This window comes from Cuculus canorus, chromosome 5 (genome assembly GCF_017976375.1).
Source record: "Cuculus canorus isolate bCucCan1 chromosome 5, bCucCan1.pri, whole genome shotgun sequence".
NCBI classification, from domain to species: domain Eukaryota; kingdom Metazoa; phylum Chordata; class Aves; order Cuculiformes; family Cuculidae; genus Cuculus; species Cuculus canorus.
In genome coordinates, this window is record NC_071405.1 from 24026339 (window position 1) to 24153183 (window position 126845).

At 38.8% G+C, this 126845-nt stretch overlaps 4 protein-coding genes across 10 annotated transcripts; 1 reads left to right on the forward strand and 3 right to left on the reverse strand.

The window, feature by feature from the left end:
• Positions 1-2656: 2656 nt before the first annotated feature.
• Positions 2657-33338, reverse strand: TRIP11 (thyroid hormone receptor interactor 11). Its single transcript, XM_054067317.1, has 20 exons — positions 33065-33338; positions 30524-30600; positions 29344-29454; positions 27951-28226; positions 27055-27123; positions 26172-26337; positions 24939-25304; positions 24214-24254; positions 23015-23221; positions 19103-22126; positions 16160-16300; positions 15752-15945; positions 14213-14376; positions 13781-13884; positions 13349-13448; positions 9339-9420; positions 8426-8540; positions 7780-7902; positions 6348-6495; positions 2657-4464 (listed from the first exon to the last, which is right to left on the reverse strand). The coding sequence occupies exons 1-20, from the start codon at positions 33201-33203 to the stop codon at positions 4256-4258; spliced, it is 5856 nt and encodes a 1951-aa protein (XP_053923292.1). The 5' UTR covers positions 33204-33338; the 3' UTR covers positions 2657-4255.
• A 3255-nt stretch (positions 33339-36593) lies between these two features.
• Positions 36594-55779, reverse strand: ATXN3 (ataxin 3). 4 transcript variants are annotated; one of them, XM_054067323.1, is made up of 11 exons: positions 55650-55779; positions 51546-51710; positions 51010-51054; positions 49608-49693; positions 49135-49201; positions 46682-46769; positions 46298-46430; positions 45035-45210; positions 44478-44601; positions 43657-43745; positions 36597-42958 (listed from the first exon to the last, which is right to left on the reverse strand). In XM_054067323.1, the coding sequence occupies exons 2-11, from the start codon at positions 51591-51593 to the stop codon at positions 42894-42896; spliced, it is 921 nt and encodes a 306-aa protein (XP_053923298.1). In that variant the 5' UTR covers positions 51594-51710; positions 55650-55779; the 3' UTR covers positions 36597-42893. The 4 variants fall into 4 exon arrangements, with proteins under 4 accessions (XP_053923299.1, XP_053923296.1, XP_053923298.1 ...); XM_054067320.1 differs by lacking the exon at positions 55650-55779 and adding an exon at positions 55340-55432 and having other exon boundaries at positions 36598-42958; XM_054067324.1 differs by lacking the exons at positions 44478-44601; positions 55650-55779 and adding an exon at positions 55340-55432 and having other exon boundaries at positions 36594-42958.
• A 181-nt stretch (positions 55780-55960) lies between these two features.
• NDUFB1 (NADH:ubiquinone oxidoreductase subunit B1) lies at positions 55961-59939 on the reverse strand. Of its 2 annotated transcripts, none has more exons than XM_054067326.1 (3): positions 59790-59880; positions 57948-58092; positions 55961-56304 (listed from the first exon to the last, which is right to left on the reverse strand). In XM_054067326.1, the coding sequence occupies exons 2-3, from the start codon at positions 58085-58087 to the stop codon at positions 56268-56270; spliced, it is 177 nt and encodes a 58-aa protein (XP_053923301.1). In that variant the 5' UTR covers positions 58088-58092; positions 59790-59880; the 3' UTR covers positions 55961-56267. The 2 variants fall into 2 exon arrangements, with proteins under 2 accessions (XP_053923301.1, XP_053923300.1); XM_054067325.1 differs by having other exon boundaries at positions 55962-56304; positions 59811-59939.
• Positions 59940-59993: 54 nt separating this feature from the next.
• CPSF2 (cleavage and polyadenylation specific factor 2) lies at positions 59994-74432 on the forward strand. Of its 3 annotated transcripts, none has more exons than XM_054067318.1 (15): positions 59994-60079; positions 60828-61009; positions 62445-62604; positions 62696-62801; positions 63821-63950; positions 64281-64396; positions 64944-65131; positions 65551-65841; positions 66954-67054; positions 67390-67590; positions 68274-68426; positions 69021-69246; positions 71089-71388; positions 72337-72471; positions 72575-74432. In XM_054067318.1, exons 2-15 carry the CDS (start codon positions 60861-60863, stop codon positions 72665-72667), a joined length of 2349 nt encoding a protein of 782 aa, XP_053923293.1. In that variant the 5' UTR covers positions 59994-60079; positions 60828-60860; the 3' UTR covers positions 72668-74432. The 3 variants fall into 3 exon arrangements, with proteins under 3 accessions (XP_053923293.1, XP_009559889.2, XP_053923294.1); XM_009561594.2 differs by having other exon boundaries at positions 59997-60391; XM_054067319.1 differs by having other exon boundaries at positions 60011-60087.
• The last annotated feature ends 52413 nt before the right edge of the window (positions 74433-126845 follow it).

The following is a 126845-nucleotide window of genomic DNA, read 5'->3' on the forward strand; positions in this document are numbered from 1 at the left end:
TTTTATGTATGAAAAAATTAATAGTTATCTTCCAATTGTTTTTTCCTACAAGACAAATAACTTTAATTATTTGATAGAATTTTCTTCTACCTGGCAAAATGTTTGAGAGTTTTAGCAGCATAGCTGAACTCCCAGTTTGGAATAAATTTGTTTGAATTAGCCTTTAGGAGATCAAACACAATCAGAAAACAGGCACGTTTCTTGCACATTTATGCTGACAACCTGCTTTAGCCACAACTTGCTACAAAACATATTTCAGACGTAGGTGGTACATTCAGATACCGAAATTTAGAATGCTGTACTCTTCTTTTAGCCTGAGACAAACACAACAGTCCAAAACTCAGTGTTGTTACTACTGCAACAACGTGCCATGTACAAATTATGTTTTTCCTTTAAATAAAATGCCAGCAGCTGTCTATTCCTGTATATTTTATTGAAGACTGTTCTTCATATTTAAGCTTTGTGGGGCTGCAAATAAATTCAGCAGTATATAAAGGCACAACATAATAAAACAAAAGTCATAGGCTGGTAATTCTTATATATTATTTCTAAGAAAGCCAATTAAAAGCTTTCCACCTGAGACAACTACTCAAGACAATAACCTACTGAATTTAATGGAAGGAAGAAAAAGAGCCAAAATAAAACAAATATCTACAATGCTTTTAATTCCTCAAGCCTTACTGCCACCACCACGTGTATATATACATATATATATGTATTTTATGTATTTCTTTAAAACACTGACAGAAGTATATTGACACAAAGATTACTTTGAATATCTAGACAAATCAAAGACTTCTCTCTGTTTGAAAGAACTCATGAAGTTGTTAACCCTCCCTATTTCCACAGTATACTGATGTCTCTCCACATTAAACAAATGTATGTATTTTCTTCTTTAAGTAGGTGACAAAATAGAATTTCATTTTATTCTAGTTAAATACATTCCCTAATACAACATTTTGGAAGAATCGACATAGTTTACAAGTATGTCTGACTGAACAGGTTGACAAAATTATTATTGACTATGATAACGGACAGTATACATGATGATGAGACAATAAAGTGATCAAAACTGGCAGTAAGAAGACAAGGTTTAAAATTGCAAAGCTTCCATGAGGTATTAGGTAATGTGAAATACTTACAAGGCAAGCATCTTCCCTTCTGCCTCTTCTGCTTTGCCAGTCACTGCTAAGTATGTTCCAGGTAGCCTGCCTTACTAGTAACTACTAACACAAAATAGGTCAAGAACACGAATAAGAAGCAATAATAAAACGCAGGCTGGGAAATGATATTTCAGAAAAAAAAAATCTTACAACTCTAGTCACTATAATGTGACATATTATTTGGCTGTGACTAACTTCTTTTTTAAAAACTGTGCATTCTTTTACAGTAACAATTAGATGAACCAGTTATGTCTTTCTCTTTGCAAAGAATGCAGGATGAGCAAAGAACGGCAAAAAGAGTCTAAAGGGAAGAACAGAAAATCCAAACACTTGGTTTTGACCCTTGTATGAAGTTAGCAAATTTAATTCCAAACTAAAATTCTTGTACCTTATCACCAACCATGCTGACAGCTTGTTAGACCGAAACTACCCTTTTTTTGACTTGCAAAAGCAAGGTGAACAAGAACAATGAAGTTTAACGAAAAACAAAAATTCTCAACTACTGCACCTGCTCATAAATTCCACAGAATTTCCTCCCCTCCCACTGCTGTGTGAGACCCACACAATTAACAGGATAGACTACATGAGTCACATACTTACATGTGGGAAACTGGTAAGGCAAATACATACGGAATCATTAGCAAGCACAAAGTAAACACAGAAGAAAAATTAGAGGAAAAAATACATCTGCTAATCTTTCAACAAAACAAATCTTGAAGTTTTATAATAGTCTGTGAAACAGTCAAAGAAAGATGAGAGAAACAAGGAAACCAAATTGTTCTACACTTTTCAGTGGGAAAATACTGCCTGGAACATAGAGCACATTTGATTTAAACAAAGAACAAAACTCACCAACGAAGTTGTGGAATAAGCCCTAGGATAGAAACCTCTGAGCCATGGAGATTTTCTCCATAGTTCAACAGAGCTCCTAGGATTTAAGAACCGAAGCCACTTCTATATCTCTCTGAAGTAGCTTAATGAGGAAACTCTGAAGTTCTTCAATACCCTTGCTTTGTTTCAGATTTCCCTCCCCAAACCCTCAGCATACTATATAAATGGACTTGATTTACAACATGCAGAAACAAATGCTTTTTCCATGCTTTATTTAGTGGCATTTATAAACCTTCCTGAAAGAGAAACATGTACACATAGATTTCTCAGCAATTAAAGAAAAAATTCGCATTAAAAAGTTAATATCTGCTCAGAGGACAGTGAGCTCCATGAGCCCTTTTGTTATTTATAATATGCACATCACATAATTTTTAAAAACTATACATTTCCTTCTGCTTTGGCCCACCAAAAGGCAATTTTATTGTGAAGCAACTATATATCTTTAAATACACACAACTACCAGAACAAAGGAGACTGCACAGAAGTCATCTGATTTCAGCTTTCTTTATATTTGTTAAAGAAAAACAAGGTACCTATTCCAGTCCAGTTTAAATGAAGATGTACCTTTTTGAAATACCAAAGTGAAATGTTCTCAGCCAAGGTAATTTCAAATTTTCATTACATTTATTACATAAAACAGCATTTACTTTGGTATCCTATGTGTGGCTGCTATCTTTTCAGAAATTAAACTGCTGAATTAATCACACTGGAGCAAAATATTTTAAATAAAAATTCAATATAGTCATTCCACTTCCAAATTTACATAAGTCTTCCATGAAACATTAACATATTGGAGAAAAGGGACTGAAGCAGTTCTTAAGGTAAATACAATAATTAAAAAAACTTTGCTAAATTTCAAGGCAACAGAAGAAATTCACTATTCGACCTCTATGTAAATAAATGCAAAGATTTCTTGCATTTCTTCATTGATTCTGTACATGTATCGGTAATTAATTTTATTTAAATATAACTCTTACAACTTAATCCAATCTTAATGAAAATGAGAAGTTAAGGTTGACAGTTCTAATATAGAACTCACACAACATTTAACACTGACTAAACGAGGAATGGCATATAAAAATGTTTAGAAATTACATATTTTAAACTGAAGATGTTTTATCACAGATTCACTATGAAGATGAATTTTGCTAGATGACTTATCTTTTAGTATGGAACAATGTATCACAGCAAAATTTACAGAATTATTGACTTGGACCTTGGTCTTACAAAGACTTATTTACACATTTGAGATACATAAACATGTTCTTCCCTTTAAATTCTATACATGTGTTCAAGCTTTAAGCCTGCATTTGGATCTACAAAATCTTGGAAGATAAAAAGTCTCTGAAATGTACATCTTATACCATTAGAGTACAGTGTCCTTATATATGTGAAACTCTTTTGCTAAATCACCCACACTTCACCACATGGACACCTCTAGAAACGAAGAACTCACTGGCACAGCTAACTCCTTGGTGCTCATGGCTTTGACTGCTGAAAGCAGCCATTGCTCTGAGGGTTGGGAAGAGGAAGGGAGGAAGCAATCAAATAATTGTGCAAAAAACAATTAACATGCCTCAAATTGCCCCCAAGTGTGACCAATACTTTAAATAAGAGATACGTGTCCTAGTGGACATTGTAAATGTCATAAATTGTATGTGTGAACACTGCAGCTGCTCAATAATCACAATCCCATATGCTCACTGTTCTGTTCTTTGGAGTATCTGTCATTAATTGAACACCTCAAATAAGATAAATTTTGGCTGGAGATTTTTTTTTTTTTTTTTTTAAATTCTGGTTCTTGAAGGCCCATGGCCAACGGCAGATTGTTTTAATGGAAAAACAGATCTCAACACCAAAGAGTTAATGCTGTCTATGAATAACTGAAAAAACTTGATGTAAAACTAAGGTTTAAAAATCCTTCTATTTGTCTTGTGACAATCTAGCAACAAGATATATATTTTTTTCTCAGTTTAAGATTTAACCCACGCCCAAAATGAATGCTTATAATAAAGAAGGCAGTAACCCATGCCACCGTTAGTATTTCCAAAGCACTGGTTATTTCATAATGAAAAGCAAAGCAAGGTACAATTGCAAACAAGTATGTGACTTTTTACAGAAGGCCTCATTGTGGTGAATCATACACAGCATAGTGTTCTCATTTTCCGTAAAGTGCTAATATCATTATATTGATACAAGATCTATTGTTTTAGGAGGTCTTTCAGTACAGCACCAGCACTGGCATCAGGGGACACTGGCAGTGGTGTGAAAGTAGGCAACGCATCAGAAATAGGTTTCATAAGCAGATGTCCAGAACTACTAGCAGGTGTTATGAGAGGCACTGCTGCAGATCGAGGAGCTAGAAATGGATTTGTATCTGGTCTTCTGCTCGTTCCCAAGACTGCAGAATCTGAAATGTGAAAAAAATTTAACAAAAAAAAACCCCAAAAAACCAAAACCAAACCAAAAAAACCGCAAAACCCCAACAAAAAACCCAATTTGTTAGGAAGTGTTCATAGTTACTCAATTTTCCAGCATTTGTTCAAAAATGAGTTATAAAACTATTACTTTTGCAACATTACTCTTCTTGTCACATACTGTACACACTCTTAAAGATTTTCATCCCATCTATTTTCTCTTATCTTGGATATCATCTGCCACTGCTACTTCTGCTGAACAGTTTTTATGCCTATACCTCAGGCCACCAGTTGAAACTTCTCCAGGGCCAGGCCCAAAAAACCCCTTGTAAATAAAAATCACAGACAGCCCGTCACAAATTAGTTTTGACATTGAACTTAATGTTGGCTCAATCATTGAATTCTAACAAAAATTTAGTTTTAATAGAGAAAAGTATTAATGAATCATTTTTTTAATCTAACAACCAACTTTCCCCTCCTCATCTTCCCCTATCAAATCCTCACTCAGCTCCAGATGTAACCTGTTCTCAAGGTTCTTACAACAGACAAAGCAGAAAGTAAAATAACATTCTCATATTATATTAATTGTTTGGACAGGTGATTTTAGTCAGAGTTGCTTTTTTGTTTTTAAAAAAGGGGGGATTTTATCATGTAAATATTCTAATACTCATAAATGCATTTCTGTGTGGACATAATACTGTGTGGAAACGATACTGTCCAGTGCTTAAAAACTGCTACCACATGGTTTATTTCTAGAAACAAAAGACTTCAAGCAAACAATTAAAGGGATATATATAATGGATGTCTAGTTTTACAGGCCAGCATGTTAGCTCCTGAACTGATAAAAGGAACCAGGAATTTAGTTCTTTCACACAAGGAAAGTGGATTTTTTTTTTTGCCAAGTAAACAGGTACTTTCACCATTATATTACTGTTATACTACAAGCAAGAAGAGTAAAAAGAAAATTAATTCTAATTATTTTTTTAAATAAACCTAAATATTGCTTTCAGAGGTAAATTGGTATTTCACAGTAGACATTTATATTTTGAAACATCCAGCTACTTTAGACAAATAGAAAGAGGTTTTTAGCATAGCTGTCTCTCTGTAGATCTATATAAAACAGAGGGTTTTGCATTAGTGGGGTTTTCTTGGGTTTTTTTTTTTTAATAGTTTACATTAAAAGTTTCAATTAAAACAAGCTTCTAGAAATCAGCACGACTGTATTAATGTGAAATCTTACATGCATGTAAAAAATTTAGTAGAAACTGGATCAGTTAAACTGAAGGTTCACATCTTACATTACTGAGACAAAAGTGCATTCATTCCAACGTGAATAATATAAGCATAATTGTTCCCTGCCTTAGAAAAACTGAAGTTAACACTCATGCACAGCTTGGAGATTTCAAATCAGCCCAAATACTTCACTGCTTTTATTTCAGTCCTCTCTGAGCAAACAGGTTCTATAAACCAGAGATGCACTACAATGTTGGTTTTATTTGCATTCTTCACTCAGTGAGACCCATGCTGACCAACAGGGATGCTGAAAATCGGGACTGGGTTGACTGATATACCATCTAGAGCTGTCTGCACAGCTGCTGACAGGTGCTGTTAAAGCCCTTCTGTATCAAATGGAATTTGGTCCCCCTCATGTTCTGTATTGAGATTTTAGAAAGCGAGGTATAGAAGCAGTGGGGAGGAGGGTGGGAGAACAAGAAAAGAAAAAGAGAGAGAAGAAAAAGTAGGAAATCAGGAGGAGGCAAGAAATCAAATTCATAGTTCATAAGTGAGGAAACAGACTCGCTGAAACCCCCTTGAAAATTCTACCTTTAGTTATTTATGTTCTATGTAAAGATTCAAAGTCTCCTTCAAATTTTACCTTGCATTTGACTGTTGGATGGAGTACTGCTAGTTTTACCAGTTCCTGCTGCTCCTAAAGGTGTCATATCATGAACAGAGAGCTTGGGTGGAGGAAGGCTTGGGCGAGATTCTGTTTCTAGGAATTTCACAAACAGTTCTGAAAAAGACTACAAGAGGCTCCTAGTTATTATATTTCACTGATGATCTGATGAAAGTTAAAAATACACCTACATAAAGCAAAAAGCTGTTAATAGCCTCTAAAGAGTCTTCAAAGAATTATGTACTGGTACTTGTAGTAAGAAATCCTTAGTGATGGCAGTGAAACTTATTTTCCAATTACAATTTTTCTATTGTCTTACTGAGTGGTATTTGTAAGAAATCAACAAACTCTAAAGATAACACACATTTCCACCATGGTTCTATTATTGATTTAAGCCAATTGTTTAAAGAATCCCATGCTACTACTGACATTAGTCTTTTCTGTGTCCATGCTCAAGCAAATCCCTCCTCTAGAAACACACAGAACTTACATAATTTCTCTTAAAACCAACTGCTTGCTTTATTTGAAAAAAAAAGCCTTGAATAAAGGAAGCACCGAATGATTAAAGTGTAAGTAGCATCACAAGATAAAATTTTGCTTAGTAAAGCCTGTACTATACATTCAAAAGCATTTCTCCTCTTTTACATCTGTAGTTAATCAGATCACAATCCTCTGGAGGCCTAAGCACCTGAATTATTTTAGTAGGCAAAAACCCATCCCCACACTTTAATACAATTCACAGAAATCAATTGTCAACATACTTTGCTAGCTCATGAAGGAAAAAAACCCAAAGTTAATCTAAAAAGCCCAAGCCCTCAGTGCTCTGTCCTTGAGTGTATTTTTTACTGGAATGCAAAATGGAAAGTTCCATAGGTTAACTGCTCCCACGGACCATGCTGTGACAACTGTTGCTTTAAAGTATTTTAAAGCTTAAAATATCAACTTTATATGCTGTACGTAAAAGGCACTAGCTGCAGCAGCTGAGAAAGCTTTTCAAACGAAATCTAAAGGACATATGGGAACAGAGCCATCAAAATACAACATCAAGATATTCTATACTGTTGAGTATTGCAGAATTCCAGACTCCACATGTGTTTAACTTCCAAACTGTCAGTTTGCAAGATCAAGTCCAAACTGTAAGAAGTCAGTGATCCCAGTAACCAGTGAAATAGTAACTGGATTCCTATATTAGCCCAAAACTTACTCTTGTATAACTTTCATCAATGCCTACATATGTTTTAGTGCAGAAAAAAAACTTGGGATCGAAGCAGTTGGACAAAACAAATAATAAAAGATACAGTAGTATTAGTAAATGAAGCTCCATATACTGATGAACCAAGCATCTGTATTGATATGCAACAGCCCCATTTTTTTTCCACTCAAGCATAGAGAATGCATGATTTATTCTTACACTATTAAAAATGTTCTGATGAGTTGGCCTCAAAGGCGTATTAGGGACACTCTTTGACCCAGCTCCTCCACCAAGCCAGCCAGTCACCCATCTTGTAACTCCTCTTTGATCTTCAGATAATAACTAGAAAGTATTGGGGAAAAAAAAGTTAGGAAACCAAAAGCAGTAGATAAAAAACTGCAACATTGTACTGATTACTTTTATTATCTGGGAATCCTACAAATAAAACAAATTTATTACTGTCAAAACCTTATTCTGTGTCTCCAAAGACTGGCGGTCTAAAAACCTGGCTCTTTATTTAAAAATATTAGCCCTACACTCTTCACAATACCTCGTGGTGCATATAAAACTGGCTTACTTTTCTGCGACTGACATATTACAGGCAACAGCATAAAGTTAAATACCTTCCTTTCTGCATTAGCACCTCTTAGCAAAATGAGATCCATTGAATTAAAATAAAGTTATTGAAAGATTCCATTAAGACCAGCATGTCTCACATTAAAAAAAAATATTTGCATGAGAGAACAAAACATATACCTTCCCCAGAAGAAGTGCAGAGACAGTCACATTTAGTTTAGCAGCAAGTCATTCTATTTTCAGGTAAGAATACCACAAATAAAAAGTCAAGTTTTCTGTAAAGTATTACCTGATCAAGTTCTTCCTTTTTTATTCCCAAGATGCTTCCCATTAACCTTAACACCTCAGGACGTTTATTTTTTGGAGTATGAAAATGTCCAACAAAAAGATTTCTCATCAGGACCCTGCAGAACAAAGGAAGCCTGTTATTCAAGCTTCTCTTCTGTAATAGTTGATACTGTAATACCGTTCATTCCTCCTTGCTTAATTTGCAATAATCCAAGCAAACAAATCTAATACAAGGGACTAAAAGGGTACATCACCGATTTCCTCCCCTTACAAGTTATAATATTTCTTGTATAGCAATTGTAAATTTGGACAGTATTAGAACTATTGTATGCAGTAAGGTGAAACTGAATTGTACATGACTAAGCTTTGATGCAAGTACTAAAATCAGGGAAAACGTTTATTGTAAGATCTTGACTCAGGAGAGTATTTAAACAGATAATTACAGTGCAGTCCCAAATCAAGACGTTAAGGATGGGGACAGGGGAACCCATTTGCTATCCCCATTTCAGATCTAACAGTAAAGAGAAAAAAAAGAAAAAAGATGAAGGCAAAGAGATTTACACAACACCCAGGTGATGCCAGCTACATGAGAGGTGGTGTTCACACCTTAGACATTATAACAGATATTCATTAATAACTTTTATCTCCACTAGCAGAGCCCAGGCTGCTGAAGTGCACTTCTATTTAAGAAACACATCAGTAATCCAAATTTACATACAAATTGGTTTTACTAATCAAAATTACTATTTACAACAACCAAGCAATTGAAAAATGTCAAAATAATCAAAGTAAAATTACAAGATCACATACAGAAGTCCAGTTATACACTAGTCTTGCAACTGTGTTAGTAACATACAAGTATTGTAAAGAACGAAAACCAAAAATTTATACCCAGTCTTCCACTAAAGACTTACTTGTCAACTTTTCCTTCTGTGCTGTTCATAAGATTCATTAGTTTATTTTGTACATCTTCTAACATTTCTCTTCTGATCTCACCTGTAAAATGTTATGTCACAGCAAATAAAAATTGAAACTTTGCTGCAAAATTTATTAGTGAGACACATGTATTAAAACAGAAATATGTTAATCTTGTTATGGTGCTTTTTAGGGAAAAAAAGCAAAATCTATTTGATTTTTTTATAGAAAAAAGTGCCAACTTAACAAGTGACTGCTATTAGAAACCATAAGTGATTATTTGAAACCAATGCATGCCACAGCTACGCTGACACAAGATGCTTCTCAATTAACCTGCACAGAGCTTTCCCACACAGACATCAAAGAGCTAAGCTGTGAAATGGGTACAACCTAGTAAGTCCAGTTCAAATACTCCACATCTTTATATAAACATTTTACTTAACAAATATGAATTTTAGAGAGCACAGAATAGAACAAAATAACTAGTGTCATGCTGGGTAAGTTCTTACTCAAGGAACATACGGATTAAGCTCCTTATTCAAAATAAGTTAAAAAATCCAAACAAAATAATATATATTACACAACAATATATCTTTTAACAACTACATGCACATGCACTGAAATCCATTCCAATAACGTGACTGCGCTTCAGCACTCATCTCTCAAAACACCAGGATAAGGCTCAGGAGAACTAATCCATGGTTTCAGCTTACTCAACATTATGCTACTTTGTCAATGTGGTTAAATAGGACCCCAACACTTGGAGGAAAACATTTGCAATATAATTATGGAGCAATAACAGTTGTAGGAGCATGGAAGCTGCATTGGTTTTGGGTCTCCACAGAGTAAAATGGAATTTAAAAAGTTAAAAACTAATGCCACAAAAAGAAAAACAAACAGCATCTGAAAACAAGCGTAAAGTAAATCTCATGCTGTTGCTATTGCTCTACAAAGCAAGATGTTTGTGTTTCCTTTCCAATTTTTAGCCACATAATGAATTTTAAAGCAAATGTATTAATACTTTAAATGAAACACTGTTTTCTGTTTTTTCTTGGCAAAAAGATTTTATATCAAGGAGGATCAACTTTTTAGGACAGCTACACAGACATATTCTATCCACAGTGAGTATGCAATTCTATCATTAAACATTTTTTAATGGAATATTTCCTTCTAAAATAGACTCTTACAGCAGAAAAGGACTTAAAGCATGCACTTAATGCGTATGAAAAGACAGAATTACAAAAAAGACATAAGCCAAAATCCAGCATGGACTGCTGTGAACCAGACATTTACAACAGTCTCCAATAATTTGTTAACCATTTATGGCAATCCAGAAAACTGCATCTGGTACTTCTTATGCTTTTCCATTAAAATCACTTCTCCTGCCAAAAAAATCCATAAAGAAATCCTTCAAAAGATTTGGCCAACAAAACTGTGTCTGGGAATGTATCTGGCCAATTTTCAATAAGACATTATACGGTCTTTTGTGTAAATAGAGAAAATGGAGTGGTCTCTTTTTTTTTCCTCCAATAAAAATTTTGATTTACTCTACAACAACATTAAAGTGCTGTTTCCTCTATGCAACAATCCTTTTTCAATTTTTCAAAAAAGTAAATCACTGCCAATACAACATATCTTGATAAAATACAGTTTTCTTTCAAATCTCAAGCCCCTCTTGTTTTCCCACACAAAGACTTGCAACAAAAATTAACCAGTAGTTAAGAGATCCCCAGAGAGAGAATGGCATATCTGCCTATGTCAAAGCAAATTTCAATGCAGGGTGTTTGAAAACTTCTGTTGTGAATGTCTGTAGCCAGAGATACACATCAGTCAAATGAAAAAAAAAAAAAAAGAAACAAAACAAACAGTATTCATTTGTACATTCATGTATCAGCTTGAAATTTATTTTAGCCTGCAATATTCATATGTGAACTCAGGGAGCACTCCTACAAGGCCCACTTGGCTGCCAAATCGCACATAGACACAACTAAATTTTACTAAGTACACATTCAATCATGTAATGGAAAAGTTGTAACATTTTCATAGAGTTCTTGCTGAAATTGTGAAGACTTTCAAATGACTTCTCACACCACCTATCTGTTCATAAGCAGTATGCCTTAAGAAAATAGTATTTATTTCAAGAGGAAGACAAATATAATTTAAAAATTAATAGTAGTAATAATAATTCATAGTTATAATTAGTTGTATATGTTCAAAGTAAGTAACCACTGCATCTAGCAGAGATGATGTTCCAGGTCTTCCTGCAGCAAGCCTTAATTAACAGCATTAACCCCCAAATTTCCCACAAACACGGGGTGGAAAAAAACAAAGTGAGAGCTGTCAAGTAACTACAGAGACTGAGCAAATCTCTGCTCTTCAAGTTCCCTTTTTAGGGCCGCTTCAAGGACCAATCACAAGTTTTCCTCTGATTTTAGATTTATCTCGTGCTCAGTTAAAGCCTGGCTATAACAGAGGATACTACAGTAACAGCAAAATATGGTGACCCACAGAAATAAAGACGGAAAGAGAAAGTAGGACTCAGTTGGGAAAATAGAGGAGGAAAAGATAGATGAAGACAAAAAAAAGCCTAATACTCCCTCAGCAGTCAGTATTGTTAATAAGTTCTCTCATATCAGAGCTGTTGTGCAACTAGACACAGAGAAGTAACTTTCCCTCTTAGTTCAATGACACGTTGCAGACAAAAGTTCATGTCAGGGCTGAGGTGCAAGTACAGAAATCTAGCAAAATTATTACTAGTCCTAAGGCATGCTCTAGGTCATGTTATGCCTCCTTTCTCATGAAAACTAAAAAAGTGACCTTATGTTAATCATACAGCTATTCAGTCACCTCCAAGTAAGTCTCTGAGCTTTTAAGTCTTACTGATGTTTGATATTCAAATATATTGTACAGAAGATACCTTTAATTTTTTCCATTTGATTAGACTAACCAGCACCAGACCATAAAATAGAACTACATTGAAACTACATCAGATTTCAGTATAAGGCTGTTCTGTCCTTTTAGGCTTTCCTACAGTTTTAACACTAGATGCATTTACGAAAGAGCAGGACATGCACCTCTTACAGAATTCATGTTCCAGTGACGTGAGAAAGAACAAACAAAACCCAATCTCAAAGCACATCCCAAAGCATTCACAGAATCAAAAAAATCAAGGAAACCTTCATGTTGGAAGGGACATCTAGACTATCCACTCCAATCCCTCTCCTCAAGCAGAGTCATCTACAGCAGACTGCCCTGGATAATGGCCAATTGCATTTTGAATATCTCCACGGATGGACACTCCATGTCTCTGAGCAACCTATTCCAGTGTTTGACGACCCGCACCATAAATATTCTTCCTTTTCAGATTCCTCTACCATCTGGCCAAGTTTTGTCTTTAAAACCAAAGTAGTGACATTCATCAAATATTAGAGTACTTAATCTGAGAATAACATATGAAAGGCATCTTTCTAAACATGAGCAGTCAGAAAGCTTATGTGAAATGAAATCTAGAAATACAATCTAAAGATGTGTCTAAGATATTCCACATAATCTCTTTTAGACAGTCTGACATCTAATCTGTGCAAGAGCTGCTCCCTATACATCTCTTACCAAATGCACACTCTGTTTCTCTAACGTGCTGTATCCCCATTTCTGTGTCAAGTATGGCAGTTAGATACTTTGGAAAAATCAACATTTGGTGTTTCACAAACTTTTTAACAAGACAATCACAGAGCTAAATCAAGGGCTTTGGTATTTACAGGAAAGAGATCCCCAACCAACTACTGCAGAACTTTCTCTTGAGAAAGACCTCTAACAAGAGGTAAACAAACTTTTTTCCAATTTGCTTTATTAACAAAGAAGTCCTCAAAAGGTGGCATAGAATTATACTCTTTTCCTCACAGGAGATGAACTTTGCTAAGTTTATAGAAATACTGCATTGTCTCCTCAGCTGCTTGGAATGTTTTAAGCAGAGATTGAAAAAAAAAACCAAAACCACAAACGTAGTTACCTTCTTTCTTAAGCTCTTCAATCTGCTCCTCTTTGATATCAAGCTGCTCAGTAAGCCTTGATGCTGCATCCAGTGCAGCATTTGCATCTTCTAAATTTTCCTGAACAGAGGGCAGGAAAGGGACAAAAAGACAAGCAAGTTCGCTATCAGTTACGCTAATACAACACAGATCAAATATAACAGATGCAGAGACTAAAATCACTTGTTCTTTAGAATAACCGAGCTGGAAGCATCCTCAGAAAAATGGATGGTTAGCAGGGGAATGCCACTTTGCTGACCTTTTAGTGCCCCCTCTCTTCCAAGGAAGAGAGGATAATTACATAACTTGATGCATTCTTAGACAGTAACACTTAATACAGCTGTTAAAACCAAAAAATACAGTCAAGAACTCACATTCAGATTCATAGGGCTCAATTTTGTTATTTAGCCCACCTGCAGTGATGCAACTCTTTCTTCCAAGGTTTCTGCTTTTTTCCTCCATTCTGTGGCCTGCTTTTGGTGTTTCTCCAGTTCGGCTGAATACATAGCTTTTTCTTCTAAATGGTTAAAAACACAAAGCAACAAAAACCAGTCTTGATTCATCACACCTAACATTGAGATACACAATTGCAAACCCTCAGCATTATCATATCAGACATTTATGAAGTAGAAGGGGAATTCAAATTTCATAAATGGGATATTGAGCCATCACTTTTCATGAGGCCAGAACTGTTTTTATAAGGTTTTTAAAAAGATAACACATTGTGAAGTTTAAACTACCAAAAAGGAAACCAAGTAACTAATATTTTAAAAGCACCAAAGTACAGTAAATATCCTAATCGAAAAACGTTTGTTGGAAGCTTCACTATTTGTTGACAAACTCACCCTGTTGGAATTGCTCTAGTACCATCTGCAGGTTGGCCAGTGACAGTGCATATTGCTTCACTTGGTCCTGTGAGATGGTGAGCTGCAGTACAGTCTCATCTCTCTGCTTTGTAACCAGGTTTAATTGCTCTTGCAAAGACTCAACTTGCAGACTAGCTTGATGACTTAATGAAAATGAAATACATTATTTATGAAGACAATAACAGAAGTTATCACAGAGCACATGAAACCCCAGCAAAAATAGCCTACTTTTAATCTTTATAAATCTATAATCAATTTATAGAGATGAAGGCAATAATAACCTTTGTTGTTCATTATTGTAACAGCATGTTTACCAAAAAAAGAATCTGTATCTTGCTAATTGTCTCCTTCAATATGAATCAACAGGTCTTTCTACCAATTTTCACTTTTAAATTAAGTCTCCAAGGGCTCAGTACATCTTGCTTCACAATGACCAGTGAACGCCTCATTTAACTTTCTATTGTGCAAAAGCTTCATGAACCTCGTTTACTTCTCTGCATGTCTTTTTGCAGCTTGCATAGCAGGTGGGAAACAGGCAGTGTTTCTTGAAAGATACTTGAGAAGTTTGATGAAGAGAATTAAGAAAAATTCTGATGAAAAATTTTTATACAAACTTCTCCCAACTTTTGTACTTTTTCCACAACTTCTAACAGCAAATTCTGTTCAACATGGAAATCTCTTTGCTGAGAACATTAAGAGCAGAATCCACCTTTGGCACTTAAAGAAAAAAACAAATACTGCAGTTACATACATATTTTTTGATTAAAATAATTCCTCATTTGGACAACTCTAATAAGATGAAAAAAGAATTCTTTTGGTCAAAGTAATCAACATTCCTTTAAATGAAACAATATTAAAGTAGTTAAGATAGGCATTGAGTAACTTTAATACTTGCATTTTCATTTTCAGGCTGAATATGGGGTTATGGCAAATAACTAAAAAAAACCAACCAAAACTCAATTGGCTTCATCTTCCCAGATTCTGCTAGCCATGAGAACCCCAATGCATTTTGCTTTATATATATATATGCTACGAAGAAAATGCTTACAGCAGTGTATACTTTCCTTGGTATCAGATACAAAGTAAGGATGGGTACTTGTCTCAAAAGCAATTCACAAAGCTTGACGGTCACACATACACTCAAGTGTATAAGACTCACTCAAACTGCATGAAGCCTTGACTTACAAGTAAATTAAGTCCATCTTTTTTAATTTGACAGATAACTAAATTGATGGCTTAAGAGATTTTTGTTGTTTCTAGTTCTAAGCACTATCAAAGATGGGGTATTTCAATACTTGCTACTAAAAGAACAAATACCTCTTCTACGTTCTCAACAGCAGCCAAGTATGCTTTAAATCACCTTCCCTATTTAGAGTAACAGAAGTTCACAATTACTTCTTTTCCTGAGAGCTTAGCATGTTATAAAATAGCAATTCAGTAAAATGAAGCCATCAGCACCAGTGTAGCTAACTGTGATACTTACAGCCGCTGCCACTGCTGAATAAATTAAAAGACTACCTGGCATTCTCCACTGCAGTAGATGAGGACACGAGTTTTTCTTCCAAAATTAAAACTTTCTTTCTTAGCTTGACCTCTCTGTCTTCTGCAGCTAAAGCTTCTCGCGTGTAGGAGTCCTCCATTTCTAAAAGGTGATTACGTAACCTCTCCAGCTCCTGATTCAGTCGCTGCTCCTTCTCACGCAAATGCTGTATCTGTGTAGAACATACCTTAAGTTGCTCATTCTACCACCTTTCACAAAAATAATTTAAGCAAACAAAACATGGCCATTGAAGCACATTGCATATGTATTAATTAAATGCTTTTTAGAAGTGATTGCTATCAAACATAATCCAGAAAATACTACAGATGCAACTTCTTATTTTTTTTATTTTCTTTCTTGTAACTGTAAATTATTTGATGGTGTACCTCACTCTGCTGGGCACTGCTCTCCATTTGCTTCTGTTTGAGTGCTACCATGACTTGGTCTCTCTCTTGCTGAAAAGTAACAGCCTTTTCCTGCATTGACCTAACTTCATTTAACAGTTGGTTCAGTTCTCCTGTCTTGCCCTGTTGAAGACATAAACAAGCACTTAAAACATGGAAAATAGTTTTATCAAAGGAGACAGTGTCTTTGTCCAGAAGATTGTAAAGACAATGCTGATATAACAAGGAAAAGGACAGGACATCGTAGCCCTACAGCACAGAAAATATTATTTTGAAATTATTTCACTCAAACGTTACAAGCCAAAGTAAAAGTCATTGCTAAAAGGCACTGTACAGATGTGTTGTCTTAACTGACTGCTGTGAACAGATCCCAGCTTATCTTTAGATGACAGATATATATTATGTCCATAGTGTCTCAGATACTTAGATACATGAAGATTTTGGGTTTCCCACAGTGTTTGGAATCTACTCTCTGTGACACCCATTTATGAAGCCATGCACATGTGAAGCATCAGCCTAAATAGGTCAACTTGTCTGAACTTAAGACGACTAACTACATGAAGGAACCTTTAAAAACAAACCACAAGGTGACCTCACTCTCAAAGAGTGGACTTCAACGAATCACAGCAATGTCTGTCATGTTTTCAGATGTCGAATTTCAGTGAATAATATTCCCCCATGCAATTTACTATAACTTTACATTAACATATAAACAAGTGAGAGCACATCAGTTACACAGAATTGGCATGTATACGTGAATGTATTTTCAGTTATTTGAAACTTTTCAGCATGCTCTTCACCTTTTGTCTCACACATTTTTTCTAAAGCAGGTACTTTTATTGAATATGTTGGATAAAAGTAAACCAATATTTTTATTACTAATACTTATGAGCTTCAATTACTTGTTTTTATGTATCAAACTAAATATAGTAAAATTCTATTTGTTACCTTCGGAAACACACACAAAATATAAAACTGTTTCAATACTATTTTTGCTAGTTCTCCATGGCGAACACAAAGCATGTAACAGGAACTTCTCCAATTTGCGCAAGGAAAACATCTAGACAAATGTTTCATGTTTGTGAAACTGAAAGCCTAAGCCACCAATGACCGAAAGTCTGCAGACCAAAGATGTGCAACACAGAGAACTTAGCCAGACAGTGCAGATTTCCATGAATTAGAATAAAATAAACCAAAACAAATAACAAAATAGTAAGAATGTAAATGTATAAAGCATTAGTATATTTTATACGGGCATGACCGATGAACATAAGTTCTAATGGTAATTCAAAGCTATTTTTCACAACATAACTGTATTTGGAGACAATAAAACTTCTCATTGTAATTCTGTATTTCTTCACTACAGAATATGGAAACCTCTACTATGAGCAAATAGAGCTAAATATCTGTCCTAAGTCAAACTTCCATGAAAAAAAATTAAAAAATCATAGTTTTTCATGTATATTATGTCAAAGTTTAGATTTCCAAATAATAAATTTAAAAGGACACATATTGTTAAATGTTATTAACATTTGGCTTTTCCAAATATATTACATCACGGATTTAAAAATTCTTCAAAGAGATGTGAGAGTGCCAAGACACTGGCACAAGTTGCCCAGGGAAGCTGTGGATGCCCCATCATTTGAAGCATTCAAGGCCAGGTTGGATGGGGCCTTGGGCAGCCTGATCTAGTCAGAGGTGTCTCTGCCCATGGCAGGGGAGTTGGAACCAAATGATCTTTAAGGTCCCTTCCAACCCAAACCATTCTATGATTCTATGAATTGGGTTTTTATATTTATAGTAGGGGAAAAAATTATGTCAAGTTACTCAACTATGGTTTCCATAAATAGCACCCTCTGATAATGGGCAATGCTTGTAACTTTTGAAAATAAAAAGGGAAGCTAAAGACATCAGGGAGAATAAGAACAGCATGCATGGAGGGGGATAAGTGTAAGAGGAGATTGAAGAATGGTGACCAGAACCACCAAGACAAAGAGAATGTGGGCCTGGGCAGTGCAGAGGATAGAACGAAAGAAAGAAAATTCATCTGTTTGGAATTAATTATCAGAAAAGACTGCCCGCTGGGACATATACACTGCCTTCAAAGCAAACAAAAAAAAATCTACATCCGGGAGTTCTCCCGTCAAGTGTTTGTCCAAACTACAGAAAGATTTCTGCGCTGTATTTAACGCTTGTTTCTCGAAGAGGATATTCACACATTACTTTGTTAACTCCAGCAGCAGCAGCTCATACAACACCCTTTTGATCTGTCTGTCAATGATGCCACATAATTCTTTGCTCTTTTAAAAATGATTCTTCATCAAATTATATCACTGCAACTTTTCTCTGAAAATATGCTATCAATTTTTCTCAAAAAAATCTGTCTAATTGTAGAGAAGAAACTATTACTGTAGCTTATGCAATCTTTTTTTTTTTCTTTTTTTTTTTTTTTTGCAGTGGAGTTTCTCCAGCCATAAAAGCAAGATACATAAATCCATTCATCTCACTGGAATGTTGCAAAGCAATCACATTGGAATGACAAACACTAGAGGAAAGCAAACTGGAAAACTAGTCCTGTTGGACAACTTTGCAGTGGCCTGAGCACCACAGAGTAAAAATAATACAGGGCACTTAATGAACAACAGAGCCAAAGCAAAATATTAAGCAACTATTCAGAAATGGACAACTCCCAGAGAAATGAAAAAATGTAATTTGTGACTGCCCAATTAACAGGTAATGTTAAAAGACAGCAGGTCAGTGTTTTAAAACTTTTTAACTTCACTGGGGGAGGAATTTTACTGTAGTGTAATGCAGTAAGGTGTCACAAACAGATTTCAGGCAATGCATCTGATGGCTACATATACAAAAAAAACCATCGTCATGTGACTGATTTTAAAACAGATCCATAAATTCGAATGCACATACCTGTTCTTTTTCTTTCAACAACTTCTCAAAAGCAAGAGCTTTTTCTTTCATTGAGTGAGACTCAAACTCTTTCTCTTTCAACATCATTGAAAATTGCATATTGGTCTCCTGAAGTGCTCGGAATTCTGTTTCTTTTTCCCTACACCCTGCAACTATATTTTCATTTTCTTCTTTCAGTCTTTGAATATCCATTTCTAAAATTAAATTTCTTTCTTTAAGATTAGTCACAGCTTGTTTCAAAACCTCATTTTCATTTTCTTTGTTACTAAGATTTTCACTCACAGAAAGTAACTGATCGCTTTTTGATTTAATTAAAATGTCTTTTTCCCTAAGTAATTTCTGTAAAATATCATGCTTTTCTTTGATCTGCCTCAACTCTGACTCGGTTCCTTCTTGATTCTTCCTTTCAATTTCTGATGCTGTGGCCACAGAGTCAGATAACCGTTGATTGTTTTCCTGAAGGGTCCGAATAGTTGAATCACTTTCTTGTAACTTTTTTTTCAGTTGTTCCAACTCCTTTTGAAGGATTTTGGACTCATCACTAAGTATTTCGGGAGCATTGTATTGAATGCCTGAAAGCTGTGAAACAGGGGAAGCCGTTGCCAGAGATGGTGTTACTAAATCAAGTTTACTCAGGAGAAGATCTTTGGTGTTATGAAGCTGTCCTATGCTGTGTTGAACTTGTGCTAATTCCTGACTGAAACTTTCCAGCTTTTTCTCATTCTGTTCGTAACTCTGAATCAAGCCATTATAATCTACCTGCAACTTTGAATTACTATCGCTTTCAACTGAAATTTGTGCTTGAAGCTTTTGTAACTCTTCTTGGAGGTGAGCTGACTCATGCTGCATGTTCTGAACCGTGGTTATTACTTGTTGCTTCCACTCTTCCATCTTCTTTACTTGCTGTTTTAGTTTATCACGTTCTTGTAGAAGTTCCTCAAACTGGTTACTGTTAACACCTCCTGACCCATTATCGGTCCCTGTACTGGATGTCTGCAAGACAGTCAATAAGGTCTGGCATTTTTGACTTAGAGCATCTATTTCAATATCTTTTTCTCGAATGATACGGGACAAATTCTGAATAGTTTCTCTAGACATGTCCTGACTGCTGTTTTCAGATCTATTAGATAACTTTTGATTCTCCTCTTGCAACCTTACCAAAGCTGCTTCTTTAGCAGCAACCATATCCATGATGTTACGATACTCTGTTTTTAACTGACTGTTTTCTCTTGTCTTTTCACTTAGAACTGCTAATACTTGCTCTCTTTCTATAACATAAGCCTGCAGCTGCTGCTGAAGACAGAGAACATCCTGCCTATAGGAAGTTGAGGAAACTCTAGCATTGAGTGCTTGTATTTCTAAATCTTTCTCTTGAATGATCCGGGTAAGTTTGCCAACTTCATCCTTAGATAACTGATCAATTTGCTGACTTAGAGAAACATTCTTTTCATTTAGAAGCTTAATCTCCATCTCTCTTTCTTTGATACCTTTTACTAGTCTTTTAATTTCAGCTTTAGATAAGTCATGTTTTTCATTTCCATTCTCTCTATTTAGACCCTGAACCTTGGTTTCCTGAAAAAGATCAGATGAATCGGTCTGAATAATCTGTCTCTCTTCGTGCAACTGAGTTTTGATTTGTTCAATTGTTTTCTGCAAATTTTTTATTTCCTCATCTTTCTCTAAAGACAGTCTTTCATGTGTAACATTCATTTGCTCACACTGAAATCTAGACTCATCTATCTCTTTTCTTTGCTCCTGCAAAGACTGCTGAAGTTGCACTGTTGTTTGATTCTGATCTTTTATTGTTTTTTTGAGAACTTCTATTTCTTCTTCAAGATTATTCTTTATCACTTTTAACTGTGTTACCTCACTTTCAAGTTCAATAATAATATCTAGAGTTTTAGGCTCAACCACAGGTGTAGATCTACTTTGCTGATCCTTAAGGCGTTCAATTTCTTCTTTCAAATGATTATTTTCTTCCTTCATGACTGCAAGACTTCTGTCTTTCTCCTCCAAGTTCTGTTTTAAGACATCCTGCCTTTTTGAAACCTTCATATGTTCTTCAAGCTCCTGCTTCACCTGTAAGGCTTGATTTTTAAATTTTTCAATAAATACCTCTTTTTCTTTTATGAGTTCTGTCAACTGCTTTTGTCCTCCTAAGCTGTTAGTCAACATCTCTTTAGTTTCTTGATGGTCAATTTCCATCTGCTCAACACTCCTTTTCAGTTCATCAATCTTAAAGTCTTTCTCTTGGTTAAGTTTAACAAGGCGCTCATGTTCAAGCTGCAAGGCAGTGGTATCCATACTACGTGCATTTGATAATTCCTCAATAGTTTGCTCATACTTATACGCTTGTTCCAACAGCCTCTTTTCTGTCTGGTTTAATTCACTCTCTAACTGCCTTTTTTCCATTTTCAAAGCCTCCACAACAGTGTCTTTTTCCAAGTAAACTTTATTTTTCTCAGAAATGACATCACTTAACTCCTGTTTTAGTTCTTCGATGGCAGCTATTAGTTTTCCATTCTCTGTTCTGAGATCAGACAGAGATTTCTCCAACTGTTCATTTATTTGTTTGTTTTGTGAAATGTCATTCTGCAATTCTGCAATTTCTACTTCTCTTTCTTCCAGAATCAGATCTTGACAAGAGTACTTAGATTCATGATTATTTTTTTCTGTTAACCTGCTCGAGGAAAGTTCCTCCTCTTTTTCTTTTAGTCTCTGTTGCAATTCTCTGATTTCTTTTTTATGATGCAAATTAAAGTCCTGGGCTTTCCTTAATTGTTCCTGAATATCTTTAATATTCTCTTGAAGCTGCTGCTTACTTATATGCAAATCATTAAGTGCATATGAACACTGGCTTAGTTTTTCTTTCTGAATATCCAACTCCTTAATAGCTTCCATCTTCTCAATTTCCAGTTCTGATACTTTCTTTCTTTCAACATCTATGTCAAATTTCAGCTGTTTGATCAGGCCATCGGTTTCAGTGTGTTGTTTTGACAACTGCTCTTTCAGTGTAATCATATGCTGAAATGAACACAAACAAGAAGTCATTGAGAGGAGAACCAGCCAAACTACGCATGCATTTCATTCATTTTCATTCTCCAAACAATAAAAAAAATTGAGAGGAAACAAAAACGTTTCCTATTTGCCAACACAGGTTGGCAGTTAGGAACAACTAGTCAATGCTAAATTAATTAAAACTAAATATCGAATAGATTACATCCACTAAAAACAAGAACATCACCTTCCCCCAAATAACTTAACTACATAAAAATCAAGGAACAAAAAGAGAACTACCTAAGAAAAAGAGGTGCCAGAATTTGTCAGGGCAGTTGGAATGGGTACGCAGCAATTTGCCTTGCAACTATATGTTTAAAGGTCAAGTATATCAGAACAGTGACAAAGACATCACTCCATTTCGATTACATAGAATTGGTGACCATCTTACTCCACAAATGCTGCTTTTATAAAGAGCTTGTAGTAAAGTAACATAATTATACAACATAATTAAAAATAATGAAAGGAAAAGGAAAAAAAATTTTAAAAAATCGTTCACATTACGCACACTGTCATAAGACAGAGGTCAAAATATTAGCAGGATAAAAACCATCAAAAGTCTCCCAAGGAAAAAAAAAATCAGTATTTAATTGGACTTTGAAAAGTGACATCCCTTATAGATAACTGACATGCCATATCATTTCTTTGTCCATGACAGGTGTGTTTCTTGCACTTCAGAATTTTGCACTGAAACAACAGATATAGACAAAAACTGGTACCAACATTCTTTTTAAGCCTCAGAGCATAACTTATATTTCCCTGCTATGTTACGAGATCAATTTAAAAGATAAACATACACACACCAATCTAAACACTTAATTCAGTGGTTTAATAATTAGTTGTAATATTTATTACCTGAGTAGCTTCTTGATTCTGCTTGTCTAATTCTTCCAACTCTGCTATTAATGTTTCTCTTTCAGCAATACTTTCATTTAATTCATGTTCTTTCATTTCCAAATCATGTCTTAACTGACTTAATTCTGAATTCTGATCTTCGGTACACACAGGAGGAACATTCTCATTTTTATGCTGCGCACTTGTCAGCTCCTTCTCAAGTCTCCCCTGAAGTTAAAAAAAATCCTAAATATTAGACTTCATGTCACTGAAATTTAGAAACTGTTTAGATTAGAAATGGTTTCTTTCTTCCCCTCAGCATACAAAGCAAAGCATGCATTTAAATGGTAGAATCTCTAAGCCTACATGGATATTATCCCGGTTAAAAATTGGGATATATTCAGATACATTGTGAAATATTTGTCTCTAGTACTCATACATACACATTAACTTTCTCATCACTAAGTTCAGGAGCACAATTTACACCTATGCACAAAAAACCATGGTCTGCCAAGCTGAGTTATATCTGCCTCTGAGGTACAGACCCACAGCCGGGATAAACTATTATAGCTTGAAGAGATACCCTAAACACGCAACATGCTGCCTGTTGAGACAGGAATTGTGGGCACCTAAATAACGACCTCATGAAAAATGCCATGGGAACTCTTGAATGCATGCAAAACACAGAAGACCCTACTTAAAAAATACTACTGGACACAAAGTAACCTAAGCAAATTCTCTCAGTCCTGAGTTTGTAAAGTACTACATCAACTTTGCCAAAAACTAAAGGTGTGTTCCAGAGAAAGTCTATGTTCTACTGCTTAACTTCATCAGTAAGATGAAATGTATCAAAACCAAAATGTGACAAAGCAAACAAGGTAAAAATGACAAATTTTAGAGAATATACTATTAATACTATAAATGTAATACTATAAATGTAGCCTAAGAAGCAATGGAATAGCTGGAACTCCACTAGTTTTCTCTAGCAGAGTATATTGTGGAGTGTCACAAGTCAAAATGTATCATTTCTACCAATTGCACACGTAATTACAGAATTAATGACAATTATTTCCTTTATTACAAGCTTATTTACGTAGAAGTACGTATGAAAGCTCAAAAAAAAACATATAGTGCCAGAATGTGTTTTCCATCAGTTGCTATCATTATGAACTTTTTTTGTTGGCTTAATACAGAAATTGCTTTACTTTTCCCTGCTTTACCTGATTTAAACTTGAAAGTCTTGCTATTTTGTTTTCTGCTTCTATAAAAGAAAACAAAAAAATGCATAATTTTACTACTTTCCGAACAACAACAATGAAAAAAAATTAATTCTCCCACCTTGCCCCAACAGAACTAGGCTGCACACAACAGAATAGTTTCACAGCATTTTGTGATAGTAAGTGCTGTAAAAGGCTCAAATACACTATCAATCACCACCACTAAGTACAGCATTGTTTTTACAACTATGTCCACATCAGGGTGACTTTGATACTGCAGTGTCAGTTCTGCAATATTAAAACACTTTCTGCATACAGATATACTCTTGAACAGGTATGTTTCAGTGTTTCTTTCAGAAGATATTAGCAACAGAATGTCTTTACAGAGAAAAAGCGTATTTTTAGAATTTCAACAAATTTTTATTGAGGCTTACTCACTTTTAAAGAAAGATAAACCTACCAAACAGTTGTAAGACATGATTACTTACCTAATCAGAAACCTCTACGTTAATCACATTAGCCCTAATTATGCCACATTTTCTGCTTAGCCTTACCTCAATGAACAACTCTTTCCTAAGGCAGCAACCTTCAAAATGTATGTATTTTCACATTCAGTTCCAAATTCTTAAAATAAATTTTGAGCATTAGAAGTAAAAACTTGAGAAGATATACCAAGAATAAAAAAAAAAATCTCATAAAAAATATTTTAAAAATCATCATCTTTGTACCTAACAGTGCTTGCTGTAATCTGACAACATCTTCTGGTAGTGATGTCTTTGACTGGAGATTCTTCTCCTTTTCTTTCAGGAGAGGATCTTGCTCTGCAACAGAACTTTGAAGCATACTAAACTCAGATTTAAGTTTTTCATATTCTTGTGTCACCAGCATTTTTTCCACCTTGGCCAACTCTTGCTCTTTCAGAAGAGTTTTATTTTCTTCTTTGGCAGAAGACAATTTCAAATTTAATTTTCTTATTTCATCTTCCAGGTCCTTTACCACCTGCAACTCTTCTACTTTTTCTCCTTCTAGACTCTGAGCATTTTTTTTCTGTTCACTAATTTTAGAGTCATTCATGGCATCAGCGTTCACACCACCTAAAAATTAAAAAATATTGTTTGCAGTATTAACCAAAGCCAGTGCTGGAGATCTTTTCTTAAAAAGTCACTTCTGCCAGACCTTCTCCTGACAAGAGGGAAATAGTCTAAAACTAAAGACATTATCATTAACAGAAAACTTACAGAAACAAAATTAACATTTGAAGCAATGCTATACACATTCCTGGTTTGATAAGCAGCTTTTCAGATACTTACACATCCCTGGCTCTAAGTAATTTTAAAAGGTAAGTACACAAGACAGACATTGTTCACAGATAAAATATACTTGACCTCCATCTCTCTTGAAAGGGAGATGACAATCTAATCTATCAGGATTTGGAATCCCTCAATTTTCTGAGAATAATTTATCAAACCACATCTAATTCAGCCTGATGCCAAATCCTTGTTTCCAGTTTAATTAATAACAATTCAAAGGTTTGCTAAATGGCTGACATAGAGAACAATTTGCTACAAATTAGTGCACTGTTTCCTAAAATATGCACAAAGTTTTTCACCTGAGGATGAACTTTGCACATCTTGTCCACATCCCTATTCAGTGTAAGCTAAAAAAACAGAAGTGTAGCATTCAGAGCATAAGAATTGGTATGTATAGAAAACAACCCTCTAGACTGATATACATAAGAAGATGAAATACTACCGTTCTCTGAAATGCTATCATTTCAGTGTTCAAGCCAACTACAGTGAATATGATAGTAGGACACGTGTCTTAAATATGAAGCTGAACTAAAGCTCAAGATCAAATTCCTAAACATCACATTTGATATCCATTACACTGTCACATACGTGTTTGACGCTTTAACCAAAATTCACTGTGCATTACATAAAAAAGCATGTGGTAATAAAGACCTTGCTGTAACTGATTCTCAAGTTCTTCAATTCGCTCTTCATATTCACTCAGCTCTTCTCGGTGTCGACGACTTATGTCTACTAGCTTTTGCCTGTGTGCATCCTGCAATACTGAAAGTTCATGTTGATGTTCATCTATTTCTCGACTTAAATTCTGTTTGAGCTCCTAAAAATACAATCAGAGAAATAGAATGGTAAAGTACAGTACAGAAGCCTAAGAAAGAAAAAATACAGAAAAAAGAAAACAAAAATTACCCTACTAAAACTAAAGGAATTATTAAATGATTTCTCACAGGAGAGGTCAAGTTTCTTGGCTTCTATTGATCTCTTTTTTAAACATGTTAAAAGACATTCCTTCTAAAACATACATTTACACAAACATTGCGCTCTATACAACAGCAAATATTAAACCAACGTAGAGAGATCATAACTCTATTACAGGAAGCGCAAACACATGTTTCCAGTAACTTTCAGGGATAGCATGCAAACCCATGCTTTGCATCTTCCATGAAAAAAGGTAAGATATTTCTGAGAAGGAAGAACAAATTGTTTTGTGTACCTACAATTCAGTCTAATAAGTCATCAACAGCTTCTGAAGGTGATTTGACCTCATGAATACTAATGACATTCTTTTAAGCTTACATACTATATTCATCACAATCATACAAATGCCCTTTCTCAGAATAACTGGCTGTTTTTAAATACAGCACAACAGCATTCCAGTCAGCAGTACAATTACAGGTCCACATGCATTTTTAGTAGAAAATATCCAAGAGCTCATGCTGTGAATATTTTCAGTACATTCACAAGTCAGGTGACCACATGCAAAACCATCAGGAATATAGCATAAGAAAAGACTAGTCTGTCAAAGTTGTCATCTTACCTTAACTACATTTTGCAGTTTGCATATTTCGCTTTGCTCAGCATCATTTGTCCCTTGCACTTTAGAAGACTGAGAAAAGAAAAATCACATATCCCTATGAAAACTGTGATAAAACCGTGTATTTTTCAAGTAAGCACTTCCTCAATTAAAGAATAATCAAAAGTAGAAAACATCAAAGCTAACATAAAACAGAATTCGAATCTACAGTGATTTTGATCAAAAAAAGACAAAGATGTTTTAAGGGAAACATACGAGTTTTCCATGGATTTTTATTATTACATGCAAGTGTATAAATGGGGGGTGTTATTGCATCTAATAAGGCAAGGTTGCTTAATTTAAATTCAATATTTCCAGATGTGAAAAGTATACCTCTGAAATCAGGTTTGAAAATGATGACTCATATCAAAAAACAACTTGAAAGATCATATTATTTCTTATCTCAGCAGACTATGAATTACAATTGACATATAAAGGACTGTGAAAAGAGTAAGTAAAACCAGTAGGCAAGTATCCAACTATCACTTTGAACAGCACTGCACTGTCAATAAACAACCAATATCACAGTCAAGTAGAAGTATTTTTTTGAAAGGCTGCATAAAAATGAAACCCTGATTAGTATTCTAGGTGAATGTTTATGAAACCTTTTTCATAAATTGATGAGTCGTACATAAAAGCATCATGAAAAAGCACTTGGAATTTAGTCACTGAATGTGTTCCTAGTCATGTGACAGCAGGAAAATGACTATAAGATCATTAGGTTTCAGCTTTTCCATCAAATCATGCTGCTTCTAGAAACAGTACAGCATAAACTTTGAAGATCCACTCCAAAACCACTAAATGCAATGAAAACACTAATCTAGGGAGCGGAGAGGGTAAGATAGAGGGAAACTACTCACCAGTGCAATCTGCTTCCAGTGGTCAACCTCAGATTCAAGTCTAGAAACTTCATTGGACAATCTGTTTATTTCTTGTTGTGACCAGATTACATCTCCAAAATCCATGACATCTCCTTCAAAACCCGAGGAATGCCTGACCACTGGAACATAGGAAGCTGATGTAGTGGCTGGTGGCAAAACACCAGCTCCCAACCGTGCTGACTGAGCAGCCGTCTGTACTTTCTGCAGTTGTTCCTGCAGCGCATTCTGTCTAGCTTTTAGATGGCTGATTTCCACCTGAATATACAGAATACAATGCATACTTTCAATCAGAACATCAAAATACACTCTATCCCTTGTAGCCTTACCAAATGTGAGCCAACCACCCAGCGCAAATTACTGATCACTTTCACTAAAAAGAAAACAAGCCCAAACACTCTTTTATGGGAGACAAACAGTCTTAGTTGATGTTTTACAAAGTATCTCACACAAGGACCCATATTAAAAGTGTTAACAGTTTCCAGGTAAGTAAAACTTAAGCCGAATTTTTCAGCAGCCAAGATACCCAAGCGCTACAGCAAGGTTCAGGATAACTGCTTAAGCAATTTAGATATTTAAAGTGGTACTCAGATATGAAAATTAAGCAATATAAATAACTGGAAGAGCACCACATATTACATTTCATTTCTTCTACGTTTAACAACTCGATGTATTGAAAATTAACTTACAATAAACTGAAATTACCTGCGTGTAATTTTCTCATAACAACTCTGCTACTGCATTTAAAAAGTAGAATTCTGTACATAGTGAAATTCTGTTTCCTCTACTTCCCACATGCACTTACAAATAAAGCAGAAATAAAACTCCTTTTGTGTAATTCCAGGAATACTGGCAACTTTCTTCATTTGAAAGGCTACGAAATCTCATTTAACACGACAGGTTATAAAGCTGATGTTTTCATCACAAATGGACACTTCTCAAATTACAAAAAGCTAGTTCTGTTCTCTTTACTTGTATATGTTAAGATAAATAATTATGATATCCACAGACAATATAACTACTTCAAATGAGAATTTGCCCTTGTTGCCCTCCTTAATGATAACTGAACCAGAAGTACAAAGCAGTTTAACTGTCCCTTCTCACAGTGATTCCAGGAACAACAGAAATTCTGATCTATCCATTACATTCCCAGAGAGTTTACACTTGTCTCAACTGTCTCCTGGAAGTCCTGCTTATATTGTATGATTCAATTAAATATATGTCTTAGTCTCTCAGTGTCTACGTTAAACTGAGAGACTGTAACTGTTACCAATACTTCCACTGAAACAACACAGGTACCATGACAGAGAGATAAACAGCATAATGCATACGTTCATGGGACATACTTACTCAAATATTTTACTCTGTATCCTACCTCTTTCTGTTGAAGCTGATTTCGGTACTCTATAGATAACTGCTTTATTTGAAGCTCCGCTGCTTCATGCTTTTCTTCTAAATCACTGCAAAGCTTTTTCAGTCTCTCGTTCTAGGAAAAATAATACACGAATGTTGGTAAATGCAGAACAGTCACAAAGTGCAAGTCTGCTGAACAGTGAAGAAAAATGGAATTGCACACATTTCTCATGTTATTTCACTCAAAACACACAGTAACTTCTGTCATTGGGCCCAAAATCATATTCATATCCAAGCTTTTGATTTTTATGAGGCATGGACTCTAGCCCACTTTCTGAAAAAGGTTTGTGGTGACCAGAGGTAAACGCCAAGAAGAAAAAGTTCAGGGCTGAATTATATCTTGGCATGATCCAGAGGTGGAATTTAAGAACAGCCACAGAGCCCAAATCAGAGCTAATATCCATATAGCCAAATATTCTCCCTCAGCCACTGGACAAAAGCAGTCTAGAGGAGGAGAAGCAGGACAGTTACTTCCCCAAAACACTATCTTTACTTCTCAATACTCTTGAGGCCTGAAGACATACATGGAAGTTGTTGGTTTACAACCATAAATAAAGTCACAACACCAACAAGTCCTTTGTAAAAGTACAAAGTTACTTTCCACAAGGGCATCTGGGATTTGTTATTTGTTTTGTAAGAGCACAAGTATCTCCAACTATGTCAAAATGACCAGAGAACTGTATCAGGGAACTTGCACATTATACCTCAAAGCCTGCTGTAAAAGACATGCTGTCCAGAATAACTGGGCATTCTAGATCTGTGTTTATTTGCGGTCATATTTGAAATCCTATGAACTTTTAAGTTTTCATAAATTGTAGCTGCTAAAAAGATTTTTGTATTTGCAAGCTTTTCAGAGCCAAGTCTATTGCTGCAGTCCAAGCCCTCATGACAGGTAGGAACAGTGACAGGATGCAGCATTTAAAAAGACAAAAAAACTAACACCACACGCATATTCCCATAAACAAACGTGCCCCTCTAAGTGTGGCAGCAGTTTGTCATCAAAAAAGAGCCACATTTTAACACCGTCACCCTTGTTTCTAGATTTAGCCAGGGACAAGCAATTTCAGTGCAATATTTCATCTTTACAAGAAATAAATGTTATTGATCGCTTTTAATTACAGTGGTATTCAGAAATGTCTTACTTCCAGCTTTAGTGCTGCATTAATACTTTCTGTTTCTCTGAGTCTAGAATTGGACACATGGAGTTCTGTTGCTGCATCTGAAAGACAGTGAAAATTTTCATTTGTATTAAATTACTTATAATCTGTTAGGTAAAAATCAGTTAAGTTGATGATTATAAATAAGTATCTTACTTCAGAGTGCTTCAATGTTCATTCCTAGATAAATGTCAAGAGTTGCTTTTATCAGGACACCATCAGAATTGCTTTTTCAGATCAGAGTGTCTTTCTGAACCTAATTTAGTTCTCTCTTATCTAGGCTTTAAGTCAGATCATGCAACTAATAGAAAAGTATTAAAATAAGGGAAATTATAAGTTTTTACTTGACTATTTCACGTCACTGAATCTGTTTTTCATTTAGGACTTTGCCCCTGACATGACAGTTGAGTTTCTCTCAGTAATCTCACTTGAAGTTTCAAAACAAGAATTAGTCCAATAAAATACACTCAACAGACACTAAATTTTCAGAAAAAAAACCTCACCCAAACCCAATAAAAAACCACAAAATAACCCACAACAAAATACCAACTTCCCTCCCCACATAAAGGCATGAAGTCCCCATAGGACTCACTGTGATCTACAAAGCTGATACAATCAACCATACCAGCTTATCTAATACAAAAAGCACACAATTCTGTCCTGGGATACTCTTCCATTAACGATTAGTCCTCCTCAAACAGGCTATGTTTACTTCTCTTATCTCCCACTTTCAGTGGATACCACTACTCATTTTATTAATGAGAAATCATCCTGAATAGACCATAAAGCACGCCTGAAAATTTTCCAAGGTTTGAAATAGATATAATTTTTAGTAAATAGTGTATTGCATCATTTTGTATGTGCTGTTTAAAACTGATGTAGCTCAGGTGCTGCAGAGGCAATTCTCTACCCATGAAAACTGCTAAACTGAAGATGTTAAACACCACCTTCAGTTCAGATGGCAGGAAATGTAAGGGATAATATTAAAACCACAGAAACACTAGAAAACTAGGAAATTTTTTAAAAGCAATGTAAGGAACTGCTTGAAAAGCATTAAGCCACATGGTATTTCAAGGTCCTTACCTTTAAAGAGAAGAGCACTGAGATGCCACTAGATTGTTACATCCTCAAGGCTAGTAACCCATAAAACCCTACTACTATGAAACATTTAGGAAACAGAAGATGTTCACAGCAATATCCGGCAGCCAGGTACGCCTGGAATTAACTACTGAACATTAGCACCTCTCTCTTGCACAAACGTGTGAATTGGAATCTCAATTTATTCTTTAGAAAGGCAAAACAAATGCACTAGACAACTACAGCTTAGCAGCATAAAATAAGTTTCTAAACTAAACTAAAATGGATTTTGGAATTCAAAACAATTCTAAGCAAGTCTTTCAGAAAAGTGTAAAAAAGATAACTTCACAATTATCAGAATAAATCTCTCTCTTATGTGCATTTTAACAGCACATCAAACCCCCACCCTTATGAGACCACTAGTATCAGCTCGCCAAGAAGATTTATATAATACTTTCAGAATGCTTCATAGTGGTGAAGTTTCAAAGAAAGCAGAATTATTTAATTTCACATTTACGATGGTTACCCAGAAGTCTCAGCTGTTCCTTGTGGTTGCTATTCTTAACATTGTTTCGAGAATGCTTTTTTCCCCAAAAAAAAGTTAGTTTCAAGCTGGCAAACAAGACTAGTGGTATTATCTTACTGACATTTACCACTATGTTACTCAACTGCTTTACTAGACAAAAAAACAAGACTCAAAAACTTTTTTTTTTTTTTTAAAAAAAAGGCATCTTTAAAAACTAAGAAAAACAATAGTCTGGAATAAATTTGCTCTTACTTAACTGACTATTTTACTCTGATGTCTCAGCTTTTTTGTTTCAAATGTAAAGTATCCCAGCTTCCAATCCTCATAAAACAAGGGCCATGTCCTCCTACTTGGCTATAGGAGAACGGCAGAACTTGTTTCTCTGGGCCCAATTAAAATATAAATTACAAAACCATCAGAAATGCTGGCCCTTTGCCCGTGGGACACGTCAGACTTGGATCACACCGGTGGCAAAACAACCTCTGTACCACCACTACTCTGTAGTTTTATGAAACCCCACTAAAAGCAGCTCCTCAGACAGGGTTTTAGATGAACCAAGCAAGCAGAATGGAAGACGAGCAGCAGTGCTTGCGTGCTTTTCTTACTGATCAACACAACGCTTCCTACAGTTCATAAACTTCCAAATAACAAACCCGGAACAGGTTTCCCTCTGCTGTTACAGCCGAGGAATACGGCTTATTCTCCAGATCCTGAGGTCACAAGGGCGGAATAATCAGGAAAGCCACACCGGGACGCCAGCAGCCCTCCAGTAAAGCACCGGGCCGGCCCCGCCGCTGCTAATCCCCGGGGGAAGGGCCACGTCCCCAACCCAGAGTCTCATACAGAGACACACACACGCCCACACTCAGGCACGCATAGAATCACACGCTCCTCAGACACACACACACAGAGCCGCCCCTTACCGCCCACTTCCTCGGCGCCCTCCAGCAGGATGTCCTTGGTGAAGCTGGAGATGTGCCCGGTGAGCGAGGACAGGCTGCCCCCCACCTGCCCCAGGGACTGCCCCAGCCCCGAGCCCAGCCCGCCCAGCCACGAAGCCATGACCGCCGCTCGGAGGGCTCCGGCCCCGCGCCTGCGGCCGCCTCCTACGCTAGGGAGGGCTTCGGCTTCGGCTCCTGCTGGGGCCCCTCAGGCCGGTGTCGGCGCCGCCCGGCTCAGCGACAGCTCCCGGCAGCTCCGGCCACTGCCACCTCGACGGCCGCCATAACAGCCCCGCCCCGCACCACCGACAGCGGTGCCGGCGGCCGGAGCGCCCCGCGGCCGCGAGGGATGCCGGGACAGCGGCGGAGCGAGGCAGGGGGGCGGTGCCCGGCCATGGGGCGAACCGCAGACGTGTTGGGCGCAGCGGTCTGGGTCACGGGCCGGGAACGAAAGGACGGGAACTACGACCCAGGGCGATGAGAATGCGATTTGTACCTTGCTTACGCCGTTTGTCTTTACAGACATCCCTATGACTTGTGGGTGCTGGTGATGAGAAGCTCGACATGAGCCGGCAGTGTGCGCTCGCAGCCCAGAAGGCCAAACGTGTTCTGAGCTGCATCAAAAGCAGCGTGGCCAGCAGGGCGAGGGAGGGGATTCTGCCCCTCTATTCCTCTCTTGTGAGACCTCACCTGGAATACTGTGTCCAGTTCTGGAATCCTCAATGTAAGAAGGATATGGAACTAGGAACGGGTCCAGAGGAGGCCACAAAGATGACCCGAGGGCTGGAGCACCTCCCATAGAAGGAAAGGCTGAGAGAGTTGGGCTTGTTCAGCCTGGAGAAGAGAAGGCTCCGAGGAGATCTTATAGTGACCTTCCGGTACGTGAAAGAGCTACAAGAAAGCTGGTGAGGGACTGTTTACAAAGGCTTGTGGTGACAGGGCGAGGGGAATGGGTGAGGGAGAGGGGCAGATTTAGAGTGCATATAAAGGAAGAATTTCTTCACGCAGAGGGTGGTGAGGCACTGGCACAGGTTGCCCAGGGAAGCTGTGGATGCCCCATCCCTGGAGGCGTTCAAGGCCAGTTTGGATGGGGCCTTGAGCAGCCTGAGCTGATGGGACATGTCCCTGCCTGTAGCAGGGGGTTTGGAACTGGATGATCTTTAAGGTCCCTTCCAACCCAAACTATTCTATGATGTCTGCCCAGGGGTACAGACACTGAACATCTCTGAATGTCCCAACGACTGCTTGGGGTGCAGGCACTTGGTCTTAAGAAAATGATGAAGTCAGTAGTTAATTGACTCAGGGTTGAAAACATATTGAAACAGGGAAAGGGGTATCATACAGGGAGAATTTGGGATTGTTTAAGGGTTACCTGAAGGACATCCTTCCTCACGATGAGGGTGGTGAGGCAGTGGCAGAGGTTGCCCAGAGAACTGATGGATGCCCCATCCCTGGAGGTGGTCAAGGCCAGTTTGGATGGAGCTTTTATCAACGTGGTCTGAGGTGTCCCTGCCCATCACAGGGGGGTTGGAACTGGATGATCTTTAAGGTCCCTTCCAACCCAAACCCTGCTATGATTCTGATTCTCTGATGTGGAAAGGCAATAAGCAACATCTCTAAACAAAATACTTTGCTTCAAGAGGTTTTTAAAACTGATTTCAGGTAACACAACTGCTACAAGGATAAAGATATTTTTTATTTCATAGACTCATGAAATCATAGCGTGGTTCGGGATGTGTGAGAATTAATTGGTAAGTTTTGCTGCAGCTGGTTTGTATGTTTAATTATCTTGTTATATAAATCTGTCTTGTTTCAAGAGATAATATGCAGACAATCTCCAGACTTGGGTAAATAACCTGAAAGAATAAACCCTCTCTTAGAGTTGCAAGAATTTATTGATACGCTTAATTGTCTTGTAAGATGTAGCTGGTTTAGGTCAAGAGATAACCTGTCTTAGGGCTGCGAGAGTTTATCGATGTGCTTAATCAACTTGTGAGATGCAGTTGTCTTGGGTCAGGAGACAGCCTGAAGGGATTCTCCAGACATGGTTAGATAACCTAAAAAAAATAAACATTCTTTAAGGACTTACATGGTTCTTTGTCTAAGACTAGTGTATATACCCACTGCTTTAGTAAGATGACGTCTTTTTTTAGAAGGGCATCCGATTCAGCTCTGAATTGTAAAATAAAAATATTATTGTCTTTGCTTCAAAGACTTTGTTCTTTTCAATATTTTACCAGTGAATAAGTATTTCTTACAGTTGGAAGGGAACTTAAAGATCACCTAGTTCCACCACTCCTGCTGCGGGCTGGGACATCTCTCACTGTACCAGGCTGATAAACGCCCTGGCCTTGAACACCTCCAGGGATGGTTTTGTAAAAACGCATATTTGAATATGCGTTTTTACAAAAGTTCCTGAAGCACTAGGCCCTTTCTACTTTGGATGTAGATGTAATGGATGCTTGGTTGGATTTCCAGCCACAACCCCAGCACTGGTCTGATTCAAAGTTCCTTTCATTTTCGATCAATTGAGGTATTAGGGACAACAGGGAGCACTGCACTGTTACAGGAAATGCAGTATTGAAACAGTAAGACAATACTGATAAAAAAAATTGCCAAAATGGAAATAAACACAGGGCAGCCAGCTCATTGCTAGTTTTGAATTAACAACTACATATGAAGATAAAAGCACTGCATCAAAAGTAAAATGAAGCTAAGAAGAAAGAGTATTTCACAGGTGAAATCTGAACATTTTTAGAGAGGAGCTGAGAATGCAACAGGCACAAAACATGCTCTGGAGTTACGAGCTGACAAACATTACCAGGCAGCTACGGAAAAACCTGTTTGTTGCTTCTCAAACTGTATCTTGCAGAGCCTTGGTGTAAAGGGTTTGTAGCTGGCCTGCAATACTGCATTGCCTTTTTGTTTTACCATCCACGGTCACTCAGAGGCAATTTTGAGGCTAGGCGTAGTATGTGGTAAAGTTTAGAATTTAGAAATAACAGAAATAGCTGTCAGCTTCAATGGTTTTCTAATGAAGATTGCTTTCTCTCTTCTTCACTGAACAATTTTTTCATCAGGTTTAGACATTACCAGATTTCAAATCAAATGGTATATTTACTACTCTTAAAATTATCCATAATAAAAGCAACCACACACTACTTCAAATCCATTTCTAGCTTGAAGAAACCCAACCAAACCCAACCAGGCACCAGAATTGTAGGAAGTATTAGTGCTGTGATACAGCATTAAACGTAAACATGTGTCCTAGTCGGTTTTGTTAATTTTAAACATTAGATTTAATGAAGATTAAATGTTTATAATGCTTAAAACACCCTATACCATAGTTTATTTTAGCAAAAACATAGACGTCTACAGGAGGTAGCAGAGGTGTTATCTTTTCCAGTAGTGTTTAGTTAATTCATTTTTATGGGAAACTGTCTTAACATTTTCCAAATAATATTAGGGAAGTCTTCCAGACTTTTAAAAATATATACAGATGATAAAAATGTCCCCTATTGTGGTTCATTTTATAACACCAAGTAAGGCAAGAAGTCAATAAAGTTGCACAGGGGGCTTTTTCTCCCACTTTTTTTTAAATTACTACTCTTGAAAAATGAGGAACTGACCATGTAGCATTGCAACTCCTTTTTTTAGCTGACCGGCTTCATCTACGGTTGATAAAGGTCCACAGAAATCATCCAGTATACACTGTGGATTGACTGAGCTACAAAAACTGCATTGTGCCACAAAAGGAATATGTGTTCTGATAGCAAAACAGCAAACATTAGCTTATTTTAACATTAGAAAGCATACAGTCTTTAAGACTCTACCATAGTTATGATCAGCACCAGCTTTTGTTTTAACAGGAATCTGTACATAAATTTTGGAATATCAACACATGGAACAACAAAGGAGATAATGAAATGTCAGTTATGAGCAACAGAATATCCCCCCCGCTAATGTTTATGCACATCATCTCATGCAAAGCCCAGTGGAACCAAAGATTAGATTTTAATGTTTGATGATTCTGTGCCCAATCCACACAAAAGGGAAAGCAAATACTCGGGTCAAGAGAGAAACATTAGAAGCTGTAATTATATTTATTTTAAAAAGTTATATCAAATACAACCATATATATTTGTGCTTATTTGGAGAGCATTTTCAATATATCAAACAGCACTGCCATTTTCCAGTCAAAACAATGACATAGCATTTCAGTTTTCCTTTTTAAAAACTTTTCAGTATTATATGATTTATGTACACAAAATAGAGACAAAAAATGTATAGGAATCCAGAGCCAAAGACACGATATTGAAAGCAGAATCTCAAGACATTAAATCTATTACTGAAAATTATTTCTAAAATACAGAACTATTAGGCAAGAGATGAAAAGTTATTCCTTTACAAAATCCTAACTCTATTCTGGTTTGTACACATGGATTTTCATGTCGCAAACCCCAAAATTTTACCAATGCTTGCACGCTTTAAAGACAATATCAAGGTTTTTCTCCATCTTCTTGTGCAGTGGCATTTAAATATCACATCCCTTTCTGTTCAAACCGTTTTCGAAGTTTACCCTCCTGAATTGACACTGACTATACAGAGAGGCTTGGAGGGTTGGTGGTGTAAAAAAATCATAAAGGTAGTAACAGTTATGTGCTTTTCTGAACAAAGGAAATAAACACATTTTGATTTGGTAAAAGCAGTTGAAAAGTCACATATACTTTTAACATTCTGAAGAACTGTCCTTGCAGCAGGAGGGGACTGTTTCAGACTATGTCTGAAGTTCATAAAAGGCAGAATGCTCATGCTTTTAAGATGCAAACCCAGATACAACACAAAGAAGCTACTAATTTGCAACTAAAGAACTGAATATTTGCACTGGGCTGGTTCACATATATTAACATGAAGCATGGTTCTTACTTGAAGAAGTGATGATGTGTATGGGGGGAATGGGCATATAGGTATTACCTATGAAACCTTTTTTTTTTAAAAAAAAAAAAAGATTTGTGAGTAACTATGAAGATTTCCCAGGAGTTAAGTTTGTTTCATGGAAGACTGGAATTGCTTGCTAAATGAGCAACATAATTTTATATTTAAGCCTTCAAAAAAAGTTTAATCTTCAACTTTTCCTTTGATTATTTTTTCAGTTCTTTTAAAAGTATGTGCAGGTAACATGAACTGTACAATAATATATCTTCGTAAATCTGAGTTCTAGAGTTCTCCAATCTCATTCCACTTACTTCTCAATAAAAAGGCCACCATTTGTATGCTTCATCATTAGAATAAGTAAATTCTAGAAAATGTTAGTTTAGAATTATGTTCTTGTTCATTTTTAAAAGCCCAATTGTCAGCTTTGTAATATAATAATAAAGCGGCTTGCAAATGAAAATAGTCATCTAAGATACAGAAACAGAATTATTTACTAGACACGTGCAGATGCCATTTTAAACTCCCTAACATTTTATAGAATCACAGAATCATTTAGGTTGGAAAAGACCTTTTAAGATCAAGTCCACCAATAAACGATGTCCTTTGCTGCCACATCTACATATTTTTTAAATACCTCCAGGGATGGTGACTCAACTACTTCCCTTGGCAGCCTGTTCCAGCACTCAACAGCCTTTCAGTGAAGAAATTTTTCCTAATATCCAAACAAACCTCCCCTGGAGCAAGTTGACACCATTTCCTCTCAACCTATTCACTTGTTACTTGGGAGAAGAGACCAACACCCACCTCGCTACAACCTCCTTTTTAGGTAGTTACAGAGAGCGGTAAGGTCTCCTTTCAGCCTCCTCTTCTCCAGTCCCCTCAGCTGCTTCTCATAAGACTTGTGCTCCAGACCCTTCACCAGCTTTGTTGCCCTTCTCTGGACACGCTCTAGTACCTCTTATGTCTCTCTTGTACTGAGGGGCCTCAAACCGAACACAGTATTTGAGGTGTGGCCACCAGGGCCGAATACCAGGGCACAATCACTTCCCTGCTCATGCTGGCCACACCATATCTGGTACAAGCCAGAATGCTATTGGCCTTCTTGGCCACCTGGCCACACTGCTGTCCTGTATTCAGACATCTCTCAACCAGCACTCTCAGGTCCTCATCAACCATGCAGCCTTCCAGACACACTTCCCCAGCCTTTAACATCCCATGGGGTTGTTGTGACCAAAGTGCAGGACATAGCACTTGGCCTGGGTGAATTTCACACAATTGGCCTTGGCCATCGATCCAGCCTGTCCAGATTCCTCTGTAGAGCCTGCCTTCCCTCAAGCACGTCAACACTCCCACACAACTTGATGTGTCGGAAAGTTACAAAGGGTGCACTCCATCCCCTCATCCAGATCGCCGATAAATACATTAAAAAGAACCAGCCCTGGGAAACACCACTTGGGCTTAGATTTGTAACAGAAGTAATAGTCCAACAGTAAAACACATTGGAAGTTTAAATGTGTATTGGTTATTTTTAAGTAGTCTGCAAAGTAATTAAATACAAAAAAATATTAAATAAAAGTACACTAGCTGAAAATTTAAACTTGCTGAAGTTGTTTGAAGGGCACGAGGAACCCAAATGCTGGGGAGTAAGCCAGTATTGTATCACATTAGTTTTAAGCCCAGAAAAACATGAGCATTTAAATACCTCATATTTATACCTGTTGTGACTTAACAAGAATTGCATTCAAGCATGACTGCGTTACAACACTTTTTCTTCTTGCCCCTACAAGATCATGAAAACAGTTTACAAAATTACACTTACAGAGCTCATTTTGGAAGATATTTAATGCAAATACCACTCATTCCCCCTACCCCTTTGATTTCTATAGGCAGAAAAACACAAATTACATAACATGGATCATTCACTGTGAGGAAGATGGTAAAAATCCGTTGGTTGACAGAAGCCTGATATTCCCTCAAATATCATACTTTAATAAAAAAAAAATCAATGTCTACTCCTATACAGTGGACTTTGGCCTAAAGCTACAACGTGGGAAAAAAAAACTTCAGCTTGACAGGCTCTAAATTAGTAAACGCCTTATGAGCATAGTTCAGCCACGTTGAAAACTGTTTACCATTGAAAGAACGCACACCAAAAAAATGAGATTGGCTTTTTATTGACAGCTTCTTGGCAGTCCACACAATCTGAACTTTAGCTTTGGGTTATAGAATATGCACTGTCAACAATTAGTATTAGACATTTCCGCCACAGCAATTAACATACATAACTTAAACTGCTACCTCTTAACTGCTTGATTAGGCAGATACGTTTACTCCAGTAAGCTTGACATTCCTCTAAATATCACATTGGTATTTGTAGAGTGACACTGTTTCTACAGAGAAAGGAATACGGTTAGCCCTGTAATGACTGACACAGTCGTGCTTTTCAGGCACTGCTACTTTATATTCCTCACACATGAAAACACTTGGGTGATGAAACAACTTACAAAGCAACATGAAAGTTCAAATACAAACCTCCATGCTCCACTGATTATAAAAACATGTACTTGTCACACGTTAAAGTTAATGTAATTCAATGGGCTTAGATTTTTTTACACTATATAGCTATAGAAATTATATATTTGTATTATATTTTTATAACAGAATAAAAGGTCCAAGTTTCAAGTACTGGTATCAAATTGCCAGCCTATACCTACTTATAAAAATGAGAATCTTATTTCAGAATCAGTTTATGGCACAACAAAAGAAGGGAAATTAAAGCGTGGATAATTTACAGACGAGCAAAGAAATAATTCAGTGCTTTAGAGAGTCCTTTCCTGTCTTCAGTTTCATAGAAATTTTAAACTGAAAGCAGAAATTACATCCTGAAAAATATAGCATTTCAAAATGGCATATGCACACTTGGACTTTTAAAGCCATCGTTTAGCTGCATTAATTTGAGACATTATAGGTATTAATTATAATGTGCATGAAAGGATTATTTAAAAAAGACAAAATTTAAAATCAGTTTTTAAAAAGTAGTGCTGTCTCATGTTAAAATACATAGTTTTACGCATACCAGTGGTTTTGGTGACACCGGTGGAAATTCAGCGCATAGGTAAGGAAAACAGAATTTAGCCCAATTATGTATAATATAACAATATCCTAAGCTATCAAATCATTGCTGTAAACAAATCTTTACTGAGAGGTAAGAGCCCTTTCATGTACAGTACTACTTGATGCTAAATGTACATTTCCATCTAGCTACCATTCATTTCATACTAATCTCAATTGTTACTATTATGCAATGATATAACTTTAGAATATTCAATAAAGAAATTTGGGGCTACCTTCAAAAGATTCTTAGAATGTCTCTGCTAACTGTTAATGCATTAACTGGACTACACCTTACGTACTCTATCTACAACATATTTCCATATAATTTATATGTAAACAGAATTTGTATTTCAAGCACCATTTAGGAAAACGAAACATATCCAAATTGTTGCACTAAAGTTGAAAGTCAGGTTTGGTCACCCTCTTCCACATTCATCCTGGATATCAAAGCAAATGTCTTACAACCAATAGAATAAGCTATCTCACATACTTTGCTCTCCAATTTTTCTCAGGATCAGAAACAGCATGATAAAAAATTGTAAGGTGCGTGAATAAAGGCCATTCCTGAAAAAGCTGCAACATTCTGGCAGACACTCATAAAAAGCATTTCTGAAAGAACATCCACACAGACATAAATATTCATTCTTAAAAGAATTACTTGCACAGGGGTCATTTCAGACTGCAGGAATGCACTTCATGTGTGTGGCACTGACTTAATGGCACCTAAATCCCCTCCCCCTTTCTCCTAGACTCAGTTACAGCTCTTTTCTACTGAAAGGCCAGAATGAAGGGTTGAACTTGCACAGGAAAAAAAGACTCCAGAAGAGGTAGAAAAGAAAATCTGTTTAACTCAACTGACTATATGCTACTTTTATAGTAAAGACCGTGGCATAACTAGAAAGAGTGTAAGGAAACAAAACCAAATACAATAACCAAACTAAAAAAGGCAAGTTATCTGCAAAAAGACAATAGGGCAATGCAAAAATCCTACTTTAAACATGGATCTGAAAAGTTTACAGCTGGAACTGAAAGTAAAACCAGAAAGTGTTAGAAGGTCAGGAGTCACTGAAAGATTCAGGAGTAACATCATAAACAATAATACACTGAAGATTTTCTCATGAATTCCTAAGTATGAAATTATGAATTCACGTTTCTCCTGCAGAATGGGTCATTTCAGAAGTGGACAGCAGGATCGAACAGTTGACTTCAAGTCATTCAGAATAAACACAAAAATAAATTACCTAAGATAAGCAGAATTTTATTATTTTTCCCATTTTAAGTGATTTATTATCTTTATTTAAGTGATGTATTATATTTATTACTGTCATTTATGAACAGAACTTATTACTAGTATCTATTTTTCCATTAGTACTGATGGAAATCAGTGGATACTGGGTTTTGGCACCTTTAGAATTCTTCAGAGCAATTTAAACTTGCTTTTTAAATGCAAGCTACAGCTGCTACATGTGTCTAACTTTGTTCACCTGAATAGTTAAGTAACTTTAATACAGTTACTGTTGTGAACAGACATTCTGTAGTAGGAGTGCCACAGTTTTCTAAATTAGTGCAATCTTTTTTGTATTTGCAGTTCCCCCTGAACTTTGACATCCCCCCTTTCATTCCTGCTTCCAGAACTCTGAAATGAACCCTGCTTGTGCAACATCCACACAGTAAAATTATAATGGGGACCTAGTGTTTTGACAATAAGAGGAGAAAAAAAAAAAAAGTTATGTCATTTCTTCTCTTCTTTATTCAAGTGGTTTCAAACAGATTCCAGAGACATATTCATGGCTGCTTGAAGCATGTCTTCTTCACTCATATCACCTCCTAAGGAAAATAATTGCATGTAAATTGTAACAAATGCACAGAGGTAGTTCTCAACATTTGTTAAATGCTCTCCTTGTTCTTTTTCTCCACACCCACCTGTTTGCATCCCAGCCCCAAAACTGGTTTTGATATTATTTTTTAAAATCATTGAACACTTTGCACTTAGCTTTCCATCCACAATGGTCAGTTTGGAACAAGTAATAGACACGAATTTTGGATCACCAATACTTAATACTGTATTAAGTATTATACTGTATTATTATGTTAAGGCCAACAGACTTAGGTTCTTCTGAAAACTGTTTCCAGTAATTTTGTTAGATATTAAGCCAAGGTTATTACATTGTCGTACAACTTTAAAAGTCATCTAGAAAACGAATTGTTGGCACAAATCCCATACAAACTACAATCTGTAATGCTGAAGTCAAAGAAAAAAACAACAAGCAAAGCCAAAGCTCAAATAGTCCAATAGCAATGCTCTTCAATTTGAAACAGGATATTGATGTTCAAAGCAGGACTAGCTTTGCAAGAAAGTGTTCCTTTGCCTCACTGCCAAAATGACTAATGGCTATGACACATAATCTCAATGGTTGTTGGAGTAAGGAAGTAGGCAGACAAAGGAAGTTAGGAAATAGAGCACAACACAAAGGTGAAAAAACCATAAATATTTTGGTCTTGTAGATCAGTTTAAAAACCAATACCTGGGTCAGCTTCTGGAGTGCTTGAGCTTGGAGTTGGCTTATCATGTAGGTTCGGGGTCTGATCTTGCTGCTGTAGCTGTTGTTGCTGCCTGAAAGCATTGATAAATTTACAAGAGAGTAAGATTAACACCAGTATGAGACCTGTATTAAGTCTATTAATTGTAAGGAAGGCCAAGAGTAAGAAGTAGAAGCTGTTTGGTACACTAACACTTCCTGGCACCTAAAATCTCTTCAACCATTTTACCCTGCTAACCTTCAGACACTTATCTTCACAACATTATATTCCAAGCCGCATTACTATTTCTTCAGAATTTTAATTGCCTGCATTCTTACCCTCCCATGCAAAGTCTAAGTCCTCCAATCCATAGCATTTCTCCTTGGTCTTTATTTCCTTCAACACTAGAAGGCAGAGGTAAGGAAAAGCTACAACAATACCTCAACTATTTATTAAGACAGTACTCCAGAAGAGCAACATAAAATATCATCTAGAATGCTTTCATGCTTACAGAAGCAAAGTCTAGAGAAAGAATACTTCAGGAAAATAATTACAGAAATATACAGGGTTTCATTTAAAATACTTCAATAACATGCATGTTTTCTTTCTTCATAAGACTGATGTTGCATTACTAACAAATTCCTTCTTACTTACAGGCTTCTTTTCTTTGTAGGAACCACCCAGGAATAGCACAATTCAAGTACTGTTAGGAAAACATGTTAGATAAAAGCTAAACTGGACCTCAGTCAGAAACCCAACCATGCCCCAAAAGCATTGAAAACCATGACATGTACTTCCACATGCAGTTTTCTATCAACTACTTTACTTTTCAAAATATGCTTGTCTCCTCCTTCGCAGCTCTTCTGAAGAAAGGGAGTCTGTCTGACTGGTGTGAGGCGACTGAGGAACATTCTGTGGTAATGAGCCTGAGAACTCACTTCGACGACTACCTAAAACCAGAACATGCCATATCCTACTAATTACAGTAAAATGAAGTTAGTAAATGAAATATAGCTTACGAAGATGTCTTCAAACTTGAGAGGAAGAGAGAGACTTTTTGGAGAAATAAGTGCTCAGCCTAACTTCACTTGATTCTATCCCTCCTCCTCCTCATCTTGGGACTGTTTCCCTTCGCTCCTGCCACCCTGGGCCAATTTCTTCTTGTCTCCTAATGATCAATGCTAACATGAAAGTTGCGGCTTTAAAAACAGCAAAAAGGAGATGGCTACAGGAGATTCTGGACTGTCCTTCCACGCCTCAAAGCCAGTCTTTTCACAGAACTTGATGCAAGCTGGAAAAAGTGACTAACTGAACTGACTTAAGTAGCTGCCTAAAGCACAAGCAACGTGAACACTGTGAGAAAAAATTAGATGAACACTGTACCTTGCATGCTGAGTTGAATGGCTCTGCGAAGATCAGCTTCTTCATCTTCCATGTCAATTTCCTGCCTACTTAGAGCAAGGGCTCTTTGAAAATTCTCTTCATCTTCATCTAACATGCCTGTTCCATCAAAAGGATGGTTAACTTCTATTGCTTGGTCAACATCACTTCTGGGCAGCCTGTGAAATTGATACACTTATGGCAGAATTCAGACAGAAATTATATTAACTATTACTGTGAGATTTAAAGTAAACATTTTCTGCTGATTAAACTCCATTTTTTTAAAAAAAATTATATTGTGAAAATCTGTTTTATAAACAAATATTTTCATTTCTACATGAAAAAGCACAAAAGTGCTGCAAGCTCTCAGATGTAAAAATGAAAATCCTGCAGCTCTACACATGTTGACAAGAACTGTTCGATAGGAAAAACTTCAAAAACAATAAGACTACAAAAAGTAGTAATACACATTTTTCAAACCTACTATTATTTAAACAGTTGACACCAGCAGAAAATAGTGCATGTGGTCTCCTTAGGAAATTCTGAACACCACATTAGAGCAACAGATCCTTTGTAGACTATGTGCACTTTCCATGTTACTACTAAGCAGTTTGTTTTTATTCCATCAATTCACAACACCAGTTTACCTTTACAAAGTGGACTATGAATGAACTAATTCCTCTGAAAGGCCTTAAGCCCTGTTATCAGTATGCCATTTATTCACTATGAAAATGTGATAAAATAATTGCAGAAGTAGTACTTTATATGCTTTCAAGGATGTTTTATATTAGCAGTGTGCATCACAACAGAGCAGCACCACAACATTTACAGCTAAATTCTTCCAAAGGGGAACGCTGTATGATTTATATGATGTGAAATTCAGATACGGGATTCTCATTCTTTTCTACTTATGACAGAATGCACAAGCCAGTCTTAATTATAGATTGATTCCTTTTAATCATAGTTTAGTAAGATTTGCTAATCCATTTTACTATAATTGGAAAAATATTGTAATCATGAAGTTAAAAATCTGCACTATACAACAATTTTATGCACATGGAAAGACTGAATCCTTATTAAGGTAGTTTTTGCCCGCTTAGAAATACACTACTCCTATTCTATCAACATGCTTTTACTATGTGCAACAGTAGCAAGCATAATGCAGTAAAGGTACTTCTAATTATGCCTTAAGGGGATTGTCTCCATGTAGGCATTAATCCTGGAAACCAATCATACTGAACATTATTATGATGAAACGAACCTTACCTCTGATCTCTTGACTGTGCAGCCTCTTCTCCAATTAGTTTTGGTCGCTGCATCTGCTGTACCCGAATCATTTGCAAAAGCTGATCAGCCTCACAGTCTGGCAGGTCACCTTTTACTACAAATATGGAATAACCTGAGAAAAATAAATCATAAGTCTACAGCATTAACATGCAGACATAAACACACTAAAAATGTACACTATATGGAACACAATGATGTGCAACTTATTACAAAGTAAGGCTCTACCTTTCATTATAAGAACTTGGGTTATTTCACTTTCAATCATAAAACTAAGGGTAGTTAACTGAACACATAAGTTCTAATAAATAATTATTATTACCTACTTTTAATTAATGAGATTTAACATCTGCAAGTTACTATTACCTTCCTGTTGTAATTGAGCCAAGAAAAGTGCAAGATATGTATCTGATATTAGTTCTGGACCCATCAAGAGAGAGTTCAAGTTAAACCACTGTAATTAAGAAAAAAAAGGTTTGAGAGAACAAATTAGCATAAAGATTACTTGCTAGTCCATTTCTGTACATTGCGGTCATTTTCTATGATGGAACATCTGAATAAATCTAGTAAACAAATAATCAAATTAAAAGTCTTTTGAAGCACAGCACCTATACTGCTAAAAGTTACCCTTCAAATACTCTTCTGCTAACGGGAGATCTGAAGTGAGGAAATTACTACATGCTCTCTCTCTCATTACTGAACACTAAAACACATAAATCAAATGTAATGGTATAAGAACTATTTCAGGCATCATTCTAAAATTCTGCTTAATCCTAGTTTTAAATCTGTTCAGAGACTAACAAAGGAAGAAACTCCTCATAAACTAACACTGTATCTTAAGAAATTAATAGATACAGAAAAGAGAAGTCAAGTTCTTTCTATGAAATACTGCTACTAAACATGCTGCCTTTAATAGCTGGTGATGCTGAAAACTATGGTTTACTTCTCTCTAAGATAATTTTTAAATTTAAGAATTAAGAAAAATGAACTCAAATTTACTATGCTGATAGTACAGCATAACATATTACAATAGGAGACATTTGAGATAAATATACATAGATAATTTCTAGTTCCCTGAAGAAGACAACTAGTCATTTATAAAACTGCTTCTAAAGAGAAAATATATTCCACATGGATGATAAAATAATCTCCCTTTAATAACCTCCCTTTAATCTCCCATTTATGCTGCAATCAACCTGAAGAACCTTTTTTATATCCTATTCCTTCAATATTATCTAATTTTAACCAGGAAGTGCCATTTCAGGTAGCAGAAGAATTCAATCTCCATTCTCACAAATATGCATTTACCTGGCCAAACTCCCATATATGCAGTCACACACTTGCAGTCAGGCTCATACTACAATTTACCTGGCATATAGGTAAGTAACTACCCACCATTCTGTCATTCAGTCAGTTAATTTTGCCACTCAGAAAGGGTAAGAAGATCAACAGTATAGAAGTAGGGAATAAAAAGTTATGTAAACAAATACTATGGACAGATTATAGACAGGGGTATGTAGGAGGAAGGTTCGATAAACTGATTTTGTTTTAAGTGTAACATAAGAGAAGCAGTTCAAACCTAAATCAACCTATTTTGTCTACCTTTCCTCATTACTCTCCAGATTGACCCTAGAATTGCCTTCATGTGGTTAAAAGCCAAATATACAAGCAAAAGACATACCTCCTCCAATTTAAAATGTTTTGGGCTAGAATGCCGGCTCACAGAATTCCACCCAACATGGTTATATATATAATGAGGAACATTCCCATACTTGTAAAAGACCATTCAGCCTTTTTGATATCAAATATACAAAAATCACCTGTAAAAATCAGCTATACTTTTATACTACTGCAGAACTGCAGAGTTTAGTTTGTTTAGTCACAGGTGATTTTTTTTTATTTCGTGGCTTTCTTTTTAAAATGTGGAGGACAACAAAAGTAGTCACCACTCGCAAAATGAACCAAATGCATAAAAGAGACTTCTGTCCACTACTGTAGAATCTCAAATCTTATTTCATAAACATTTTCTATGACAGAAAAAAAACCCGAAAAACCAAACAGCAAACCAGCTGATGATGTATAAAAGCTTATGCAGCATGATTCAGAACAATGATTAGCTACTGAAAGAAAACAGTGCATTGGTGTTACAAGGGACATGGATGTGACTGGAGTTATTATATCTGTACCATATACTTGTATGGCCTCCCTTACTTTTAATAACTATTTCCTGGTTATAATACAACTGTTTCAGCAAGCTTTATAAAATAGCGGAAAGTTGTAATTCTACTTTCCCCAACCTTATCCTAACGGATACTTTTAAATCTAGCAATGATAAATATTAATACATTTGAAATTTGAACATTTTCTTATACCTACTGTCCATTTAAATGAGCAAAATGATTTTTTCGGTGTCAGTAGTTTAGTGCATTAAAATAAGTTCGTATTCTATAGGAATCCTAATCGTTGTCTAGGACTCCCCCACCCCAGCAGTTTTTCTGCTGTTTTTCATGTGGAAAGGAAAGAGAAGAACTTAAGATGTCACACAGACTCTACCAGAGTTACAGCTCCCTAAAGGACAGGCTCATTGGGTAATTGGTCCTAGGGTCTTTCCCCAGGCTAGCATTTATAAAAAGCTGCCTGGCATTTTTTGCTGTAACAAATATTTACTTTTATTTTTGCTTGTTTGTTTGTTTTAATATGGAACACTATTTAAACACAAATTGCAGCAAAAGTTTGCAGAAGGCCAACACATGGTCTACTTGCAACCAGTTTTCCACCCCCATTCTGAAGTCAATTTTAAATAAAAAAAAGAATGTCACCTGTTTTCCTAACTTTCGAATTGTAAACCAGTGTTCCTTATAATTACAAATAAATGATTTTTCATTTCTGTAAAAAGAAAAACAAAAGGTATAGATAAAATTAAATACTTTAATATTGGAGTGTATATTAATGTTTAAGTTCTCCACTATCACTAATTTAAACTTATATAATAAAACTTCAGTAAAATAACTGTTGATATTACAGAGTACTCATACTGCTCTTTTAACATAAAGGAAGTTGACAACTTTACTGAAATCTCCTTATGCCTGTGATGCCTCAGATACCAAGATATCATGAAGGCACGGAGGATACATGGCCATAATCACCCCCAAAAGGAGAAAAAAAAATAAAGACAGGGGGGTAATAAAAACATCAGAATCCAACAGAGGTTGAAATAGTAATTCTAAACAAAGATTTAAATCATAGCTCCTCTGTAAAATGAAAGCATGCTGTTAAGAAAAAAATGTCTTACATAGGGTCGATCCCAAGTCTCTGATATTCTGGACTGTTGAAGAGGATAAGTTCTAAACCCCAAACTTTCAAGGCATTGCTTATCACCTGTGAAAAAATAGCACTTTTGATGAGTTAAACCAGTCAAATCTATACTTAAGCAACACAACCATCTCAGCTGCTATGAACAGTTATACTGTTTTCATAAAACTTAGATCTCAAAACATTGCTAGGAAAACTAGAAATCTCATTATCCAAAACATAACTGCAATGATCCACATGCAAACTATATCTACAGGAAAGTAACAATCCTAGGATTTAACTGAAATGTGTTAACAAGCACACTCCCCCAGACAAAGCTGTAACTTCACCTCCCACAGATACTTCATAAGTTGTCATCTCTGGGCTTTCATTGTACTGTTCTGCCCTTCCTGCTCCCTCCGTACAATGTCACCCTTCCCCACAATAACTATTGTAAATTTTGCACCATCAGATTGTCACGGGATCAGTCAGGTAAGACCAGGCCAGTCTTTAAAGCGAACTGAAATGATGCTGTAAGAAATTTTAAATTAACGATTCATCTGCCTTTCAGCGAGACAACTATGTAGCAAGGGAGCAAAGCAATGACAGGACAAAAAAAGTAGAATATGAGGAAGCAGTCGTCCATATTGAAGCAGCATAATCAAGAATACAAGATATGACGCACTGGTAATGGTTTTTCACTGAACAGAAAAACAGCCCTGCCCTACCACAAGGAAAGGAGGCTCTTGAAGGATTGTGGAACGCTGAAAAGCACCTCTGAAAGCTCAGGAGACAGACAAAGGTGCAAAGCAACACCTACAGCTCTAGTCTAGACAAAAGCCCCAGTTCAGTGTTCAATACCTTTTTTAGTTGTTTTTCTGGTTTAAGTATTTCTTATTAATTACTTTCCCATTGAGGTCTTTAAAAAAAAATTTAAAACACCCTCCATCTCTAAGGTGTCTGGAGTGTGTTATGAAAACTGGAATGCAGACATTGCCGTTTTTCCATTCTGCAGATCACTGTAATAACCCTGTAACCACTGCCAAGGGCTCCATAGTCTATAATTTTAGAAAACCATCTCAAGTCTGCTTTTCACCTGTAGTCTATGAAAGCCACGTTCTACACCTGAAGTGCCCATAAGAAGCAACTTAGAAATCAAGCATATTGCCAGCAGGTGTCATTTCACAGTTCAGGAGTCTGTGCTTCTACTCTGTCTTTAAGGGCTCATGCGCTGAAGAACTGCAAGTCACTGCTTTTAACGGAAAACACTCTGAAGATTTAGAAGTCCAGGACTAACTCCCTATTCAGCTTAGGGACTAGATAAAAAACTCAATTCCATCTAAATTACGAGAGAACATATGTAGCATAAATAAAAAATTATGTCAGTATAGAGCCATGCTTACTTGAATTGAGAAGAAGCCACTATCATCCATATTTACAGAAGGCTGCTGCTCAGTGTGACGTTGACAGGGGGAAAAGGGAAAAATGGTGTAAAAGTCAGAAATAATTCAGTTTTGAAAATAAATATGAGTGCACATACTTAAAACAACAGCTAAATATATCCTAGGCTGTTAGGCTGATTACAATGTCCAAATAAACTTGTTAATTAAAACCTCAAACATTTAAGTTAGAAATGCTCAGTGCTTAAAGGACAGACAGGCATGGAAACTTCTGTTCCTCTCTCTCCACTGGCTTACAAAAACAAAAGGCAAACTGCGGATCCTGTTCCTCACCACACCTGACCTTCCTACCTGTAAGATGATGTAGCTTTTTGTAGAATTACTGTAAAGCTGTACTAGTAACATTTGAAAATGCAAAACTTAAGATGCATGAATAAATTTCAGAAATTTTACCTCTAGGAAATTAACCTTCTCTAGCTATGCTACATGATATTATATTTCAGGCAAATATAAAGCAACTTCAAAGTAAATTTTTTTACCTGTAAGAATGTTCTATATTCTTCACTAGACACTCCTCCCTCTGCCATTCTTATTCTTTCTTCCTCATCCAACTGCTGTGCAATAGAGGATAACTCAACAGGACTAAAATATTCCCCTTGTAGCAAATTATTCAGACAGTGTTGAGCACACAATGAGCCTTCTTGCTAATATTGGAAGAGAAAAAAATACCAGAGACAACAAAAAAATCACATTAATGTTTTACTCTGTGAAATGACTCCTCCAAAATTCTGGCAAACTCCCTGGCCTCCCCGCTCACCCAGAACACCACATATTCTTTGGATGTTTTATACTGCAAGCCATGGAATACAATCTTCCCATCAATATGATGGAGAAAAAACGAACATGGAAACTACTTTATTTCCTCAAAGGAAATAGATTTAATGTAAAAATGTCTTTTTTGGAAACACTGTAAAAACTGCCAATGGCCTGACCAAATCACACAAAGGACAATGGATTCTCTCCTCTTCCAAATAACCACCACATGAAAATGAGTTTAGATCTCTACCACCCTGTAACAGAAATATTTTGCAACAGATGCTTTTGTTCTTTCTAAACTCTTCTTCCCTGACAGGTGTGGCTATCAGCAATCTGCTCTCCACATGTGGTGAAAGAAAAGCAGACTGTTCAGACTTCAGAAGGATTTGAAAATATACATCTACATAATTCATTTCCTTCATTTCAAGTTTGCTCTCCCAGTTTAAGTTATAACCAATTTGTTTATTGCCAAGAAAGCAATTAGAAGCTGAAGAAGCAGTAAAGCTCATTTTCCACATGAAATTTACGTTTAGGAACTAGGTAAAAAACATTAATACTACTGGTTCTAAAATCTTGAAGACGATGATGAGGTGAAAAGAAAAAAAATTAAATTTAGCATATTAAACAATGAAAATATTTTATGTTGAGAAATCACTTTAAATGGAAAATACTTCAGATGCTATGTTACATACCCAGCACACTGGGGATAACAGAAATGTAATATAACATTTTTAGACTGTCAACCCAAATTAAAAATAATTAAATTAGACACGTCAGTCATGATTTTGTAGCAGAAATTAAAAAAATCTAATCTGAATGAATCCATGTCAGTCTTCATAATTTTCACAACTGTAGATAACATATTGTTTAAAAATCCCAACCAAAACAATTAAATTATAGTTTCCCACAAAAAGCACTCTTACAAATAATTAAACTACAATACAAGGTGTTAACTTTTAACATCAGCTTTAAAATCCTGCTTTTCTCTTCTGTTTTAATCATTCCTCATTTTTATTTACACTAAGAACTCTAATGTACATGCACCTTATTAAAAACAAAACTAAAATCCCTCAACAAAAACCAATAACATCGCACCCTCCCACAGAAACTAAGTAAACAAGAGCATGCGTTGGAGGAATACTCTTTAAACTTCCATGAAAGTCTCATTACAAATCACATGCACAAATCTCCCATGACCTCCTTCCCTTACAGCAGGAAACCTGAAAATTCCCTTTACACCAAGATTACAGAATCTTCCTAAGGCTTCATCACTCAGATGAGTAATGAGTTATTAAAGTGAAAACAGCTGTAGAGCCAGGATCCAACAGAAACCTCCTCCAGCTCATGTCTTTCTCACAATAAGGAACTCAGTCCTAAAAACCAGCTCCCGTCCCCTCGGGACCACATTCCTGCTACTGGTCACATGATAAAACTATGGCAGAAGAACCTGATCAAGAATGACAGGTTTTTCCAGTACGAAACTGACTTAGAAGCAAAGAGATATTAAAATATATTTGAAAATTAGCTGCATTACAGGCTTAAACCTTAATTTCACTGAAAGGACCTTTCTGTATTTGCACAGTTTTATTTGAAGTAATAAACATTAATTTTCATATACAAAACATGTACATATCAAGCTCAAAATGCAAGAGAAAACTGATTTTAGACATTTTCACAGAGATTAACTTTATTTAACGTAAGCAGAGAATACTGCATATTTCCATAATCAGAAATCCCCTTGTTGAAACCCATCCTGATATAAACTGCTACTGGGCTTTCAGTGTTTTCAACCACTTGCATCTCATCAAAGAAAGGTCCAACTTTTTAAATAGGGGTTCCTTAAGTCCTACTTTCTGCAAGTTCACGGTTAAAAAACACCACATAACTTAGGTCTTTGTCTTGCTAATATTCCTTTATAAATACTGTGGTTTTCTTGCCTTTTTATTGGTACATCTGAAGTTTACAGATTGGGAGTTAAGGTGGTGCATGTGTACATACAGCACTTCAAATGTTTTGACAGGAACTGAGAGAGGACACTTGATTGCGGGGGATACGACTTACAAAAATAGACAGGTTCAGTTAAATTTTCCCTAGAATAATCATGACAAGATAAAAATATTTGTTACTCCAATTTAAAACAGGCATTCAAGTGTAACTTTGTAACTGTGTAGCTAACCTACCAGGGAGCAGTTACATTTCACAAGTGAGGCACCCAAGACTGCACTCTGCCCGAAAATAAAAACCCTGTAGCAACTACAGCTTGCAATCAGCTCCTACCTTTGAATGTATAATGCTCCGTCACTTCGATTTTAGCACAGTTTTGTTATTAAACTACAAAGTGACTTAGTCATAAAAAAGTCATCATTTCATTATGTGACAGTCTAGGCCAGATGAGAGAAAGGTACACTTGTTTCTAACTCAATTTCAAACAGACAGGAACACAAGGTTGCTGCAGCACAGAACACAATGGCTGAAAACCATCATGTATCCTCTGCACAGCAGCTCTTTAACATTGCAGTGCTTGCCAAGTTTTGCTACTCAAACCTATTTTGCAAGACCACTCCTCAGGTTCTGTGGATTTCAAACCAGCAGTTTTTTCCTCCTTTTTATTTGTTTTAAAGTTATACAGCCCCCATGCTTTATTTACTAAGTAAACCAACCATTACACATGAGAACTGTGTATAAAAACTAGTGTTTCTCTTAACACAATAAAGGCGTGGAGACATTGGCAAAGTTCTGGGAAAAAAGGCAATTATATTTCACAGAATCACAGAATGACCTGAGTTAGAAGGGACCCTCAAGGATCATTGAGTTCAACCCCTATCCCTGTACAGGGCAACCCAAAAATTCACACCATATGTCTCAGTGCACTGCCCAAGTACTTCTTGAATCTTCTCAGGGTTGGTGCCGTGACCGCTCCCTGGGGAGCTGTTCCCGTGCTCCACCATCCTCTAGGTGGAGAACTTTAGCAACCTCCCAGTAAATGAAGGAGCTACAAGAAAGCTGGGAAGAGACTGTTTACAAAGGCTTGCAGTGGTAGGACTAGGGCAATGGCTATCCCTGCAGGTGTTCAAGGCCGGGTTGGATGGGGCCTTGGGCAGCCTGGTCTAGCGGGAGGTGTCCCTGCCCATGGCAGGCGAGGTAGAATGGATGATCTTTAAGGTCCCTTCCAACCCAAACTAATCTGTGATTATGTACCGTCCAGCCTAACCGCGCCCCCCCCACCCCACACGCTCCCAGAGCCAACCCGCCGTCACACCCTCCCTCCAGCCAGTTTCACTCTACTTAACTCGCCCCAGCCCACAGGCAGTTAAGAAACCACGATTTTTGCTTTATTCCCCCGCAATTCCTTCCCGTTCTCCCTCAGCACTTGGGGCTCTTCCCCGGCCGCTCACAGCCGCCCCAGAAGAGGGGCCGCTCGGCACAGGGCAGCAGCCCTGAACGCGGGTTTCCTCTCCCGCCCGTGCGGGAACCCTGACCCACCGCCTCACGCTGCCCCCACACAGCCCCCACTCACCCGCTCGTGGAAGATGGACTCCATGTTTATTGTCAGCGGCCGCAGCCTCCGCCTCGCGCCGCCCCGCAGCCAATCGCGGCCCGCCTTGCTCCAAGGCCGCCCCAGCCAATCCGCGCGCGCTGCCCCCTCCCCGCCCAGCCAATCCTCGCACGCCCTTCGCCGCCGCAGCCAATCCACGCTAGCGCCTCGCCCCGTTCCAGCCAGTCCGCGCGCTCTACCCCCGCCCCAGCCAATCCGCATGGCCTCCCCCCGCCCCAGCCAATCCGCGCCCTCTATCCCCGCCCCAGCCAATCCGCACGGGCTCCCCCACCTCGCCAAGCAATCCGCGCCCCCTGCCGGTGCGGAGGCTCCTGCGCCCCCCGTCCTGTCCGCACCAGCGCCCAGCCGCGCCCCGTCCCCTCGGGAAGGACACATTTCCTTCCGTCACCGGGTTCACAGCAGTGCCGGGTCCCTCTCTGCTGTCCCCATCGGTCACAAGGCTGCCATTTCAGAGTGGAAATCTGGAAAGAAAGCGGGTTCAATTAAAAACCCAAACATCTGTCGGCCACGCTCTGGCTCTGTCAAACACTGCTCTGAAGGCCAGTTCTGAAATTCCCTACCAATAAGTGAATTCCACTCCCTACAGATCAATAACACCAATGATTTTTGCATAGTTTTTCTTTATTACATAAATCTTTCTTCTGCCTCCAGAGAACGACTGCTGGGGACTAAAGTTTCTCAACACATATGGACTAATGGAATTCTTGGATACATATTAGTCACGTAATTCAACCACCTTCCAAAAATAAGACTGCAAATTAAACTGGTGCTGATGGACTGCAGGCACCCTTTGCATATTCTCATAAGATAAAACCATAACCCTCTTCCATTGATTTATCATCTTATCTCACAAGTCAAACAAAAATATTTCCCATTCCATCAGCAGTCTTTATTTCCATGTAACATCTTCACCAGGCTTCAACTCCCTGCACAGAAACAAAAAGAGAGGAACAAGACCAAAATTAGGATAATTTTTGTAGAATAATTACTAATAAATATAATGAATTATCCTAGAATACCTTAATTGTGAGATTTAAGTATAAATTTACCTTTTCTTGCAATCCTAGTCAGTCAAAAATCTTGCAATACTGATAAAATTCCTTTCTTTTCTTTTCAAAGCTTCAATGGATTGAATTTTCTTAACTCCCGTTCATTTAAAAATGGAAGTACAAACCAGCTGGTTTGGGACTCAAAAGGAAAAAATCTAGTTCTTTTAATTACAGCAATTAATTTTGTAGAGGGAAGAGAACAAAGTGTGAAAGCGGAGGGGATTTTTGCAATGTGCTGCCAAACTTCACCAGCAACTGCTGGAAGAAAAGTGCTAATGGAACAGCAGACGGGTTATGTTCATAACTTATTTCTTACTCAGAGCTGAATTAGGTGAGACCAGATTAAAAAAAGAAATCCACCTACAAACTGGTAACAACATTGCTACAATGTTATGCAGCATGATTTTTTTCCAGTTGTTTCGTTAAGGCTATGGTCTAATACAGAATCAGGAGAACTGACACAGAGGAAGCAATGCACTAATTTATCTAAACTCTCTGCGAGAAGTCAGCCAGCAAGCCCAAACTGGTTACTGTACACAGCCATATCCTTGAATCAAGATACCGCAGCTGACAACATAAACATTTAAAGATACTATTTTTTCAAAACTTGGTTATTATTTTAAAATGACACAAAGTTAGAAAAGTATTTGGCTAAAAAGCTCTGTGATAGTTTTAATTTTTACATTAAAGTACATTTTATAGTTCTGCTCCCCCAGTTAACTTAAACTTTTAATGTTATTTTGTCAGGTACACATTTTCCCCCAGCCTAATTTGTAAACCTTCTCCAGAACCATATTAGAGGTCTTCCTTGAAAGAACATTTTCCAGTAAAGTTTGAAGTCATGTTTTTCACTTCAGTCCTTCAAGACTCCATTTCATTAGCAGCACTGAAATTTTACTTTTGTTTTAAAAACAACCGTGCTTGGCACTAAGAATTTCTATATAGTGAAGATTAAGTTAATGTAATGGTGCAAATTATGTAAGCTTACTTTCTTCACTCACCTAACTACTCTGGAAAGGACAAAGTTTAATGAAAGCAAATAGACAAGTTTTATTTAAGAGGCCTTTTTCCTAGCAACATGAATTTCTTATTCATTTACATATTAAATATGTTTAAGTTATATTTCTGAACTCATGTAATGTATACTTCTAGTAAGTTTATTTAGAGATGATTCAATGTCTTAATGTCTGCTAATGTCTGTACTTGTCTTTCTTCCACAGACAAAGTTTACTACCATCAACAGTTTCAATTCACTGCAGCAATTAAACACTTTAAATCAAATATTATGACAAAAACATCAAATTCATAGAATTACACATAATTTTGACTCCCACAGCCCAAATATTCAGAGGACATTAGCAACCCCCTTCATGAATGCTTGCTCAAATTTTTAGGGCTTTCTTCCCTTTAATAGCTTGACAGCATTTTTTAAAAAACTTAACACTTTCAAAAAGACCAGAGAAGCACTTTGGAAAATAACTGAAAAAATATAAATATTTAAGAGGCATCATAAAGCAGACCTTTTGTATAATAAGCTCTTGTTTCTGAAGGATGACAGTTTTTCATCATTCCTTCTGTCCAAATAGCATCCAATCACAAATCCTAGTGGAACAAAGATGTGAACCCAGTGATCACGCACAGCTTGGGCGAAATTCACCATGATTGCTAGAAAAAAATAAAGGCATAACAAATAAAAGTTACTGATAAATTTGTAGATGGCAAATGTTACATACCTGGTACCTTTAATTACACTTATTAGGGTCCTACCACAGCATAATAAACACGAGGGGCATCAGACGCTTCCTACAAGACACACGCTGTTCTCAAACCCATACACAGGTTTCTTAGGAAGTATCCTAACTCACTCTTGGCCCTGGGAAATAAAATTTTATCCTAAAATAGAGAAATAGAACATCTATTTTAAGGTATCTTTGGAGAAATAGTTCCATTTAAATGTTCTAGACTAGCTTACCCATTGAAGTCACTTTAATGATACATAAGTTTGCTGTTCTGTAGAACATTACAGATGCATTTACAACCACAGAATCACAGAATCCTTTAGGTTGGAATTAAGATCATCGAGTCCAACCCTTAACCTCACACTGCCAAGTCCACCACTAACCCATGTCCCTAAGTGCTACATCCAGTCTTTTAAGTCCCTGCAGAGATGGTGACTTAATCACTCTGGTCCAGGACTTGACAGCCCTTTCTGTTAATAATTTTTTCCTAATATCCAGTCTAAACCTCTGGCACAAATTGAGGGTATCTCCTTTCATCCTGTTACCTGTCACTTGGGAGAAGAGATTGACTGACCCTCACCTCACCTGCAGAAGGATGCTTTACTATTGTAACAAGGCTGCAAGATGAGCTGTACATTCATTGGGGAAGTGACAGATAAAGAAAAAGACATTTGTAAAACCCAACGAGCATTTTCCAGCCTCACTAACCAAAGCCTTCCAGATGAGCATCTTGCTGGAAGTTACAACAGATGCCACAGAAGACACAGGGCTGCAAGCTCAAACCTACTCACAATTAAAGCGGACAGGCAAAAAACTACAGCTCGAAACTGTGTGGCAGCCGACAGGCACAAAACCACGGCTCAAAACCGCGTGGCAGCTGACAGGCACAAAACCTCTGTCAGAAGAGATGGTGAGCAAGAAACAGCCACGAGTGTTGTTGAGTCTCTGGAGCAGGAGTGTAGAGCGTTTGGATATCAAGCGAGCTGCCGGCCTGAGAATAATCAGCATCGGTGGCAAAACCACGGAAGCATGAAAACAATAACAGTGGCGACAAGGAGCTTGGAAGGAGAAGAACATGCTGTGAAAATTTTTATGAAGGACTTGTGGGACCGGTGTTGGTATTTTTTGTAAGGTATAAATACGAGCTTGTAACAACAAACGGGGTCTTAGCTTGAAACGAAAGCTGAGTCCATGCATGTTAATACATTACAACACACAGCTTGAAACTACACGACTATAACAGGCAAAAAAACTACAGCTCGAAACTACACGTTTAAGGGCGACAGACTTGAAACTATACGATCAAAGCGGACAGGCACAAAGCCACAGCTCAAACCTACAAACGATTAAAGCCAACAGGCACAAAACTACAGCTCAGAACTACACACGATTAAAGCAGACAGGCACCAAACCACGTCTCAAAGCTGCGCGGCAGCCGCGGGGCGCAGCGCCCCAGCCTCAAACTCCCCGGTTGGGGCGCACAGCCCCCTGCGGGCCGCGGGCCGGGCTGCCCGGTGCTAGGCGAGAGGAGGCGCTGCCCCCGCGCAGCCCCGGGGTGAGGGCGCTCCCAGCCCCGTGTCCCGGGCTCCCAGCCCCCTGTCCCGGCCGAAACCAGTCCCGTACTCTCCCTTCCCCCGCCGTCACCTCTCGCCGCCGCCGGGCCTAGCGCAGCGCCCGCGCCAAGGGCAACGGGCGGAGCGAGTCAGGAGAGACCACCGGCTGCGCGGGGAGGGGGGGGAGGAGGCGGGCCCTTACCTCCCTCCACCTCCCCCCCCCCCGGCCTCCTCGCGGTGGTACAGTCCGTTACCCTTTCGCCTTCGCCCTTCGCTCCCTTTCCTCCCCGCCTTCCGCAAGATGGCGGAGGGCGCTGGTGGGCGCGCGCCAAGCGGGGTCTGACGGGCGGGCGGTGTGAGGTGGGCAGGTAGCGCCGGGCTCGTCCTGCGCCACCTTACCACCTGCGGAGCCTGAGAGGGCACAGAGCTCCCTCTCCGCCTTCTTCCCTCGCCTTTAGGGCCGAGAGGGCCCCGAGGTCCCTCTGCGCCGCCTTTCCTTGCTCCCGGGCCCGAGCGGCCGGGCTGGGCCCGCGGGAGCCAGCGTGCTCCACGTTGCTCACAGTGATCCCTTTCTGACATCGTAAAAAACCCTTCCTTGTCATAAAGCGATCAAGAGTGGCCTTGTAGTGCCTGACGGGCTACAAGAAAGCTGGGGAGGGACTGTTTACAAAGGTTTGTAGTGATAGCGTTAGGGGTAGTGGGTATAAACTGGAGAGGGGCAGATTTAGACTAGTCGTAAGGAGGAATTTCCTCACAGTGGTGAGGCACTGGCACAGGTTGCCCAGGGAAGCTGTGGATGCCCCATCCTTGAAGGTGTTCAAAGCCAGGTTGGATGGGGCCTTGGGCAGCCTGGTGTGGTGGGAGGTGTCCCTGCCCATGGCAGGGGGGGGGTGTTGAAATTAGGTAATCTCTAAGGTCCCTTCCAGCCCAAACCATTCTATGGTTCGATGAAAAATTCATGTCTGAAACCTGGTAATTGACATCTGGTAACGCTACGGGGCGGTTGCCACAGCTCTCTGTTCTCAGAAACGTGTGAAGTTCCATCTGAATGAGTATGCTCTTCCTTTAGCTTAGGCAATGAAACATTTTCTTCTCCCATTCACATCAGTTCTTTTGGAGATAAAGCCCTTGGAGAGGAAAAATGACATCGATTATCAAGCTGACAACTCTGTCGGGGGTGCAGGAGGAATCTGCCCTTTGCTATCTGTTGCAAGTAGATGAATTTCGTTTTCTTTTGGACTGCGGCTGGGATGAAAACTTTTCAATGGATATTATTGATTCTCTGCGGAAGTAAGTAGTTCAGCTTATATCCTTTTGTTTGTTTTTTTTAATAAGTCTTGTTCTTTTTCTGAAAGTTTTCGAAGTACTGTGTGATCATACACGTATGGTAATGTTAAATCTGGAATTGTTTTTTCTTTCTTGTTGAAGTATGTTTGATATGAAGAGAATTATACTGTCAAAACATTTCCAGGAAAAACTTGGGTATTTTCATGTGAGTCTAATGGGTTATATCTGTTAACTGTAATGGTCAAACTATTCTGTGTTTGCTTTGGCTTGGGTGTTTTGTGTTTTTCATAAACATGACACAGAACAGAGTTTATTGGAGACTGACCTTTTCTTTAAACTAATTTACAATGATTAACCAAGTTTTAAATGAAAGAATCCTTAGTGTATGTAGGCTGAATACAAAGTGGTTCAACTCTTGCCTCTTGTTTCAAGTTTGTTAGACTGTCAGTTCAGGAAAACAGCTGTTAGTTGTCTCAGCCCTGAAAAGAAATAAACCTGTCTGAAGTTTAATACTGGACCTCTACAGGTTTGCAGTAAGGAGCTTTACTGATGCAAACATTGATTACAATGTTGGGACTGAAACATGGAGATTCCTGAAAGAAGCTAAGTTTTGTGATGCTATTAGTATAGATTCACTTTTCTGGCATTGACACACTTGTAGTGCTTGACATCTCATAACTGGAGATTAGTATGTACTGAGGATAACTTATACATTTTTGTAGTGTTTTATCTGAGAAGAAATTGGATAAAATCCCCGTTTTAATAACAGCCATCAGGAAGAATGTGTGTGCCCCAGTTACTACATGAGGGAACAATAAACTTCCAGCCCAGCTTGTACTTTCACTTGTTGTATATGTTTTACGTCCTTAAGTTTTTCTGTCACAACAGGTAGAAAATTTTAAGTCTGAGTTCTTATTTTACATAACACTTGGAAAGAAAAAAAATCTTCTGAGTTTAAAAGGAATATCCCTCCAAATTTATGTCCCACTTCTCTTAAATTATATATTTGACCTTTTCTGTTTTTTAATATGTCTTGATTTAGTCCTTACCAACTTAAGAATTGTTGTGGCTTTGGTCTTATTACTTGGTCTTTCTCATCAGAAGAAAAATTATAGTCTGTTTTATGTTTTTAGCTGTATAGACCATTTGTAACATGTCTGCAGTGATATTTTTGGCTCTTAAGTTACTTCAGGTTCTGATATTGAATTAATTTGGAGTTTTTTCTAATCAAGAATTTAATGTGAAACTTATGTGTTCCAGACCTCGAAGTTACATTTTCGGAAGTCACTTGCGTGTTTAAGTACTTGGAGTGTTTGGAAATATCTGTAACTTTTAATTATGAGTCATTCTGTGTGTGTAGTCTCAAAACAGCCATAACAGGAAGTATATGACACTGCAGAACTCTTCTCACCAACTTCTGTTATCCCTCTTTTTGTAGACATGTACACCAGGTTGATGCTGTTCTTCTTTCTCACCCTGACCCTTTACACCTTGGCGCTCTTCCGTATGCAGTTGGAAAAATGGGGTTGAATTGTGCCATTTATGCAACTATTCCTGTATATAAAATGGGACAGATGTTTATGTATGATCTCTACCAGGTATATTTAAGTTGATACTTTCACACACAACAGCTTTGGTATGGTAGACTGCTCAGGTTCTTGAATGCTATATATTTCTTTTTTGTTTTAGTCTCGCCACAATACTGAAGATTTCACACTCTTTACGTTGGATGATGTAGATGCAGCCTTTGATAAGATACAGCAGCTGAAGTTTTCTCAAATTGTGAACTTGAAAGGTAAAGTAGTAACCAAGGTTTCAATAAAAGACTTTTAGTGAAAGGTAAGAGTTAAAGTAACCCTTTTTTTTTTTAGAGGGAGTAAGTATGCAGTATCTTCCAGTTCCAGAATGCTTCTTCCCAATATACTTGTCTGTAATCTGGAAAATAAAGATGAGATGCCATCCTTGTAAGGCTACTGAGCCTTTTTCAGGGTATTTGTAGCAATGCTATGTCTTTGCTGCCAACTCTCACATCTTATAAGTAGTTTTAGCGAATGACTTGGTTTTTAAAAAGTCCTAGGTTTTTTCTTATTTAATGGAAGTGACTTGAAAAGTTTCTATGGATGCATCTTAGATGACAATGTATGCTTTGATTACTGTTAAAGCTCTGCACTTCTGCTCAAGTATGTGGAATGCAGCAATGTCAGTCAGTAATGGTTGTGGGTGATCTAGTTTTACTCTGACAAAGATCTAGGTTAATCCACTGATGAGGAACAATAGAGCGTTAAAAAAAAAAAAAGGCATCAGGTGTTGAAAAGATCCATTCCTGACTGCAGCACGGGGACACCTTTCCTGGGTTTGACTTGTGTGTCTGGAAAACTTGCAGTTTGTGTAATTTGTGTGGGTTTTTTTTAAGTATGACAGTGAATGGTATAATAAACATTTTGTGTTGCCCAGAGAGGGGTCTGCCTTTCACCAGTGCACTTGCTTTCATGTTGTATGTTTGTTGTATGACTGTTGTTCAGATCTATAGTTACAGCAGCTCTGCAGTGCCTCTGAGTACCAGTGAGAGGTGGAGGGAAGAAGTGACCTTTGCTTTGGTTGCTTGTTCAGGAGGCAAAATAGAAGTGAACTGCAAAAAAAAAATTTGAAGTTGCTGGTTAGATGGGAAGGGCAGATATGTTACTGATTTTTTTAATATTAATTTGATTTTTTTTTTTCCCAGTAATAATTTTAGCATTTAGTTGTTTAAAATTACTCTCTTATTCAGAGGAATGGATTTTAATACATGTGTCTAAAACACTGAAAATCTTACAGGCAAAGGACATGGTTTGTCAATCACACCATTGCCAGCTGGCCACATGATAGGAGGCACAATTTGGAAGATTGTCAAGGATGGAGAGGAGGAAATTGTTTATGCAGTTGATTTCAACCACAAGAGGGAGATGTAAGTTCAACATATCAATATATATTTTTGGACTTTGTGTTAGGTGTGCTGAATTTAGAGTGTGATAAACAAGTATGGAAGTAGCAATGCCTTTCTAGTTCTAACAAAATCACTAATTTCACTTGCATTCAGATTAATCAATTTGAGACAAGCATTAGCTCTGGGTTTCTTCATTCCACTCAGTTTTATTTATTTGTACATTTAAAGCAGGAAACATTCAGCTACCGGAGAGTTTGATCTCTGTACGTGCTAACATCTGGAAGCTAGATGTCTTATTATTTCTCATAAAATAGAAATACAAAAAGTGAGATTTCTCCGTTTTTTCCACAGCCATCTGAATGGGTGTTCCTTGGAAATGTTGAGCAGGCCTTCGTTGCTTATTACAGATTCTTTTAATGCTACTTATGTACAACCCCGGAGGAAGCAAAGGGATGAACAGCTACTGAGTATGTATTCTGTTTAGCCTTGGACATAGCAGTAATGGGGTTTATTAGCTGCTGTGAATTGATTTTCTATGAGAAATTTATCCTCGTCTGAACTAAAAACCTCTATTAAAATGTAACAAATTTTCAGTTACTCTGTTTCTGATGGTATTGATCCTGTGGGTTAAAGATCTTCCTGGAAACAATGAGCTGTATTTGAAAACTGTATTTTACCCAGTATCAATTAATCCCTTCTTAAGGGATTTTTAAATTATCTTCCTCAGCTTATTCTTTTTTATATTTTACTGTTTGGTTTTTTGTGTGGGTTTTTTTTGAATAAAAAAAAGAAAAGCAGTATCAAGGCAGTGAGATCTTCAGAGCTTCCAAGAGAACTCCAGGTCCCTTTAATTTTGGTGGAAATTTGGTTTTGGATCTCTTTTGAAGTTTAATTTATTTCTGTGTTCAATTTGGTTTTGATTGTGTGCTAGTGTGAGATAAACAAAAAAAACCAAGGTACATATGTTTTGGTTCAAAGTATAAGAAGCTTTTTTGTTTTGTTTTGAATTCTTAGCTAATGTTTTGGAGACACTACGAGGTGATGGAAATGTATTAATAGCTGTGGATACAGCAGGCAGAGTTCTGGAACTTGCTCAGCTTCTTGATCAGATCTGGAGAACAAAAGATGCAGGATTAGGAGTCTACTCTCTAGCCCTTCTGAATAATGTCAGCTACAATGTAGTGGAATTCTCCAAATCACAGGTTTGTTTTGATTTTAAGATGCAATTATGAAGAGGATAATGGAACACATGCAAAAGCATTTTGCTTTTCTTTTTAACAGTAAAAAAAGGCAGAATAGTGGGTGTCCTCATTCTGTAGCATGTGTTTGTGTCTTGGATCTTTCGATCAAGTAGCACAGAGTCCAGTCAAGGATATGGGTGTGTTTGTTGATACGCATTTCTGTTTTTATCACAAGATTTATTAGCATAGTTTACAGCTGTTAAAAAAGAGAACTTAAAGAAAAGTTTTTGTGTTGTTTATGCTCAGCATTATTTCTACACTTGCTGCTCAAACCTTGATGTAATTGTGTTGCATATTGCATCCTGTACTTCATATCAGGTTTGTACATTATTGTAGAACTTGTATTCTTATGAATAACCTTTTCTTAATACATATTTTAGGTTGAATGGATGAGTGACAAGTTGATGAGGTGCTTTGAAGACAAGAGAAACAATCCTTTTCAGTTCCGTCATCTCTCCTTATGTCATAGTCTGTCTGATCTGGCTCGAGTGCCTAGTCCAAAAGTTGTTCTTGCTAGTCAGCCAGACTTAGAGTGTGGATTTTCTAGAGATCTTTTCATTCAATGGTGCCAGGATTCCAAAAACTCTATCATTTTAACTTATCGCACTACACCTGGAACATTAGCACGATTCCTGATTGATAATCCTTCTGAAAAAGTTATAGATATTGAGGTAAGAGTTGTATGTCTACCTCAAAGTTTTTTATTGTGGGCCATCTTGGGAAATATGTGCAAAATTGAAATTCATTTCCTTTTTTGATGTACTGAAAATGCTTCTAGTGGCAGAGGGAAATTTGAAGTCAACGTGCTGCATGTTTAACCAGTTGTGGGTAAACTGACATAAAAATAGGCCTTATATTAGGAGCTGCACAATGCTGGTTGGTGGTGTGGCAAAATTAATACACCATAGAGATGAGCATGAGACTTTTAAGTGTTTATCTTCAGACAATGCTTTCCTTTGTGATTTTGTTAGAATAGAAAAAAAATCTGCTTGCAGTTGACATACACATCACAAAATACGATGGATTGTTCTTACTGGAAAATACTGTAGGTTTGGATGGAGGGGAGAATCATGTCAAATTAGTATAATATATCCCACCAGAGTTATAAAGATAAGTGAAAGCTGTGAATTAGAAGTAATACAATAAATTGTTAGTCATGCTTTCAAATTGTTTTCGATAATTTATATACCAGTGTCTACTTTTCTCTGATAAACACTGTTAGTTTATGGGACTCCTTGTGATCACAGTGGTAAATGTCAATCCTGATGACGCAGCTTTATTTTAGTTTTAGATTAGATTGGAAGCATTGAATTACAGCATTAAAATATTAGTAAATTCAATATTCATAGTGACCAATACTCTAGTTTGACTTTCAGAAAACAAGAAGTAAAACTTACTATTTTTTTGCCTGCTTATATGGCTTTGCCAGGTTCTTCTGGTTTGATGTTAGTGACACAAAAAGTAAAACAGCACTGCTCATCTCAGACTACTTGTGCTCACTTATTGGAGAGATGTTTTCTCAGGATCTTTTAAGAAATTTTGTAAAGCTAATTGATTTTAATACATTTAGCAATGCCTTTCTGTTAGTCTGCTACTTGGTAATGTCACTGTGTTGCCATGCCAAGGTGCCACACGTTTGCATAGTTGTCTTGTATGTGGCATGCAAGTTGTACTTGTGTTGGTACTTAAATACAAAATTTCTTGTCAGCAGTGTGTAGGGGAAGTATTAAAATTAATCAGCTAATCATTAATTAATTTTAATTTATTTTAATTCTATCTGCAGTTGAGAAAACGTGTCAAGTTGGAAGGAAAAGAACTTGAAGAATACCTAGAAAAGGAAAAACTAAAGAAAGAAGCAGCTAAGAAATTAGAACAGTCCAAAGAGTAAGCGTATTGGCTGTTGTTGCATTCTGCTGTTGCAGTCAGAATTGAGTTTTCGGTGTGATCATTTTGCTGTTTCAGCCATTTACAGGGATAAATGAAAATCACAACTTTGATAGAGTAGTTTGAAGGTACTGAGGAATTGGGAATGATTGTCTCTAATCTGTTGTTATGATAGACCTGTTTCATCTGTGTTTGACGGTGTATCCTCAGATACATAAACTGCCCTTGTCCTTGGTCAGCGTTAGTGTCATCTGTTATTTTCAAGTCAGTGTGTTTATGTTATATTAAACCTAAAGAAAAAAGGAAGTGCTAGTTTTTTTTGAATGTCATTTCAGGGCAGATATCGATTCCAGTGATGAGAGTGATGCTGAAGAGGATATTGACCAGCCAACTGTACATAAGACCAAACATGATTTGATGATGAAAGGTGAGGGTAGCCGGAAAGGAAGCTTCTTCAAACAGGCAAAGAAATCTTACCCAATGTTTCCAGCTCCTGAAGAAAGAATTAAATGGGATGAATATGGCGAGATTATCAAGTATGTACTGGTAATGATAACATGTAGTAGTTTGGAAATAACTCAAAAATAGGAGTAATAGAGATAGAAGATATTATTTTGTTTCTCTTGCAACACTTTTATATACTCTTCCAACCATAGTAACTTTTGAACAGTTAGGGCCGTTTGTGTTAAGTCTCACGGGAAGCTTACGATAGGGTTGAAGCTGCAGAGCACTGATCCTTGGCCTGTGTTCATACCTCTTAGGATGCATTTCGATTCCAGGCTTATTTTTTCTTTTGTTTTAGAAGGTGGTGGTTTTTTTTAACGTGACTTTTTTTTCCTGCTTTAAATTACACATAGTTTTGATAAATTTATAATGAAGGGAAAGAACGTTGTTCGTCCTAGACAAATCTTGCAATACTTGTCCTACGTGCATTAAGAATACTTGCTAGAAAACCTCAATTTGATAGTATTTCCCAAGATATCACAGTTCTCTCTTGAGATAGAAAGGTGATATTTTCCAAATGAACTCTGTTCAAATGCGGAAAGTGGAAGGCAAGCGTTAAAGAATTGTTGGCAATAGCAGTTACAAAACATCTCAGTTGGCAATAGCAGTTACGAAACATCTCAGTAGTAATAGTCAGCATTATTTGTCATAATGTTATGTAATGCTTTGGTTTTACTTTAAGACTATTAAAAGCAAAATCCCTTTCATTCTTTAGACCTGAGGATTTTCTAGTTCCAGAACTTCAAGCAACAGAAGAAGAAAAAAGCAAATTAGAATCTGGTTTGACAAATGGAGAAGAGCCTGCGGACCAGGATTTATCAGATGTTCCTACCAAATGTATTTCTGCCACAGAATCTATGGAAATTAAGTGAGTGGCTTTGTTGTTCTTGTCAGTTCTGCTAGAATGACGGCGTGGATATGGTGCAAATTGGGTAAAAGGCTAGCTTGGAAATGGGAAGGTGGAAGAGGCAAGGTGGGCTTGCTTTTTGTTGTTTTTTTTTTTCCCTAACTATTCAAGTTATTGTTTTACTAATCTTTCTGGGAGCATGGTACAAAGTCTTACGGTTCTCAGTCTCAAGAAATTTGCAGTTTGTGCCCTGTCTGATGGGGACAAGTGAAAGAGAAAGAACAAATGATACAATCTTATGTTAGCATAGATACTCAGATATGTGTATATATATTTAAAAGAACTTATCCAAAGCATGAGACGAGTATATTTGAATAACTAAGCCAATTTGGGGAATTCGTATTATTATATGCCCTTACATGCTGATATTTATTTGACAATTCTGTATTTTACTGATCCGTAATATACTTTTGCGCTAACAGCTTTTGCTATTGTAGAATAATTTCAAAATATCTTCCATTTTTAAATAAAATATTTGGGAGCACACAAACATTTAATCTTTTAAACTACAAACCATCATTCTTGGATTTTTTTTTTTTTTTTATTTTAAACTAGAGCCAGAGTTACATACATTGACTATGAAGGACGCTCAGATGGGGACTCAATTAAAAAAATTATTAACCAAATGAAACCAAGACAACTGATTATTGTCCATGGACCACCTGAGGCCAGTCAGGACCTTGCAGAATGTTGCAGAGCTTTTGGTGGTAAAGATATTAAAGTTTACATGCCAAAGCTGCATGAAACTATAGATGCAACCAGCGAAACTCATATTTACCAGGTAAGGCACTGGAATTTATTAGTTGTATAACTATCGTGAAGTGTAGTAGAGCTGTACTGACAGGCTTTCTGATGCGGCCCTCTTATTTGGGAGAGACGTTGCTACTTATGTGTGTCCTTGGTTTTGTGTGATCAACACATACATTAGTGGCTTTTTTCTGTCTTCTAGGTGAGTATTATCCTTACACTGCTTATGAGTAAGTGTTCAAAAGCTTGAACATGAGATCAGTGTGTTCTTCCCTGTAGTGCAGAAGGCAAGTTTCATGTCCATGGGAACACTGGTTTGCTTTACTCAAGTCTTAATGGATTTCTAATGCTGGTGTTTAAAGTATGAGTATAAACTACTTTGAATTCAGGATTCTTTTTGGAGTCTGAAAGGGAGTCTTGAAGAGCCAAGAGAAAAAAAAGTCCTTCATACCTAAGTAGAACCTAAGAATAAACATTTAATGTTAGGAGCAAGTTAATGTTAAAAAAAAAAATAAATAAGACACCCCTATTCCCCTCACAAAAGTTAATGTGATGGTTCTTGGAAAGTGGGGTTATGAAAATGTGTTGTACTGTGTTAATATGTTGCATTTAACTCTAGTGCTTAGGCTCTAAATAAGAAAACTTGGATAATTTGTGTGAAGCATGTGAAAATTTAGTATGGTCCTGATCCAGCTTTTGGAGTTGTTTAGAAGAAAGTCTCTCACATGCACTTCAGGCATTAGTCCTTTATTCCTTCTGTCCTTTGAAAGTTAATAGAAAAACGTCAGAATTATTGAAAGAGGTGCTTCTGCTTTTTCCAGACAAAAATCTGTTACCCTGTAATAATGGAAAGTTCCAGTTATTCAAAATTATCCAATTCTGACTGTCTTAAAGCAGTGACATTTTCTATGTTTTGTTTGTTGGTTTGTTTGCTCTTTTTTAAAGCTATGGGGATTGCTACTCCATGAGGAATGGTATGATTGTGATTTGTCACAAAATATTTATCTGAATAAAATTGTAATTGCTTCATATTTAATTTCAATTAAAAATTAATTTCTCCTTTATTAAAAAAAATCTTTTGCATAGACTTAGTTTGGTTTTCTGTTTGAAGATTTCTGAACACATGAAGTACGCTAGAGACATTGAATTAGAAAATACTAGATATGAGTGGGGCATGAGAATCCCAGTGTGTTTAGAGTGGTGTGTGCTGCAGATGCAGATTTAGTTGCAGCATCCTCTATACAGTTGCAGCCTTGGTTCTGCTATGGGGATCGTGCACAATCTCATGGGTATAGCAGTCTTTCAGAGTAGGGCTTTAATGGGTTAAAGTTCTGGAGTGCACCAGAGGAATTGGGGTAAGGTGATGTTTTTGTCACCTTAAAATCTGATACTTTCAACATCCCTTCTTACAATAAAATATGAATTATTTTTTGAGGGGGTTGAAATTTGGAACTGCTATTCAGTAATCTAAACGTATCTATAGAAACTTTCTTTAAAATTACTTAGGCCAGCTGAGGAACTTCTGGGCCACAAAAGCAGTTTCTGATGGTTTAAAAGGAATTGATTGCTCTTGCTGTAAGTTTAACTCAAGCTTGCAGTCGTATAGGCTCTTTGTTATTTAAACCAAGACAAAAAAGGTATTGATCTCTGCTTTTTAAGTTGAGCGGTGATGTGAGGATTATATAATTTGTACTTAGAAAGTCTAGAACATCTTGCTGTTGTGATACCAATTCCTTCCTTTCCCTCTCCAGGACAGTATGAATTAAACCTATGTGGAGAGACAGTGAAAGGAAAACTGTTACATTTTAAAGCCTGAAGTAAGAACTGTCTGTGTTTTCCATCAAACTAATAGTACTTTTATTTTTGTGCAATGCAGGTCAGGTTAAAAGACTCTCTTGTCAGCTCCCTTCAGTTCTGTAAAGCCAAGGATGCTGAGTTGGCTTGGATAGATGGTGTTTTGGACATGCGGGTTTCGAAAGTGGATACTGGAGTTATTTTGGAAGAGGGAGAGCTGAGGGAAGATGAAGACTTAGAGATGCAAGTGGATATGCCTTCTTCAGACTCTAGTGTCATCGCACAACAAAAGGCCATGAAAAGCCTCTTTGGTGACGATGACAAGGAGATCTGTGAGGAGAGTGAAATCATTCCTACTTTGGAACCTTTGCCACCTCATGAGGTACATAAATTATGCTGATCTGAACTTTTTTTGAAGAGCTCAGTATTCATTTGTCTTTTTCAAGTGCTTAGAGCTTGATACTGTGTTCTTATTTGAATGAAAGCCTAACTGAAACTGAAATTTCATGTTTGGTTTTCTCTCTGTTAAATCTGGTACTGTTCTTTGTTCAGATCTTATGCTTTTTCAGCAAGGTTGATCTCTTGCATCCGCTCACAGTGCCTATCATACAGTACCATTTATTTGGGAAGATAAGATTTTAATTGTTTCATATTTGCAGTTAGCCCTTGCAGGCTTGGAAGTTAGTTGGTGTTTTAGTCACTCTTGGATTTTGTTTTGTTGATACTACGGAAAATACTTCATATATTGAGATACAGCTCTTTTGAATTCAAATGTGTGCTTCTATAGCAGTGATTTAAGAGTTCATTACATTAACCTTTCTAAGAATTTATCTTTAATCTTTAAGTACTTTGCATGTGAGTAGATATTATTTTATCTCTTCATTGAATGACTACAATGCCTTCTAGTCCTAGAATTGCTCTTTAAGATACTGTTGCACAGTTGTGAGTGTAGTCTGTTCTAGGAGCTAAATAAATGTGGAGACAAGTCTAAAGTCTCTTCAGGTTTGTGACAGCTGTCATAGAAGTATGTACTGGTCAGCATTACAGCTCATTGCAGCATTGTCCCTGGCAAAGAGGGATCTTCAATGACAGCTTTCCATTTGTCTTCAATATGTGAACAACAAGGAAACGTTTCCTTTACTTGACAGATAACTTCTAAGCCTTCATAAACTGAAAGAGTTTTGCTGCAGGTGAACAGAAATAGACTCAGTCTTCTCATTTATAGTCCTGTAACCTAGGATACTCTGCTGCCAACACAATGATGAGAAGATCTGTGGAAAAATGGAAGGTATTAAGTAGCAGAAGTATTAAAATTGTGTGTTGTTTAAAGGTTCTTGGACATCAGTCTGTGTTTATGAATGAACCGAGGCTTTCTGACTTCAAGCAAGTTCTCTTGCGTGAAGGTATACAAGCTGAATTTGTAGGAGGAGTGCTTGTGTGCAACAATCTGGTGGCTGTTCGCAGGGTAGGTGTTCTGTGTCTTAAACTCTTAGGTAAATAATATTCTAAATTAATTTTAACTGTCATTAGTGCAAAGATAATAAATAGAAACATGTCTTTCGTTTCAGACTGAAACAGGGCGCATTGGATTGGAAGGCTGTCTCTGTCAGGACTTCTATAGGATAAGAGACCTTTTGTATGAGCAATACGCTATTGTCTGAGGAAAGTGCTGCAAAGATGTTTTAACTTGAACTTTTAAAGACAATGAATATTTCTCCCAATTTTGACTTTTTGTAGTTTTCTAACTTATACAGGAGAAATCTAATTCACAAAGAACAATTAACTACTCTGAACATGTAAATAATTGCTACTGTTGTTCATCATAAATCTGTTGGTACATTCCATGTTGTTGACTTTCAAACTATTATGAATTGCTGCCTCCCACATAAGACATTATAGATGAGTTGATGACTGTAAACCCTTCTTGGGAAAGGTTCAGTTTCTTAGGGCATGTTTTGGTTTAATAGATTCCCTGCCAAAGAGTGCAAAATGTGTCATTCTCCTGCTCTGACATAAGATCAGATAGGGAAAAGCAGGTTTCTGTGGTTGTGTTCTTTTGGTTTCGTTGGTGTGGTTTGTTTTGTGTGTTTTTTGTATTGTTCTTTTGGGTTTTGTTTTTTTTAAATAACTCATTTCGGGGACAGTCTTTAGTCTTTTTTTTTTTTTTTTCCTTAAATGGAGCTTAGTCAAAGTACATTTTTAATAGACCACTTAAGGTGAGACTACCTAAGCTTTCCCCCAGTGTTAATCTAGCTGTATCTTAATATTCTGTCTGCTCCATCTTACTGGTATATTCCAGAACTGCATTTCATTCTCCACATTAACCTGCAGGATCAAAAAGTTACTTTGGAAAGGGACTCTAAGAAGACTGGACAATGTTGTCAGACAGCTTGAAATCCAATTATTGTGTGGTTTCGAGTAACTACTGTACAAATTTACAGAACTTGTAACTTCTAGATTTTGCAAAATTATGCAAGCTATAAAATCTTTCCTGAGTTCTGACTTCAATAGTTTCAAAGTCTAAAGCCTTTATCCATACACTGCTGTATGTTCAGAGTGTCATGAGCCAGGTTCAGGAAATCTGCCTTCATGTGATTTATTCAATACTTTTTTGCTGTGTTTCATTCTATTTGCATGTTTTGTACTAATTTTCATTCTAGTTGACAGTGGGACTTACTGTAGCTGCTGATGCTCGGAATGGATGTTAATTTTTAGGTGAAGATGAACACAGTTTTGGGTGCCTGAATTTCTCGGAAATTAACTTATGCGAACAAATAGTCTCTTGAGAGTTTATTTAATCCTTTTTTTTATCCTGTCCACACCAGCTGTGGCAGTGGAGGTTTGCTTTCTTGTTTTTACATATAACAGCAATGTAATATGTGCTCTCTGTACGTATGTTTAAATAAAACCTGTTGGAAAAGTGGCAAAAAATAGCCCTGTGGGCTATCAGTGGAAAGATAATTTACTTTGCAATTTATTCTTGACAAATAGTTTTCTACCTGATCTACAGACTATTTATTCTGCTTAAAATAATAACTTAAAACTGAAGCCTGTGTCAAAAAAAAAAACAAACAGTAAAAAAGCCCCCTCAAAACCTCATAGAACTCTATATTTAAAATGTAAAAACCTTGAAAATTTAATGCCGAAGGAGATTTGTATTTTGTTGTACAAAGAAAATTTTGGCTAGGAATGACTGAATGCTTTAATGCTTTTTTTTTTTTTTTTTTTTCCCCCCAAGAGTAGAGAAAAATGTTATTTTCTGTTACATTGGCAGCCAGATCTTCAGAGAAATGCTCTGGTTTTGTAGCTGTTTTGTGACAATGCAATGTCAATCTATATGATGCTGGATCCTTGTTTGGTGAATACTGTTGTATTACTCTTGTTGCTGATACTAATGAACTTTTATAAAGTCACTTACTTTGTACATAACCTTATTGGCCTCAGTACTTTTAAGTTAATGGCTTAACATGCCCACATGTAGTGGGGACATGAAGGGATACAAACAGGACTAGAGATCTTCTGCAGTGTGGTAGGTATCTTTTGGAAACCCAGCACTATCCTTTGTGAAAGCTCAGGAAAGAGTAAGACCCTTTTCTATTGACGTTTTAGCTGAACTAAGCTAGAAAACACTTACTGTTGTGTATTCCTAAACAAAAAAAAGAAGTCTCACAACAGCCTCTGAGTATCACTGTCAGGGTGCACCTATGACAAAAGCATCTCCTAATTACCATCTCCTCCAAGCCCAGCAGAAAAGGCAGGGTACGAATAGCTGCGTCACTTGTAGTCATGGCTCTACCATAAAGTTGAAGCCCCAGCTTCAGCTAAGCGGCAAAAACTGTCAGCTACTATGTGCTGCAATGCAATCCACGGTGAAAACAGGGCCAAAAAAGGCCTTGGAGTTAGGCAGAGGTTCCCGAGCTCCTCCCAGCGGTACCAGCTGCTCTAGTTTTACCTGCATCCATGCAGCCATCTTGCCCTTAATCCATTTCAGTAGGAACCTCACATTACTGTGCAGTAAGGGAGTGGTATGGTTTGTAATTTCTCTTTGGAGGGGGGAAAAAAAGGGTGGATCTGGGTGCTCCAGAAAAAAGAGCATTTCAGAGTGGGCAGAGATCAACATGTGCCTGCAGGAAATATACTTTTAAAGAAAAACCTTAGGAAATCAAATTAAAATAATGCTGCCCTTAAGAAGGGGATAAAGACAACAGTGTGATCCTAAGCCTTGCTATCAGTTTTGTTTGGTTTTTTTAACCTATTGATTCAAGTTCAGCTAACTTTAAGAAAGGTTTAGTGTTAGCAGTCACTAAATTCCTGTGTGTTCTGATAATGAGGAGAACCCCAAATTAGTGCTATCACTGAGGAAAAGGCTCAAGTGTGAGCACAGCTGTGTTCTTTAGCCTGTTCAGCATGAGTATGGCTTGAAGTCAAACCTGGAAAGCTGATACACAAGGAGATAGTAGTTATCTGAGTCCTGGGATGTGGGAAAATGATATTGTGGGCAATTCTGGTGGTCAAAGGGATGAAGGGGAGTATGGGGCATCAGTAGTAAATGTATCCCCGGCTACAGCGGCACTGTGGGGCAGGTGTGCTCCTCAGCTATGTGCTCATTACTTGTAAGCAGTGTGGAAATGAAGCAATTTCCCATGAACTTTGCCTAGTCTGCTATCAGTTCTCTGATAGGTTATTATTGTTCTTTTCTGTTTGGTTGGGGGGTTTTTTGTTGTCTTTGGTCTTAACTGTGATTCACTTTAGACAGTAATTGAACTTCTCTGTGTAATTTTTAGAGTTACTAATCTGGTTCTCGTTTGTATCTGAAATGAAAGATTCATTTCCCCTTGCCTCCACAAAATGTCAGTGCTGTCATGGACCGCAAGCTCTATTTTTTTCATTAGCAGTAAAAATTTGATAAGGAGTACCATTTCTTACTCTACTTTATTGAGGACAAGAATATTAACTTCAAGTCAAACCTGGGTTTGGTGCTTACTGACGGTTTAAAACTGTTTCCTTCCAAGAATCTTGGATAATTCAGATTCCTGACCTAAGAAGAGCTGAGAAGAGCCAAGGGGTGTTGGAGACACAGAAACAGCAGAAACTTGCCCTCCCCCATCCCCAAAGCCTCTAGTATTTGTGAGTAAATCCTAGCTTTTCTGTTCTCTCCTTCTTATGCCAAGGTAGTAGAATTGCCTATGTAGACATATTTTGACAACATTAAGGGAATGTAGAAGAACACTTCAAAAAAGTCTAGAATTAATTGCTAAGCTGTTCCCATTGTCTAAACATAACTTTACCCCAAGGTTAAGTAACTTTGTGGGGGGCATTCTCATTTTTAATCATTTACTTTGACAGTATGTACTGGTGGTGAGGTGAAATCGAAAGTCTTCCTTCTTCCCTGGACAATATTTAGATTTGAGGAGTTCCCCTTCTCAAAATATCCTGTTAATGGAAAGGTAGCATGCCCTGCATTCAGTCAGAGTAGCGGTCTCATGAGAGATTTGAGATCTTTTTGATGGTAAAAGTTGCTTGCAAGGGCAGGAGTTCTCTTATATCTGTACTAGCTTTTAATTGTGGTCCAACATTATTAATTTGGAATAAACAAGCAAAGAGACACCTTTCTACCGCTCCCCCCCAAGTCTAAATAATTGTTATAGATGATTGTACCCAAAACCACTGACATTGTGCAGAATCTAGATTTCTGTGATAACGCACATCATGCCTTAATATTTCAGGTAGAAAAGGCAATGCATTGCCTGGGGAAAACACTTAAACCACTAACACTTCTGGAGACTGGCAAGAGAAGTCTTACTGTGAGGATAGGACCGTTAAACAATATTCTGTTTCATAGCTTTTATAGATGTTGTCATGGCTTCGAAAAGGTGGTGCTGCAGAAGATGATCTTTTAGTCAAATCTGATAACGAAATGTCTCCAGTAAATAGTTATACTTCTTGATCTAAAAACTGTGTAAGGAACCAATAGTAGTTCAAAATGGAATAAAGAAAACTAGATCAAAAGAATCTTGAAAATCTGCCTGTTATAATTTATTTAAAGTCTTATCTCCTCTGAGACTCTTTCTGATTGGAGAAGATATATGACACAAAGATCAAAATTTGCATCACTAGGATTTACTTTGTAAATGGGAGTCTGTTGTATGGCTTATTTCCTGCAAGTACAGAACAGGGAGATAGCCAAAGTTGATGTGAGCAGTATTCATCTTTAAAAGAGTACTTTTATTCCTTCCAGTGACAATGAAAGTTTTGTTATAGTCCCACAAGCTTTTGTAGAAAATTATTTTTCATGAAGTTTGCTGGCAGGGCAAGTTATTCTTTGAATGTTTTGAATGGTCTAAAATTGCATCCTCCCTACCTGATAAGTAGTACTTGTGAATTGGTAGTGTCCGTCACACTGCTTGACCAGTGTTAACCGAGGAGTTAATTCGGTCTGCAAGCAGTTTGGTTTAGTTGTCTCACCAGTTCAAAGCCACAATGGTGTGACAGAGCACAGATGTTTGCATGAGTGCTTTGTATCTATGTAAATTGGAACAAGATCTCTAATCTAGAGTGAGCCAGTTTCGATCACAGAATGAATTCCTGTGAAGTAAAAAAGCTTAATAGCTTAGAAGTTGATAGCTAGCCTTTTATTGAGGTTTGCTTAAAGTTGTAGTTTTATGTAAAGCCGTTGCAGTTAATCTAATCTGGAGAAAATACTGCTTCCTCTTCAGATCTTTATATTTTTGTAGAAAGAACAACCAGCTTCAGAATCAACCTGCAAGGTATCAGTGGTAATGCTTGCCTTAAGGTATACTTTACAGTAATTGCTTCAAAGTTAGGGGTTTTTTTTCTCTCTTTCAAATCCATCTGGATAAGTTTTATAGTGTGCTTGTCCTGGCTGTTTCTACCAGAGTTTCTCAGAAATAATTCTGCAAGGGGTAGTTAATGTCTTTTGTCAGTAATAACACTCAAATTGGATAGAAAAACACTACAAGAGAATTTTTGAAAGATCCTGGAAAAAAAAGATGGAACACAGATAGAACTTAGCCGTTATAAAGACTCAGTAGGACTCACTGGTAGCCATTTAATTTCTGTATTTACCAGTATGCAGTAATAGGCTTTTCAGGAATGCTTTCTGATGACATAGTGCAATGAAGTATTCAAGTTAAAAAAAAAAAAATTCCTTAATTTAGCAAACTGATCTGTTGCAGATGCTTCAAGATATGAACCTGAGAACATTTCTTCCCACTACCTGAAGGGGCTTACAAGAAATTTGGCGAGGGACTGTTTACAGAGGCTTGTAGTGATAGGACTAGGGGCAATGGGTATAAACTAGAGAAGGGCAGATTTAGGCTACACATAAGGAGGAATTTCTTCACAATGAGAGCGGTGAGGCACTGGCACAGGTTGCCCAGGGAAGCTGTGGCTGCCCCATCCCTGGAGGTGTTCAAGGCCAGGTTGGATGGGGCCTTGGGCAGCCTGACCTGGTGGGATGTCCCTGCCCATGGCAGGAGGGGGTGTTGAAACTAGGTAATCTCTAAGGTCCCTTCCAGCCCAAACCATTCTATGATTCTGTGATTCATGGTGTAGTTTGATCAAAATTTGGGAGATGGGATGTATGATAACATTGCCACCTCTTTTGCAATTTTACTACATGCCTGGGGCATCAGTTGTAGCTTATCCAAGTAATTATTTGTACAAGGACAATATTGTTGTGTCTTCTTTTGTTTACAGTGATCTTGTTCAACTGCTATGGAGAAAGAATCCTGAGCATGATGTGATCAATACTTTATAAATTACTGGCAGGTGCTGTGCAAGCCATAGTAAAGAACTTTCATTAAAAATCACCAGGGATTTTTTTTTTTTTTTTGCCATTTTGCAGCTCCTGAAGGACTGCACAGCTGGTGGAGCATATTGCCCATCACCATGCCAGACTTGGCATTTGAAAGCCTGCCAGATTGCTTTGTGCTGTTGTGCTAGCCATGGATCAGCAGTGTGAATGTTATGGATATAGTAAGCGTTTTATTTTTTGCCCTTTGTAGGATCACATGAGTTAATGCTGCTTTTAGAAAGAGTCCACCCTGTTTTCTGAACCTACCAGGTACTTGGGTTGCATTATCTGGGTAGGTTATCCCCCATGCTGCAGGAATATAGAGAAATTATGTTCTAGAAGTATTCTGGTAAAATTTCTATTAGCATCAAAGTTCAGAGTCACTCTATATAGTCTGCTTTTCATGTTTTATGTAATTTTATTATGCTCCAGTATTTCTTTCTTAATCTCCCTGATTTTACTAATGCACAATATTGCAAATGCAGTATAAAACTAGTCAACAGACTTTAAATCATTTGTGTATCCCTAAACCTCTTATGCTGATTAAAAGTGTTAAGGCTATTAGTATTTTTTATGTAACTGGGTCTAAATTTAGTTTCTGTCACAGTCAAAAAACACTCTGGTATTGCAAAGCATGATCCTAATCTGCTTCCTCTTGGAGTCGATGGCAACGATTCTTCAGGACGGCTTTTGTATTTCTATGTATTGATGAATAGTTAGCACTGTGTTTATCATAGAAATTCAGTAGTCACTTTTGATAGTTCTGATTTCCCTTCTGGAAGGGTCAAAATACTACTTTTGTTCTTGTGTGAAGTAGTATTTTAACTACTTTGGGGCATTGTTTGAATTAACTCTTGACTTTCTAAAATGTGGTTTGAGTAGCCCATGGGCTACTGCTCCATTTATTGGGAAGAGGAGACTATTGATATTTTAACTTACATTAAATTCTTTTGGTTCTTATACAGAGGAGGCAAAATGAAATGTTATACTGGAAAAAGAAGAAATCGTGTGTAGTCCATATCTTCCAAACTGAGGACCTGTAAAATAACTGAATGATAGCCTCGTCCTGCAAATCTACACTTGTTTATTCATTCTGTGTAGCCTGTTCTTACCGTTTTAATAACTTAATTATGGAAAAGCCATCAAGTCATGCCATCATATATTAATAACCTTGTTTGCTAGAATGTTGTGCATTGCCAATGGTCAGTTTTGTGGTCTTAATTTCATGTGTGCACAAGTTTTATGTCACAGCCGATGGCTTACTGCAAAAAGCCAGCTTTGAAAAATGAACAAGAAAGACTGCATCTATGCTGTAACTGAGGTATTAAAATATACAGTGAAGGAATTTGTCAGCTTTGTTTTGAAGGAACCTGTTGGAAAAATTGAACTATGACCAGTAGCCTTGCTGCTGTTTATATAAAAATGAGTGCTTTTAAATTGATGTGCAAAAATGGGTAATTTACATTATTTTTTGAAAATACAGATTTGAAGCTTATATTTTCTGATGCATGTGTGCATGAATTTGAAACCAACTAAAGACTGCATTGCGAGAGCTGTATATACAAGTCAATGGTTATATACTTAACAGTACAGAACTCAAGTGCTTCATGCTTCTGGTAATTTTGCTCCCATATTTGCAGGACTATTCAGCTGATTGTTCTGTAAGAAAGAAATAGCTTCCAAATTATACAGTTATTTCTTTGATCTGTGAATGGAATTATCCTTTGCTTGTCAGAACATGTGCTCTAACGATTTTGAAATGGTTCCACAATAAGCATTCTTGCTACGGGGGGAATACTTTGAAGTTGAGCTGCCTGAAGAAACTAACCATCTTGTTGAGACTGGAGGAGGGTATCTGCCTTGGTATTCTTGATTGGGAAATAAGGTATGTATAGAGTAAGGAAAGAGCTTTAGATAGTGAGCAAAGTAAGGAGAAATAACTGATCTTTGACTTGTCTAGGGAGATGTTTTGCTTTGCTTGAGAGGGTTATGGATGTCTTATCCACTGTTCGCTGTAGAATTAGGCATGAGTTCAAGTCTTTGAAGGGGAGCTTGAGAATTTTACTGGCAGGTCTTTCAGTGTCTGTAAATCTATCTTGTCAGAAGAAAAGAATAGTTTATATTTTTCTCCAGGATAAAATCAGATTAGGATTATGAACAGCATCAGAGAGAGACTTATTCATAGGTCACACAGCAGAGTCTGCAAGTCTAGGTTTGATGGCTGCAAGTGGTTTATGAAATGTTCTGTATTGGGTGGTTTTGTATAGGGTCTCGTGGTGAAACTGGAATGAGGCTTGGTGTTGATAACTACAAATGGAGTGGAGCACTTGAAGGCAAAACATGGGTATTGGCAACTTACGCCTTATCAACTGATGCTGGGTTGACACTACCACCAAGAAATTTCAAGAGTCTTATTTCTTGTCTGGTCATAAACTTTTAACATATGCAGCACTATATGTGCTGTCACTGGTCAAAGCATTGGTCTGCAAGGTTTTGAATGTGCAGCTTTGTATAACTTGTTGAACTAAATGATATTTACTTCTGCTTTTTGTTTCATTGTATAGATTATATCATTTTGCCACTTAATAGTTCATTAGCTAGATCTATCATATGCAGTGTAATTCTATGAAATACAGAATTAAAGGAAGTTTTTATAAAGGGGCTCCTAAATCTTGAAAAAATCTTCCTAATACTCAACAACTTTCCATTATAATATTGATCTTTTTATTAAAGAATTCATTGAGGATTTAAAAATTGTGTTTAAAACAAAGCTAATTTCGTAAATATTTACTTGTGTAAGCTTTTATTTCTTCTTGCAAGTGCTCTGCCCCATCTTCTGTCTATTGTACCTCTAAAAGCACAGATGGATAAATGTCTCTGAACAGGGTGTTGACTTTTGAAAGCCTGTTTTTTACTGATGTATGTGCAAGTGTAAAATCTCTCTCTGTCAGCATTGCAGCGCACTTCATATTGCACAGAGCTTTGACTTCCTTTGTGTGACTGATGAGAACTGCTGAAGTACAGCATTATTTATGTTATTTTGAAAACTGTCAAGTCAGTTGCTTGGCTTTGACTCCAAGGTCTCTTTTTACATTGTCTAGCACATTTGTAGCCCTGGAGTCGGTAAGTAGGTTATGACTCTATGCAAGCAGCTGAGATATAGCTAGCAAGGCACCTTTAATCTTTAATGTCTAGTCTGACAGGACATCTGTCTATGCTGACAAAATGATATGCTTGAGGGAAGGCAAGGGGGAAAAGATGGAAGTGGTGAAGGCAGGCAGATTCCTGTGTGGATATCTAATTGTACTTCTGTGGAATGTGCCTAAGAATTACTTTCTGGATCATCAGTTTCACCCTATTTGTGACTTATGTGTACAATGCTCTATTTTAGCGTATCTCCTCAAGCACAGGGCCTTTTTATCTTTTCAGTGTTGGATCTGTACAAGTTTTTCACTCTGATCTGCTACAATGTGTGAGGGGAAGAGTAGTTGTTCTTCTGCTAGCACCAGGTATGTCATTTAGGTGAATACGAGCCTCATATTCCCATGTGTCCTATGGAAGGATATGATTCAGAACATGAGAACCTGAGATCTTCCCTTGGTATCGACTGAGTCTATACACCTGGTCTCCAGAGTTCTTTGTGCATTTCTTTCCCTTAGGAGTCTCTGTTCACTTGTGGATACAGTGGATGGTTAGACTGTTGTCTTAAATGCCTGTTTGGTTTTTTTTTTTCTAGTAGGGGTACAAAGCTTGAGAGAAGAGCGCAGTAAAGCAGCAGGATTGAATTTCTCACTCCAGTTTACAGTTCCATACATTCTGGCTTTTTCAGACACCTTATTGGTTCCTTTGGGATGCTCAGCAGCTCTGTTTTTTGTCATTTTTGTGATCTCTTTTACTCAATCAACAGTGCTTTGTCAATTCTTTGTTGTAGGCTTTTCAGCTTGTGGAAGTGGCAGTTCTGAAATCAGGCCTAAATTAAAATGTAGGGTCTTAGTAGCTCGGAAAGCTTGGGCGTTACCTCATGATACTTGTAGAGTATTGACTGAGAGAGGAGTTGCTAGAATTCTTCAGCCAAAAAGTGGGATATTTGGCTAATAGAATAATGGAAGTCATCTGCCTCTGCACTACTGCTTGTTTTTTGCTGTCTGATTAAACTAGTGCAATTCATGCAATAAGCATCCTAATAATAGTCACTAAATCTGTGGAAGTTATAAGACTTATGCAGTGTTTCAACCATGAAGCCTTACTCCTGGTTGAAATTTGATGTGCAGAACTGTTAAAACCAGCACTGTCTTTTCAGAACATTGCATTCCTAATTCCTGATCATAATGTGGAATCTTCTCTTGCCATATTGAATGATAAAACATCATAGATGTTCTAGATTTTTTTTGAATGCTCTTCATTGTATCATAGCTATAGGAATAACTCATTTAAGAATCCTCTTTGCTAGTTGCTGCCAGACACATTATTAAAGAACATGGTGGAAGGCATTGTAATTCAGAGATGAAAACTACATTGTCTCGCTACAGTCAGATGAAAATAACTGAAGAATTTCATTGCAAGCACCTCCTCTGTGTTTTCTTGTGTTTGGAAAGAAATACCAATATAAAAGACTAAGTGCAAGTCATTTTGATTCAGAAAAAGGGCAGTTGTAATACCAACTCTACAGCTGGCCAGAAATAAACATTGATGTGATAGATGTTAGCAAACACCAATCCTTCGTCATTTAAACCTAACTCATTTGTCTGGGTGTCATGTCTTGGGTGTCATGTCTTGCCTGCCATGTTCATCTCCTCAATTTCAGGTTCCTTTCTGCCTCTGCACTGTGGTTTGTACAACACCGTAGTGCAAAGCCTGTGCTCGTGGGCAGATGCTGTTTCTCAGCAGTGATGGTGCAGCTCTGTGTGGTCATGAAGAAGCTTCTTCGGAAAAGCAGGATGTATGTGTGTCTCTGTGCTCAAAATAAAGTCTCCTTTTGGGAAAGTACATAATTAGAACTAGTGATATTTTTGTGCTTGAAATCACATTCTGTGTCTGAACAAACTCTTCCATTATAATCTTCAAATAACTTAAAAAGCCTCACTTCTGTTACCCCACTTAAAAGGATAATTAATTTTTTTTTTGTCCTTTAACTCCCCTTTGTACAGATTTTTTGAAACCTCCTGCAGAAAATGTTAATTTGTTTTTGGCATGTGTATTTTTAAAGCATGAATTCCTTAGCAAGTTATGTGAGCCTCTGAAACAAAAGCAGCTATAAAAAGAAATCTGAATGAAACAATTTGCATAGCAGTAGCAGCCCAGTTTTGGTAGATATGCTCAAACAAATGGAAATCTGCAGGGGGGGAAATATCCCAAATCTAGAACAGATAAACAAATCTAAAGTAAATCACAAGAGGATTTTCCACAATTTCATGTTAAAGACTGCTAAAGTATTAGTGCTGCTCTATTTCAATACTATTTCAATATTTTGAATTATCCAGTGGTGTAAGTGCAAGGGTAGACTGAGATTACTTTTTTTTTTTTTAATAGTTTGGCTCTAACATGAGGGATGGCAGCCATGGGTGCCTCCCACCAGGGTGGGGACACCCCAGGAGGTGGCAGCTGTGGGTGCCCCACTGGGCTGGAGACAGAAAGATGCATAGCGTCACTAGAGAAACAGTAAGAAAAGACCAGTGGGCAAGGCTGTTAGCGGACTACCCCAACTGCCTGTGTCATCCATCAGCTCACCAGGCAGCTTGGGATGGGCTGAGCATAATTGGCCGCAGGTTGAACCTTAAAAGGGGGAGGAGAGCTGTTTATGAGGGTGTTTGTTCTTCCCCCACCTCCCCCCAGTACTGAGATCAGTGATGAGAAGCTGGTGTTAACTGGCAATAAATTACATTAAGAAAATGCCTGCAAGTCCAGGCTGTGCCTGCCCACCCGAGAGGGCCCCTTCAGGTCCACTGACCTGGTGAGTGGGACGGAGATTACAGGCTTGAGTAAAAGTTCAAAATGGAATCGGCCATTAGTGACTGATCAGCAACGTTACAGACCTCGTCAAGCATCCTATTTGTGATTGGCCTTTAAAAGGCTTATGCGCTTGCGTGATTTTTTTTCCACAGGGTAAGTAAATTAAATGGAATATGGAATTTCTTGGAACAAAGCTGCTGTTGGGTTAGTTGTGTTGCTTGCAGTGTGGTTTGACAGGCAGGAGCCAGCTAGAATCAAAGCAACAGATAAGCTTGTAATTTAGGAATAGACACTAATGAAATGTGAGCTGCAACCATGCATGGAACAATCATCTTTACAGTGTCAGTCATGACTTTCTTTTTGCTCTTTTTGAGCTGTGGGGTACTTTGTGCTCTGGAGGAGGCGCACTGAGGGATCCTGGCCTGGGCAAGCAGTTAGAGCAAAGCACTAAGAACTGAGAGTTAGTGCTGGGAGACACAGGATTTCTGATAAAGTTGCAAGAGAAAGATTGTTTTCTTCAGCTGGTACTTACAGTCTCAGACACAAGAGGTTCACCTGTATTTCTGTGCAAAAATTGGTGTCAGAGCATTTCCTCAGCAGAAAGTAAACACTTGTCCATTTACCCTTGAGGGGGATAAGGGAAATTGTTAGGAAAAAAGAAATCATAAAAAATTGAAAAACAAGGCCACACAGCATGCAGGGAGTGGGCTTAATTGGTTGCCTTGGGAAATCATCAAGACAAGCCCCTTCTTTTGATTTGACTTACTCCAGACTGTGTTTCTCAAGTTGTCACTTGCCTGTGTGTGTGGTAGATTAAATGGCATCTGTTTCACTTTGCCGTAGAAGTATGCCTGAACAGATGAAGTGAAGCGTTTGGCTGATCACTTTTTTTTTTTTCCTAGTGCAAGGTCTCCAGGGGATCACCCAATAGAAAAATGGAAAGTGCTACTGATAGAAATAAAAGCAGAGCCCTTGAAATCAAATGAAGCTTACATATAATTATAAAACCCACACAGACATGAAAAACCAGAGCCAACTAGCAAATGGCATCATCTGTCCCTCTCCGAGATTTTAGTTTACAGTCTCCACTCTTTGTTAGCACATGGGTGTAGATTTGATTGTCATTAATGCTATGCCTTAAGAAATAAGACATTGCATGCTTCGATGTGCCTATTTCAGAAAGCACTTACACAGCTGCTTGATTACCACCTCCCCCAGTGGAGTGGGGGAGAGAATAGGAAGCAAGAAGGAAGGGGGAAAGTGCTGTGAAGGTGCGCTTGCCATCTCCTGTGATCAGTTCAATCCACAGACAGTCTCTGAGCAATGGCTATGTTGGAAGATGCTCCACTCCACTACCCAAAGTTTTCTGTCACTGTGCATAATATCATATGGTATGGAATATCCCTTTGGTGGGTTTGGGTTAGCTGTCCTGGCTGTGTCCCCTCCCAAATCTTTGATGACCTGTAGCCTACTTGCAGAGGGAGGCAGAGTGACAAGAAAGCTCTGACACCGTGCAAGCACTGTTCAGCAAGAGCCTAAACCACTGGTGTGTTATCAATGCTGTTTTAGTCACAAACTCAAAATACAGCAGAGCATGGTCTGCTACAAAGAAAGTGAACTCCCAGCCAGACCTGGTATACCACATTGGAACATTAAAAATGAAGAAGTTGTTCCTTGTTAGATTAATTTGGTGATGTATGATGATGGTATTAACATTTTTGGCTGTCTGAAGCAAGGCAAACCAAGGAGTTTTGCCAAAACAAGACTCAACAAGTTAGGTAAACCTTTACCTAAACTTAGGTAAAAAGTTTCATGAGTGTTCCCCACCCACCCGCCAAGGCTTAACAATTTTGTGGAAATAGCTTACAAATAGTTGTTAATCAGATGTCATGATGCTTAATAGGAGACTTTCTGATATGTTTCCAAGGATAAAGTCCAAAGACATGAGGTAACACATGAATACTGAGATGAAGGAAGGACTCTTCCTCTCTTTCTAGCTTAGAAATTAAAGCCGATTGTGAGGCAAAAGGAAAAAGGAGGGTGAGAGAGAGAGAAAGGAGAAAAGGCTTTTCTGATTCAATTTTACTAAACAGGAGATCAGATTGACTGAGAGATCTAATACTAATTTTCATCTAAAGGTGGCACTAGTCATTTGCAGTTGGAGTTTCTGTTAAGAGATGAGAAATGCAGATACCAAGAAGCACTGCACTAATCCAATGCTTACCATTAATCCCAAACAAACCATCATTAGTATCTGGTTTTATCCTGCTTAGTCCTTGCTGGATAGTGAATTATGTAACCTTTGTTTTATTAACGTTTAATGGAAGCTTATTATCAGGTAGTTTACCACCAAGTGGGAGGGGAAAATTGTCAATTTGCTGCTTTCTGTTCTTTAGTGTTTCTTTGAGGAATTTTTAAGGACTTCTTTAAGAAGTAAGTGAGAGGATACTTCATGATAGTTACATAAATAAACTAACTTAAAACTCCCTGAGTGCATTGCTTGGCAAAAAGCAGGTGTTTGAAACAATACATAGACCTTTTCTATTTATCCAGCAGGTGATGTTGATATATGGCATAACTTAGAAAAGGACTACAGAAACTTACCTTTATGGTATGAAAAAATTTGATATGATTTTCAGGTGCAAAAATGGATATTTTCAAATATTTTCAGTGAATTCCTGTTCTTGTGTCCTTATACATTGCTGCAGACTGATGTTAGTGAGTATGGTATGAAGAAGATGACACAATTTCCACAGATGTGAAGTATGGATCATTTTGCTCAGGATCTTGGCCCCTTTTTTAAGGGGAAGGAATTGGTGCTGGAGTTGCAAAAGACAGACCCTAGGTGAGCGTTGCAGGACGGAGAAAGCGTTTTGGGGCAAAAAAATTTGAAGCAATACCTATGATGCAACATTGCAGTGGCCAGTAAGCAAATTGTTTCAGAGCAGTTATCAGAGTAAATGCTGATACAACAGAGAAAAAACTTTTGTACCCATGATGAGAACGTATATACTGAGCAGCAGACCTGCAGCAGATACCCTGTGTGATTTAAGACTATATAATATGTGACAAGAATATTTTTAATTCCATTTGCCAGATGTTTACTTTCAATTTCTCTCTCCTCTTTCCTAGATGATAATGGTTCATTATCAAATTGTCAACATCTTGTCAATATTGATAATACTCCAGAGATGGGAGAAGTCCCAGCAGTCAATGTACATAATTATTTCATGCTCACAATGGAAGTGCTGTAGTAACAGAGACTTCACTACTGCGTACAGGCAGTGTTGGTGCAGTGGTCTCAGTTCTGACTTGACGTGAAACCTCTGGAAACTTGTTAAAGATCTCAGTCAAGTGCACTCTAAGCTGTTGAGTCTTCTTCTAAGCTTACTTCCACAGCAGTTCAGGTCCTGCAAAAGGGTGATGATTTTAATTGTTGGAATAAAATCCAAAAAAAGCCCTTTTGCTGTGTATGTGAGGTGCTGAATTGAAGTTGTGCCGGCTGTTGATTGCCACATCTGAGAGTATCGTCTGACACTCCTTGATAAAGCTTAAATGCCTTTCCAAAAGTGACAGACTAATCAAAAGGAAATTTATTTTTAATGCTGCTCTTGGGAGATTTCATGCATGTTTGGGGGATTTTTTTTTGGCGAGATGGGTTTTTAGTTTCTTTTAAAATAAAAAGAGCTATTAATTTTATTCACATAGCAAATAGGTGACATTTTGAGTGTTGATGAAAGAGCGCTACAGCTATAGATAATCATTCCTAATATTGAGTCAAACTTACAGCCTCTGTCTTCTAGGATACAGAACACATTGAGAATAGTATAAGGAAAGAGGAACTTCCATATGGTTTTGAAGGCAAATTTTGATGTGAACAGAAGTAGAAATGTTCTGAGGAATATGTTTGCAACTACCTTTCTGTTTTACTACTGCAAACAAGTTTTGTGATGTTTGAATTAGTTAAAACTGAATCAAGACATTTTGAAAATCTGGTAGAAAGGGAGCAGCTTTTTTATTAGTTTAAGTGATATCTTTTTAAAATAGAAACCTTTTTTTTTCTTTTTCTTAAACACATTTTTTTTTTTCTAATAAAAGGCTATGCTTTTACCAACAAATTTTATCTCTGATGTTGTTAGACCATCAGAGCTACTGCAGTGGTATATAGCCATGAGAAAATCCTTGAATCATATAGAATGCTAATGAAGGTGTTTCAATGGTACCTTCAGAAGTTATGATTTTAATCTGTCTGTTGCAAAAGAAGTATACCAAGAAAGCTAAACAACCAAATTGTTTGGAAAAATGCCAGCAATTCTGAGATCTAAACAGCACAGCATTATGTGACCTTCCCCATGCCTGCTTTTATCTGTGAGCACTGAGCATTCAATTAGTTTGTTTTGAACAGCTCAGAACGAAAAATAAAATTAAGTCTTTCCCAGATATTTCCAATGATTGAATGTGTTTGATTTCAGCAAATATGTTGTAGGACACCTAGAAAATAATGGATTCAGCACTCTGGGGATTTAAAAAACCCTGATGTTACTCCTGATTCTGAGATTAGACAAATCGAGGAATTGTTTCTGCAAATATTTAGTTTTGATTTGACTACAATGGGCAGTAAAACTAACAATTTCTTATCCTTTGAATCACAAGATGCTTTTGTATTAGTTCATCTGAGTGAACAGTTTCCTAGCTGTTTAAAATAATTGTTTTTATAATGCATGTGTTCTTCTACCATCTCTGTACACTTGGAATTTCCAACACGTATCAGGTTGTTGTGTTGCTGTTAAATAGTATTGGGAGAGATGTCAGTTTGTCAGTTTGTACTTGGAAGAAAGGAGGTTTGTGTATCAAGATCCTGTAAGGCGTGCTTGACTCTGCTATTGCCTTCTTTAGATTTCAGCCATAACCCCTTTTCCTCTTTATCAACTGGAAAACAGGAATGCAAGAGTGATAAAAATATGGCTAGCTTAAAGGGAAGGTTAAATGATAATTTATTCAGCTGATAAATATCCACATTGTGACACTCCCACTAATAGAGCGTGCTTTGCCTGGCAGCTGAAGGGATGATAATAGCCCATCATCTCTTGGAAATGAAATTACACTGGAGGTAAGATGCAAAATGTTAACGGTGAAGCTAATTAACTATTGAGTGCAAACAGCAGTTGACAGGGTAGTTTCCCCAGTGGGTAGAATTTCAAATTGAAACTGAATGTCTTGTGAAGGTTTGCTTCAACTCAAAGTTCTGAGACTTATAAATAGTGGATTCAGAACTGGAACAACCGTGTGAAATTTTCTGTGCTGTTTCTACAGAAGGTGATGGTTATGTGGGTATGTGATCATCCCTTAGCAGGGAATTGTGAACATGAGTTATTATGTCTGATGCTTGTAATGTGTTCCAGAAGCCTTAGCTGAGAGATACAAATAATCATTCATTGTGATTATTTCATCTACTTTGCATCAAACTAGATAAGCTATATCAGTTTGAATTGAGCTTGTCCTTAAAATTATCTAGAACTGAGAGTATAGTATAAACTTTTTATTTTTGATGTATTTATTTGTTTTCCTGATATATATGGATAAAGGGATTAATCTAATGGACAGAGTTAGACCATAGCATCAGAACAAGGATTGACTTACAATAAATTCAGAAAGATACAAAACCTCAAAACACTAGTTGATTCTGGGGGCAATTTGAGAAATCACCAAGGATGTTGGCAGAGTTAAGTCCTCTAATAAAGCAATTGCGCTCAGAAAACTTGAATTCAGCTGGGGCGTTAAGTTATTTCCAGCAGGTGGAGTTGGTGCCAGCAGCATGTTGAAATGGCAGTGTGCTTGGAGGGGCTGGCAGCATGCAGTACTCTTTGGGTATGGGTAAAAACAGCATCATCTCATGCCAAATCTCCCAAAGTTCGTTGTGTGCCAATGTTCTGACATCCCAAAAAATGTTGGGATTCCTTTGGTTTTAAACAATTCAACAAGTTGCCAGTGGAAGTGCTAAAATATGGGTTTATTCCCGCTCCCCCCACCCTGCTTCTTTACTATAGGAATCACAGTAGTGGAAAGGGACATCCTATAGAATTCAGAATCCTCCTCTAGTGGTTTTGACTCTCTTATGACATACAGGATACACTTTGTCCCTGGTGCCCCTTCCAGAAGGAGGTTCAGCAAAAGAAACCCACTCTCTTGTAAATTGTAGAGGTACTCATATAGCTTTCTACAGATGGTTTTCAGTTTCCCTAAGTGTCATCTCCATTGTGGTTTTAGGGAGTTGTGCCATACTCCATTACTTTGTTTCCTAAACATCAGGTTTTCTCTGCCCCAGATCTGGCAACTTGTTAGAATAATGCCGCAAATGGAGTAAATCCCAAGGCAAGACACTCGGGCAGAGCAGAGAGCAATGCTTAGACTGTGCTAGGTAGTGGGGACTCTGCAGCTGCTATTAGCAGGATGGATGACTCTATTAAGAGATCTTTACTGAGCAACAAATGCACGTGAAGTAGCAGGTGGTTGTCTGAGCCAAGTTAAGAAAGATGTGCCTAGGCACATTAAATCCAGCTTGAATAACCTTCATCAGTGAGGACAGCAGATTTATGTTCCTATGAACAGGCTGTGTCTGAAATAGCGGACACAGCTCCCAGAAGGGATTTTCACAGGCTTTGGCAGGCAGCCTCCAGAGGGATTTTCACTGGGTGGGTGTTCCCAGAACAGATCGTGCGCATTATTTTAAGGGAAAGTTAAGAAATGAAAGCATTTCCCTTCTACGCAAACACTTGGCCAAGTTTGAAACCCTTCCTTGTCCAGCTCTGCTGACCTGGCTGTGAGATGCCTGACAAGTGTAGATGAGACTGGAAAAAGTTCTTGCAGTCTAATATTGCCTGTCTTTGTGTTAGGTATCCAGGGACTGTGCTTCTTCTATGTGCCTGTGTAAAGCTGAACTGAGGGAGCTGGATGGTGCTGGAGGAATAGGGGGAGAGGAAGGGCAGCTTTGTACCCTCCACTGCAAACTGGATGTGCACACCCAGCTATCTTGAGATTGTCCATGAGAGCACCGAATGGCAGCTCTTTTCTAAGTCCATCAACCCAACTAGCCTGGTGGCTGAGCAGTCTGGCAGCAGCCCTTTGCACAGAAGCAGCGTAAAGGGAGGCCATCCTTCTAAGGCCACAGCCTCTCTCCTCTGCCCTAAACACATGAGAAACTTTCTTTGCCAGTAGCTGCTTCTCACATCCCCATCCCTAGCTGTAAACCATTCACTATGTTGATTGCTGAGAAAGCAGATCCCAGGCAGTTTCACCAAGTGTCCTCCCCACCGGGCCATGTGCTCTTGTTGTATCTGTGCATTCAGGCCAGCTCGGGCTCTGTGTCTTTACTGTGCAAAATTGGATCTTGCCCTGGTAAGTTAATGCGATTGATCTGGCAGGTGATTTTCAGGATCAGTTCTGATAATGCCAAGTAGGTGAGGCAGTGTAGAGTGTGGGAAGCAAGCAGTGTTTGGGAATTAGTGTTTGTTTTTCCAGGGCCTGAGGAAAATTGTGAAAACTCCTTCAGCCTAAGCCTGGTTGCTTCTTAATTCATTCTCTCTTGTCTATATAGTAAACACAAAGAATCTTTAAAACAAGTCCCATTGCAGCACTGCCCTGAGGCACAGTGTCAGGGAAGGAGGTGTCAGCTCAGAGTGGTACAGAGCTCCATTTTCTTATCCTTTCAGAAAACCTTTTTAGCTTCAGGAAAAATTAAAGAAGTGGTGTTGTTGTTTCTATAACAACTGTGCCATCTGCTGCTTTCCATCCTTGAACCTGGTGAGTGCCATGTGGCTAATCAAGAACTCTGGTGCTTGCTTTTTCCGCATGGGTGAGGACCTGCAGCCACATGCTGGTGGTCCTGAGGGCTGTGCCCTGAATAGGACTTCCTTGCTTTCTGGGAAAAGTGACCAGGTTTTTCCGTGCTTCAAGAACGGTTTGGATTGGAAGAGACCTTAAAGATCATCCCCGCCACAGGCAGGGACACCTTTCACTGGATCAGGTTGCTCAAAGCCTCATCCAACCCAGCCTTGAACACCTCAAGGGGTGGGGCGTCCACAACTTCTCTGGGCAACCTGTGCCTGTTCCTCACCACCCTCACAGGAAAAAAATTTCTTCCCAATATCTAATCTAAATGTACCCTCTTTCAGCTTAAAACCATTAACCCTCTATCATTGCACACCCATATAAAGAGCCCCTCCCCAGCTTTCCTGTAGGCCCCCTTTAAACACCAGGCTACATGATCTACACCTGTGTCATTTACTCACCTGTACTTTGAGGGTCTGGCACATGCATTCATGCTGAAAAATAAGATGGGCCTTAGCACCCTGCTGCTTGAGTTCCTTGGCATTTGAGAAAGCTGGTTTACACTGACTGAAATAAAAGTGTGTAGTGTTTAAGATATCGACAGCCACAGGCACAGATATTTTACATTCTCAGTAATCCATAGATCCACTTGTGCACTCATTTGCCTAAATTCAATGCCACTTGTTGCAGTAGGACTACCCAGGGTTTGTAAGTGTGTGTGAGCAGACATGGTGGTTTCTGTTCTGCCCCATGTCACTCAGCAACATTTGCACCTTACCTTCACAAGCTTAAATCCTGACCAGAAACTGGGAAACCAATGGCAGACCATTGCACCGTGCTGCCCACTGGCATAGTTTCTCATAGAAGTTTCATGCCCCTTTCATTTCAGGATGTAATTAACCGCTATTTAAATGAGATTAGTTTTGAATCCACTGCTGCTTGGAGAAAACTCTGGATAATTAGGTTAAAAAAACTTGTCAGGCTTCTGAGAACTGACTGAAAGTCTTGCATAGCAGTGGCTTTCCAGTTTAGCTGACTGTGGAAATATTAGCCTCTGCACACTTAGAAAAATGATACTCAGGTTTTGAATTAGTCTAGTTTTTAACGGTTGCCTTCGTGTATAGCATTTATTGGCTTGAGTCTCCTAACAACTGTGTGGCCTAAGGAAAGTCCACAGACAGTGATAACACAGAAAATTGACCTTATGGTCTATTAGCTATACTAGAAAACTCTTCTCGAAGGTATCCATGCCAGGTGTTTGTTTTAAATATCATAAACCAGGCTTGGCAAATATATGGCTTGGATTTTTTTATATCTGCATTTCAGCTTCTGAATGTGCTGCCCAGGGACATTGTGCAATTTCTAAATTTGAGGCTTTCAAGCCCCAACCAGACAAAGCCATGGTTGACCTGTTCCAGTGCTGGAAATGATCCTCCTTCAAGCAAGAGATTAGACAAGAGCTGTCATGGGGTCCCTTCCAACAGGCATTTCTGTGATTTTGAATTAGAATCATGCTTATCAGCTTTTTCCACAGTCACGAAAACTAAAAATTAACTTTTATAATTATATGAAGTCACGAAGCAAAAGGAAACCTTCTAATGTTGAGACCCAAAATAACAATCATAACAGTGCTAAAGGATGGTGATGCCTGAGATTATCTTCATCACAAATTTGAATACAGTCTCAGCAAGTTTCAAACTTAACCTTGAGAGCCCAAAAAAGACACTTTGGGACCTTATTTTAGGAACACTAGACTTGACAAAGTGACTATCTTTCTTGAACATATCTGGTACAGTAATAAAGATCTGTCTCAACTGCATGACTCTAGGACTCTGTCCTGTGGGAATTCAGCCAGAATAATTCCCTGAGAAACATGGAGATCCTATCAATGCAAACATCTTTATAGAACTATGTGGGAAAGTAAGGCTCTCGGCTATATAATGTGCTGCAGAGTCACCCGCATAACAATTCTGATAAAAGCTGACACCTCCCATCTGTTTCTATATGCAGTCTGTTCAGCATAAATCATAAACAGATGGTGTCAGTGTCTCACAAGTCATGCTGCTGTCACCGGGTGTTAGCTAGGGCTCAGTCAATGCCTAACTGTGCAACTTTACCCTTAATTTTTCAGTGTGTTTCATCCATAGAAATAACCTTTTATCCATCCGAAGCCAACTGCTTGTTGGTTTCCATGGCGTGGGTGGCCAAAGAACAGGTTTTTCCACCAGCCAAGCTGTTCATCTTCCAAAGCTGCCTGGCTGCAGTACCATTGTCAACAAGTTTTGCAGAGGATCAGGCGCTGGTAATGCATACCGAATCCCTCCAACCCATTTCCTATCTCTTTGCCACCCACATAGCCTGATTCTCAAAGCAACACATGCTTTCACTCTCTCATCCTACTAATTTGTTAGCTAGGGTAGCTAGTCATCTTGCTTTACTCCACTTGGTCTCATAAGCTAGGCAGTGTTGGAAGAATAGCCTCTCATCAGTCAAGGATATGAAGGACAGGATAATGGTGATGTGGGGCTTAATTCTTATTGCTTGTGACTACTGCTGAACATCTGGCATTTCAAGAGGAGTTGTTTCTGGCTCATAATCCAGTCTGCTAAACTCTTCCTCTCTGTTTTCTCCCTGAAGCTGCAGCTGAACATATTTGACTGCATTTGAATGACTGAAATTAATTTTTCTGCTTTGTGGCTTCCTCTTTGGCCATATCAAAGAATCAAGTTTGAAATTCATCTCTCTATTTCTCTGATTTAGAGTCCAATCAGCAAAGCTGGACCAAACTCCAAAGCTTCTTAATTCTTCCTGATATTGTTGAGATCCAGAATTTTGGCTATGTCTTGTTCAGAGAGAGGTTGCTGCTTCGAAGTTTGGATGTAAGTCTGGACCCGATGAGTTTGAATGGCTGGGCATCTTCTGCACCTCAGTTTAACTGATACTTCTATCAGAGTACTGGGCCATCACTTCTAGCAATGCAGCTGCAACTCTGTAATGTGCCTGGCTATTGACAGCTCTGTCCTGGAGCCCATGGCACATGTCCAAAGTGGAATGAGTCTTAGTTTGAAGAGACAAAGTTCCAGAAAATTAATTCCTCACGTCAGCAGCAGCTTCAGATCTTCTTGATTTCTCCAAAACCTATGAAAGAACCAGGCTGTGTTCGCGACACCTTTATGTCTTGCAAATCGGAACAGCCACAGTTCATCAGTTGTCCTCCCACTTTGACGTGTATGTCAGTGTATTCAGAAGTAAGGCACCACATCAGTGATGTATTTCAAATGAAGCAACAGCAGACAAAACTCCAAAGCAATTTTCAGCCTGAGTAATCACTGCAAATTTGCTCCAAATGTTGAACAGATGGAATCTGTACATGATTTCTCTGAGTATAAACACAAGCACCCTGTCATATTTCAATTGCTGATGTAACAACACAATGTGGCTCTTTCTAAAGGGAAAGTACATGAATTTGGGGGCCTGATTATGTTTTCTCAGTGCAGTAAAAGATCTGGTGTATTCACTTGCAAATAACACATGACAATTGCCAATTGGTTTCACTCCATTCAAATATTTGCTCAGCAAAGCAGAAGTATGAGTTCTCTGTAAAAGGTGTATCCTTGACAGCAAAACCTGTTTGTTCTTCTTAATTTGGCTCTCCTGTTGCCACATATGGTCACTTTTGATGTGCAAACCAGCATGAGAGCAGAAGCGGAAGGGAGGGGGTTCTTCTTTTGAGTTGTGGCCTCATCACTGGTTAAAGAGGAAGGACACTGGGTGGTCCCTAAACAGGGCTCTCCTACTGTGACTTCACTTGCTCTCTGGCTTTAGGAAAGCCTACCAGTTCATGTCTGTATTTGTGAAGTGGGCGTGGGTGGTTATTTTCCTTCCATAAAACATTTTGAGATCTGTTGTTGCAAAATACACGAGCTAATATTGTTATTGTTACGGCTTAATATGGGTATTATAAATGGGGAGAGTGAGGCTCTGTTCTTCCTCTCTGACGGTATTCATGACCTGCATGAACACTGTTGTAGCAAAGGAGGGATAACTGGAGAGCCTGCAGGCTTCTGGTATGTTGCCTGAGGCAGGTTATCCTGACCCCTCATGAGTGCTCCCCAGAAGGAACCTGTGCCCTCCGCAGTGCTTCGATAGGTGACTGGGACCAGAGTTGCCCTATCAACGTGTGCAAACTCTGTTGCTGTCCCGTCCCTTGACGCCTGGCTTTGACTTCTTTGTATTTCCCTTCTACTCAAAGACTGAGCTGTGATATTTTTCCTGCCTTCTTCCTCTTCACTAAATGTGGGTCTCCTAGTGCTGTTTTCACCTCCTTAGCACCTGGATCACCACCTCTTTCCCTCTTCCCTCTCCTACCAGCTCCAGACCTGTGAGTGAGTGGGGCCGTCCCAACACCACCCCATTTTCTTTATCACCACTGCAGTAGCACTCCTTCTTCAGATGGCTTACACTATTGAAGACAAGGCCCCATAGCTTTTCCTGCCATCTTTTTCCCAATTACATAAATTCATTATGTCCAAAAAATATCCAGAATAGAAGAGGAGCCAAGCAGCCAGATGATTGCTGTGGCTGATTGCAGTGTCCACAAAAGCCTCATTAGTATTTTAGCTTTCAGATATAGTTGCAGTATAGATTTGCTGGCTTCATTTGCTTCCAGCAAAAGCTGCTTTAGGCTTACACATGTGAGGCCAAGTACCCTGAGGGAGGATTTAACATGACAGGCCTATGTGCTAGTGTTTTACATAATGTTTATTAAGAAAACCAGCTGTCATTTGCTGTTAGTCAGTTGACTGGATCTTCAGCAGTTTCCAATACTTATAGCAAACTTCTTTTCTACTGGAAATGCTAAAGAAGTCAAAACCTCACACACGGTATAGTGTTTGGGAATGTGCGATATTCTGAAATGTGTGCAGGAATTTCCAGCTTCCACTCTTTCTTTTCAGATCCTGCTAATATCATCTATATAAATACACAGACATGCAGATTTTCACACCTCAAACTTCCATTTACTTCTCTGTTAGCCTCCTCCTTTCCTTTTTAATAGATGCCTTAGAACTCCTTGCTGTCAGCAGATTCTCATCACCAGCCTCCACTCAAGATCCAGTTATATCTGGCTGACTTTTTTCTCTTTTCTTCACCACTAGAAAAACAGAGAAATGGAAGCTGGGCTACAGCAGTGTTCCCAGTACAGATCTCCTAAGGGACCTCTCCTCTTGTCCCTGTGGAAATCAGTTGTTGGAATCTCTCAGCTCTGCCACTGCTGTCACAAAGTGCAGAAGTCGTTCCGTGAACTTCCTAGAGTATCACTTGCTGACTCTGCTGCCTTGTGAGCTCTAGCTGATCTTATGTTTATGACAGGGGCTTTCTGTCTCCCTTTTGAAATCTATCGTACTGAAGAGCTGTCAAAATATTTATCAATAGTAATGGTAACTGAGAAGTGTGTAGTCTGGCGGCTACAACAGTAAATTGCAGTTTTGTTTTTTCACCTCTGCTATTCTAAGTCTGTCCAGCATGCGTGATCCCACTCTGGCGTTTGAGCGATTACCTTCAAACATACAGATTCAGATTTTTGTTGCTTTGATTTTTTTTTTCTCCTGTTTTTCAGTGATGGGTGATGTGACATGTATCACAAGTCACAGGATGATCTCCTGATTCTCACATGATCAAGTAAAGGAAATATATTTTAGAGCCCCAAAGCCCCTGGCAGTCCCTGCTTGCTATGTACCTTTTTTCAGTTATATTTTGAGTAGCTCCACAAGCCTATTCAGGCCACATCATAGCTGAGCCTCAACATCCTTTAACTGGAACCTCATCACTCTAAACACGCTTTGATCTTTGCTGGCTGTTCTCATTTGACATTCTGCCACTGTGAATTTGCTGAGTTTCGTACCACTGTTGCTATTGAGGGGATGTAATAACGCTTTGCAGTCTGATGTCACACCTTCCAATACTACACTGGGTAATTCTTCTAGTAGTGCTATATGTGAGAATTAATGAAAGCACGTTCAAAGATATAGTTATGTGCCAAGTGACAGAAAAAGTCTTGCTTTTCACTCCATTCATTGATAGGGAAAGCCACAATTGAACAAAAATCCAAACTTTGGAAAACAAGGGTGATAATGTCTTGTTGAAAAAATAATTATTAATATATTTTGGGCTAAGCTTTGTCTTGGACTTTGTGTGGTGAATTCTGTGGGAAATGTAGTTCCAAATGTAACTTTATCCCTCCTTAATATCTCTGTCTGTGTTTAGTCTCCGATACTGTAGATCTAACTCGTACTGCTTGCAATACGAACAAGCTTTAACCCTGCATTTATTTTACCCTGCTCCTGAGGGATAGGCCTTGGCTTGTAGGATTGATCTGGTTTAAGTTTTCAAGAACCAAGTAAAATTTTCCTCTTCACTAGTGCCACTGAGAAAATATTCACTTTTTCTTTCACATTTGGTGTCTGACAGAAGATGTTTTACTGAGGAAAGAGCAAGCAAGATCAGCCCCCGGAGACCTGACCTCAGCCAGGATGACTGCAGAGGCTGCTGAAGGAGAGGCTGACCACTTGAAAGATTATGAGATTTGTGTGATGTTTCGTAAGCTATCCACTTGTTCATTTGCATGAAACATAGATAAAAGGTTATGTTGTATCTTATTATTTTGCTTTTCCAAAATCAGTGTAGTTTTCCAAACTCTGTAAGTCACTTTACATATGTTTTGCCACCTGAACAATATTTAGCCCTATCAGCACTTTTTAACTTTCTGCATATTTTTAAATCCTTCCTGTTTCTTAGAGCTTCCACTGTTTGAATCCTTGAAAAAGACTTGAAGTTTGCTGTACTTACACACTTGAGAGATGAAGCTTTGCCAGAATGCTTTCATAGATCCTGAAAATGGTAGTTACAGAAATGGAAGTTACATGTGTGCATCAGGAACCTGGGGAGCTGCAATGTTTCTAGCTGTGAAGAGGTACATGGCCTAGGAAAATTTAGCATGGTGACTGTTGATAAAAGAGGGGCATGTAAGAAATATGGACCAGGAATAGTGCTTTTCCTTCTTTCTCCATTTTTGTTGCTATTTTCAATATTACTTTTGGTCACACATGGTTTCTCAGGAAAAAAAATCCCAGTTAAGTCTCTTACTGGCCTCTGCTTCCTACACGTTTATGTGACAATCTTAGCTGTGAAAGGAGAAGAGAAAGAGGGGCTATAGTGGAGAGAACAGGATTAGAAGGCTGCTGGGTAAATGAATGCCAGCTTAGAGATGGTGAGAATTTCTTTTCCCTCCATGGAAAATGCTAATTAAAAATAAAATTCATAAAATTCAGTGGGTTTTTTCATTCTTGCCACTGAACTCAGGGAAACTGTAATTTTTTTACCTCAGCAAAGTTAATCTATATTTTGGCTTTTCAAAGAAAAATATATTTTTTAAAAAGGAGCAGAGCTTTATCTACAACAACATTTGACTGAAACATGCTCTATTTTCTCCTCAGATCATGTAACCCTTTCTCATAAACTGTATACTTGCTATTAAAAAACAGGTTTGCCGTAAGGTTTTTGGCCGGCCTCAGTCCTTGTGCTCAGTCCTGCAGTTGGGTCTCGGGTCGCGCTGAATGTAGATCGTAGCACCTTCCTCCAGCATCTCTGAAACTCGCTCATTCTTCACTGAATGCTTTTGTCTTGATAGTTGCTGGCATGTGGCAGCTTCCCACTGTACCAAAGCATCTCTCCTCTGCTGTATGTAGCTAGAGCTGCAGGTGTGTGTCTCTAAAGGTAAAAGAGCAGGCTGCCTGGCAGGGGGAAACCTAAGGCACAGGCATCAGACTGAGTTGTACTCGACAGAGGAATACTTGCTTAAAGGGGACCAAATATAGCTCTTGTGACCCCCAGCAAGTTGGTGTTCTCCTAGCAAGGGTTAAAACAGCCTCGATGCTGCTCTGACTTGGCCAGGCTGATGGTTAGATCTCCCTAGGGCCCTTCTGCAAGCACTTTCTCCCCGCAGGGTGTATACTCTGGGCATTAGTAGCACACAGATTTTATCTTGTCTTCTCAACATTGCCTGAAGATTTCTTCATGCAGAGATAATGGGTACCTGCTTCTTGGAACAGATTTACAGCTTATTTGTGTTACTGGAGCTGTGCGCAAGTACTGCCTTGACAGCCAGAATCCAGTCCAGAGGAGCTTAGTAAGTGAGCTGTGAGGTCAGCTTCTCTCTTTTGAAGGAAGGAATAAATCATTATGTTAAGGGAACGAATTAACTTAAGGGAACCAATTAACTTAGCAATAATAAGAATAATAAGAATAATAAGAATAAGAATAATAAGAATAAGCCTAAGTGAATCTTGGCCAGCTTGCAGTTAGAAAGGATGCGATTGTAACAGGAGTTTAGGTGTTTTACTGGCTGAAACAAGCAACAAATCAAGTATTGTGTATCTTAAATAAACTTATCTCAGACGGGTGTTCCAAGCCAAGTAAGAGGCAGAAACAAAGAACATACCTGAGCTCACCAAGAGGACACAATGATGAAAGAGATAAGATAAGATAAAGACCATCAGAGGCTGCTGAAGACACAAAGAAACTGTGATGTACATACTAGAGTGGGTGATAAGCTATGATAATGGCTTCTCGGAATATAATGAATATGTAATAAGTTTCCTGGACTCTACTTGGATATGTATGTTTAACAAATATTTCCAGGAATCTATATGAATATGTATGTTTCACCAGTATAAAAATCACCACGTAATCCGCCTCAATGGACATGCATTAGATGATATGATTCCCTGTGTCCCCACATCGCATTAAAACAAATACCTGCTTAATAATCAAATTAGTTTTGACTATTGAGTTTGGCTTTTCATGGCATCACTTTAGTGAGGAATTTATATTTATGTTTGTATTTTCAACAAAGATGGGACTTAGAGTGAAAGGATAAATTTAGCACATAGTATCTAGAAACACTATCTTTGTTGGGTTATGATGTCATTGGTGATGAAGGTCTTCTATCATTGATCTCAAACAGGGATATTTTCTACAGCTAATCCCTGAACAGATAAGCAGTTCCTCTAACAGACACCCTGAAGGAATTTTCATATTTTCTGAAATAAGTTTATTAGCTTGATATTTTCCTAACGAATGATCAATTCTTTATGATAATTAAAGTAATTGTTTTATTCTTCTTCCCCTATCATGTTGTTGTAAATAATTTCTTTAATTGAACACAAATCTATTGAGAGCATTTGGAGAAAAGGAAAAAGGTAGAAAGCCATCATGCCCAAAATGCTTCTCTGCCTCGCCTTTCATTCTCACCACCATTCGCTACTCAGTGCCCCATTTTAGTGGAGATGGCCTCTGGAAAAAAATTCTGTTGTTTTCTAGAAACCTTTTTGTATGAACAATATAAAAAAGATGACAGGGAACATCCAAATATATTATTCAGTGCTAATACCAATACCCTCTTTTGGTCTTTTTATAAGCGACACCAGGCGAAGAAATCTGTGACAACCTGCAACAGAGCAACCTACTTAGCTCTGCTTTGAGGTGGGTCTGTTCTTAAGTAAAAGGCTGCTCAACACTTTGCAAATGCTATTCAGTAACTGTCAGAGACAGTGTTGGGTTTTGTAAATGCCTCCCTTGCCTGCAATTGCAGATAGTTTTTCAGATTATGGAAAAGTGTAAGAAACTTTCACTTGCTTTTCTCCGATTGCCTTTTACATTTTGCTTGGAAGAAAAATCTAATCAAATTCTTTAATTTTACTAAAATAGCCTCTCTGCTGCCTGTTCACTTTGTAGGGCCATAGACACTGGCATATTCTTGCACAGCATGCTGCTGGCTCTGCATCCTTCAGCTACGACCTTATTTTCTGAAAAGATCTTTCAGTTGCAAGACCAACCCCTCACTTCTAGATTCATCCTTCTCCACTGCAGATAACTGACCTAACTGAGGATTTAGGTTGATCTTACGAAGTTGTGCCTCATTTCTCTCTATTAGCAGTAGAAGACAGGGGTGACTGAGCTCCTGACTTCTTTGATTCAAGTTACACGACTAAAGTGTGGTGGGATGAATCCAGGTTACTGCCTCATGCCCTTTGTGTCTATACTGAAGTTAAAAATTGCATCACAGAGCACAGGACCCAGTCTCACGTGTTGTAGAGTGCTCATGTTGTTCACAGTAGGGTTTGTAGCAGTGTTTCCTGTGTGTTCTTTGAGTCCCCTCTGAAAGCAGAACTAGTGCTTTCTGGGCCTGCTTTTTCCTAGCGCTTATTGCCCTCTCTACGGTCTGTGGACTGCAGTGAATCAATTGCCCCATCCTTGGTTTGCTATTATCCACTTTTTGCTGATAGAAGAATTGGAAGAGGGAGAAAGAAAAGGCAAAAATATCTTTGAGCTTAGGTGTTTTGGGGTAGCAAGGTTATCTGCACTTTTAGGGTTAGTCCCTCTCTTGCTGAGATACAGCTGTTCTCCAGGAAAGCCTTTGGGTATAAGACTCTGTGTCTGTATAGCTAAATAAAACAACATTCGGTACTGAGCTTAGGCGCTGAACAGTAATTATCCGTATCACTTAGTTGGCAGGTTCCTCCCTGCCATGGCTGAGCTGTGCCCCTTGGCAGTCTCTGAGTGGCTAAGGGAGGATGATGCTCCAGAGACCACCCCTGACAGGCAGGATGGAACACACTGTACTGTGTCTGACTCCCTCCTCAGTCCTCTGCCACACTCCACCCAGCCTTGCTTCCTCAAACCCTCTCGTATGCCCTCATGCCATGCTGCGTGCACTTACATTTCACAAGCACTTGCTGTAAAATGATTACTCTTCTGAAATCACATGATTTCAGGCATTTTAAATTAAAACACTATTCCGGTCCCAATAATGTCTTAAAGCCACAAAGACATGGGCCCCAGGGGACATACAAGGCCAAGTCTATATAGTGTGAATGTGACCACTGCAGCCTTGGTGCAGATCTTTGTCCTGTTTCTGTTTAGCAGTACAGATATAGGCAGAGAGGCTGGAGGTCTGGGGCTGGGTACCTCTGCAGGGAAAGGGCAGGTGATGGAGGTGCAGACTATAAGATCTGGAGCTGAGTGGAGCTCCTGGTGTTTAGGACAAATGGAGAAGAGCCATCTGTAGCAGAGGCACTAGCAAAAGGCTCTTCTTTGGGCCAACAGTAATGTCATTTATGCAAGATAATGGTGCAGCCAAAAAGTGATGCACTGAAGGGAAGGTTAAAACAGCTGTTGCCTGTTGGGATTTATCTGTTCTAGTTGTCCAGGTCCACAGCCCACAGGCTATGGCAAAAGTCACACGATTCATATGTCCTATTTTAGGGGTCTAAAAGAACTTTAGATCTTAGTGAAGCAAAACATCCTGAATTCAGGTAGACAACTACACTTGGATGAATGGCTCTCCCCTTTGTGCTGAGACTTCTGGGGAAATTTGACAGCCTGAGCCTGTTCTGGCTTTTTTTTGTTGTTGCTTTTTCCCAGTGCTATTTGGTCCCAGAGTTAAATGCAGCAGAAGTTGTGCCCAATGTGAATCTCTACACATTTGACACTTCTCCGAACTCTGGTACTGACAGCTAACACAAAGCTAGGATGAATGGACTTAATCACAGCAGCGAATATCAGCTTCTACGAGAATACACACAAAAAAGGCAGTTGTTTCTGATAATTTTCCTTTATGCTAGCCTGCAAGGCTTTTTCCCCACAGAAGTAGAAAATGGGAAGTACTTTTTGGTCAGACTTGTCCTCTGTAAATTCTATGGTTGTGGTCCTTACAATTGTAGTTACTGACTAGCAACAAGTGGTTACTGGTTTCTAGTGTTATTTTTAGAAGCTAAATATAAATGGTGCAAAAGAGGGGTAAAAATAATGTAGTTCTTCGAGACTTGCAATGTTTTGAAACCAGCTACTGAGGTCGGAGGCTCACGCACTAGGTTCTGGTGTGTAGCTGTTAACGCTGGCAGCCGTTGGTATGTACATCTGCAATGTGGGGAGTTAACGGCAAGTCTTAAGTGACAGGTCTGGCAAATAAACTAGATTGCAACCTGTACCAAAACCCAGTGACTGCATCTTGTATAGATTGCTGGGAGGTGTAAGTCTGAAATTTTCAGTAGTAAACCACTAGCCTTAGGCTCTAACAGCTGGAAATTATGGAGGCTCTTATCAACTAATGGATGCAGAGATAGGCCATGTCAACAGATCACTGAATGCTACTACTTTACTCCTGGCTTTGCTCCTACCATGCTGTGCAGTGCTGAAGGTCCTTCTATAGCTGATTTAACTTTTCTAAGTCCATTTGCTTGTCTACAAAACAGGGCAGTGGGTGATCACGTTTGTAGAAAAGATCCACTGAGGAGAACTAGACTACAGTTTGAGGGTATGGTTGTTTGCCCATGTGCTGAGCAAGGCTTTTCTTTGTTCTAGTCTTGTAATGGCCTGCTTGTCCTTTCCTTCACCTTGCTTGTGACATTGCTCTAAAGGGAACCAAGTGCCGCATGAAGCAGCCTGAATTGCACCTATATCGCTGTGCTGAGTGTTACATGTTAGCTGAATCCAGAAGGGTTTCTGCTCAGCCCAGTGATTGGCTTAGCAAATCACTCTTTGTATGTGCCTTGGTTTTATTATTGCCTAGATATATCACTAGTCCATTCCCTTTGAACATGGTCCATGACACCAAAGCAAAAGCCTATGCCGTTATTTTGCTTGCTTCATGAAAGCTGAGTGAGAGTAATGTTTACGTGACTTTTATACAGAAGCTGAATTCCACTAGGTTCACTGAAATGTTTAATCAGCACTGCTCAAATGTTTTAGCAATATCCTACTGAACCTCGAGACTGTAATAAAATCCGAAACAGAGCATTTTATTTGCAAGTCTTTAAGACAATTCAGAAAATTATCTTCTCTTCAGAAACTCATCCTCCAGGAGCACAGAAAGTAATAGCTTTCAATTTCAACCACAAGGAAGAATTAAATTTCATTTTTAGTTAGGCTTGTGCACGTTCACATCCTTCCTTTCCAGGGAATTTGTTTTACCAATAGCTACAAAGATTTTCAAGCTCACAGGAAGAAGCCAGAAAGGGCTGTAACAAGCAGATGTTTCCATAGGACATCACTGTTATATGTGTAACGCAGACATGGCCCATCTGTAGCTTGTAGTAAAGTCTCCTGGCTCAACAGTGCAGCCTGGCAGTGCAGAGACCCTGGGAGGAACCAGGAGGTTTAGGTGGATGCTCTGTTTGCCTTCCACCAGTGCAGCATGCACCAGGTGAGGGTGAGCAAAACTCACCTGGTTTCTCCTCCCGGTTCTGCCATCATTTTTTAGCCTTACCTGCAAGAAGCTTTGCCTTAATCTTTACCAGGCTGGCAAATGCCACTGTCCGATGTGTTATTGCATTTATACAGACATCTACTAATGAATAAACTCTCCACAGAGAGAGTGATGTAGGGCCAAGACCCAGAAAGACCGAGGCTGAATTTTGATCTCAAGTTCCCCACCCGCAGGACTGGGGTTCATCACGTTTCCCTCTCCCTGCCAACTGCTTCCTAACTTCGGAGGTTTCTAACCCCCACAAGTATCTACATCTCTTACTAAGATGTTTTGCAGATACCTTCAAAAGTTACTTCTTGTAGGGCCACGCAGGAAAACTGCTTTGCTTATGTGAACAGACTATGATGGAGTTACTTTTCTTCACAGAAGCCCTTACGTTCTGCTCTGAAAAACAGATTGCTCAGAGGCTTGTTCTGATGGTATATTGGGTGTAGATGGCAACATTTTGATCTGTGGGGGTGGGGATGCAGGAGGCCAAGTTTTCTCCCATGCTGGACACAGCTGGTTGCAGCCAGCTCCACGCTGGACCCGTAGCAGGATCCAGCGAGGCCCACCAGCCAAGCAGTCAGTGCCTCTGGGAAAGCATATTAAAGAAAGAGCAGGAAATGCCACAGAGAGGAAGAAGGAACAAAAATAGCAAGCAGATGAAACGCCAAGTTTAGAGAAGGAGGAGGAAGTCCTCCATGGTGCCAGAGGAGATATTCACCACCATAGCCTGGGGAGGACCTAAGCCAGAGGGGAAGAAAATATGACAAGGAAGAAGCAGCAGAGAGAAAACCGTCCATGCCATTCAGGGTGAGGGGAACAGTCTGGAGTGGAGGAGTAAAGCTGAGCCTGAGAAGAGGGGCAAGAAAAGTGCTGGCTTAATGTCTGCCTCCTTGTTTCTCATTACCTAAATCAGTAATTAAGTATCTATTTTAACAGGCAACAAATTAAGTTAATTTAGAATCACAGAATGGTAGAACTATAGAATGAGTTGGAGTTCGAAGGGATACTTAAAGATCCTCTAGTCCAAATCCTCTGCCACCAGTAGGGACGCCTTCCGCTACATTAGGTTGCTCAAAGCCTCCTCCAACCTGGCCCTGAACACCTCCAGGGAATGAGGCATCCACCACCTCTCTGGTCAAAGTCTGCCAGTGCATTACCACCCTTATAATAAAAAAATTTCTTCCTTATAGCCAACCTAAATCTATCTGCTATTAGTTTGAAACTGTTACCCTGTGTCCTGTCACTACAGGCCCTTGTAAAAAGCCTTCCTCCATCTTTCTTACAAGGCCACTTTATATATTGAAAGGCTGCAGTAAGATTTCTCTCCTCCAGGCTGAACAACTCCAGCTCTATCAGCCTTTATTCATGGGAGAGGTGTTCCAGCCCTCTGACCATTTTCATGTCCGTTTTCCCTTTCTTACCCCAAGATGAATTTGTTTTGCCTATGATAGTATTTGCTAAGTGATCTCTCTGTCTTTATCTTAACACATAAGCTTTCTTGTTCCTATATTTTTCCTATTTTCTTCCTATTTTTCATTGAGGGTGTGAGGGTGGAGAGTAAGCCACTGGTTGAAAGTTTGACAGTTGTGCAAGGCTAACCCACCTAAGGTAGCATCCTTGGAACACATTTAAAATACAACCATGGAACATTTCTGCCAAAACAGCTCCTCTTACATATGGAGTGTTTGCCCAGTCCACATTCAGTCCACTTCGCTGCTTAAAAGAAGTCAAATTCTTACCACCTTGCCCTGTTGGCTTTGTACTAGTCTGTCTTTCTGCCTTGCCTCTTAAAGCTGTGATATTAAAAAAAAAAACGATTAGATGTTGGCTGGACCAGAGATGTTAGGGAAAAGTAAATGATGCACTGATCTGGCAGATTGATGTTGGCTACTGTCCTGACCAACTGTTTCATATGGAGAAATCATTGAAGGAAATGTGTAAATAGTCCTTAGAGCAGGGATCAGACTCTGGGGGATTCCCTTATCCACCCATGCAATAGATCTGCTCAGCAGGCTGAAGAGTTGTACTTCCTTCTTGTCTCTTGAGGAATTCAAGGATGGCAGTCTTGGGGTTTGAGAGCCAGTAATGCAGGGAATTGTGTGGTGAAAAAAGAACTCTGTCTTCCAGAGACTACTTTTCGTGCAGCAAGTCTACAGACCTCAAAGAGATCATGCAGGCTTGCATTATGTAGTTCAAGCCCTTGCTCCAAATCAGCCAAAAGTGGTTAGTTGAACTTACCTAAACATCAGTTGCACTTGTTTCTCCCTGGCTTTAGACAGCCAGTCTCTGAAATCGGCTCACAGATTACATTTCTGAGCAGACACAGCTACGCATTCCTGGTGGCTTTCCCTGTTGGCTAGGCTCAGACAGACCTTTGCTTGGTTTGTCCATTTCCAGTGAAGCCAGCTCCACTTTGTAGTGTTCCGTGACATTATCTGGGGACCCTCAATCACCCTACCCAGGACTGTGAGGTGTCTCTGATTCTGAGTAATTCAGTTCCCCTTTGGTTTTAGCCCGCAGGACAAAGCATCAAATTTGCCTTCTTTGTGACTGATTTTAGTTTTAAAAATGGGTCTCTAGAAAGATGAAATGTTAGTGTGTTGTACCCTCTAAGTCTGCACATTACACAGGGGCAGGTTGGATACTGCAGCCTCTGAGCTAAACAAATCTGAGACAAACTTTTGCAGTGACCTAACAGAATTCTCTGACTTCTCTCCTGAGTCCTCTCTTCTTCTTCTAATCCAAATAGAGTCTTTTAAAAAGTTAGGAGGCTTGCGCTCCTCCTAATTCCAGCAAGACTGTGCTAACCATGCTGCATTTCAGTACTCTGGGCACCACCTGATCAATTGCCATCTCATGGAGAAAAGGTAGATTTTTCTCGTATTACCATGACTCCTGGAAAACAAAACAAGAAAAATATGCTAATAATCTGCTTTTGCCATGGCTATACCGGGAAATGTTTTTACTTAATTAGCTGAATGGATTATAACATTTACTCGTAATCACACACATGGCTTAGGAAAAATGCTATATTGGTACGTGGAAGGGTTTAACTGGATCAGTTCTTCCTGCAGAGTAGCCAGATGTGGTTGTTTTCATGTTCCGGCAGACCAGCCTGGCTGTAGCCTTGTGAGGATACCAGTCACTGTGAAGACCTTCTGTCAAACTCAGCAGTGTGGGCTCATGTCATAGAATCATATGATCCCCATTTCATCTTTCTTTGAACAGCTGTGAAGCCAAGTCTGGCAAGGATATGGTCTTGTGCTACTTGCAGACTTTTTTGGGGGGCTTTTCAGGTGACTTTTTAACTTCTTCATGTCTTCGTTCCAGGTTCTTAAGTGTAGTTCAGTTGCTGACTGTAGACAATCAGTTGAAGTAGTAAGTGACTGTTTTCTGTGAGTTTCCTCATAAAAAGCTGGTCATAAAAAGCCGGACAGTAAAGCAGCTACCAGAGTCCCAGGTGCTACTTATAGTCTCTTCAGAGGCTATATCTTTGAAGTTGTCTTCTGATCCAGATACCGGCAAAAGCCATAAAATATATTTTACAGTATCGAGTTTTCTGTTCTTTCAGCAGCAATGGCTCTCTATACATAAAACCCCAGAGACACTGGGCAAAATAACAGTGCAAACAACCTTACTTTTCAGCCACTGTTGGCTAATTGGATGAGCACAAGCAGCTGGTCCATCTCTACTGTCACACTCAGCACTAAAAACTTTGTTCTCATATTTTATGTATGATTTGACTTCCTCTCTCTGTGAATGTTCAGTGCTAGGCAATGCAGCTGATTTTTTCTAATGAATCTAGTCATATCTCCTACATCCTAAACTGTCCTGATGGCATAGACACCTGTTTTGCGGTCATCATCCCCTTTTGCTTGACTCTGATCAGGCACATGTGCTGCTACAATAAGGATCAGCAAATACACCCTTCCTGGACTGCTAGCAGAAACTTGTGTTCTGTTCTTTTCTAATTTGGGAGAAAAGCAAAACCTCTGTGACATTCATTTAGTGAGTACTTTCATTTGAGTTGAAGTATCTTGAAAGGTAAAAGTAAGGTGGAACTGAAACTTTGCAGCTGAAATACTTGGATAATATCTATTTTATTGGGCTGTACTCACTTGAAAGTAGTTTAGACCAACTGCATTTTCAGATGATAGTTAGAGTTACAGCGGTCTTGTAGAAATGCGGACTTGACTTGTGCTAGTGATGTCTCTTCCATCTTCATCTCTTGCTTAGCTGAAAACTTCTGTTATTGGTCTGCATTTGTCAAATGATACAAAATTTCTCTTATACATCCACATGAAGCTTGTGGATGATGTTTACTGCTCCTCAGCCTGTCCACCTTCTAACCATGTGCTAATTACATGTCTATGCATAAATTTCTCCATAATTTTATTAATAAGTTAAGACAGTTGTACATATTATATCTCATTCTGATTTAAGCATTATTTACGAAACTTTATTTCTGGGTTTCAGTGATTTAATTCTTACCACACAAGGAAATGCTTTTACCCTAAAGTACAGACAGGAAACTTGTGGCAGAGGTCTCCTATGTGGCTGCCAATAAGGAGGTGAATAAGAGGCAGAGGAAGGCCATGTGGTTGCACGACAGTGCCAGAGTCACAGCTACCCAAGCAGAGCTAATGGGTTTTGAATTGAGGTGGCAGGTAATCTTGAATTCCCTACTGGTTACAGCAGAAGAAACCAGGGGGGCCCTCACTCTCTGCTCTTCAGTGTCACCTGGTAAACACAGCTTGAGGATCTGGATAGTACAGACCCAGGATGATTTAAATTTATTGTTTAAATAGATATAGTGACTGTCTTACTGAATCTCAATTAAATTTTTACATGTGGACCTGTGTTTTAAACATTACTCCTAGTCAAACAGTAGAAGAAAAGAAGCCTTCCCCTTTTCATTGAGCTCCAATGTTTTATTTTATTTTGTAGTGTTTTCCTATTTTATTTCCTTCATATTGTGCCTAAGATCAAAACAAATCCTGTGTTAGAAAGCAACAAATTCTAATCAATTTCATAAGCAGTAAAGGCATTGCTTTGACTAAAAGAAAAGCTTTTAACTGTGTCTCTGTGGCTATCAGACCATGCTTGCTGGCACTGCTGCGTGCCTCAGCTTCCCTCATCCCTGCCCCATTGGGTCCCCGGGCAGTACAGAGCCTGCCTTGCAGCGCTGCAGGTATCTGCGTGCTTTTCCCACTCTGGGAGTGTGAGCAGCTTTAGTCTATTCAGCTCACATGAGAAAGGCCTGAATAATTACACCTTGGAGACTTTCCTGGAGCTGAGGGTATACAGCAGGCAAGCAGAATTTTATTAACTTCTAATCTAAGCAGAATTTACCCTGCTCTTGGTATCCAGCATGGAACATTTCAGTTTATTACTTTTTTCACTTACACTGCCTAGTCCAAAACCAAAGAGTAAGTTGTTGCATGTTGCTCAGGTCATTTACATCCTGAGGCTTTCACATACCAGGGCTACATTTCTGGAATTCCTCCCATTCTTTAAAATATAAAGCTCCAGTTATCTCCAAGCTGTTGGTGTTAACTGCCTTCTGGGCACCAAACTTTCCCTTTTTGCAGACCAGTTAGCACATGACATTTCTCCTCCAGAGGAGGCTGCTGTGAGCAAGGTAGAGCACAGTCTAACAACTAAATATACTGTTCTCATTGTGCAGCTGATCTGGAATGCCAGGCAAGAAGGCTGTGACTGGCACTAGCATCAGCTTCAAGATGGGAAGCAGCCTTTGCTGACTGGTTCTCCCTGTTCTCTCCCAAACGCTATTTCCGATATGCACAAGCCCACAAAGAGAAGCAGGGTAGAGAAAGAGAGAAGAGCAAAATAAATACAGAAGACGAGGGCTGGCGCATCAGAAGACCATCATCTGCTGTAGCCACAATTCAGATCAGCCAGTCATACAAGGCACTCTGGCCCTGCAATGAGATGCGCTCTTTGCTGTAGCCAATGCAAATATTGCACCAATGTATACGCTGCTTACATAGGTAAAAATTTATGTAAAAATGGTGAGCAGGTTTATTGCATGGCCTCAGAATCCCCTAAACAAAAGCACCCTCTCAACCCCTTCTGACTAATTACTGTCAGAATTAGACTTTAGCAGTGAGTTAAAAGGCAAGAAGACAACTTCTATTTTGTCCTCTTTTATATTAGAAGAGTATTTATCAGACCTCAGACATCCTCGGTACAAAGGCACTATTTTAATAGCTTTATAATGATAAAATCTGACCAAAAAATGGTAGAAAATGTCCTTATTGTGTATTCTCACACCGTCTTGGGAGGTCAGTTCAGGACGATTATAGTGATCTATAGAGCTTGAACTCAAGTTAAAGGCCATAAATGGTTTTGGTTCTTGAGCAGTGAGTGGCCAGCACTGCATTCTCAAAGGAGGCCAGAGAATTGTTTTGAAATCTGTCAGTGGGAGTTTAAATCTGCCTCAGGATTTTGTTAGTGTTTGCACATTTTCTAAGACATTTAGATACTACTGAAGTGATGAGCAGCAAGGTAAAAACCACAAAGCAGAATGCTCGTAATAGCTGTAGTCAGAAACAAGGGACAAACTAAGTCCATTTGCCAGAAGTAAGAACCTAGACTATTCTGTGATTGTGTGTTTCTGTGACCTTTCCCTGTAATGGACTGTGAAGGCAGTGAATGGTCTTATCATTTGATTCAAATTTAATATTGAGCATCTTTCCTCCAGATAACTTAATATATGAGAACAATTTCTTGGTGTAATTCTTTTCCCAGATCAAATAGTTTGAATGGGAGTGTGTTAAAGGAATCATTTGCCTGAGACCTTTGGGCTGAAGGAAGCACCCACAGAAAGAAGAATGCCTAAAAATATATGTGTACAGACTAACATAAGCATTTCTGGTGCCAGATTACATGTTGTATAATTATGCACATCCTTTGCCACCCACAGCTTTCTCTGGATGCACATCTTAGCTTGGGCAACATGAGAACAGCAGTGGGGATCCTGCATTCTTCCTCACAGGTAAAAGGTGTGAAGCAGTTTAGCAAAGTGTGAATCTCAGACAACTGATGACTGAGCAGGCACTGTGAGGCAGCCTGACAGAGGACAGAGCTGTGCACATGCACTAAATATTTCTTTACCCTATTAAAGGTCACATGACATGGCACTTGGACTGTGCTTTTCAAAGTACACCCTGCATCATTGTATGTTTCACTGCAAAGCTGTATAGACCTTTGGTACAAGAGTGTAATCAAATACTACCATGTTCTCTGATGTTTGTTAATGTCAGCTGTGACACGCTATTTAATATGAAAGCAGGGTCTGCATTATTTCCGCTATAGAATCCTAGAATAGTTAGGGTTGGAAGGGACCTTAAAGATCATCCAGTTCCAACCCCCCTGCCATGGGCAGAAACATCCCACTAGATCAGGCTGCCCAAGGCTCCATCCAAACTGGCCTTGAACACCTCCAGGGATGGGGCACCCACAACCTCCCTTGGCAACCTGTGCCAGTGCCTCACCACTCCCATGATGAAGAAATTCTTCCTAATGTCCAGTCTAAATCTGCCCCTCTCCAGTGGGGATAGGACCCATTCCCCCTGGTCCTATCCCCACAAGCCTTTAGGAATAGCCCCTCTCCAGCTTTCCTGTAGGCCCCCTTTCAGGTACTGGAAGGTCACTATAAGATCTCCTCTGAGCCTTCTCTTGTCCAGGCTGAATAAGCCCAACTCTCTCATCCTGTGCTCGTAGGGAAGGTGCTCCAACCCTCCAATCATCTTTGTAGCCCCTCCTCTGGATCCGTTCCAACCACTCCGTATTCCTTCTTTATGTTGAGAATTCCATAACTGGACACAGTATTCCAGATGAGGTCTCCCAAGAGAGGAATAGAGTGGCAGAATCACCTCCCTCGCCCTGCTGGCCACGCTGCTTTTGATGCAGCCCAGGACACAGTTGGCCTTCTGGGCTGTGAGTGTACATTGCTGGCTCATGTCGAGCTTCTCATTGACCAGCATCCCCAAGTCGTTCTCTGCAGGGCTGCTTTCAGTCACATTATCCCCCATTGTGTACTGAAAACAGAGATTACCCCGACCCAGGTGTAGGACCTTACACTTGGCCTCGTTGAACCTCATGAGGTTCTCACAGGTCCACTTCTCCAGTCTGTCCAGGTCCCTGTGGATGACATCCTGTCCTTCTGGTGTGGCAACCACACCACTCAGCTTGGTGTCAACCGCAAATTTGCTGAAGGTGCACTTGATCTCTCTGCCAATATCATTGATAAGATATTGAACAGCACTGGTCCCAGTATGGACCCCTGAAGGACACGACAATTGATTGACAATGAATAACTTCACAAATATATTAACCTGTTCATTTGACTTTAGTTTGTCTAAGTGCTTCAATATAGGCTGTGAATTCTTTCACTGAGAGAACACTCATCCTTTTTAAACTAGAGCACTCTACTTGCCTTCCCTTTTAAACATCTCTACAATAAAACAGTTGCAAATGCTAAAGGCGAATTAGGAAAACACTGTGGGAATCATCAGGTGGAATACTCTTATTTTTAAATTTACTTTCAGTACTTTGTCCTACCAATGTTATGGATGTATTTCTTGTAATTATCTTGCTGATAAGCCAGGTACTAATTTAACATAGGAACTAAGGTTCCCTAGTGACAACCAAAGAACAAAGATCTTGGGAATGATTACAATCACAAGGCTAAAGATAACAGTTGACTTATAGTCATATGATCTTTACCAGAATGCATTTGGCTACAAAGACATGATAGTAACCCCCTGTAATCCTTTAAGTGAGGTTACACCAATCATAAAGAGGGGCATAAAAATAGCACTTGAAATTTAAGAGGTTTACGATGGTCAGAGCCCCTAAGACTAGTTGTTCTGAGAAACATCAAAGGAAAATATTCATGACACATAAAGCCTGCTTGAGCTCTGGATGTTCATTTAACACCTGTAGCACAAGCTTTCAAGCTGGGGAAAATGCGACTTTTTTTCCTATCCTCTACACAACAAGTTACCTCTCAGTTCTGCCTCCCCCTCATGCCCCTCACCTTCAAAAAATGCAAGAGATCTTCTATAGATCAACAGTTAGATGACTGACTTTCTTTGGAGTGTGCTGCTGTGCTCCACTGTAAATAAGATCAAATCATTGCTTTTTTTACCCGACTGTTCTGCTTTAATGATGCTGAATCCTAAAGCATATTGTATTTTGGGAGAATATACTTTTTGACATTTTTATATATCAAGTCCTCAGCAATCTGAAGTGAGAGTGATGGTTAGCGTCCAAGGCTGCAAATCAGCTTAGCTAGGTTGCTGATAGATATGAAAAGAAACACGTGTCTGCAACTAGTAATTTTCTCTTGCCAGGATGTTTTCAGGGGCAAAAAAGAAAATTTTAACACATCCAGTTGAAAATCTCTCTCAGATTCATTACCTACCTCTTCTTAACATATTGTTCTGGAGCTGTTAGTGTAGAAAGAGCAGGAAGAACAATTTAAACCTTACTTTGAGCAAATTGGATTGTGACGGCTAAGTTCAAGTGAAAGCTTCTTGTATATGAAGCGCTTATAACTCTTTGGCTGGCTGAAAGCCAAGTGATCTTACTCTTATAATTAGAAGGAGGCTTCTAGATGGTGACAATTCCTGCTGCTTCCCTGGCTGCACATGTGCAGGTGCAGAATCACAGGGGTACTGAAATCAATAGTGAGGGATGAACAGCAAGAAGGGAAGGCAGGATGCTGCTGGTGTGTTGTCAGTCCTGCCACTTGCTCTCCCTGTGACAATTCTGTTACTATAATTTCCACTCTTATTTAGTGCCTTAATGCCAAAGATTCAGGAATGATGGACTGGGTTCCCAGTGTGGTGGTATTCTGCAAACACAGAACAAAAAGACAATTTCTGCTTCTAACCTCAAACTTGCTATCAGAATAATATATGATTCAGCAGGATGGAGACAGGTAAATGGGAATAGGAGGGACTCTTTATGCAGGATGCTCCAGCTACCCACAGCCTACCCAGCTGGTAGTGGTTTTATGACATTATGGCAAAAGAGAATTTAAGAAATATTTGTGAGTTCATATAAGTGTGTCTGCGGAACTTCTTAGAGTACCTATCTTGTGTGAAGGACAAGATAAAGAGAAATTATGCGTGTTAGGGCTCCGAATTAATGGTTCATGACACACAGTCTGATTAGAAGCATATTTTGATCCCTCTGAGAATGAACCCAATACAAGACCTAGAAGGGGGTGGAGATTTGAAAAGCTAGGAGTGAAGAGATGAGAATTAAAAGACATTGATGCAATGCAAAAGCAGGAGAAAGTGAAGGATCCAGACAGCAGCACAGGAAAATGGTTTTCTGGAAGGATTTAGAATTAAAAAAGTAGATAGCAGGATACTGCTAAAAACAGCATTTCAGGCTGAGTTGTTGTCTGGACATGGGAACAGAAGATGAGACCCAGAATGGCAGGGGTAAGAGGATGGCAGTGTTATCCTAAATGAGCTAGGAAAGAAGAACACATGGTGGATAAGACTGTAGCCCTGATGACTTTATGTTAGCGATCAGAGATGTGGAAGGAGAGTGAAAGGTGGGCCCAGATGGAATAAAGCAACAGGTCTGTCAAATAGCTACACACAGACAGCAAGTGAACCAGCTTGGCTAGTAACTGGTGAAATTACCAGTATTACGAATGTTGATGGAGAGTAGATCAAGGATGCAGCTATGGGAAGGGGTGACTTGCTGCAGAGGATGCAAAGGAGGAGCAGTTAGGGAGGGAGGAGAGAATCAGAAGTCACTGAAGCAAGTCTATGAAGAAAAGTGCGGTCAACAGAAGTTGGCACGTTGCGGTGAATGAGGCCAGTTCAGAGCTAATCCTGAGCTGTGCTTTGAACCAGGTTGGTAAATGTCCCAGTGAGTACAGTGCTGCACTATTTCTTTCCTCTGTCACCCTGTCTTTCCTGGCACACCAGACTCTGCTGGACGTGTCTTAGCAGGAACAGGCATCTGATGAGACCTTTTTCATGCAGAGAGGAGGTGCTGTCGTAAGGGCATCAGCTCAGCCAGCCACAGTAGACAGCAGAACTTTCGTGGGAGTTGGCACAGCAAAACCCTTGCACTTTCCTGTCTCCCGGTACTTTCCACTGCCAGCACATTATCCTTCTCTGTTCTTTTCCAGCTGACTGGTGGAAAGAGCCAATGGAAGAAGAGAGGGATCTAAGAGAGAGTTTGCCCAAAACAGAGCTGCTTCCTGGTGAGTTTGCCCCAGAAAGCAGCCGTGTTGAGTAAGATCAAGGTGGGAGAGGGCTGAGGGGGCAGAACTGCTTTTGGAGAAGTGCTACTAAGATGCTGCAGGGGGAGGGCGGTATTTTTATGGACAGAGAGCAGGAGTCACTCAGCTACCTCTATAAGGTAAGGGTGTAAGGGATGGTATGAGGTTTAACTGGTATCTGTCCAGTGCTTAAAAATCTCTGCAAGATCCTGTTCTCAAAGTGCAAAGTATTATTTACCCCAATCTTGCAAAATCATTCTTCACACTTTTTGCAGGAAATTTTGGTAACTATAGATTTTCCCATTTCCAGACATTTGTTATAGAAAAAAAAAATAAAACTAGCTCCATGAATTTCAGGCAGCTTTGCTAGTCTAAAGGATCAGTCTGAAGACCAGGGCGTTGTGGGGGATGAAGATCTCTTCAGTATCCTTTCTGAAAGACACCTTAATCTAGCATGAAAAAATCCAACAGAATTTCAGTGGTTTCCCAGGTTACAGTTCATTAGTGTCTGTATCACAGAGAACTCGAAAGCATGCTAAAATAAGGACACTGCAGATTTCATTGTTGCGTGGTGCTAACAGAGAACTTGCTTCTCACACAGACGATTAGACAGGCCATGGTACTTCAACTATTTTTAACTTGTGATCTGATGAGAGTTTTAGAAATAGGAGAGCTGGCATAAAGGACCACAGATAAATTTCACAGTTCAGAGCAAAAGGTGGTGCTCTTCCAAGCTCATGGCATCCAATGGCTTCTATAGTATAAATGATACCACAGGTGCGGAGCGCTACTTTGCTGAACACTCTGTTGGACTGCTCTTTCTAGAACCTGCATGCTGGGAGGTTTTCTGAGTACAGCAGGGATGGCTTGAGGTCTGGGGGACTGCTGGAAAGCTGGCACTGTGGACTGAGGCACCTACCAGTGCGTGGTAACAGAAAATAAACAGCCTTAGCGCTCTTCCCACCACACCCCAAGGAAATATCTCCTTCAGCTACTTGGCAAATAATGTGCCATTGAAAGGTTGCAGTAAGATTGTGGAAATTTACTGCACTTTTGTGCATTCTCAGGACATGATCTCTCTGTGTTAAGACTACAGTGTCTGCACAGGGTTCCAGTAGCCTTAGTGGCCACTTTGGAGATGCAGTGATCCAGGCACACGGAGCACCTACCAAGCACCAGGGCCACCAGTAATCAGTCTAGGAGTTGAGGCTGCTTATCTGCTGGAATCGGTGCTTGTCATAGTGACTAGTGCTGCTCCCTTGTTCCCTGTACTCTGCACCCTGGGTGTATCTCACCAGCTGTCCTGTTCTGACTCCTAGGGGCATGCAGCTTTAATAGTTAGTGTTTAGTAGTGTGCAGCACCAGGGGCTCCGGCACAGCATTACCATAGAGTAACAGCAGTGAAAGAAACACACAGGAGGGAACAACGCACCTGTTATGCTTGATGCTGTTTCAAAAGAACTGCATATCAATATACACTAAACAGTTGGAGTTTGACTTCAAAGATGTTAAAAACTAAACTACATAGTGATTAAAAACTACTAAAGGAAAAGATAAACCTGGAAAATCACAACAGGCTTCCTCAATCCCTTCTCCAACTGTCCTGTGAAGGAGGAAAAGCCCCATTCCTGGAGGCATTCAAGCCCATGTTGGATGGGGCCTTGGGCAGCCTAATCTAGTGGAACGTATCCCTGCCCATTGCAGGGGGTTGGAACTGGATGATCTTTAAGGTTCCTTCCAACCCAAACTATCCTATGATTCTATGATTCTATATTGGTACAAAATCTATAAGAGTTTATTCCTTCCCCAGTTACTTTCTTGGATTTGCTGATGGATGGCACAGCTCACTGAAGAGGGTATTGGTACATTCAGACATCAGTTTCATAAGCCTATTATTACTACAATCTGTGGGCTAATTAATGCTTGCGTGAGAAGTTAATGAAGGACAAAAGTTCTTTACTGCTGATGGTCTCAGTGAAACAACTGTCGGGAACATATGAAAAGCTATTGTCAGTAGCAAATTACCATTACAGAGAACCACATGAATACAAATCTCTCAGAAAAGGTGACATGCTCTTTATTTTGTAGCTCTTATTCTGATAGTAGCCCTATGGTCCACATGCAGTATCTGCCTGATGCACCCATTTGGCTTCTCAGTGGGTGGGTGTCCATACAGTTCAATGTGTCATCATTCGGCAGTTCTAGCAGAGGTCCCATCTACCTGTCTCCTGAGACTGTTCTCCATCTAAAAACTGTTCTCTTCTCAGTCTAATTTGACTGTCTCACCAAACTCATAAAGCCCCTGAGCACACACCTGGATGTAACAGCTAACATTTTAATCAACATAATGTCACTGTTGCGCCACTTGAGCAAACAGGTTGTCGTTGCCCTTTCACCTGATGCAAGGGTACTGTGTACACTGCTATAAACACTGAGCTTTCATTTGGATGCACGCTTATCTCTCTAATGGATAAAGGCAGCACACCACCCTTGAATGCATTCGGATCAGTGGACCTTTAACTCCTAGGCCTGGTATCACCATGACTGGATGGGGGACTATGCACTAGAACACAAAACCCTGCTTGATTTAGGCAAACTAAACAGGGTACAGGACAGAAGAACCATAGCTCTGATCGACAGTATTCAACCATCATCTTCAGATGGGGTTATGTTTGCTACTCATTTTAGAAGAAATGTGGTGCACAAGCTAGATATCACCAAAAGCTACTACATTTCCAGTTACTTTTGTTCTGTCTTGTATATTTAAGAAAATGTTATATAAAACTGAATTGCTTTTCTTTCCTATAAAAAAAAGAAAAAGATATATTTTTGCTGAGTTCTACTTGGCTAGTTAATGAAATGACTTTCCACATGGGTTGTGATTATCTGGCTGGCTGGCTATGAGCTGTTCCTCATCCCATCAGGCTGTGATTCTTCTGAGATTGCTACAAATCCCATTAAAGTCCTCAAACTCTGAGTTTTACCACTAGATTTAAGTTAGTTCAAAGATATGTAAAGCTGCCAGGAGAAAGGGAGGTCCTTGTTCATTTGGTCACTTGAGTAGTTCTTGTACTTTGTCCCTGCTAGTATTCAAAATGACTTGCAAAGACAAATTGGTGCATGGTTTTACTCAAGTTGTCTGTGCATTGTTCAGGGTTAAACTCTGAAAATGGATACAGAGAGGGAAAATGCCTTGAAAGTGGGCAATCAAGCTCTTTCACATAAAACTAAGTCTACAATAGAGAAAACTGGCTGATCCCATAAAAAACCAGTCTGGTAGCTGAGGATGTAGGTGACCCTAGGAGCATCCCTCCTATTCTGTTTTAGGAGGGCAGTTCATGCATAGATCTGCATTCTGGATCAAACGTTTAGAGTGCCGCTTCTCTTGGTCATTCTTCATTGTTCTTGCTAAGACAGAAGCTCATTCCTTGTTTCACAAGAGAGAGGTTAATTTTCAGGTAATTCCTTCAACAGTGGTTACAGTTAAAGGGAAATGTTATTACTGAAGAGGAAGGGGAGGGCTGCAATGCTTCTGCTAGCATCTTCAGCCAGCTAAGGGCACACAATGTGCTCACACAATTCCCATTTATATGGAGGATTCTTATATATATATATATATATCCACACAAGGACTGCATCGAAGCATGGCTGAAGTTTATTTTGAAAATAACTTTAGCGTAATAGAGAGCAAAATTGGCTTGATCTATATGTAGCCTTGAGGAGGAAGAAGGGAAAAAGTGGGAAGATTTTTTTTCTGTTCTGTAATGGATCTATTGATCCTCAGCTTGAGGGTCAAGATACTGGTGCTTTCTCTGCTGCAAACTTTCTTGACTTTGTAACAGTCTCTGTGCATCTGTATCCCTGTGCAGCAGTCCTTTTTGGCATAAATACATCAATTACGTAGTTAATAATCTTATTACAGACAGGATGAGCGACTTGTCAAGGGTCATGCAGGAAGTGTAGAGCTGAGCAGGGGCCTCTGACCTGTGGTCTTCAGTAGGCATTATTCCATATAGTGGAATTGAAGCTATTTGATGATTATACCTCAGAGTTCAGAGAATTCTACATTCAGAAAGTGCTAGATTAGTGAACAGAGTAGACGGAGAAAGGACTAACCCATTGCAGGGCCTGGGAATGTCGTCCACCTTTCTTAATACTGAGTAGCACAAAGGAAAAGAAGCAAAAAAGTCTAAAGAAACATGATTATACCTACAGTGTATATTTCCAGTGTATATTTTCTCTGCAGTTAGGCATAAAGAAGAATCAGTTTAGTAACACCGATATGCAGATAAAATCCAAATCAGAGTAAGCTCAGCCACACCATCAGTTGCACTTGGCAAAAAATCTACATGTGTTAGCAGCAGCATTGAAGCGGGACAAACAATATATAATCCTAGTGATGCTTTACAAACCTTCTAATCTTTCAAAAGATGTCATAAAGAAAAGGTTTCTTTGTGAGAAAAGATCTGGAGAAACAATAGATCAGCATATCACAAAATAGGGAGCTCATGGATTGTCACTTCTAAAAAGGTGAATGTGTCAGAAATGATAGAGACAGGATGAATGTGCCTGACTAAGACTGCTCAGGGAGCTCACGTTTACTTTACTAAGAGTCATAGGTGTGTACATGTGAACACATTCATCTGCAGATGCAGAGCATACTCTGTGAAAAGACTGGGGTAATCAGTTTGTTATTGAAAATCAAGAATACACCAATGTTTGTACACATCAATCAAAAGGCAGAGAAAAAAATGAATATAAAGGAAAACTCAAAGAACTGATGGAAAGTGAAAAATGCTAGTGGAAAATGTTCTGCATATTGGGTCATGTGCAGTAATTATTGCAGAGTTTACAAATAAGTAAAATGAAAAATAAAAAAGCACCATACTAAGAGAAAAAGCAATAACTCGAAATGTGAGATTTGATATATGAATGATACTATGAAGGTAAATAATTTTCAAACATATGACTGGCTTTAACTGCAGAGGTCAGGCAGTGACACACAAGCAAAAGTAGTGCAACATCAAAGGACAGTAAACATCTTCTTTAAGATCAAGAGGAGAAACTGGAATTGTCACCCAGCAAAAATGAGTCATGTAATGGAGACAACAGTGTGAGATAGATAGTTTTTGGACCGCAGAGAGGATGGGCAGCTTTAACATCAAAGTCAAGTAAAAGCTATCTATCAGGAATGCTCAGAAAACTTATGTGAACTCAGCAGATACCAGTAGACATCAGGTTCTGTTCTGCCAACAGATTAAACTGCCCTTGACGTGATGGAGAGTATCCTGCAATAGTGCATTTCCATGTTAGGACTTAGAATCACAAATCCAGGGATAGGGAGCAGTTCAAAACGCTTCAGCGTTGCCACAAGGAACCCAAAATGTTTTTGGTGAATGGTATTGGAACTGCAGCTCTACAGGGAATGACAGGGGATAGACAGACAACTGTTTTCCTATCTAGAGTAGCCTTCTAGTATGAAAAGACAGCAACAGAAAATAAACTATGGAAAAAATAGAGACAGCACTTTCTTGCGAAATGTGAATGAACCAATGAGTTGAACCCAATATATGTGCAAACACAACTGGCTTTTCATACCCAGGTCATTCTTTCAAGTATACCTCCAAGTCACTCAAACACTGATATTTGGAAAAGGAGCTATCAGTTTTCTAGGTACATTGGTACTTGGAAAATAAGAAAAGTTCCTTACAGAAGCAAGATAAGCAAAGATAGCAGAGATCTAATAAGCTAGGGTGTGGATATCTGGCAAAATATTAATGTGTTTTTAATTGCAAAAGGTTAAGCAGAAAGATACCTCACATTTCCAAAGTGATGCTTTGATTCAAGAATGGTAAAAAGACAGATGAAATTGCTAAGATTGTTTGACATTGCTTCAAAAGGCAAAAAAAAATGAGCAATAAGCTGTTCCCAGATAGAGAAACATTTTGAATAGATCTCAGTAAAAGTAACCCAGCACAATGGCTGATCCTGTGGCTGGGTCTACGGTAGAAGCACTACAGGAGAAGTGCAGCTTGCAGAGACAGAAGAGAGACACTTGCCACTAAATGTACTAAAGCATTCTGAGAGTGCAAGGATCTAAACGTTCTGGGGATTCTCCCCAGATAGATTTATATTTCATAGGGACATGAATATGCATAGTCACTACAAATAGGAGGCAAAAACATGACGATGGAAGATAGTGAAATATTCATTGTCTTGAGATTTGAGCATCAGCTCTTAGCAAACACATAGGTCAAACAACAACTATCGGAGGGAGCACTCACACCAGAACTGCAGAGGCAGGACCAAGTGCCAGGGATTTCCTGCAGGTCCTGGAGACATGCAATCTTGCCACAAATAACTTCTTTGGAAAAACCCTATGGTAATAAAGTCTGAAAGAGCTACCGTGCTAAACTGAGAGGAAAATATTCCCTGTTGCCAAGGGAAGTCAGGGCTTAGCCAAGTCATCACTTTTTTCATAGCAGATACACATATGTATGGATACAGAATATGTCTGACTTACACATTCATGGAAAGATCGCTATATGAATTTATTAATTCCTTTCGAAAGTAACTCCTCTCATAGGCTTGATCTTCAGGTTAATTTTGCTATTTGCTTCCTGATGACAGCATTTTTTGGCTACAGTGCGTAGAGACCTTCCTTTGTTGGCTTTGCGTACTGGATACTCTTAGCAACACAGCATACAGTTTGGTGCCAGCTGATCTGGGTATTTACCTGGCTTCTTATGCATGTGACATTTTGCCACTGGGCTGTTCCTCCTACCTATGTCCCTTCCTTAACTTGGACTTCATAGAGACAGACAAGAATTCTTCTGCATTTTGCAAATATGCGAGTTTTAGGTAATGATTTAGCTCTTTCTGGGATAACGAAGTATCATCTGGTGTAGTGAAAAGTCCAAAGCACTGGTACTGTAATAACTCCAAATATTTTTGGCTACTAGTCTTGGATTTTCACTCCCAGGCAAAATGTACACACATCACAAATACAACTATAATGTAGTGGCAACAACTTGTCTTCTGCCTCCTTGGTACTTAGGAGTCTGAGCCTTAAAACTGTGATGTGCTTGCTGCATGGATAGTATTAAATAGACAGACGGTTTTCACTTTGTAATCATACAACCCATATTTCCCTGGACCTATGTAGACAAACACATATCACCTACTCCCTAGCAGTCAGCATGTAAACAGAAAAAGTTAACTTGCTAGGAGTGCCCTGGTAATGCTGATAATGTTTTCTGCACTGCAGACACATTCATGCATGCTGATGATTTTCCATTATTTTTTTTTTTTAAATACATCTTTTTTTTATTTACTTTTTTCTTTTCTTCTGTAGGAGTGGAGAAATGTAACAGAAACTTGATGTGCATGCAAAACATACTTCCTTCCCCCTTACTGTTTGTATACTTGTAGCTTGGAAAGTTCTGTTCCCCTCATGCATTGTAACTGCTGCGTTAATTAGTGGCATATCCTATAAATGAGGTCCAGTGTTCAGGGGAATTGACAAATTTCCTTTGAGGCTCCTTCTAACACACAGGCTCATGTTGCAAGCATCGCAGTTTGTTCTTTGTTACTCTCTTTTTGCATTAAAAAAATCAAATCAATTTTGTAAGTCATTCTCAATAGCGGCTGCAGTGATATCACTGTTTGGGTTAAGCACCTTTTTCCATTTAACTTTGTCAGGATTATACCTCTTTCTATCCCAACTGCATAAGCTCTGTAGCAGTTGTTTTGTTCCCTTTATTTGTAGCTAAGCTTATCTCAATGTGATTTCTATTTCTTTATTCCTGAAATGTTTCCTTTATTAAACATTCACTTTCTCAGATAAAATACGAAACAAGCATTGCCGAGATGCATAGAGAAATCTATTGTACAAACAAACAATATCTTTATCTGCAGATATGGAAAAACTCTTCATTCAGGGAATTTCTCAGATATATGAAGGGAATGAAACTCTGCATTTTTTGCTGCACACTCTGTTGGTTTTGCTGGGGTTTCCTAAAGGCTATGGTTCACAAAGGCTTGTAGTGGTAGGACGAGGGGCAATGGGTATAAACTGGAGAGTGGCAGATTTAGACTAGATATAGGGAAGAAATTCTTCACAGTGAGATTGATGAGACACTGGCACAGGTTGCCCAGGGAAGCTGTGGCTGCCCCGTCCCTGGAGGTGTTAAAGGCCAGGTTGGATGAGCCAGCAGTGTGCCCAGGTGGCCAAGAAGGCCAACGGCATCTTGGCTTGTATCAGAAATGGGGTCACCAGCAGGTCCAGGGAGGTTATTCTCCCTCTGTACTCAGCACTGGTGAGACCACACCTTGAATACTGTGTTCAGTTCTGGACCCCTCACCACAAGAAGGATGTTGAGGCTCTGGAGCGTGTCCAGAGAAGAGCAACAAAGCTGGTGAGGGGGCTGGAGAACAAGTCTTATGAGGAGCAACTGAGAGAGCTGGGGTTGTTTAGCCTGGAGAAGAGGAGGCTGAGGGGAGACCTTATTACTCTCTACAACTACCTGAAAGGAGGTTGTGGAGAGGAGGGAGCTGGCCTCTTCTCCCTAGTGACAGGGGACAGGACAAGAGGGGAATGGCCTGAAGCTCTGTCAGGGGAGGTTCAGGTTGGATACCAGAAAAAAATTCTTCACAGTAAGAGTCATCAGGTACTGGAACAGCTGCCCAGGGAGGTGGTCGAGTCGCCTTCCCTGGAGGTGTTTAAGGAACGGGTGGATGAAGTGCTTAGGGACATGGTTTAGGGAGTGTTAGGAATGGTTGGACTCGATGATCCAATGGGTCCTTTCCAACCTTGTGATTCTGTGATTCTGTGTGTGATGTGGCCTTGGGCAGCCTGGTCTAGTGGGATGTCCCTGCCCATGGCAGGGATGATCAAGGTCCCTTCCAACCCAAACTATTCTATGATTCTATGACTCTCCAAACAACAACAACAAAATGTAATACTGGTTTATAACACAGAAATGTGTTGCCAGGACTCTGTGGAAAAGTTTTCCTTAATTCCCACTTTTCTGAAATAGTGTTGTTATACAAGACTCAGATGCTCAAACAGAGCACTGTGAAGCCTCGGTTGAGGCATAGTATCTTTGATTTTGTCTGTTGCCCTTTATACAAGTTTATTTAATCAGATGGTGATATCAGAAGCCTGGATCCATCATGATTGTTAACATGAACTGAGGTTTGCTGAGTCTTTGCTTTCATTACTCTCAGCTTGTCCACAGAGAGCAGTTTCCAAATCAATCCAAAGCATCCTGGAATTACTCTAAGAAATAATTGGGGAATGATAATTTGGAATAATTAATTTATTACTCTTATTCTTTTCTGTATTATCATCTCTTTTCTATGGCTTGCTATGGTGTAAGGAAAAGATGAAATTTCTAATAAGAAAAAAACAAACAACAAAAGCAAATCCCTCACAGGTTGTGTGCCCCCATTTTAGTCATAAGCTCATCAGGGTCCTGAGCACAACGGGTGCACTGAACAGTATAAATAGTGTTTTAATGCTGAGAGCTGGAACAGCTGTTGAACTGACAAATGGATCCTCAGTTTTTATGTTCCTCACAAAAATCATAATGTAGGGCTAGCAGCCACTCCAGGTACCAGAGTTTTGCTGGCTAATACCTTTTTATGGCTATATGG

Bases quoted from the DNA above. Each gene is read 5' to 3' on its own strand.
- NDUFB1 (XM_054067326.1), bottom strand. From the start codon at position 58,087: ATGGTGAATTTCGCCCAAGCTGTGCGTGATCACTGGGTTCACATCTTT. The intron at 56,305-57,947 runs GTCTGCTTTATG...GTTTCTGTGCAG, and splicing joins AAGAGCTTATTATACAAAAG to GGAGTTGAAGCCTGGTGAAG.
- TRIP11 (XM_054067317.1), bottom strand. From the start codon at position 33,203: ATGGCTTCGTGGCTGGGCGGGCTGGGCTCGGGGCTGGGGCAGTCCCTG. The intron at 28,227-29,343 runs GTAGGATACAGA...CTGTATATTCAG, and splicing joins ATCAGCTTCAACAGAAAGAG to GTGGAAATCAGCCATCTAAA. The intron at 15,946-16,159 runs GTACACCATCAA...TGTTCTACACAG, and splicing joins GCAGTGCCCAGCAGAGTGAG to ATACAGCATTTGCGTGAGAA.
- CPSF2 (XM_054067318.1), top strand. From the start codon at position 60,861: ATGACATCGATTATCAAGCTGACAACTCTGTCGGGGGTGCAGGAGGAA. The intron at 64,397-64,943 runs GTATGTATTCTG...TTGAATTCTTAG, and splicing joins AAGGGATGAACAGCTACTGA to CTAATGTTTTGGAGACACTA. The intron at 67,055-67,389 runs GTAAGCGTATTG...ATGTCATTTCAG, and splicing joins AAATTAGAACAGTCCAAAGA to GGCAGATATCGATTCCAGTG.
- ATXN3 (XM_054067320.1), bottom strand. From the start codon at position 55,363: ATGGAGTCCATCTTCCACGAGCGG. The intron at 49,202-49,607 runs GTAAGACATTTT...TTCTTTTTACAG, and splicing joins AGACTTGGGATCGACCCTAT to AAATGAAAAATCATTTATTT. The intron at 44,602-45,034 runs GTACAGTGTTCA...TTCTGGTTTTAG, and splicing joins CATTCAACTCAGCATGCAAG to GTAGTCGTCGAAGTGAGTTC.